Here is a 119,785-nt window from a genome sequence, read left to right as displayed (position 1 = left end):
ATTTAATTACATATATTAATTATAATTTTAGACTCTAGTAAAAACTAAAATGGCAAGCAATTACAAACTTTTATATCAGCATTCTAAGCACTTTTCATAATTTCTAGAAACATGCCACTTCACAGTAGTAAAACACAGGTATGTTTGCTAGTAGACCCAAACATGCTTTAGCCTCTCTAGAATAAGAAGCCAAAAGCAGATAACTTAGATAGATTTAGCAACAATGTTTCAGAGTTCTATCCCATCCAAAACTGACCCAGCTACTCAACAGATTTTTATCATTTCACTTAACTTAGCAAAAGTCTAAAATTTTAAGTTACCAAAAAAAATTTGGAAGCTGTTTTTTTCCCCAGGTATACAGACCATAAAACATAATTATTGCACCCAAAAACTCTTACGCATTTTCATCTATCCAAACTATTTGTTTCCAACAATTATGTTCAGATTACCCATGAAAATTTCATGAGATATTAGACAAAATTAGCTATCATTTAAAGCTGTTATTTTTCTGATGAATTTCTAACAGACAACATGAGCTTATTTGACACATAAACCCAGGCTACATGTCTGCCTCATATCCAAATACCCACCTCTCTGAGCTGAAGCCTATTTCAATCAAATCAACAAACTTAAACAAGCTTTTGTTTACCAAGGATTAATTTATATCACGTTAACTTGAAAGACATTGGGTTAATTTCTATCACATTTTGAATTTATGTAAGCTCTTACTTTAAGCCAATTAAACAGAGCTCTTAAATTTGGCCATACCATCCAGAAGTAAAATATCACACATATATAAAATACATATAGACACACATACACAGAGTCTCCACAGCTGTTGCTTAAAAATTACTGCCAAGAATCAGATACAGTAATACAAAGCTCAGCAGTTATGAATCCAAATTTTGTTTTAAGCCTCTTTACCAATATTTGTGAAGATACTCAAGATGCTATATTTTTGGCAAGGGCACACTTATGGCCATTTTTTCCTTTTTCCCTTTTTTCTTCTCTCAGTCTTAGGAATTAGTGATGGGCTAGATAGTCCCCAGAGGATTTGCAAGCTCTTTGAGATAAGGGAAAGGAGTGGAACCTGAACCACCTCTAGAGCTGCTTTTCCAGCCTTACAAGGATTTTCCAAGGACAGTTGCTCTGGATTTCTCAGAAATTGGGTTGTAACTCAGATGACATTATAGGTTGATCTACCTGTCCAACTACATCATAAAGGCACAGAGAAACCCCTCACCTCTCAAGTTTTCTCCAAGATGGAGTTTCTGGGGCAAACTCCATTCAGTTGAAAGTGTTTCCAAATAGTTAAAATGCACCCGAGGGGTGAGTCTCTGGGGATGTTTGGGGCATTCCCTATGGTGGTAAAGCCGGTGTCTAACCGACAGTGCCTGGAGAAGGGTGCAGAGCCTGACTGCACATGTCAATGTGGTTATAAGATTTAGTCAAGTCCTACTCAACCAGGGCACTTAGTCCCTAAGCCAGCACAAGGTAAGCCAGGGAAGCAAGAGGAAAAGGCCTGGAACTGGCTGGGGTCTGGGGCTCCCAGCGCCGGGGTAGAGAGTTAAGTCCCTGGCAAAAGATTTTCAAGTTTTCGATCTTAGAGAAGGTCCAGGTTCTGTTCAGGTCCAGCCTGAACTTAACATCAACTTGGTGACAACAGAGGAAGTGACGAATGAAACAGGCAAAGAAAGGGAAAGAAGAGATCAGGCCTCTCCCTCATAGCCTCTTCTCAAGGGTTATCAAGATAAGAGTCACACAACAGTTTCATGCTGGGGCACAAAACCCCAGCAGGACAGCTCACAGAATGAATCACAGGTTTCCTATCTGCATAACCTATGCAGTAGGTGACTAAAATCCTCAGAGTCAGCTGCAAAGAGAGGGCACCCTACTTAGGGTCTCCTGGGTGATCAGGCCCGGAAACCAGAGGAGGGGCTCTCAGGGATGGAGCCTTTGACTCTTTTAAATATTTCTTTGTTTCTTGGTTGCAAAGCTTAAAAGGAGGCCAAAATGGCCACTGTAACTTTAAGAGAGATGAAAGAAAAGGGTCCATTATCTTGAAATCCCCCCTGAACCTATGGCAGCATCCTACCTGTTGTTCCTCCTGTGGGGTTTCTATAGCAAGGGGTGATGGGGCATCTCCCTGCCTCGCACATCTTGTGTACCTTCCCTATTATGCCTGGCAGTAATAGGTGCCTGTTGAATGGTCCCAGAGATATAAGAATAGAGAAAAACAGTGAAAAATTTTCTGCGGGTCTGGGGGATATTCTACCCATTTTCATCCCGGAGCCATTCTCCCAAGAAGGGGTTTCCATACTCAACCAAAGGTTACAGTTTGGTACTTTCCTTGAACCAGAGTCCCAGTTGAGACTTTCCCGTGGTTCGGAGTGTGCTCAGGAACCATAGGGAGGTATACCAATCCAGCCTCAGAAAAAGAAACCTGCTGTGGGAGTCTTGGAGCTTGGTGACCGTCCTAATGACTTAAGTGATTGACCCGTGCCCATATAAAATTTATGTATTGGAGAGAGGTTTAGGAAGGAATGGATTAATTCGTTCTTCATCACCCCCAGGCTTAAGGTACTGATTCTCTTTGGGCTGAATGCCATGGTTTGCCACATACAGTAGCCATGAGCAGCATATGTGGATTCATATGGCTGTCTGAAAAGGTTTCCAATGAAGAAATGAATTTAGATTCATCCTTGAAAAAGAGGAAGGCACAACGAAGAAAAGGGCACTTACCAGAAGTTAAGCTCTGTGTGAGAGGCATTGTTCTAGGCCAGGACCAGCAAACAGGATTCATCTCTAACCACCTGGGAGTGACTTCTTGTAGAAAGGGTAGAGAGGTTCCTGAGAGGGCTCACTGGGACTGAGTACAGTCCTGGGCTCATGGTGTCTGTCATAGACAGATGAATGGGTGACGTGCCATAAGGTGTTGCAGGAGAGCATAGCAACATTATTGCAAGGCTTTAAGCTTAGCAAGAACAAATTACAAAATGGGTGACTGAGAAATATACAACTTGCTGATTCTCATAACTTACTGTTTTAGATTGTTTGTGCTTTTCAATCGAAGGTAGTATCTTATCAAACATGAAGGCAAGGGGCTTAAGAACGCTGGGCCCTTGCAGGAACAGAACACCGTCTGCATAACTAGCCAGATTGTTTGTTCCCAGGATACTCCCTCAGAGAATGGCCTTGTGTAGGGCAGGGGTACATTGAAGGGGAGAAGATTAGAACTGCTGAGCTTTGACTTGCATATTCCTGCTGGCATGAGTTCCTACTATGCTTGTACTTTTTGGCCTGCAAATAAATACATTGCGATCAGAGGGATGTCACCTCAGTCCTAGAGGCTGATGGTCCCCTGTCCCATTAAATAATATACAGTGTGTTGTGTCTATTATATAGACGTGTTCTGTATATTAATTCCATCCGCCCCTTCAGCTGGCTGCCTAGCTGGTCTCGGGAGCAATAAGGAACAGAGATCTGCCTTCCCTCCCAGACCAGTGAGAAAAAAAGATGAGTGACATGCAGACTGTGCCTCAGTCCACAGCAGGAGGGAGCACCACCCCTAGGATGCCTTGAGGCTGTGTGGGCCATTCATAAGAGCAGAAGGTCGGGATTCAGAACAGAACAAATGGACCAAGTGCACATCTCTACTCTGTGGCACACAGGTAACACCTTGAAAAGTTACTTAACCTTTCCTGTTCCCATTTTCTCTCCTGTAAAATAGAAAATAAATCCAACTCATAAAGTTCTGGTGGGAATGGCATGAGATAATGTGAGTGAACCGTGAAGCCCAGTATTTGACAACACATAGTAAGAACATAGTAAGTGGTAGGGAAATAAATATATATATTACCTACTATATACAATACATTATATTACGAGATATATACTTTATATATGCAATATTATATATATATATATATATAAAGCTGAGAGAATGCATGTGCGTGTGTACATATATATATATATGTACATTCTTTCCTCTTTCTAGGACTTAGAATGGGCACAAAGGAGGAATTAAGTCTACTTGCAAGAGGCAGCAGAGGTCAGAAAAGCCCTCACAGAAGAGGAGGCCCTTAAGATGATACTTGAAAGAACAGATTCACACGCCTGCCTCACCCTGTCATCTGGAGGACTTGGTGACATCATTTATCTAAAGCATTTAGCACAATGTCTGCAGTCCATAAACGATAGCTGACTCTAAATGGTTTTGTTGCTGTGTTATACTCCATGTGACCCTCTGGATCAGTCAGGGTTCTTGATGGCAAACAACAGAAACTGCCTGGCTAACCTAAGCAGAAGAGAGGGTTCATAGAAGGGTCTCAGAGAGCTCAGCGACTCCACAGGGAGCCGGCTCAGAGCAGAGATGGGAACCAAGAGAGGCCGGACAGCTGAGGACATGCCAGGGCCAGCTCCCAGGAGCAGTCTGGTCAGGTCAAAGCCGTGGACACCACTGGACACTCAGCACCGCTACCAACACCAGGAGTGACTCTCCGTGTCTTTGGATTTTCTACCACGCCCTCAGGATGGAACACCCTGGGTGAGAGGACCCACTGGCTGATTCCAGGTCAGTCATCCACTTCTCAGCTTTCAGTGGTCATCAGGAGAAGGTATTTGGCCTCTTCAACTTCCAGAGTAAGAAGCGGGACCATTTTCCCAGTAAGAATCACACAGCAGGGCCTATTTAAAAGTAGAAAGGGATTTGGATGTAGAGTATCAAAAAAAAGTTTCAGCCATGCCTTAAAGAGTACTGTTTTGACATAGCAGAGAACATTATAACAAAAATGTAGAAAATCATCAGAAACCCCAGAATTTCTCTTCAAAATGTGAAATACTTAAAAATCAAGATTTTTAGGTCATCTTTGGATGTTTCAAGCCAAACACCTGCTATATAGTAGGCACTCAATAAATAATAGTGAAGTAAATATAAAAAGGTCAGTAACTAACTGTGTGATGAATATTAATCCTAAATGATTTCTTCAAATCCTTAAAAATTGGTCTAAAACATTAATTTCTCAATTTGAACTCATATATGGGCCATTTTGAGATGTGGTAAGATTAATTTTGTTCTCTTTACCTCCATCAAGAAATTAGAGAGATGTTTTGATCTAATGTGGGTGTGAGTATCCAGAAAATCATCAGAGGGGAATGTGGGCTTGTGAGTTGATAGCAAAAGCTGGTTGTTGAGAGTTAGTTGATAATGGAGTAGTGAGAGAGAATTCTGATGTTTCTAAAGGATCTGCTCTGAGATTTGCAGGAACCACACAGACCTTTAGACAGAGGGTAGGAGCCAGAGAAGAGAACAATTTCTTCAGTAGGAAAATAGCCCTCCTACCATCGGCACTGAAACTTGCCCAGCTCTCTCCCACACCACACAAATCCCTCCCTCCCCATCTTCTCCTGCAGGTGCCGCCCTACTCCTCCCTCCCCTTGACTGTTCTTCATACCGATTTATATTCACTTTTTCTACTTCCTCACCTCCCGCTCACTTCTCAGTCCACTGCAGTCTGGCTTCTCGCCCCACTGCTCCACTGAAACATCACTTGTCAAGGTCACCAGTGACTTCCTTACCACTACACCTAATGCACACTTTTCCATCTTTGTCTCACTTGGCCTCAAAGCAGCTATGGATGATCATAACTTCCTCTTGGAAACTCTTTACTAAACTTTCATAATTTAGTAGTCACCTTGATACTGGCCCTGATATCAGTTTCCCTACATTGCACCCAGCATATATGGGGTTAAAACCAAAGCACTCATTCCCTGCTTACTCCCTGGCTCCAGAATCCACTATCTGCCATAGAGACAAATGTCCAAAGACAACCACCTGGATTCCTTATCTCCTCCTCCTCCTCTCTGCAAGTAGTCTCAAGGCCAAACACAGGCTGGTGTAAAAGCTCCAGCTAACAAGGCCACATGCTCCCCCTCCCAACCTAAAGCCCCAAATAAATACCCTTCCTTTTAGCTTTTCAGGGAGTTTGGGATTTCAGCGTTAGCTCTCCTTTCTCCTTGCTCAGTGCTGTGCAATAATAAAATTCCTACTTTTTTCCATTACATCCCGTGTCAGCGATTGGCTTGCTATGCAACGGGTGAGTGAACTCACTTCAGGTTCAATATCATCCTGGTTTTCCTCCTGTGTGTATTCAATTGTAATACATTGTCTTAGATTTTACAAAGGTATCAAATAAAACACTCCCAGTCTGAACTCGCAGGCTTTCTCTGCAGATGCTTTTCTTTCTATGTCCTCCTTCAAAATGAATACCTCTTATTTGCATGGATGCTAATGCTCCTTCACCTGACATGATTTCCATTTTGTTGTTGTTATGGTGAGAACATTAAAGTTCTACTCTCATAGCAGCTTTCAAATATACAACACAGTATTGTTAACTACAGTCACCATGTGTACAACAGATCTCCAGAAAGTTTGTACCCTTTGACCAGCATCTTCCCATTCCCTCCACCTCTCAGTACCTGGCAACCACCGTTCTACTCTGTTTCTATGAGTTCAATGTTTTTAGCTTCCACATATAACTGGGATCACAGAGTATTTGCCTTTCTCAGTATGACATTTTACTTGGTATAAGACCCTTAAGGGCCATCCATGTTGTCACAAAATGGCAGGATTTCCTGATTTTTTATGGCTGAATAATATTCTATATTATATATAAAATATATGATATATATATATATATATCTATATATATGTAACACAAAAATTAACTCAAAGTTCATTAAGGACTTAAACGTAAGACCTAAAACCATAAAATTTCTATTAAAAAGATAGAGGAAAGGAAAGTTCCTTGACAGCAGTCTTGGCAATGATGTTTTGGATATGACACCAAAAGCACAAGCAACAAAAGAAAAAATCAACAAGTGGTACGAAATCAAAATAAAAACATCTGCACAAAAAAAGAAACTATCAACAGACAGAAAAGGCAACCTATGGAATGAGAGAAAATATTTGCAAACCATATATCTGATAAGGGCTTAATATCCAAAATATATAAAGAACTCATACAATTCAACAGCAGAAAAACAAACAATCTGATTAAAAAATGGGCAAAGTACCTGAATAAAATTTTTCCAAATAATGTATACAAATAGCCAACAAGTACATCAAAAGGTGCTCAGTATCATTTATCATCAGAGAAATGCAAATCAAAACCACAATGAAATGTGACCTCACGCCTGTTGGAATGACTGTTATCAAAAAAAGAAGAGATAATAAATGCTGGCAAGGATGTGGAGAAAAGGGAACTTGGTGTACTGTTGTTGGGAATGTAAATGGGTACAGTCACTATGGAAAACAGTATGGAGGTTCCTCAAAAAATTAAAAATAGAACCAACATATAATCCAGTACTCCCACCTCCAGGGATATCTCCAAAGGAGATGAAATTACTATCTTGAGAGGTGTCTGCACTCCCATGTTCATTGCAGCATTTTTCAAAAAAGTCAAAACATGGAAACAACCTAGGTGTCTATCTCTGGATGAATGGATAAAAAAATGTGAGATGTATATATAGGCAATTTTAAGGTCTTTAAACTTTACTAAAACTCACTGCTTGTGAGGAGCTGAGAAAAAGAAGTGAAGATTAACTGACTTCTGACAGTGGCTCTCTCACTTCTCTCTCTCTCCAAATCCTAAGGGGTGATCCTAGTATAACTCACTCCTGAGAGGGGATGCACATGCTTCTCAGGGCCTGCCTGAACAACCTCCCTGACTGACTCCAGGCCCATCATGGGAATAAAAACCCAGCTATGCCAGGGGGCAAATTTCAAGGAAAAAAACCCCACAAAACAGAAAAGGAACTCAAGATCTTGCTCAAGAGTATGAGCAGAAATAGGTAGCATATACGAGGGTGGGTCCTTAGGAAATTAGACCAGGAAGGATGAATTACTATGTCTGGATAGGGCCAAATTTATCAATACGAGGATACTACCTGTGGACTCAGAAACAGCCCAAGCTGCATTTCATACCAATGAAATATATATTTCTTTAACGGAATCCTGACAAATATTCTTTAAAATGCTCCATATTTGTGATGTGTAGCCATCTTTTGTGGTGACCTGAAGGAATATGTGGTAGTGGCTCTTTGATCATGTAGTCCACTGAAATGAAACAGATGGGCGCCCTACTAAGATACTTTTTAAGATATATATCTAAATATATGAAATTCTGGGTGCCGTGGGCAGAAAACTAACACAAGCCGTCATAACAGGGATTCAGATCCTCTTTCCCAGTCCTTGATATATCCCACTTTATAGACAGGAGGTGTCGGGGAGATTGAGTCCTTTTGACAAAATTCCTCATAACTTAGTCACAAGTATATACAATTAACCATTCCCCAAAAGTCCCCAAGGGAAACGTGTGGCCATATACAAGTCTATCATATATCCTTCAGATTGAGTCTACCATGTATGGTGGTATCATTGGAAGATATGGCTGCTGCAATTAGTCTCGCTTTGGGTGGTTCTAAAATGTGCGGTGAAAAGAAATCTTCCTAGTGGGCAGCATTTAAGGAGGTATATTTAGTTGTTGACTTTGTGAAGAAGAGACATGTCCTGAGTTTAGATTTCTCTTGACTCATGTCCAGTAACTCAATGAGCTGACCAGTAGTAGGGGGCTAGACAAGAACAAGACTGGAAAATTGGTGACAAAAAGGTCTGGAGGAGATGCACGTGGTTGGAATTCTAGGAATAGTTATTGAACGGGGTTTACAAACGCTAAACAGTGGATAGGACCTTAGAGGGAAGAGAACAAGTGAAGTTTGGGTATTTATTCCTTTGGCTCTCTGTGCTGAGCCGTGTGACGGCCATTACAATGTTTCTCTTCCCAAGGCCACAGCTCTCATAAGATTGGTCTTTTCTGCCAGGGTCTGGTAATATTACCTACCCTCATTATAGGCCTGGAGTGATAAAGAATCCCTACCACTACCAGTTACAGGTTGCTTCACGCCGCCACCCACGTTTTTAGAGCTTTGGTAATAGACTCTCAAGTGTCCCATTGTTTCTTGACACTTGACACCTTTCTCTTGAGGGGACCCTGACTAATATATCCCTACAACAACCCTGATCATAAACCCTGATCATGCGGGTAGGGAATTCAATCTCTTTTATTTGAGGTTGCTATCCCAGCATCTAGAATGATGTCTATTGCACAGCAGGTTTTCAATAAATGTTTGTTAAATGAACATATGAACAAATGAACATTATCTCTCCATCAGTGACCTTTATGTTAAAATCTATTATGATTGAATTAATACAGTTTGACCAGCATTTTTGTGCTTTTATTTGTAATTCGTTAAAGTATGACAAATAATTACAAATGTTAGCAAAAAGCAAGCAAACTTGTCGTTATATGCACAGAAATCCAAGATAATTAACATAAAAATTTATTGAAACCATAAGAGAATTCGGCAAGAAACAATGTTAATGTGTAAAAGCCAACAGCTTTCCTATCAAGGTCTACACCTGGAGCCCCTGTCTCCACCCTGAGTAGAACCTCCACCCTGGGCTCCAGGGGCTCTGGGACCCGGCTCAGGGGTTGGTGAATCCGGTGGCTGTAAAGGGTAGAAGCTCCCAGATTGAAAAATTATAATTTAACAGCTACATAATTCCAATCCTACATATTCAGTCGTCATGCCTTTTTTGTTTCAAAATAAAATTCCCTACTATAATTCCAAAATTTTTTCACACTTATCTATGTAACGGTAATTTTAGTTTTGTCAATATCCCATCTATACTCAAGTTTCCCCAATTTCTCCACAAATAACTTACAAAAAAATGCTATTTCAATCGTGAGCCAATAGAGAACCACCCTTTGCATTTGGCGGCAGAGTTCCAGTTTAACCCTTAACCTCTTGGGGCTCGGGTTCGGGCTCCAGCTCTGGCTCCGAGAGAACATCATTTCCCAGCTTCCTGACCAGCGGGGGCGCTGAAAGAGCGACCTCAACAGTGGCCGCCGAGGCCTACGGGAAACGTAGTCGTGACTCCTTCTGGCTCCCCGCGCGGCGCTCTGGGAAGGGGCTTCCGGGCTCCCTCTGCGCATGTGCAGCCGTAACCCCGCCTCTTCCCTCGTCTTCTGCGGACTCCGCGGGAGCCGTTAGGTGCCCGGAGTCTACTGAGAAAGTAAGGGAGCGCCCGGGGTGAGAGTGACGGGGAGCGCTGGGGGCGGGAGTTCTCGGGTCCCCGCCGTCCCCAGCGCCGTGTGTGCGCCCGGGCGGGCCCTCGGCGGGGGCGGGCGGTGCAGGACCTCGGGCTCCCGGGGCGCAGGTGCGGCGGAGCTCATCAGGAGCGGGGACCATGTGCCCGGCTCTCCTGCAGCCCGACCCGGGAAAAGCCCACGTCGGCGGCGGGAGGCCGGTTAAAACGCGGACGGGGCCCGAGTCTACGGGGCAGCCGAGCTCCGGAGCCGGAAAGGCCCGGTCAGTCCCGGCTCTGTCACCTGTGAGCAGGGGCGACAGAAGGGCCTGGGTCAGCGTGCTCATGTGGACGTGAGATTGATAGCGCCGTCTCACGGCGTCGTTTTGAGGTCCCAGTCATCGTTGTACAGTATTTAGACGAGGGCCGGGTAGGAAGCCCTGGGTAAGGGACAGCTGCTGCCATAGTTGGAAGTCAGTTTGTTGGTGTCGCTGGATTGCCTGATGTGCCCTCACGACCGCTTCCCCAGCAGCCAAGGCTCAGGTCAGTGGCCAGATGTGCTTGGTCGGGAGGTCACAGCGCGGGATTTGGGTTCAAGGGCAGATGGCTTCCCTTCAGTCTCAGGCTTTGTCTGATGTCACACCTGCCCAGGACTGGCACTGCGCCCTCCCGGCTCTTAGGAACGTGGCCTGTCCCCACATCCCCAGGGATGTAAGGGAAGGGATGTGTCATGTACCCTGGGGTTTCTAGTGTCTCTTCAGGTCCCTTGGGTCAAACAGAGAGGCCTGGCCCCTTCTGCGCTGACGGGATGTCCTTCAAGTCTGATATTGTAGTGAATTACAAGAGTCAGGCTTTGGCCCCTAAAATGAATTTATTTCCCAGATCCATGTCCCAGTTTCCTTGAACAAAGCAACCCTTGTAAGGCAGGAAGCGGGGGCCTCTGTGCAGGAGTCTTACCTGGAGGAGAGCACGCCTCTGACCTTAGACCTCTCTCCAGAGCTTCAGAGCAGAGACAGAAGAGCCCAGAAAGAGCAAGTCCTAGATTTGCAAGGTCAGAAGCCGTTCTGATCCCCATGCCCAGACTGAGCCAGACTTGGTGATGATGCCACCTTCAGGAGCCACCACACCTTGTGACAGTGGGGGGTTTGTTCATCCCTGAGCAGAGCAGGTGAGCTGGGGTGGCCCAGGGGCAGGCTGCTCAGGAAAGGCTACTTTGTTGGGGAGCTTGTGAGGGCGAGGTCCGAGGGACAGGAACAACCAGGCAGAGGGAGGAGGTTCTGGCTCTGGTCCCCTTAAATGGCCCCTGCTCTTTACAGAGGCTGCGCTGCTGTCAGACGTGTCCATCACCACATGTGACATTAATGACATCATCCTGACCTCGCAGGATCCCAGAATAATGATGCTTGAAGGATTTTCCAAAGTCATCTACTTCCAACTCTCTTGAAAACTTTAAAGACATTGGGCCTGAAAGTTTCAGTGACTTGTCCAGGGAAACCCGGTTTATGACAGAAGGAAAACTGCAGTTCCCTCTCAGATAAGTCACCAAAAGCATCTTATCAAAGGGGCCTTCTGAGAAATACATCCCAGCTGAAACGAACAAAAGTTCCTGCCTTCAAGCATCCCATCTCTTTTCTGTGAATTGTCTGTACCAAGAGGTAAATAATATTACTGAGAAAAATAGATAAATGGTACATACTGAGTATTTTTCTGCTAAGTTAATTTTAATGAAAGAATACTGTCCTATCCTTTGGTGTAGTTTAATTCAACTAATCTGTTGGTTTTTTTCTTTGTGTTAGTCAGAAGGACACGTATTATTATTAAATCAATCAAGAAAAGTTTATGTTCACTCAGTAAAAAACTGCAGTTTGTCATTGCAGAGTCACACAAAGACAGGTGGTGCTGCCTGTCCCTGATCCTCCTCGTGCCTTTTCAAGGCCCAGAGGGCCCTCTGTCTGGGGGAGGATGATCCCCAGCTGGGGTGCTGATGTGGGGAGGTGACTCTAGGAGCTGTGGCAGGTCAAATCTCAGGACCCTTGTCTTCCTTCTGTCCCCTCAGCTGAGCCACAGTTCTCTACACTCACCCAGGAGCCACAGAAAGTGAACGTCCCTCAGGTGAGCGCTTTCTCCCTTCCCCACTTTGTATTGTAAGGGATTTATAGGTTTAGAAGGATCCATGCATGAAATGGAAAAAGGACAAATGGAAATAGGTCAAGTCAATCTTGAGGGAAAATAAATCCTGTTTGACCGTTAACTGTGATGTTTGTTGTCAGCTTTTGTAGGTGACCTTGTCAGGGTAAGTAGGTTCCCTCCAGGTACCAGTTTGCTGAGATTTCATATTAGTCATGACTGTGCAATGCATTATATTGATTCCCTTTGCGCAGCTATTGAAATAACGCTATAGTTTATTTCCTTCCATCTGTAGATACTGTAAACGGTACAATGGATTTTCTGATATGAACTTGAATTTCTGTATAGACCCTAGTTGCTAAGTTGCTTCTTACATATTTTCCTAGGGCTTTTTGCTGATACTCTATTTAGGATTTTTATTTCTGATCCACAGGTTGGATTAGATTATCACTTTCTAGTTTCTCTGTCCAGTTAGGGTATCAAGGTCATAGTCTCATGAAAGAAAATGGCTCTGCTCTTTTTCTAATAATTTAGATAAAATTGTGTTACATGCAGATTTTGTGAAACTAACCTATAAATTTGGGCCTTATGGAGACTTTTTGCTTGAAGATTTTGATTATTGAATTAATTCCTTAGTCATAAGCCTATACTGCATTTGTATTTTTTTTCTTGGTATGAGTATGGTCATTACATTATCATAGAAAACTGTTCATTTTTATTTATGTTTTTCAATGTATTTTCATGAACTGATTGATAGTATTCTCTTAGGATTTCTGTCCTTTATCTGTTATATCAATAATTTTCTGTTTTGGTCAGCTTTTAAATTTTATTTTAGTATAAATCTGCTAATCAGAAAAGGACAGAATATGTTCTCGTTGGCCCAGTCTGAAACCTAGAATTTCTCGGTCTCAGGGTCTTCGCATTTTGTGCTGGCAGGGGACTCTAAACATCGGGAGTAGAGGAACAGGCCCTTGCCATATTGTGCTCTCTAGCTCTGCACAGCCCACTGTCAGCACCATTGGCTGCCAAGACTATCCTTTCTCCATTGAATTACCTTGGCACCTCTGTGGGAAGTCAACCGGCAATGTATGTATGGTCTGTTTTGGACTCTGTTCACTTCTGATGATCTGTGTTAATCCTTTTGCTAATACTACACTGTCTTGATGAGTCTCTCTTTACGGTAAGTCTTGAAATCAGGTAGTGCAAGTCTTCCAACTTTGTCCTTTTTAAAAATCATTTTGGATATTCTAGGTTCTTTGCTTCTTTATAGAAAGTTTTAAAAATCAGCTTGCCTATCTCAAAAGAGCCTGCTGAGATTTTGGGTTTGATTGCACAGATTCTATAGAATTTGTGGCATAGTTCAATTTGGGGAGAAATTGAATCTTGATCCTGAGTCTTCCGATTCATGGACACAGTATCTCTCTCCATTTAGTTCAGTAATACGGAGGGTTTGGGTTTTTATCCTTTTAAGTCAAAAGGAGTGTTTTAAGTTACAGTTTAAAAGAATAACACTGTCTGCTGTTTGAAGATAGACTCTAGTGGGGCAGTGGTGGAAGCAGGTACAATGTAGGAGGCTATTTCTGTAATCCTAGCAAGAAGTGATGATCACAGGGTGTTAGTTACTTTGAAGTGGTCAGGTTTTAGGTGTAATTGAGGTTAGAGCCAAGAGTTTGAGAGCACACATTTCCTCCCTACAACCTTGCAAATAGAGTGTGCATCAAACTTTGGGTTTTTACCAGTGTGACCTACAACTGATCTCAGTTTAGTTCTCTAAGCTTTGCTTTTCTCGTGAGTAGGTGGGACATCGTTTTTTGTTTTTAGTTCCTGATATTTCTTTGTTGTTGAACTCCTTATCCCTTACCCATTTTCCTATTAATGTGCTGATTTTAATGACTGCATCCGGTATACCCATATAGCACTTTTTCTGTGATGTAAACTGCAGAATTTTCCTACAATGTTTTGTATTTTTGTCTTACTCGTGGGTTTTTTTTGTTTTTTACCATAAAGGCATTTGATTTTTACAATGTCAAATTTAGCAATTTTTATTTTCTGATTCCTGGATTTTCAGTCGTAGTTGGGCATTTCCCACTCTAACATAAGATCATTGTTCTGTATAGTCTTCTAGAATGTGGTGTTATTTCTTGCATTTCGATCTTGAATGCATATTATTTTATCCTGCTCTCTGGTGTGAGAGAGAGATCTAACTGTCCTTTCCCAGGTGGCCTCCAACTATCCCTGTGACATTAGTGTCCATCCTTTCCTCACTCATTTGAATGACGTCACCTGTATTCAGATAGGAAGTTTACTCTGTTAATCGTTCTTCTCACCATACACTTTGTTCCGGGTCTTGCTCGCTTGAAGCTTGGACATCTTTCTGGGCTCTCATCACTGCCTTGCTCCTTCTGCCCACTTCTCTGTTTTCGTTAGATTGTGGGCTACATTGTCCTGTCTTTCTTATGTAATACAGTCTTACCCTGTGTCTTCCAGAGTTTGTTCAAATTTTCGGGTCTTCTGCTGGGACATTTCTCTGTATTCCTTTTCAGTCGTACTTTCATAGTAGGTTTTGTATTATATGTGAGTGTTTTTGGAGGCAGGGGATGTAAGTATGCGTGCTGAGTCTATTCCCTTGAACTAGGGTAATCATTTATGCTTCTAATTCTCTCTTCTTTTAATTTCCAGTGCTCTAATCTTTCTGCTTTCTCTTTCCACCATTTAGAAATTCTTTCTCAGCCTTCATGGCATGTTCATTTTCTGCTTGCCCCTTCAATTTTGCTGTTTCCCTGAATTCTGTATTTGGTGCCTTTTCTCTCTTCAGTTTCTATATCCTTTGTGAACCAGCCTTTCTTCTCTGATGACTTCAGTTAGCATCTAAATGATTAATGTCTCCGAAATTCTAATTTTCATTTTAGACCTCCCTCTCTGTTCCAAATCGTGTAACAACAGTGAAATAAATAATTCCATCTGTATGTTCCACAGGTGTTTTGAGTGTAAGTAGAAAACATCTGCCTCACTGTGATGCAACCTCTGACTCTTATTTATTCTTCTAATCCCCATGTATGGCATTAGCATCTACCCAGTTGTTTGTGCAGCATCACTGTGTTTAGCTGCACGAGAAAATAATGACCAGATTTTGCTTCTTATAAGGATTAGTTTCTCATTCATTATCTTTGTTGCTTTGTCTTAATATAGGTCCTCTCTTAAATTAAGTCTTTTGTTTTGCTGGTTAAGACCTTGTCCACTATTCATATAGAGCAATGGTTCCTAATAAGGATCAGTTTTGCTCCCCAGGGGACGTTTGGCAATGTTTGGAGATATTTTTGATTGTCATAACTGGGGATGCTACTGGCATCTGATCAGTAGAAGACAAGGATACTGATAAAGATTCTAAAATATACAGGACAGTTTTCCACAAAAATAGCACTATCTGATCCACATTGTCAGTAATGCCAAGTTGAAGAAACCCTGTTCTAGAGCATTGCTCCTGAAATATAAATCTGGTGGTGTGTAATACCTCCCTGAGCTTACATGTCTCTTCTATTGGTTCCATGTTACTCCAGCAAGATCTCCAGGCTGGGGTGTGTATACTCTGCCGAGTGCTCAGCATAATCCGTTGGTGTATGGGAAATATATAGATGAATCCTATTTAGTATAACTTTACCTTAAAAAATTAGGCACTATGCTTTCTCATTATATTAAGTGACAATATATGTGTATAAAATAAAAATATAAATGAATCAGAGCATGAGACTAATTTTTTTTTTCACTAATTATGTATGTATCCACAAAGTATAAGACATAATTAGAACCCCATGCCGGTCATCCTTTACAGCATTTTGTTTTAAATTCTGAACAGTAAACATAGTAAGACGTAGTTTCCAAAAGTATTTTCGATGCCCCTGGTCTGGACCCTCACATTGATTTGAAATGTGCTGTTGCAGGTATCAGTGTCATTCAAGGACGTGAGTGTGGAGTTCCCCAGGAGGAGTGGCAGCAGATGGACTCTGCACAGAGGACCCTGTACAGAGACGTGATGATGCTGGAGAACTACAACCGCCTCGTCTCTGTGGGTGAGCAAACTTCACTCTGTGACTCCCTTTAGACTGCAAATTCTATTTTTTATTTTTTAAATGTTAATCACTTTTGTTGAGGTGTATTTAACATAAAATAAAACTTAGCACTTTGCAGTGTACAAGTGAGTGAGTTTTGAAAAATGATACAGTAGATGACCATCAGCAAAATCATGATTTAGAATAATTCTGTCATCCCAGAAAGATCCTTGGACCCCTTTGCAGTGAGTCCCTTCCCTCTGTCTCTACCTCTCAGACCTTCAGAATACTCAGTAGTCTGCTTTCTATGGCAATGGTTTTGCCTTTTCTAGACTTTCATATAAATGGAATCATAAAGTATAGACTGTCTTTTGTCTGGCTTCTTTGACTCAGCAGAATACTTTTGAGACTCCTGCATGTGTGTGAATCACTAATCTTTCTGTCCTGAGTAGGGTTCCTTTGTGTACATAAAGCACAGTTTGTTATCCTTTCAGTTGTCCACTTGGGGCAATTATAAATAAAGCTACTATGAACATTAAATGCAAGTTTTTGTGTTGATGTGTTTTCATTTCTCTTATGTAAATACCTAGGCGTGGGCTTGCTGGGTCTTCTGGTAAATTTATATGTAACTGTGTGAGAAGCTACCAAATGTGTCCAAGCTGGCTTTACTGTTTTTCATGCCTATGAATAATGAGAGTTCTTATTGCTCTCTGGTTACGAACAGATGCTTTGGTAAGTCTTACTATTTTTAACCGTTCTAGTTGGTGTCTTGTATCTTGTTGAGTTTTGATTTACATTTCCCTGGTGACTGACAGTGCTGAGCCCCTTTTTGTGTGCTTTTTTACTATTCATAATTCGCCTTGAATGAAATGTATGGTCCAATCTTTAGCCCATTTTTTTTAGTTTAGTTTGGTTTTTTGGTCTTACTATTGAGTTGAAAGTTCAGAACTTTATCAAGTATTATGTTTTGCAAACATATTTTATGCATCTCTGGCTTTCCTTTTTAAGAAGAAAATGTTTTCGGTTTTAACGTATACTTTAAAAACTTTTTATATGACATAATTATAGCTTCACAGGAATTGGCACAGCTGTAGTCTTCACAGGTTTCTCCCAACAATTATGTTTTCTATAACCATAATATAGTCTCAACACCAGTAAAGAGACACTGGTACAATGTGTGTAAATGGCTCTGTGCCATTTTATCACGTGTGGAGATTTGTGTAACCACCATCACAATCAAGATACAGAACTATTCTATCACCACAAAGGGTTCTCTTGTGCTGCCTCTTTATAATCATACCTGTTCCTCTGCCACACCTTCTCTAATCCTGCCCACTACGTATCTGCCCTTCATCTCTAATTTTGCCATTTCAGGTTATATAAACGGAATCATACAGTATTTAATGTGAGATTGAGATCCATCTAACTTATAGTGTGTATCAGTCATTTATTCTATTACTGCATAGTGTTCCACTGTGTTACTGTATCATAGTTTGTTTAGCCATTCACCTATTGAAGGATATTTTGGATGTTTCTAATTTTTGGCTATTATAAATAAAACTGCTGTGAACGTCCACATTCAGGTTTTTGTGTAAACATAAATTATTATTTCTCTGGAATAAATACCCAGGGGTGTGATTAGGGTTGTATGTTAAGTATATGTTTTGTTTGTTAAGAAACTTCCGAACTATTTTCCAGAGTGGCAGTACTATTTTGCATTTCCATCACAATTGTATGAGAAATCCAGTTACTTCCTGTCCTTTCTAGTACTTGGTATTATCACTATTTTTTGTATTTGTGGTTGTAATAGGTATATAGTGATATCTCCTCATGGTCTTAATTTGCATTTCCTTAATGGCTAGTGATGTTAAATATCTTTTCATATGTTCCTATGCTGTCTGTATATCCTTTAACAGTAAGATGTCAGTTTATGGCTTTTGTGCATTTTTTTCCATCTTTATTGATGTATAATGACAAGTAAAAATTGTGAATATTTAAGGTGTACATCTTGATGTTTTGATATATGTATACATTGTGAATTAATTGCCACAATTGAGCTAATTAACATATTTATCACCTGACATAGTTATCTTTTTTCTTTGTGGTGAGAACACTTAAGATCTCTTGGCACATTTCAAGAATACAATACGGTATTGTTAACTGTAGTCATATTGCTATACATTAGATATCCACAGCTTATTCATCTTGCATAACTGAACTCTGTACCCCTTGACCAACATCTCCCCATTCCTCAGCAAACCAGCCCCTGGAAACCACCATTCTTCTCTCTGTTTCTGAGTTTGACTGTTTAAGATTCCTCTGAGATCATGCAATATTTGTCTGTCTGTGTCTTGATTATGTTTTGGCTAACAATATTCCATTGTGTGTATGTATACCATATCTGCTTTAATCCTTCATCCATCGGTGGATATTTAGATTGTTTTTATATCTTGGCTATTGTGAATAATGCTGCAGTGAACATGGGAGTGCAGATAGCTTTTTGAGATCTTGATTTCATTTCCTTTGGATATACACCCAGAAGTAACATTGCTGGATGATAGGGTAGTTTTATTTTTAGTTTTTTCAGGAGCCTTCATACTGTTTTCCAATGGCTCTAACAATTTTCATTCCTATCACAGTATACCAGGGTTCCCTTTTCTCCACATCCTCACTGACACTTGTTGTCTTTGTCTTTTTGATAATCTCCATTTTCTAACAGGTGTGAGGTGGTATCTCGTGGTTTTGATCTGCATTTGCCTGACAATTAGTGATATTGAGCATATTTTCATATACTTGGTGGCCAAAATTGTATGGCTTCTTTTGAAAAATGTCAACTCAGTTCCTTGACTCATTTTTTAATGTGATTGTTTGCTTTTTTGCCATTCAGTTCTATGGCTTCCTTTTCTATGTTGGATATTTACCCCTTATAATAATAATTATAATTTACAAATATTTTGTCCCATCCTGTAAGTTGCCTTTTCACTCTATTGATTGTTTCCTTTGTTGTCCAGAAGCTTTTTAGTCTGATGCAATCTCACTTGTTTATTTTTGGTTTTGTTGCCTGTGCTTTTGGTGTCATATCCAAAAAAACACTGATAAGACTGAAGTCAAGGAGCTTTTTCCCTGTATTTTCTTCTAGGAGTTACCACCAATGACTTCCTTGTAACTAAACCTAATGGACACCCTTCCATCTTTGTTTCACTTGGTTTGACAGTGACTGTGGATGATGATAACTGCCTTTTGGAGATACTCTCTTTACTAAACTTTTATAACTCAGTAGTCTTGTGGTTTCCCTCCTCTGTATATTCAGTTGTAATATATTGTCTTAGATTTTACAAAGGTCCCCAAATCTCAACACTCCCAGACAGAACTTGCAGTGTTTCTCTGCAGATGCTTTTTCTATGTCCTCCAAAATGAGTGCCTCCCATCTGCATGGATGCTAAAGCTAAAGTCTCAAGCAACATCTGTGAATCTCCCCTCTCCTTCAATACCCAATCTCTCATCCCACCACCAACCAGTCAGTCGGTACTGATTGTTACAGTCCCTGAATGGCTGTCTAATATTTCTACTTTTCTGAATCCTTTCTGAAACTACCCTAGTCCAAATAACCAACTAAATAACTGGATGATCTTAATGACCTCGTGGCTCTTAGCCTTAACTTCCTGGTTTGTAAAATGAGTTAGAGATAGAATGAACACCAAGTTTCTTCCTTCTCTATATTCTGTGATTTCGGAATTTAAAACTAAGGAGAGGCTCAGGGCAAAATCAATTCCATTGCTTTAGGAGACCATCTCACTTTCTCTATTGAAATTAGCTCTGGGGGTGACCAAGATTGTGCCTCATATCCTTCCATAGCACTGGTCTTAAGGACAATCCCAGAATCTTCAAGACAACTTATAATAAGACCCTTTATCCTAAGTGGAAATCTTCCTCAGGCCATGTTTTGAGCTGTATAAAATATTTTCAAGTGAGATTGTAATGTTGTAAAAAATTTATCTACCTTATTTTGTTAATTTGTCTGAAAGCTCTAATTCTTGAAAACATGTCATGTGAAAAAAGTCCCATGTAAAGATTTAGTCCATCTTTTTTAACTACCTCTTGAGTGTCTATAAAAAACCCTGCATAACAGGAAGATGTTGATGGAGATCGGGGGGAGTGGCAGTAATGGAGGAGTTTGGTTGATTTTCAGCAGTAGTAAGGTCAAAATAAAAGCGTCATAAAAGAATAGTAAAGGATTTAAGTCAGGGCTTTCTATGGAAAATTAAAAACTATAAGCAGATGTAACAAGTTAACCGACACAGTATAGCAGACTCTACTGGTGAGTTTAATAGGCAGCCATTTTAATGGCAGAGAGTAGATTGCAAAGTGGGGAAAAGTTAGGAAACGTCAAAGGGGCAAGAGGCAGAAAAGTGAGGGGGTCCCTTCCTGCCCTGAGAATTCTTCTGGGTCTGAAGTGTGTTAGCCCAGCTGAGTGAAGACCTAGGGAGGATGTTGTAGATCCTGTAAAAGGGGCATCCATCAGCTGCGGGAAGATGTGCCATCTGTCTCCAGAGCTCATTAGCAGATTGAAAGTGGGACCCTACATTACTCTGATTAGGATTAAATTTCTAATACCAGGGATGGAACTCTCCTCTACATGAGTGGGCATTCACACAAAAACACAGACTCACCTGGTGTGGATAAAACACAAGTAACCGTTACTGCTGCCTCCCGTCTTCCCAGGACCCAGAGGGAAGGAAAAGGGAGGTTCTCCAGCAAAGTGTGGAGTTAAGGGCTGGAGTTTTCCAGCCAAGCTGAGTGCAGGTCCCACGAATGGGGGAGAAGTGCAATGCCATCTTTCTGGCAGCCTGAGACCTTGGGAAAACTGAGTCCTTCTAGTCTGGTTAGGGAAGACACAGTACTTCCAAGCCACTGCAGCAGGGCAACAGCAGTGTCACAGATCAGATGAGGATCATGTTACCTCAGGGCCTCCCAAGGAGAGAGCCTTTGTGCTCCTACCATTTCTTGGGATAACTGGTTCCTGGCCTTTTGGAACACACCCAGTCATACCAGGGCTAGGCTACTCAGGAAAAGTAACTTACCAGTCCCTTTAAAATATGTGACTTAAAGCTATCTACAGTTTTATATTTTAAATAGATTGTTGGAACTTCATTTCAAACTGCTCCCTTGTAAAACTGTTTCAGATAGCTTTAAATCCAAGGAAGTGTCTTTCAAACTCTTTTGACAGCAACTCACAAAAAAAAATGCAGTATTTTTTATCATAAACCAGTACACACACAACTAGTACAGAAATATTGTAACTTTCTTTCCCCTTATTACATGTGATGCACTCTAATATGATCTGTTCCATTTTGTTTCATTGTTTTTTAAGTGCTTGTCACAACACCCAGAAGTATTTCATAATCCGTTCATGGCTCAAGACCTGAGGTTTGAAAAACACTCTTCTAAAATTATGGGTTCCAGATATTCTAGCTGGTAGCCTTGTGTGCAAATTTTTTAATGGATCATTAAAATGTATCATCAAAAATCGGTATTTTCTGAAGAATCCTCAGTCCCTGTAGAGAGCACTATCTTGGGAATTCCAATAATAACTCACTAGATGAGTAACCATGGTTTCCTTTGTAGAACTGAGATGTCAGCTCAACACTGAGTACATGTGGCATAAAATCAGAGTTGGAAAAGGAGGACCATCACCAAATGCAATGTATGTTCCTCTGGAAAACCCAAAGCAGCCTAGAGTGAAGTATGGGGAACAAAACAGAAAAAAAAAAAAATAATGGAGAAAAGGTCAAGCTTGCAACTTCTATTTCCAGGCTTCACAAGGTACACTGGTACTTTCCAACCCTGAGAGACAAGGTGATGTTTAGGATGACTCCACTAATCATGTGGCCTTGAGTATCTCAGCAGATGTCAGTTAAGTCATTTAAAAGGATAACTTAACTTAAATTATTTCATCCTAATTATGAAAAAGTCGTAAATTCAAATAAGCAGGGTAATTTACTTCTATTTTGATTTAAAAAATTTTTCAGTTGCTTGGTTTCTCAGATCAGAGTAAATGGGTAATGGTACCAGTTATATGAATTTGACTCAAATTTAAATACACATATGAGCTGGATTAAAGTTCTTATTTGATATGCACATTAACATTTGTACTAGAGTTTCAGTTGGGAAGAGGGTGGTGTAGGAGGACTCTGAACTCACCTTCTCTCATGGACACAACAAATTTACAACTACTCTTGGAACAGTTACGCCTGAGAGAGAACTGGAAACTGGATAAAAAGTACCCCCACAACAAGGGATCACGCTGTCTCAGTTGGAAGACGCAGAAATTCCTTTCTGGAGAGGAAAAAGCCACATTTTAGCTCTGGCACTCCATGGCTGGAAGCAGTCTTAAGGTATGGAGTTTTCCCTGGAGGAGCAGGGGAATCTGAGCTGGAGAGCTTTAGCACACTAAGTGGCTTTTGAACTCAGTGCACCCAAGATGAGTGTAATAATATCTAACTTTGCTGGCTATTAACAACAATGGGGAATACCCTAGAAAAGCTGTTGAGCAGAAGAGAAAGGAAACCCTCCTCTTAAAGGGCCAATGCACAAATTCACCCATTTCAGAAAGCAACCTAAAATCACTGGAAAGAAAGGCGCACAGTCTTTTAGTGAAAAAAGACTCACTTGATAGGCTCTGGGTGCCTGAGAAGCAGGAGGCAGCTGGAACCACCTCCCCAAGGACTCAGACATTGGCAGCAGAAATTATTGTGACCTAGGACAAGGATGCTGGCACATGCTGGCAGATGCCATTGGAGTTCTTCCCCAGGCCTGTTAGTGCAGGCTTTGGCCTCACCCACTATAGCACCAATTTCACTCTGCTTACAATTCTCTGGATCCTTTCAATGTAAGAACATGTGTTTATTCAATCCTAGAAGTTTTTTTCTGTTCCTTTGATAACCTTTGATTATTGCTTAGTCTGGAAATCTAATCAGATGAATGTTGGACCAGCTTCCATGTCTGCCCGTGATGGAGTAATAAGGACTGAATTTATGTTCTTGCCTTAAACCAGAAAACTGGGCAAGATATGAAATGATGGTTTCTACACATTGGGTAATAGAATTTAGAACTATTATCCCTGAGAAAGATGAAACAAATGGGGTGAGACTTGTGATTGGCCCAGTTTACCACCAGCAGGCAGTTTCCAGGCCATAGTGTAGGGAGGATGTAGTCAAGATTGCCAATGTAGTCATTTGACAATCTTGCTGAGTTGAGGAGATAGAAGTCAGAGTTTGGGGAGGTACCGTTGCCCACCTGTCAGATTATAAATTTTAAAAATTATGACCACACTTTATGTTGATAGGACTGTGGGGAAGCAGGCACCCTCACACATGCTGCTGGGAATGTAAACTGGTAAAACCCTTTTGGAAAGAAACTTGGGCATATTTTAGAAAACCACCTATACACTTACCTTTTGAACCTCCAGCTTACCCAGGGCAGGGACCCTCCCTCTGGGCTATCTCCACCCAATAGGAAGCCATCAGGCAACTTCTGGGTCCATGTAGGTGGGATGTATGGGATCTCTGCAGCTGGGAGTGAGTGTTTCTGCCTGTGTGGCAGGGCGTGTGCAAAGGGCAGGTCATGCACAAGGGATGAGCCTGCACTGGTTGAGTGTGTGGCACCTCTGCAGTAGGGCCAGTGGATCCACTTCAGTGAGGCAGGGCATACGCATGGGACAAGACAGCACTTAGAGGGTGTGTTGGCCTGCAGGTGTTGATGCTTGTCAGTTGCAGCAGACTTGTGCTTCTCAAACAGCCACATAAGGGATTGGCCCCACCTTCCAAAGCCTGAAACAATTGGGTGCAGCCATACCTGGGGCCGACCCCACCCAACTGCAATCCTGAGAGAGCTGACAACAGCCTTGCAGCCTGGAGGCCTGCAGCAATTATAAGTCTCTGAGCCTAGCAATCAGCCATGCTAGGGGCCTACTCCCTTAACCGAAAAAGTGCAGCAGGAATGTGCTATTAGATCTTCCAGCCAATTGTTCTGGGACTCCCCATGCCCAGTAAAGTGCCTGAAGGCTCCATAGCAGCTGCACGTGGCTGAGCATTACAACCAGCCAGCCATGGGGACAGCATAGCTTCTGCATGGATCTGCAGGAAGAGCAACCCTGACACAACAGAAGGGCACATGTAGCCCACACAGGGGACAGTCCTCGAACACTTGGTACTGGTGAGGAGGGGAAAACACATTTCTGGGCTTCATAAGGCATCCTTTACATAAGGACACCAATCCAAGATTGGGAGACATAGCTGATCTACCTAATAAGTAGATGTAAGCACAGAGAAAGAGGCAAAATGAGGAGACAAAGGAAAATGTTCCAAATAAGGGAACAGGACAAATCCTCAGAAAAAGAACTAAAGGTAACAGAGATAAACAGTCTGATAAAGAGTACAAATTAATAGTCATAAGGATACTCACTGATATTGGGAGAAGAATGGATGAACTCACTGAGAACTTCAACAAAAAATTGAAAAATATAAAAAACAACCAATCAGAACTGAAGAATACAATAATGGAAATGAAAAATTCACTAGAGAGCATTTTTAGCAGAGTAGATGATATAGAAGAATGGATCAGCAAGCTGGATGAAAAACTAGAGGAAGTCACCCAAGCTGAACAGAAAAAAAAAGAAAAAGAAAAAGAATGAAGACAGTGTGAGGGACCCCTAGGACAACATCAAGTACACTAACATCCATATTATAGATATCCCAGAAGGACAAGAGATAGAAAGATGAGGAGAGAATCTATTTGAAGAAATAATAGTTGAAAACTTTCCTAACGCAAGGAAAGAAACAGACATCCAGGCATGGGAAGCCATGAAGAGCACCAAACAAGATGAACCCAAAGAGGCCCACTCCAAGAAACATTATAATTAAAATGTCAAGAATTGAAGAGATACCTAAAAGCTGCAAGAGAAAAGGAACAAGTGACATACAAAGGAAACCCCATAAGGCTATCAGCTGACTTCTTGGCAGAAACCTTACAGGCTAGAAGGAAGTGGTGTGATATATTTAAAGTGCTGAAAGGGAAAAACCTATAGCCAAGAAACTCTACCCAGCAAGGTTTTAACTCAGAATGGAAGGAGAGAGGAGTTTTCCAGACAAGCAAAAACTAAAGGAGTTTATCACCAATGACTACCCTTACAAGAAATGCTAAAGGGACTTATGTAAGTGGAAAAGAAAGACCACGAATAGGAATAGGAAAATTATCAAAAAAATCTCCAAAAATCATTGGTAAAGGAAAATATACAGTAAAAGTAGCAGATCAACCACCTATGAAAAGAATATGAAGATCAAGATACAAAAGTACAAAAATTATCAATCTCCATGATAAGTTGGTAATGGACATATATACACAAAAAAGAAGTTAAATATGATATCAAGAACATAAAATGTGGGAGGAGGGGAGTAAAAGAGTATAGCTTTTAGCAAGAGGTCAAACTTGAGACTTTCAACTTTAATATATATAGAGTGCTGTATATGTAGGTTATAATGTATGGACCTCACGATAATCACAAACCAGAAACCTATAATAAATACACAAAAAATTAAGATAAAGGAAACCAAGCATAATACTAAAGAAAGCCATCAAACCGCAACGGAAGAGAGCAAGATAAGAAAGCAACAGAGAAGAACTACTAAAACACCCAGGGAATAAGTAACAAAATGGCAATAAGTACCTACTTTTCAATAGCTATGTTAATGTCAATGAACTAAATGCTTCAATCAAAAGACATAGGGTGGCTGATAGGATGAAAAACAAGACCCATATGTATGCTGCATACAAGAGACACACTTCAGACCTGCAGACACTGGCATACTGAAAGTGAAGGGATGGAAAAAAAAATATTCCACACAAATGACAATGAAAAGAAAGCTGGGGTAGGAATACTTATACCAGACAAAGTAGACTTTAAAACAAAAAGTGTAACAAGAGACAAAGAAAGGTACTACATAATGATAAAGGGAACACCCAGCAAGATGACATAACACTTGTAAATATCTATGCACCCAGCATAGGAGAACCTAAATATATAAAGGAATTATTAACAGATAAAAGGAGAAATAGACAGCAACATAGTAATAATAGGGGATCTTTAACACTACACTTACCTCAATGGATAGATTGTCCAAACAGAGGTCAGTAAGGAAACATTGGCCTTAAATGACACATTAGACCAGATGGACTTAGGAGATGTATACAGAACATTCCATGAAAAACCACAGAATATTCAAATGCGCATGGAACATTTTCCAGGATTGACCACATATTAGGCTCAAAACAAGTCTCAATAAATTTAAGAAGATTGAAATAATAACAAGCATCTTTTCTGACCATAACAGTATTAAACTAGAAATCAACTACTGGTATAAAATTGGAAAACTCACAAATATATGGAGATGCAACAGAATGCTACTGAACATCTATTGAGTCATCAAAGAAATCAAAAAGTATCTGAAGACAAATGCAAATGAAAACATGACGTAATGAAATGATGGGATACAGCAAAAGTGGTTCTATAGGAAGTTTATAGCAATACAGGCCTTCCTCACCAAACAAGAAAAATCTCAAAGAAACAGTCGAACAGTGTGCACTTAAAGGAACTGGAAAAAAAGAACAAAGCCCCAAATCAGTAGAAGGAAGGAAATAATAAAAATCAAAGCAGAAATAAATGAAATAGAAACAAACATTAGGAAAAAAACCTATGAAACAAAGAGCTGGTTCTTTCGAAAAATAAATAAAATTGACAAACCTTTAGCTAGACTAACCAAGAAAGAAAGATAGAAAGCTCAAACAAATAAAATCAGAAATGAAAAAGGAGAAATTACAACAGACACCTCAGAAATACAAAGGATTATAAGAGATTGTTACAAAAAGGTATACGCCAACAAATTGGATAATCTAGAAGAAATGGATGAATTCCTAGAATCATACAACCTTCCAAAACTGAATCAAGAAGAAATAGAGAATTTGAGTAGACCAATCACCAGTAAGGAGATTAAAATAGTAATGAAAAACTTCCAAAAAAATAAAAGTCCAGGACCAGATGGCTTTACTGGTGAATTGTAGCAAACATTCAAAGAAGAATTAATACCTATCCTCAAAATCTTCCAAAAAATTGAAGAGGATGAGAAGATTCCTAACCCCTAATCTGCAAAGCCAACATCATGCTGATACCAAAGCCAGACGAGGACAACACAAAAAAGAAAATTACAAGCCAATATTACTGGTGAACATCAATGTAGAAATGCTCAACAAAATGCTAGCGAACTGAATACAGCAATACATTAAAAAGATCATACACCATGATGAAGTGAGATTTATTCCAGGGATTCAGGGATCGTTCAACAGCTGCAAATCAATCAACGTGATACACAACATCAACAAGATGAAGAATAAAAATTACCTTATCATTTCAATAGACGCAGAGAAAGCATTTGACAACAAGTAGCATGCATTCATGATAAAAACTTTGAATAAAATGGGAGTAGAAGGAAAGTACCTCAACATAATAAAGGACATATATGACAAACCCAGCAAATACCCTTCTCAAAGGAGAAAAACTGAAAGCTATCCCTGTAAGAACAGGAACCAGACAAAGATGCCCACTTTCACCACTCTTATTTAACGCAGCATTGGAGGTTTTAGCCAGAGCAATAAGGCAAGAAAAAGAAAGAAGAGGGATCCAAATTGGAAACAAAGAATTGAAACTCACTATTTGCAGAAAACATGATTTTATATATGGAAAACCCTAAAGAATCCACAAAAAACTTTTAGAAATGATAAATACAGTAAAGTTGCAGGATACAAAATCAGTTGCATTTCTATACACTAACAATAAAGTGGCAGCAGGTGAAATTGAGAATACAGTCCCATTTACAATTGCAACAAAAAGTAAAATACCCAAGAATAAATTTATTGAGGTGAAAGGCTTGTACACTGAAAACAATAAAACATTGTTGAACGAAATTGAAGAAGACACAAAGAGAAAGGTATTCCATGCTCTTGGATTGGAAGAATTAACATAGTTAAAATGCCCATACTTTGTAAAGCAATCCGCAGATTCAATGCAATTCCTATCAAAGTTCCAACAACATTTTTCACAGAAATAGGACAAGCAATCCTAAAATTCATATGGGACAACAGAAGACCCCAAACAGCCAAAAGAATCCTGAGAAAAAAGAACAAACCTGTAGTCACTCACCCTGATTTCATAATATACTACAGTCTATAGTAATGAAAACAGCATGATACTCACACAAAAACAGACATACGGATCAATGGAAGAGAATCAAGAGACTAGAAATAAACCCACGCATTTATGAATAGCTGATTTTTCAACAAGGGAGTCAAGAATATACAGTGGAGAAAGGAAAGTCTCTTCAATAAATGGTTTTGGGAAAACTGGACAAACACATGCAAAATAATGAAGTTATACCATTTTCTTACACTATACAAAAAATTAACTCAAAATGGGTTAAAGACTTCAATGTAAGAACTGAAACGACAAAAATTCTAGAAGAAAACATAGGCAATATGCTCTTCGACATCTGTCTTATCAGCATATTTTCAAATATGTCTGTTCAGGCAAGGAAAACAAAAGAAAAACAAATGGGACTACAGCAAACTAAAAAGCTGCACAGCGAAGGAAACCATCAACAAAATAAGAAGACAACATAACATTTGGGAGAAGATACTTGCAAACCTTGTATCTGATAAGGGGTTAATATCCAAAATATATAACTAATTCATACATCTCAATAGCAACAAAACAACCCAATTAAAAATGAGCAAAAGTGGCTGGCCTGGTGGCGGCAGTGGTTAAGTTTGCACATTCCACTTCAATGGCCCAGGGTTCACCAGTTCAGATCCTGGGTGCAGACCTACACACCACTTGTTAAGCCATGCTGTGGCAGGCATCCCACATATAAAATAGAGGAAGATGGGCACAGATGTTAGCTCAGGGCCAATCTTCTGAGCAAAAAGAGGAGAACTGGTGGCAGATGGTAGCTCAAGTCTAATCTTCCTCAAAGGAAAAACAATTTAAGAATAGAATAGATCTGCCATACAATCCAGCTATTCCACTGGGTATTAATCCAAAGATCCAAAGAACATGACAACACAAATGCATAAAGATATATGTACCTCCATGTCCAATGCAGTATTATTCACAATAGTAAAGACTTGGAAGCAACCTAAGTGCCCATCAAGGGACAAATGGATAAATATTAGTATATATACACAATGGAATACTACTCAGCCATAAAAGATATGAAATCTTGCCATTTGCGACAACACAGATGGATCTTGAGGGTATTATGCTAAGTGAAATAAGTCAGAGGAAGAAAGTCAAACACTGTCTGATTTCACTCATAAATAGAAAATAAAAGCAACAAGCAAACATATAGATACAGAGATTATAGATTGGCGGTTACCAGAGGGGAAGGGGGGAGGCAGGAGGGTGAAAGGGGTGGCTGGGCCCATATATATAGTGATGCATGGTAATTAATCTTTGGGTAGTGAACCTAATGTGGTCAACACAGAAATTGAAATATGATGTACACTTGAAATTTACATAATGTTGTAAACCAGTGTTACCTCAATAAAAAAATAAATAGAAAAGAAAAGTAAAACATTTTCACTAGTGTAGGGAACCACATTCAAGACATGAAACAGGCCAGCCCCGTGGCCAAGTGATTAAGTTCGCATGCTCTGCTGTGGCAGCACAGGGTTCACTGGTTCGGATCCTGGTCATCAAGCCGTGCTATGGCAGCATCCCATATAGAAGAACCAGAATGACCTACAACTAGAGCATACAACTATGTGCTGGGGCTTTGCGGAGAGAGGCAAAAAGAAATGAAGATTGGTAACAGATGTTCGCTCAGGGCCAATCTTCCTCACCAAAAATCATACCTTAAAAAAAAAGCAGAAAAAATAAAAACACAGGAAACAGGGTCAGGTCCTTGAAAACCAAAGAAGGTTGTCACTAAAGTGCCTTTATGAGAATCTAGCAACAGAATGAGTCCCCAAAATCTGTTATACAAGCTATTCCGTAGGAAGCGTGAGGTAGATCTCACTAGTAAAGCCAACAATATGGAAGCTTATGAGATTATCAAAGGAAATATTCTATAAATAATAAAAACATTCAGTTTTAGGAAGCAGTGTGATAAGCTTTGGCATGTTTGCACTTAGGAGCATAGGACTTTCATAGGAAGGAAAGAAATGGAAATTTATTGAATATCTATGTTTTGTCAGGCATCACTAAATACTTTCAAATACATTATAGCATTGGAAACTAGGAATCAGAGATGTTAAATAACTTGCACTAGATCACACAGTGATAAATGACAGAACTAGAATTTAAACTCCATCTTCTGATTACACATCATTTATTTTCTTCATATTGATATCATGTTATCCTGAACCAGTACTCAAAATATGATAATTAAAATACTTTCTTAAACATTTCCTACGATTTCTGATCAAGCCCAATTCAGATTGTGGTTTCAAATCCAATGAGTAATAAAGTGATCTTTAATTAAAAGAAAAAAGGTATATGAAAAATATACGTGCATGCTAAGTGGCACATGAATCTTTCAAACATTTGATGAAATATTCTTTTTTTCTCATGTAAGGATGAAAGAAGTTATGTATTCTTATGTAACAGACTACACCAAAGTGTAGAAGCTTAAAACAATCATTTACTCTTGTCTCTTTGTGTTCTGTGGATCGGCTGTGGTTGGCTGGACATTTCTTGCCTGGGGTCTCCTAGGAAGTACAGTAAGATGCCAGCTAGGACTGCAATCATCAATAGGCTCAGTTGGTCTTGGTGTTAAAAGATGGTTCACCCCTGTGATGGCAGGGGCTGCTGGTTATTATCTTACTTGGGGCTGCCAGCTGGAGGGCCTACATGTGGCCTCTCCATGTGACTTGAGCTTCTCTCAGAGTGATGGCTGGGTTCCAAAAGAAAGCGTCACAGGAGAAAATGTTCCAAAAGACCCAGGCTTCTTATAGTCTAGCCTCAGAAGTCCCAGAAAGTCACTTCCACAGCATCCTATTGGTTGAGCCAGTCACTGAGGCCTAGGGGGAGGGATGTAGACCCCACCTTTTGATGTGAGAAACAACAGACAATAAGGGAGGGAAGGAGACTGCCCATCTCACCTTAGTCTTTTGGTTCCCATCCTGTCATCTCTATCCAACTGAGATAGAAGGGGAAATATATAATACAAATACAGTAACACAAATTATTGTGTGGTATTTTCTCCATCTTTTTGGCACTGTCTTTTTCTCTGGAAACACAGCACTTCTTGAATGAATGAATGAATGAATGAATGAAAAAGTCTCTGTCTCTCCCTTTCCCATTCTACTCTTTTCTTCCCTCATCACCTTTCTTCTCTTTGCTTTCCTGCTTTCTAAGATAAAGATAAAAGGTTAAGAAAATAATTTTTTTAAGCAGCAACATTTTCTAATCAGTTAGTAAATCTTATGGTTGATTTCCACCCAGACCTCCCATTTGGTATCTGCCTGACTGATTCAGTCATCATCCTGTATAGGAAGGTAATAACAGAATTCGTTTAAATACAGGTAAAAGAAAGAAAGGGGGGAAATGGGAAAGAAAATGTAGATTATCAAGGGAAGAAGGAAAATATAAATAGGAAGTGAAACGAGTCAGGAAGACTGAAGAGTACTAAACCCAAGTGGCTGGAAAGACAAAGAGAAAGAAGCCAAATTCTCCCCTTATAATGCTGCATCCATCCTGCCTTCCTTTCCAATCCATTGCCACCATCACCAGCCTAGTCTAACATTCTTTATTAATGCCTGAAATATTCCTGTGTCATCTTGCCTAATCTCCCTGGCTAGGGTCTTTATCCCCTTAGAAACCATCAAAAACACTATTTCCCTCATGGTGTTCCAAATTTAAAGAAAAAAAAAAACACTAAGTGACTGCTGACGGATAAAGTCCAATATAGGCATTTTAAGGATCTTCATAATCTGGCCTAGCCCTCCTTGCCAATCTTGTTACTCAAGTCTCCCCTACATGAAACTATCAGCTCAGCCAGGGCACTCAACTCACTGTATCCAAATACACAGAAAAGTGAGCCTAGATCTCAATATTTATTACATCATGAAAAATATGAAACCTAAATCAAGGAAAATAATAACAAAAATATGTTTCACAAAGCAGTGTGGGAGCATTGTAGGTTTATAATTATAGCACTTACGGTCCAGATCACTTCTCACGAATAACGGCCTTCTCCTTTTTGTCTTCTGTCCTTTGCTCTGTCGGATCCTATCACTGGGAGCTTTGCTGTTGCTCTCTGCCTTCCCAAATCCTGTCTCACCAGGATGTACAAGAAGAGCTCTTGTTTGTGGAAACTGACAGTAGCTGATTAATCTGGAAGAAGTGTGATTAGCAGGATTATTCTGGACCTGAAGTACCTTGTTAATGCTACAGCATCTGATTGCCTTCTCTGTGGAGACCAAGACACCCAAGTTCCATTTCAGTTTTTATTCTGTACATTTGTTCAGTATACAGTAGTTTAAAGGAAATTTCACCCCAGTTTGGTAGATAATTCAATCAGCATCCAATCATTTGTCCAACTTTGATTTGCAGTAATTACAAACAGTAATTACAGAAACAGTTAAAAACATCATTGCTAATATAACTCTTTGGGAGCCTGATATAAATGGGATTTTTAGAAAATAGGATATTTGAAGATAATGATGGGTGCAGTCTATGATCAAACATTTTGTGTTGAGAGAAGTTTATTGTCAGGTAACTAAAATTATAGATGCTATTTTGAAAGTATAGACTTTAGCGGACAGAGGAATAGGGTTTTTGAGCAAAGCATAAATTAGGAATAATTGCAGTGATGATTATGGAATGCTAACATCTGTTTCATCATGATGAGCTGTCTCCTTCAAAGTTCCATTGAGTCCAGGAAAGCATTAGTGTAAGATCAAAGGCAGCTTTGGGAAGAATGCCTTTGAAGTATTAAGGAGTAGAGTGACTGGCGGTTAGTGAACATAAAAGTAGATTAAAGAGTAAGTGTCATGATCACCAATAGAAATTGTACATTTCAAAACAACTTATTAAAAAAACCTAGCTTTCTTTTTTATACGTCCAATGCTGAATGTGCACGCAGTTGTTGTTTTTCTCTTTTAATCTATTTTGATTCCAAAACTGGGTAAAACTAAACTTCTTAGAAGAGTTTATAAAGGTGGTAAAATAAGGAGAAGTAAAAGATTATCAGACGAGAGTGAAGGCATCTGGGGCAATGTCAACTTTATATGACTTGACGTGGGTGGTGGGTCTATGGGTCCTTTCTCTTTAGCTGTGTTTTATGCATTTTGCTATTTATGATGCAGTTATGTAGAAAATCCACTGATAGTAATGCAGTGTTCACCTTGGACAGTTCATTAGCCCCTTGGTGTCTGTCATGCCATAAGCATGACTTTGCTCACATTCCCTTTTGCCCACATGAGCAACTGTGCATTAAGAGATGACTTCTTGTTTTCTAGAAGTGAGCCTGATGTGGCCCCCGGTGATATTTCAAAACAGTCCTTTGTGAATGGGCATAAGATATCCTTCTTCAGCCAAGGATCAAGTCTTACAGTTTGTATTATTTAAAGTACCTGATGCAGTGCTACATAACTAGTGTGCATGCATCCATTCGTTTGACAGATATTTATTGACTCACCTACCAGCTGAATCCCTGGGAAGCTAGAGCAGTTTGCCAATTAAAATGGTTAAATTGCATTTGATAAGTGCTATAAAGATACCAGTGATTCAGCAATTTCCCCTAGCTATCAGATTTATTTTGGCTAATAGATATCACTTACTCTCACACTCATTTGAGTCTTACAAAGGGATGCTGGAAGATAATTGACCAGTTAGAAGGTGGAGACTTAATAAAAATGGAAAAAATCAGCGACAGGAGGGATGAAAGCAGCAGAGGAAGAACGAGGCAGAGACTGGACTGCTAGCAAGGCCTCAGTGCCCTGCACAGTTTAAATGGAGCCACATATTCTTCCTGTTTCCTTCCGTGCTCTTTGCTTGATCCCTTCTCTTGCCCACACCCTCGCCTGGAGGAGTCAAGCCCAGCATGGTCCCAGGAGTCAGGTCAAAGCCAGGGAAAGATCCTGGGATCAAAACTTGGCTGAGTAGGGTGAAAGCTTCTGAGCAGCCAGAAGTAGAAAGAGCAAGAAGATAAATGCAACCCATTTTCGAAGGAGTGCCAAAAGTGACAAGCAAGAAATCCAAAATACTGATCAAGTCCAAAGGGGGAGCACAGAACCAGACACTGGGAGGAGAAGAGGAGTCAAGCAAGTCAATGCCAGGTAAAAACAGAAATAGAGACTTGAAAAAAAAATAAAGCACAGTGAAATGAAGGGTCCAAGACAATGATTGGGTACGTTCCTTGGGGCTCGATACTGGATTTTGTTGAGTATGGTTTAGCTTAATTTAAAAGCACAGGCTTTGAGCAAGTACCCTCCCTCCTATGACTTTATCTCCCACCTGATTGACAGTCCATTATCACCAAGGCATTAAAAACACTTACCAAACAAGATCTGGAGGCCCTTTAGGCAGTCCTGCTAACAAACCAACTTAGTCCAGACTGATTTGGCCATCGCGATGATAACCACATCTGAGGACAGTTTTCTCTGGATTCCTCCATTGACTATGTTGGAAACAAAACACTTGAAGAAATAGGCTGCTTAAATAAATGGTTCAGGTCTGAGCACCCTGAGACGCTGGTAAATGGAAATGCCTCACTTGCCAGCAGGAAACTGACTGAGCACTTACCATGTCCCATGCAGCATGGTCGCCCAGAGGGCTTTAATAGAATATTCCAGTGTATTTACCTATTTTTTTAAAGATTGGCACCTGAACTAACAACTGTTGCCAATCTTATGTTTTTTCCCTGCTTTTTCTCCCCAAATCCCCTGAGTACATAGTTGTATATTTTTAGTTGTGGGTCCTTCTAGTTGTGGCATGTGGGACACCACATCGGCATGGCCTGACAAGCAGTGCCATGTCCACGCCCAGGATCCGAACCAGTGAAACCCTGGGCCGCCCAAGTGGAGCGCGCAAACTTAACCACTCGGCCGTGGGGCCAGCCCCTGTATTTAACATTTTAAAGTTAACATTTAAAGTAAAATGTTAAGTTAAAGTTAAAAAATCAATTAGATTTTTTTGAGGATCTTGATCCTCCCCCACCCAACTTAAAACATAATCTCCTAAACACTAGGATTATCTTGCCATTTTCTTTTTAACTCCCCTCATTTCTAGTCAAGCGTCAAAACGTGAAGTCTGCGCTGCGGGTTCATAGCACCTCAGAGACCATCTTGATTCTCGCTGCCCCACAGTGAGAAAGTGACCTGCTCGGTCAACATGGAGCAGTGTTTACTATCTGCCTTAAAATAAGTGTTTTCTTTTTTTTATTGTCTTTTCTTCCTTTCTGCTTTTCAGAGAAAAAGCAACCACAATTGGACCTTCTCTGCTATGTCACCTACCCTCCACAGGCACCCTATAATAGCTGAGCCAGGACTTAACAAAGGAGTTGGGGGGTGTGCATGTGTCACACAATGTGATTGCCAATGTGGGGTGGGGGACAGGAAAGAATGATTAGACACATGCATATTTATATCAAAGAGATGTTAGGACCCACAAAAAGGAATTCTTTTTTGTGACGTTAATTTTATATTTTGGGGAGAGTTTTGGGGGGACAAGAGAAGAGCTGTTGGGGGTGGATTCATATCTCTGTGTGAGGAAGCTCAGCTATGAAGACAGCTCAAGTCTCTCTGGGCATTGGTATATTTCTTTCGAGAAAGGAGAAAATGAAATGCCCATCCCGCCTCCTCCCTCCCCACTTCCTTGGTGCCCTTCCAAGGTAGGGCCCCTTCGTGCTGGCTGCTCAGTCCTCCCCCGGGGGAGGCTTTCCAAGGCCAAGAGGGCCAGAGGGAGCTCCTGCCAGAGATGCTGCTGATCCAGCTCCTTCTCACCCTACTTTCCATCTGCCGGGGCTTTTGGTGGCAGCGCCTTGTCCTGACAAGGTTAGAATCTTATAGGGGATGACATGTGCACCAGCAAGCGTCCAGTTGGTTCACCAGTTACCCTCTGCCTGTGCTGGGCTGTGACGTGCCATTGTCTTCCTGCTCCCATTTTACACTTCACACACCAGCTTTCTCTCTGGACAGTTAGTTGATCACGAACCACTTTGAATATCAGGACCATCGGCTCATTTATTTTTTGTTTTAGACGATGGTGCTGGTGTGCTTAGGGAGCAGACGTGTTGATTTCCACACTTGCTGAGACATCTGAATGTGAGCTGCCTATTACGGTGCTGACTTTAATGAAGGGTTCTTACTGTGATCGTTATTCAGCATTTATGTTGCTCCTCACAACAACCCATTATTCTGTAGAGCAGCTGCCAAAGTGATCAGTATTAGCAACCCCTAATATAGAGTCAATAACTCCAAGGGTCCTGGAGAGCTTTTAGGGATAGCCCCAAAAGGACACAAAGTGAATAACCACAGAACTGTGCCTGGCCTGAACCCCCTGTGACTGGACTGGACCCCCCTCCCTCTGGCATACTTGGCGAGTTCACTCATTCCATCATCTGGTTAGCAGACCTGCACAGGGTGGGCTCCTCTCTCAGGTTGCAGCTCAAATGCCCTGAGATGCCTTCCTTGGCGACCTTATCTACAACAGCATCCCCTCCTCAAGGCTCTATCACATTCCTGTGTTTATGGACTTCACAGATCTTAATGCTACCTGAAGGTATCTTGTTTGTGTGTTTATGTTCTTCTTGTTGTCTGTCTGCACCATTCAGGAAGATCATCTCCATGATGGTAGCAGTCTTGCCTGGGTTGTGCTTTGCTATATCCGTCCTCTTTGTTGAAAGTATCTGGCATACAGTAGGTGCTCAATAATGCTTGTTGAGAGAATGACTGTGACAAGAGCCCTGTAAATACTGTTACGTATAATTTCCTTTGCCTTTTCATCTCTTTCTGGACTTCCTGGCCATAGTCACATACACAGTCAATTATTCTTAATTACCCTGGAGCTAATGATCTAGTTTGTGGATGGCCCAGATCCTTGGCTTGCTTCCTCCTGTGGCTTCCTCTCCTCTGGAGATTCCTACAGATCTTTCAGTCATTTCTGGCCTTAGTTGAGTGGGGTCAAGAAGAGAGTAGGGTGATGAAGATCCTATTACTGGTTTTACTGGGTCTAATAGATTTGGAAAGGTACAAAGTTGAAATTATTGATTCTAAGATTTCTTTTTTGCCTTATTTGTAGATTTAAAAAAAAAAAAATCTGTTTTATATATGCAGAACAGTGGAGAGAGCTTTGAACAAGTTAAAAGCACTGTATAAATGTAAAATATAACTATCTGTGCTTGTAGTACCATTAACCTTAGTAATTGAGAGTTGATTGTACATTTAAGGTTTAATTAGTTTTGATAGAACAGTAGCTCACACTTTTCTAATGGGTAGGGCTAGACAAAGGTTTAGAAGATATGCCTTTGGTTGCTTTCATTTTTCAACCATCAAATCATGATAAAGTTTGAAGTCCCTTCAAAGCCTAATGTACACCTGAAATTACACAGTTATACTATGACCTCAATATGACCTCAATAAAGTAATTTTTTTTTTGGAGGAAGATTAGCCCAGAGCTAACTACTGCCAATCCTCCTCTTTTTTCTGAGGAAGACTGGCCCTAAGCTAACATCCATGCCCGTCTTCCTCTACTTTATACTTTATCCCGGGTGGGACACCTACCACAGCATGGCTTTCGCCAAGCGGTGCGTGTCCGCACCCGGGATCTAAACCTGCGAACCCCGGGCCGCCGAGAAGTGGAACGTGCAAACTTAACCACTGTACCACCAGGCCGACCCAGTAATTATTTTTTAAAAAGGTTGAAGTAAGACGAGGCAATAGCTCAAGTAAGAATAGACAAATGGTCCTAAACGTTTGAATTTTCTGCTTCAAATTTCAAATGATGAGAATACAGTTTCCCTAAAAGAATCTTAGGCTGATCTTGGAAGAAAGACCCCCTGGATAGTCTAAAAGTGAAGTTTTCTATTTAAAGGTTGTTATTAATATTCTTTATAACCCTATGTGCAATCAGAAAATGGGTTACCTTTTTGTTTTAAACATAAGGGATCAATGCAATACCTTATATTGGATAATGTGCTGTTGCATTTGGTCCTCACTACAACTCTGCCCATAGATATTATTGTTGCCACTTTATAGATGGAACAATGGAAGTAAAGCCATTAAGTGTCTTTCCCAAGGTTTTAGAAGAAGTCACCAAGGAGACAGTCTGGCTCAAGTCTCCTGAATCCAGTTTAATATTCCCCACAATAATGTTGGAAAATCACAAGAGAAAGGGACGACTCATTCCTAGTACTGCTGTCACACCACCGAGCTTCAACGGGCAGGCAGATGTTTTACTTTATGGTTAAATTGGCCACATTTACTCAGTGTGTACTATATCCCAGGCCCTGTGCTTTGCCCTGGGAGGATTCAGAGAAAGTAAAAGACACGTTAGACTTCCCTGGCTCTTACAAGCTGGTGGGGATGGGAGACACATGCATACAAACGGGGCTATAATACAAGGACTGGGGGGAGAGTGCGCTAAGAGATACAAAGCTCTGTGGGAGCAGGGGAGGAGCAGTATCTGAAAACTTTGCAGCAAAGGGGTCACCTTTCCTGCCAAGATGAACTTGCAATGAGCAAGATTTAACTGAGGATAGATTGAGAAGAGAGAAGAGTGGAATGGGGTGTTGACCAAATTTTACCCACCTACTAGTTTATTCAAATTTTATCTACCATGGGAAGAACCTAGGAGATAATATTTTTAAATTACTTTTAAATAGAAGTATTTGCATATTAGTTATTTAAATAGAGGTAAACACAAAAAGAACTATAATATAAATGGCTAAAGTGGTTTCTGTGGGGAATGGAACTGGGGGGATAGGAAGGATTGGGGTTGTGAGGTGGGAGAGGGCCTGTTGTGGCTCTTTATAAACCCTTCAGTACTATTTGATTTTAAAGGCACTGGTATGAATTCCTTAGAGAAATATTAAGTGGGCTTTAGAGAATGAGTAAGGTTTCTACAAGGAGAGGGAGGAGAGGGGGCATTTCTAGCAGAGGACCCAACATTAACAGAGAGAGGAGGCAGGAGAGCAGAGGGAAGAGCGGGTAACCCGTGAGCATGACAGTGTGGAACGCATCTCTGGGGATAGGGACACATGAGCTGGTGCTCGATTGCAGAAGGGCTTGGATAGAAGTACACGCACACGCACACGCACACACACACTTACGTAGTTTTTGGCAGGAAGGTAATAAAGGGTGTTGGGAAAGGGCTGATATGCTCAGCACTGAGCTCTACGTACAGCAGTGGTTCTCACCTTGGAGATCACCTGCTGTTGAGACAAAATTGCTGGGCCCCACCCCACAGCCTAAGTTTCTTCTTGAGTAGGTCTGGGGTGAACCCCAAGAATTTCTATGTCTAATAAGTTCCCAGGCAATGCAAGTGCTGCTAGTCTGGGAACCACAATTTCAGAACTGGTAACAGTAATCTAGCAACAAGAAGAAGTCGAGACTAGAGTGGTACTTGAATGGAGGTCAAGGGACTGTTCCACCAGGACAGAGCAGAAGGGATGGGGCCCTGATGGGGAGTGATGGTGGGAAAGTACAGAACAGTAATCAAGAGAACAGGCCAACTGCTTAAAGGACAGGGGACCATTAGGCCATGTTCTGGGTCATGTCAAATCACAAACCACCATCAAATCTCCAGTGCCTGTGCCAGGTGCACAAGAAGCACCTGAAATCCAGTTTTAAAATCGCAATCCTGTCTAGCAATTAAGCTGTGCGTTTTATCTTACTTTCCCTTCCTTCCCCATCAGTAACAGCATTGTAGTGCAATTTAGGTTGCAAAAGCATCTTCCAGGGAGAGCATCCATACCTGCCCCTAGTCAGCAAGTCTTTCTGTCTCTATAAGTAAAATCATATTAAAACTGATTTCCTGGGGGCCAGCCCCATGGCCAGCTGGTTAAGTTTGCATGCCCTGCTTTGGCAGCCCAGGGTTTGCCGGTTTGGATCCTGGGTGCAGACCTACAGCCCTCTCGTCAGGCCATGCTGTGGTAGCATCCCACACAGAAGAACTAGAATGACCTACAACTAGGATATACAACTATGTGCTAGGGCTTTGACAAGAAAAAAAAAAATGAGGAAGATTGGCAACAGATGTTAGCTCAGGGCCAATCTTCAAAAAAAAAAAACCTGATTTCCTTATTATTTCATTTTAGAACATCGTTGTAGGTAAAAAGTGTTCAAAATAAATACAGAGTACAGGAAGCATCCATCTTTACTAAGTGGGGCAAAAAATGATTAACCCCATACCGTAGAAATACCCCATGAAAATCTAGAGGAATCCTTTATCCACCAACATTCCCTGAGAATCTATGACGTGATGAGCACCGTGGATGTGCTTGGATGCAAAGATGAATAAAACATGGACTCCGCTCACAGCAGTTGGACATCTAGCAGTCTTTGTCCCGTGCTCTTAAATCTGCCTAAGGATTGTGTTTTGTTTGTAATAAAAAATCAAAAGCAGGGACAGAAGAAGACAGCTTTTCTAAATTGACCCCCTCTGTTTAATTATTCCACTGAGGAGAATAATTGGTCCTGTATTATTTCACCAAGCTCAGTTGTATTTTTCTGACACACACAGTCTGGGGAGCATCCAGCCCCTATTTAGTCCCTAGTCTTTAAGTACAATGAGCATTTGTTTGTTTGTTTGGGGTTTTTTTTTTTTGGCTGAGGATGGTTAGTCCTGAGCTAACATCCATGCCAGTCTTCCTCCATTTTATATGTGGATCACTGCCACAGCATGGCTGACAAGTGGTATAGGTCCATGTCCAGGATCCAAACCCACAAACCCAGGCTGCCAAAACAGAGCATGCCAAACTTAACAACTACGCCATGGGGCCAGCCCATAGTGAACATTTTATCATTTACACCTTTCCATGCCCAAAGAGAGTGCTGCTTGGGGTTTTTAAAACATTATTTCCTTTACTACCTCCCAAAATAACAGTGTCCCTTCAGGACCAGTGAGTGGTTGGCACTGGGACATGTTTCCCAGAAGTGCTGATAGTTCTGGAGAGGAGCAAGTATTTCACAGCCGCAGTCTGGATGCCGAACTTTCTACTGTCAGTGAGAATCATGTCCCAGTGAATAGACCCTCAAAGGGATAAGGTGACAGGGAGTGAGAAACCGAAAATGATTTCTGCAGCTGGAAAAAACAAAGACAAGGGCTGAAGGTCAACTTCCTCTTTGATTTGGTCTCGTCAGGATGCCTAAGTGGCCTTTCTCAAATGTTTCAGGTCTGCTGACTCTTCCAGCTCTATAAAAGACTCCACATGCTGTATCAACCTAGACCTTCTGGGCACTGGAGGGAAACCAAAGGAAAAATGTTCACTTTCATTAGAATTAATGAAGTCAGCCATGACACCTAGATCTCTCTGCCCCATCTTCAACCTCATCTGTCTCCAAATGTTAGGAATAAATGCTGCTCATATCCATCCTCATCACTGCAGCTTGGCCACCCCCAGCATAGTCCATGCTGATGTCGTCTCTCTCGTAGATTACTGCAATAGCTGCCTCACTGGTCTCTCATCCTGTTTAGCCCCCTCCAAACCATTCTTTACATTAATTCACAGTACTTCATTAATTCATAGTAATTCATTAATTCACAGTAATTCATGCATAGTAATCTTTTGGAAACTCAAATAGTAATACTAAAATCTGAATACCCAACACATACATGTAAAAATCTAGCTTAAAATTTTTCTCTGGCTCCCCGTTGCTCCAAAGACTTAACTAGTTGATTTGGCCCAGAGAGCTCTGCTCAATCTGTGCCCCCCACGCTTTTCCCTCTTCTTGTTGCATCACATTCCTCCCTCCTCGCTCTGTCTGCTCTCTCACCCAGATTCCCCTGCCTGGAACACCCCTCCCTCCCTGCTTTGCTGAGTTGTCTCCTCACCTGTTCGGTCTTCACCCATATCAGCTCCTGAGTGACTCTTGAGGAAGAGCCCTCCTCCCTGGTTAGGCCAAATCCCCATGTTTTAAACTCCCTTGGCACCATCAACCAGCTCATGAACCCTTCATAGAATGTATCACAGGATGTTTACGTGATGTATGATTGTTTAATTTCTGCTTGGTCTCCTGCTAGACTGTAAAATCCATGAAGGCAGAGACTCTCTTTTGGCCTACCATCGTATTCCAGAGCCTTGCACAGTGTCTGGCACATGTTAGGTACTAACTAAATACATTCTTTGTGAAGGAAGGAGGGGAGGATGTATGAGTGGCAAATTGATACTACTAAAGTAAGAAAGAGCAGGTCTGGCATTTTAAATGAATGATAATAGCAGGTTGCACATATTTAAACTTCCAGTGGTGGGTAAAGTTCTAAGATGTATTTATAATTTATTCCTCATGACAACCCTGTGGGGTAGTTGGTTTATTATCCTCATTTCATAGATGAGGAAACTCAGCTTCATAGAGATTAACTACTCAAAATTGCTCAGCCAGCAAATGTAATATACCTCATAACTAGAGAGATGTGATCATATCTAACCCCAAGAAGTCAGTCTCCTCTTGGGATTTTTTTGCCCAAACACTTTTAAGGGTTTTAGCAACCACTGGTTTTACGGGTCAGGGATTTATCTTATTTGGAATTGGACTTTGAAAGTAAAAAACTCTGTGTCCTCTTTACGAATGTGTCAACCTCCTGCATAGGTGAAGACCAGAGAAACTGTTATCTGAGCTTCCGCTGTCTCTGTCACTTTTCAGGTTGAAATTTTTCTACATGAACGTAAGCATGGGCCAGTTAAAACAAGCACAAGGTAAAGCAGTAGCCCCTTCTCCCCTCAGTTTTGACTGTATTGTTTTAAAATGAACAGAAAAGACACTGAGATGCTAAATAACTGGATGAAAGAAAGAGAGAGTATGGGAAGAAGAAGGGAAGAGCAGTTCCCTAGGAACAAAGATTGAAATAGAGATTTATTTCTTTAGAAAAGAGAGGAGGAAAAGGAATGTGCTGCCCTTCAAATGTCTGCAGGAAGCCACCGTTGATCAGTGTGTTTGGGGCCTAACCTGCAATAGAAAGCCTCAGTTTCACAGATTCTTAAACAACTAACCATGCCACTACCATACAACTCAGTGATTACATTTCTGGGCATTTATCACAAAGAAATGAAGACCTATGTTCACACAAAAACCTATACACAGATGTTCATAGAAGCTTTAATAGTAACAGCCAAAACTGGAACCAACCCAGCTGTTATCCAACTGGCAGTTAAACTGTAGTCCATCTATGCCATGGAATGCTGCTGAGCAACAGAAAAGAATGAACTGTTGTTACACACAGCAGCCTAGATGAGTCTCCAGAGAGTTAAGCTGAGTAAAAAAAGCCAATTCCAGCAAGTTATATAGCACATGAGTCCATATATATAAAATATTATTGAAATGGCAAAGTTATAAAAGTGGAAAACAGATTGGGGGAGTAGGGGCAGGAAGAAAGTGAGTGTGTCTATAAAATGGCAATGTGAGGGATACTTGTGGTGATAGAAATGTTCTGTGTCTCAACTATATCACTGTCAGTATCTTGGTTGTGGTATCATAGTATAATTTTGTAAGATATGATTGAGGGAAATGATAAAGTATACATGAGATCTGTCTACTATTTCTTACAACTGTGTGTGAATATACACTTACCTCAAAATAAAAAGTTTAATTTCAAAAAACTCAAAATGAATATATTTATTATCTTGATTGTGATGATTTCATTATCAAAACTCATTGTTGTACGCTTTAAATAAGTGCAGTTTTTTGCATGTAAATTATTCCTCAGTAAAGCAGGGGGATGGTATAATATTTCTCTTTCTTTTCTCTTCCTGAATAATTCATTCTTACAGCCCTTAGGTGAGCGAAGAATAATAGGCATCCACACAAAAGGGGAATGGATGGGGCAGTGAGAGAGGTGTTGCAGTGTCCCAGAGCGGAGTGTCAGAGTCCAAGCAGGGTGGAGAGGGGCTTGGCATAGACTGGTTGCCTGGTGCAGGTGTCGGTGTCTACCTAACACAGCTGCTGGCACATCGATGTCTAAGCACAAGTGGTAGAAGGGGACAGCCATACATGGAGGGGACGGTGGTGGCAATGAGAAATTGCTTGCATCCAGACTGTTCGTGTAAATACATTAAGGATCATGGAACCAGATTTCTCACTGTTGGAAAAAGAAATTACAAACATAGAAAGGGAGAAAACTAGAATGAACCCTGCAGTGTTGGAGTACAACTGGAGGATTTTCAACATACAGCTGTGTAGAGAAAGAATTAAGATTAAATGTGTGACTGTATATGTGTGTGTATCTCTACAAATACATATTTCCTAGCTCTGTCCACTGAGAGAGCCTAGAAGCAGCAACATCCTAATAATAATGAGCACATCTAGCACCCTGACCTTGGCTTCTAAATACCATTCTCCATTAAAGGAATCAGGGCTACTTAGAGAAATGGTTAAACCTAGAGCTGATGCAAGGAAAGATATGTGAAGAGCTTGAAACACCCTATTGTGTCAGAAAGTAAGAAATGCTAGAAATCAGAAGCACACAGAAGGCAAATTGAAGTAACTAGCACAATCTGTGACAATTTGGGTGCCAAAATAAATATCAATAGAACAAGCTGAATTGAATGAAGTAGGAAATCAATAGTCTGCATTGATATAAATAGCAAGTAAGTAAATAAATTAAAAATTTCATGTGAAATGGGATATTTGTTCTTAATGGAAATGTTTTAATTTTGACTCACATAATGTGAACATATATTACTGATATGATTAAAAATTAATTTCAACAATACAGCTCATGTCCTAAAGGATCTTACAGTTTATTTGGCAGGAATGGAATGGACTATGAGAACCCTAGGATTTCTCTGTGCAGCATATTTTTCCATTTCATCACCTAGTAGCTGACTAGTTCTGGGGAAAATGAAGAAGAAGGAGTATAGGATGGCTCTTGTGTTGCTTGCTTGGGAGTCCAGGTGCTACTGATTGATACTGGGAATATAAGAGGAAAAGAAGGTTGGGGGCAGAGGAAGACAATGGGTTAGGTTTGGACGATTGTACCTTGAGGATGTTTAGCAAGCAATTGGTTTCATTGGCTTGAAATTCAGGAAGAATCTAGCACTAAAATAGCTAATCATGTGAGTGGATAACTCATGTAAGGAGGCTGGAGAAAGAAGAGCCTGTCGGCCCAGGGCTGAACCCTGGGTTAATCAGACATTTAGGAAAAGCTTTATGCTTTTCGGAATAGGGCCATTTGTAAGCAAGTACAATTATGATCAAACATGGAGAGCAAAATATTAAAATTTCAAAAACTTAGGAACTACCCAAATGCTAACAAAAAACTAGAGTTTAATATTCTACCACTGAATAGGATATCATTAAAAATGTTATTTATGAAAGTTTATAATAACAAAACTGTTTATGATAGTGTGTTTTTCTTTTAAAGCATGTATTGTTTAAGCAATGTAAAAGTAGGCATAGCAAAATCTGAAAAGAGATGCATCAAAACATTAACAGTAATTGTTTGAAGGTGGAAGTCTATAAAGTTCTTCCTTCTACTTTTCTCTATCTTTTGATTTGCTAAATAATACTTTCTAGTAAGGGAAACAGTCACAAAAAGGATTCTCTTCCACCCTTTACTAAGATAAACGTGGTTACAGTTCCTGATTAACGCAGAACCTGGACACATAGTGGGCCCTCAATACATGCATGACTGTATCAATACCTGCACCTGAAGGCAGTTGCCTGATATATTCTGTCCTATAAAAAGCCTGCCATCCTGTCTCCTAGAGAGCCTTGTGTCCTGCCGTCCTGGGTCTTGCAGGGCGTAACGAACAGTTCTGCCTCTACTGTCTCTGTCCACTGACATTAATGCCTTGATGGGGCTTTACCTGGGGTTCCCAGGAACCATTACTATTAGACTCACTGACGGGTCCGAGGGGGAGTTAAAGCTGTTGTTGGCTCCTCTGAGAACAACCACCAGCAGACTGTGAGCATCCTTCTTCTAGTTGCTTGTCCTGCAGAGAATCAGAGATGATGACTTGTTGATTTAGTGTATGGATTCCCATCTTGATGCCTCACTGTCCTTCTGACCTGTGCAGGCACTTCCAAGGCATTGTGCTCTGTGGGGGCTGGCAAGGTCCATGTGGTAACTGCATCAGGGCCCCCAGCCCTTTGCTGAACAATAGACCTTAGCACTGTTCAAAGCTCTTGTTCATTTCAGTTCTCAGGGCCAACCCTATTAGTACATATTAGTATCTCCACACATAATAGGTAAGATGTGAGACTTAGGTTACTTGTGCAAGGCCAGGCAGCCAGTGCAAGGTGGAGACTTAACACATCAATATTGTTACTCCATTTGTTACTGTGTTCATCTCTGTGGAATTCCATTGAGTGGGCACAGCAAATGGGGCCTGTGTTCAGCAGGCACATCCCCACTCCGCAAGGCTTCTGAGCATCTTCTGAGGCCAAGCCTCATGTGGTGGCTCGGGAGCTGAGAGGGCACAAGGCCAATATCTATTTATGTATCTATAAAAGATCTACAAAAAGAGCTCCAGGGGATGGGTCACCTTTTAGACACCAAAGGAAGCAATTAGTAAGAGCTGAACTAACTTGTTCCTCTCCCTAAGCACAAGCCATGAGTTATCCAAAACTCATGCCCTCAACACAGTACATGGGAAAGACACCACTACTATTAGACATTTATTGGGGAGAATCAATATTCTCTTCAAGGAAGGAATTATTTTTGGATGGGAAATTTTCCTCTGTGGGAATTTTGGAGAAGCATTTTTCTGTCTTGTGCTGTGGTGAGAGCAGCTAGAGGCCCTTGGCCAGCTTGATGCCTCAGGTGGGGCTTGGATGGGGCACAGGCTCCCTCCGGGGCACAGATGGGGGATGCTTCTGACACAATCACTTATCCTTAAATGCTGCAACTTTCTGGGCATGTCTGTCCTCGTCTCTGGTCCTTCTCATACTTCTAGGATAGCTCTTGCCAGCAAAGACAGCTTCTTGGCAGCAGGACTTGATGTTTGTCAGTTCACAGGAGGGAGCCCTGTAGTAGGAAGGATGTCCCTGGATGGGCTTTGCCTGGGCCTGCACTTCTGCCTTCTGCTGAATTTTCCCAAACTTCCATGGGGAGGGACGGGGCTCTTGAGGGCAGGTGATGTCTATCACATGCTAAAGCCACCGTTTGTCATGATCTCAGCTTCAGTCATCCTAGTTAAAGCAGCTTTACTTTTAACTATGCCTCTGCTCTGTACAGATGAAATGCAGCTACCCATTTCCTGGAACTCTCTTGCCTTTTGCATTTTATCCTGAGATGAAGCCATTGCAAAAAGTGATTATTTTTTTTTCTGAAAAGGTTTTCAGGAGGAGGCCTTCCCTTCTGTGATGGGGTCTGAGAAGACTTGCTCCCAAGCTTCTCCTCTAATGCCATGTCCTGAGTAGGGAACTCTTCGTTCTAGGTTGGGATGTCCCAACCCTGCATCCCCTCCACCAAGCTCTTCTGCTTTGGGACCCAGAAGGCCACTCTCTTTGCAGTTGGTGGGAAATTCTTATCCTGGCACCTCCCTAAGACATGCTTAGGTCCACAAGGCTCCTGCTGCTGCTTCATGCTGATTCCTTTGTCCTCCAAATGGACATGCAGCACCTGGGAAGCTCCCATGTCCCCAGCTGGAGACACCCTGGGCATGAGTCAGTGAGGCCTTATAATCAAGTTCTCTGAGGCAAGGGACCTGTCAGTGGGTTGGCCTTGGACCTGGCTCTGCTCCCTCCTCTCTGGTTTAAACTTTAACTCACCAAATAACTGTTCTTTAAGGTTTAATGATTTAGGATCTTGGGGAACTGGTCTTTTGGGTGGGGGGTTTTCAGCGGTCAACAGTAGTTTCTACTTTACTCTCATTCACGTTTACCTTTTGGGGGCTTCCCAGCTTGCTGGTGGTCAAGATGTCAGCAGTTTTTGATTGAAAAGCATTGATCTCCTTGGCCATGAATATCTCCCTGGACACACTGAGCACAGAGATAGTTTCTGACTTCTCCGTCTTTTTGCTCTGTTGCATTTCTACTCCATCCCTGGAAATCACACTCTTATTCTTTGGCTCATGTCTGGCCCCAGTTGCTTTGCAGGCAGCCTTGGGGGGCATCTCTTGCCTAGTTGAGTCTGTCTCTGACTTTTTTTGCCTGTGATGCCGTGTGTGACAGGCAGAAGAGTCTGGCACCTTTACTTCTCTGAACATCCTCTGAAGCTCGTGGTTAACACCAGAGAGTGATTGTCTCAGAGTCCCCTGTCCTTCTTTGCCCACAGGTGAGGTGGCTGGGAGAGGACAAACAGGATGGGGCTGAATTTGTTGTTCCAACTTTGTCTCCATGAAGAGACTTAGAGCTTCCTCCAAGGGGCTTGAAGTGCCCAGATTCAGAGTGCTGGGGAACCCTTTTCTCCTACAGAAATCCCAAACTCTAAATCACCCAATCCAGGACTACAGAATCACTGTGTTTGGGATTTTGGGGGGAACCTGCCAGTTACAGTGGAGTTTAGAAATGGTAGTAGACCTGACTCCTAAGGAGTTGGCTCATTGGATATATAAGGAAGTACGAAATAAGAAGCAGCATGCTAAATATACGATTCCTGGTTATTGCTATTGGTAAAGGAATGAATAAATGGGTTGTGTAACCAGGAAAACCCAACATTAAGACCTCAAAAGAGGCTCAGCAAGAGCCAGTATTGTCTCTTAGCTCAATTATATGAGACGCCTGAAAGGGTGAAGCCATATATTGTTGACACCAGTCCTGCTTTTGAAACCTGACAATATCGAATGGAAGCTGGCAAACCTGAGTGGGCTCACCCTGGGAGACATTTTCCTATGATACGATGGTGGCCTGAATAGTTATTAATGACTGAATGAGATTATAGTAATGTGCCTGTATATTTTGACTTTTGTGATTATTTTGCTGTAAGGAATCTGTGTTCCAAGACCAGGGGGGTAGACTGCATTGTTGTGACTAATAAGAAATACGTATTTGGTCATTCAGGTGACCAAAATATATTTCTGATAAATATGTGGTCTCAGTTCGCAGTTCCTGGCTCACAGCTCCCCAAACCGGTGGAATTTCTTATTTATGTTAATGAAGGTGACTTTTGGACCCCACCCAAGGGTGGGGGACTGGTTGCCAAAAGAACCAGCCATGTGATCAGAGGATTGGAACTTTCAGTCCCATCTCCTGATTTCCGGGCGGGGTGCGGGGGTTAAGATTGAATCAGTTGCCAATGTCCAATAACTTAGTCAATCATGACCACATAATGAAGCCCCAGTAAAAACCCAAAAGGACAATTTGTTGACCCTTTTTTGGAGAACTTCTGGGTTGTTTAATACATGGAGATGCTGGCAGAGTGACCTATTCTGATTGGGCCCGGAAGCTCTGTATGCCTCATACCTTGCCCTGTCTGTCTCTTCCATCTGGATATTCCTCTGTATCCTTTATCATAGCCTTTAATAAACTGGTAAACATTAAGCCAGTGTTTCCCTCAGTTCTGTGAGCCATTCTAGTGAATTAATGGAAGCCGAGGAGGGGGTCCTGGGAACCTCTGATTTATAGCCAGTCGGTCAGAAGTACAGTTAACATCCTGGACTTGAGATTGGCATCCTGAGTTGGAGGGGGTCATTGGAACCTCCAGTTTGAGCCACTTAGAAGCCCAGGTAACCACCTGGGCTTGCAGCTGGTGTCTGAAGTGGAGGGTGGTCTTGTGGGACTGAGCCTTTACCTGTGGAATCTGACTCTCTCTCTGATTAGACAGGTGTCAGAATTGAGTTGAATTCCCAGACACCCTGCTGGCGTCCGAGAACTGCTTGTTGGTGTGGGGAAGGCTCCACACACACGTGTTGGAATTGGGTCCAGGAACGCTTTACATTATGTCTTCCATTAAAAGTTTTATGATTTTTTCCCATCTTCTTTCTATCTTTTCACCAAAATTCCTATTGATATCTCTATACCTTTTTAAACAATAGTGTCATTTTGTTGATGGTGTATATGTGTTTCATTTCCCCATGCTAGCTAGTCATTTAATAGTTGTAACTCTTACAGCTTCATTATTTAGTGATAAGCTGCTGAAGTGAAGCTCTGCGTCATGTCCCCCCCTGCCTGCCTGCATTCCCTCGCTGAGTCTGATGGATCAGTCTCAGCCACAGACACCCAGTCCTTTCCCTCCCGTGTGAGAGGGTTTACCAGTAATGACAGCTCCTTTCTTCCCCCGTCTTCTCCATCCACAGCTTCACCATCGTCTCCACCCGTCAGGAAGGTACACTTCAAGCCCACCCTTCTCACCGACCCTCCCTTGACTGCAGCAGGTGTCTCTGTTCAGAAGAGTCTCTCCACATGTTGTTGCATCTCTGACATTGCTTTTTGATAGCAAGTCTGGTCCTGGCTGCACTAAGGTTCCTAGGACTCACAATTGTGAAAACATCCTTTAAAGTCTGAGCAAGATAAATTCCACCAAACAAATGTCCAGGTGAGAAGGGGTTATAAGAATGACACGTTGACTATATTCTTCAAAAATGGCTTGTCATAAAAAAGGAAGGCTTAGAAACTAATCCAGATTATAGGAGACTAAAGACACGTGACAACTAAATGCAGCATTGTGATTCTAGACTGAATCCTATAATGGAGCTTTTAAAAAAAGCCACAAAGGACGTTACTCAGTAAACTGACAAAAATGGAATATGAATAGAAGATTAGTTAAAAGTTTTATGCCAATGTTAAATTTACTGAAGGAGATAACAGTGCTGTATGTTAGAGAATATTATTTTTCTTAAGAAACACACAATGAAATAATCAAGGAGAAAGTACAAGATGCACAAAATGTGTTCTCAGGTATTCAGGAATGTATGCATATTTTTCACATATGTGTGTGTGTGTGTGTCTTCAGATAGAGAAAGGCGAGGGAGGGAAGGAGACAGAAACAGATGAAGACAGCGGAGAGAGATGGAAAATGGATCAAAATATTAATAGGTAAATCTGGATAAAGAGTATATGGTTGTTTACCATCAGTGCACCTTTTTCGCAAGTTTATTTTCAAATAAATACATTTTTCAAATGGACCATTGGCTGTCATCCTGAATTTTACCTAAACTTTGAGATTTCTTGTTTTGATTCCTGTAGCTGCCACCACCACCATAGCCAGACCCCAGAAGTGTTCAATGGTGACTTTAAAACAGTTGTCTCAGTTTCTGTCCCAGGCAAGAAACCCAGGATCCTCTTTGCACAATTGAAGTGTGCTAACATTTCAACAGGGTTTTATAAAATACTGGAAAAGAGCACCCCCCAGAAAAAAAGATTTTTAAAAATTATACACAATATAAAACAAAAAAAGAACAAAAAATTTAACATCTTTACGGCATGGAACCCTTAATTTCTTATCTGGTGTCACCATGTCATCTGTCTTCTGGGCTTTGTGGTATGAGTTGGTTTGCGGGCACTTCATCTTCTCTGCTGGTCAGTTACCACTGCACCAAATAGCCGTCCTCAAAAATGGGTTGACGTCTTTTGTACTGTCCTTTCCCCTTCTTGTCATCCTCAAGCACTTATTCTTTATAAATCCTTCATACAGCTTTATCAAAATATAGTTCACATACCATACAATTTAAAGTGTATAATTCCATGACTTTTAGTATATTCACAGCCATATGTAACCATCACCACAGTAAATTTTAAAACATTTTCATGACTTCAAAAAGAAACCCCATAACCTTTAGCTATCATCTCCCTCTCCCCTCATACGCCCAGCCCTAAGCAACCACTAATCTACTTTCCATCTCTCTAGATTTCCCTATTCTGGGCACTTCATATGAATGAAATCATATATGGTTATTTGTGACTAGCTTCTTTCACTTAGAATAATATTTTCAAGGTTCATCCATTTGTCATGTGTTTATTGCTAAAAAATATTAAATTGTATGGTTGTGCCGTCTTTTATTTTATTAACCCATTTATCAGTTGATGGACATTTAGGTTGTTTCCACCTTTTCACTATTATGAATAGTACTGCTATGAACATTTTACAAATTTGTGAGTGGACATATGCTTTCATTTCTCTTGAGTATATACCTAGGAGTGGAATTGCTAGGTCACATGGTAACTTTATGTTTTAACATTTTGAGGAATGGCCAGATTATTTTCCAAAACATCTGTATCATTTTTCATTCCCACCAGCACTGTATGAGGGTTGCAATTTCTCCAAATTTTCACCAACACTTGTTATTGTCTTACTTTTTGATTCTAGCCATCCTTGTGTGTGTGAAGTGCTATCTCATAGTGGCTTTTTTTTTAAAGGTATGCTTTTTGGTGAGAGAGATTGGCCCTGAGCTAACATCTGTTGCCAATCTTCCTCTTTTTTTTTCCTCCACAAAGGCCCAGTACATAATTGTATATCCTAGTTGTAAGTCACTAGTTCTTCTCTGTAGGATGCCACCACAGCTTGGCTTGCTAAGTAGTGTGTGGGTCCATGCCCAGGATCTGAACCAGCAAACTCGAAGCCGTCAAAGCAGAGCATGCAAACTTAACCACTCGGCCATAAGGCCAGCCCCTCATAGTGGTTTTGATTTGCATTTCCCTGATGACTAATGATGTTGAGCATCTTTTCATCTAATCTTTTAATGGCATTTTGGGAAGGAAAGGAGATAAACAATATGTTTGATGTACTGTGTTTAACTCAAAACACAATAGCTCATTTTAAATACAAGAAAAAATTTTCTTCTAAATATTTGAAAACACTTATGTAGTGATGTCAAGTCCTTATCACATGTACAGCTTTCTCCTTCTGTACTCTCTGCATGCTGTAGTCACTGTGATTAAGGGACTGCAACACCGTTCACTGCATTTGCTCAGGAAGATTCCTTTCTCTGTGGGGTTGAGGGAGGAGTTCACTCAGCTGACTCCTCAGGCTTGACTGCAGGCCCGAGCAGAACTGATGGACCAAAGCCTCTAAAGCTCAGTGCTTTTGGTCCACATGGCTGTGTCCATCTGTTGTGGGTCAGTGTGCCCCACAGGTGTAAAAATCAAAGAAATGTGAGAGCTGTGACACGGGCACAAAGCATACGTCTGAGAGATGGATGGCAGGATGTTTGGATGGGCTTTTTCCCTTTAACCATAGTGTAGGAGATGGGCCATATCACACGTGCCAGATGACAACTGTGAAAGCGGGGTGAGGGATACATGGGAAGTCACACTGCTCTCATGCATGTTTAAACATTTCTGTAATAGGAAGCTTAAAACAGTAAAAGAAGTTGGGTGCCTCATAAGGAGAGGGAGGGGACGAGAGGATACCTGGCAAGGGGACTCAGTCCATCAAGATGAGGGTTTAGCTCTCTCAATAAGGATATTTCGGGCAGTGTAATCATTGAGGTTAGGAAGGAAACCTCTTTTCATATAACAGGAAAGAAGGAAAGGAGGAATGGGAAAGGATTTTTGTGAAGGTTTTTTGATGGAAGGTTCCTATCTCATGGCTTCTAGCTCCTCTGTGAATGGTGGTCCAGTACATCTGCTGAGCAAGTGGACACGGCCTAAGTTTGAGGAAAGTGCAGGAGATTTGAAATAAAGTTGAGTAGCATCAGAGAGAATGGACTAAGGAAACAGTGAGCTGTGCTCCATTTGTTTTGTTCACGTTAGTAGGCATGGGATAATTATTTGTGGAATGAGCAAATGTTTTCCAGTTATTGCTGGGGCTGAATTTATCATGGCACCAGTGGATTTGATTGTGAGATTTAATCATATAGGGATCAGTTGTAGGAAGGCGTTTCTGGAAAAGGCAGAGAGATTGGACTTTGCCAAACAGGAAAGATTAAAAGGGATTGTATGGGGCCCATTTGTAGTGGAGCTTTTTAAGTGTTGGTTACCTGATAGACCATCAAATCTGCCTTGGAGAGGGAGGAAATGAAGACAGGATCTGGCTGGATTGATGAGGAGTAAGTGGAAAAATGAATGACCTGGAGTTGAAAAATTAACAAGGGGCTTATAAACTGGAGGAATCAGGAGACGAGGTCAACGGGTGGAATGTCAGACTGTATTAATCCAGGTGGTGGAAGTGTTCCTGGTGATAAGCTCTGGAGGGTGGCAGTAACTGCCCTGGAATGGAAGTAAAGGAGCCTAAGATGAGATGATGTAGGATCTGAGGGGCTGGGCTATTGGCTGGTCCATCCACATGGATGTTCGAGCCCTCCACCGCCTCCTCACCTCTTCAAGTTCCCTGCGTTGGGCACCATCCCACTTTTTGTCTCTCTCAAGGGCCTCCACAGGATCTGCATTCTTTCTTTGACCCTAAGCTTCAGGCATTAGAGGGTCAATGGCATAACTCCGGACAAGGAAATACAAGTATGGGAGTGAGAGGGGGCTGTAGTACACATTGGTTTTGTTTTTATTTTTTTGTTTTAACACCCAGCATTCGGAAGTCTTTCTGGGAAAATTATCTCAAGTGCCGTCTAGGACATTTACCCCATTTTTGAGTCCCAGTCTGTATAAGTGGAGTTGCTTTCCCTCCAGACCCCTATTGTAAAGGTGGGTATGTGTGCAGTCTTGGCTGAAAAGAGCATTTTGTGGAGGTCCATGGTGAGCTCCCAAACATCTGTAACCTGGTGCATAGTCTGGGACTCACCTTTGGTTCATGAGCTGCAGGTATTCTGGGGGAGACCAACCATGGCTCCACCAAGGCCATGAATATCAAAGGAGGCACCGCCATCCTGAATGTGAACTTTATACACTAAGGGCAACATGTTGTGTATTTCCTTCAAGCATGGATGAAAGGAAGGCACCAAGATCACCTTCCCTAAAGAGGGGGATGCCATGCCTGATGACATCCTTGTAGATATTGTTTTGGTGCTCGAAGAACAGCCCTGAGCCTTTTTGGAATAAGGCAGCAGTATGCTGTGCAGTGCTCAGATCAGCCTCAAGTAGGTGATGCCTGGATCAGATTGAGGAGGGGGTGGGGGAAGCAAGACAGGGTCACAATATGGATGATGAGGCATAAAACTTTGTTCCACCAGCAAGGTCATTCCTTCCCCTCTTCATTTTTTCTTAACTTTCCACTCACTCTAAGGCATCTTTTCCTTACTCTCAGCTTTTTTTTTACCCTAAGAGGTAGGTGGCTGCCTGGTCAACATTGCTACCACTGACAGCTGAGTGATGCTTTTGCTCTGCAACCAAATGTCATCAACTGTGCAGCCTGAAGAAATACCCAGGGGGGAACCCCTTGCCCAAGGTACATTTCCAGTGGGGAATCCTCACTGTCAAGTCTAAAGTATGTTTCCCCAACACGTTAGCATGACCTGCATGACAGATTCTTAAGCAGCATCTATGCTGTTCCTAGCCCCTCCCCCACCAGCCCAGGACCCACTGCAGCAGTAACCCCCAAACACTCCTGTTCAGGGTTCACTCACCTGTGGGGTCCTCTGGTCACTGACTTCTAAATCATGATGAAGCCACTGTTTCTTCTTTACTGTTATTTTCTGAAGTGGATACCTTTACAAACCAAAGGAAGCAACCAGAAAGAGCTGAACTACTTCCTTCCTTTCTCTAAGCATAAGCCCTGAGTTACCCAAAACCCATGCCCCCAACACAGTACACAGAAAAGACTTCATTGTTATTAGAGAATCATTTACTGGGGAGAATCAACATACTCCACAAGGAAGAAATTATTTGGGGGTGGGAAATTTTCCTTTCTGGAAATTCTGGAGAAGCATTTTCTGTTGACATAGCAGAGATGGATCTCTGAACACAGTGCGTTCAGTGGTGAGAGCAGCCAGAAGCCCCTGGCTGGCTTGACCCCTGTAGTTGGGGTTTGGACGGGGCACAGGTTCCCTACAGGACACAGAGGAGGGATACTGCTGATCTGATAGTTGGTCCCTAAAGGCCAAAACTTTCTTGGGGTGTCTGTTCTCATCTCTGATCTATCTAATACTTATAGGATAACTCTGGCCAGCAAAGACAGCTTCTTGGTGGCAGGACTTGTTGTTTGTCACTTTACAGCAAGGAGCCCTGTAGTTGGAAGGATGCCCCTGGATGGGCTCTGCCTGGGCCTGTACTTCTGCCTTCTGCTGGGTTTTCCCAAACTTCCTCAGGGAGGGAAGGGGCTCTTGAGGGCATGCGGTGTCTGTTGCATGCCGAAGCCCCAGTTCCTGCTCTGGGAACTTCCCAGGGACTGTCATGGTCTTCTGAGCTGTGGTAGTCCCAGTAAGGGCAGCTCTCCTTTTAACTAGGCCTCTGCTCTGGACCGATGATACGGGGCTGCCCTTTTCCTGGGTATTTTCTTGCCTTTTGCATTTTATCTTGACATGAAGCCATTGCAAAATGTGCTTTATTTTTTCTCTGCAAAGGTTTTCAGGAGGAGCCTGTCCCTTCTGTGATGGGGTCTGGAAAGACTTCCTCTTAACCGTCGCCTCTAATGCCTTGTCCTGAGTAGGGGAACTCTTCCTTCTAGGTTGGGATGTCCCAACCCTGCATCCCCTCCACCAAGCTCTTCTGCTTTGGGGCCTGGAGGGCTCGTTCTCTTTGCAGTTGGTGTTAAATCCTTATCTTGGCACCTCCTCAAGACTTTCTTAGGGACACAAGGCTCCTGCTGCTGCTCCATGATGACTCCTCTGTCTTCCAAACGGACATGCAGCACCTGGGAAGCTCCCACGTTGCCAGTGGAGACATCTTAGGCACGAGTAAGTAAGGCCTTGTAAGTCAAGCTCTCTGAGGCAAGGGACCTGTCAGTGGGTTGGCTTTGGACCTGGCTCTGCTCCCTCCTCTCCAGTTTAAACTTTAACTCACCAAATACATCTGATGATTTGGGATCTTTGGGAACTGGTCTTTTTGGTGGAGGCCTTTCAGTGGTTTCTACATTACTCTCTTTCCCATTTATCTTTTGGGGGCTTCCCAGCTTGCCGGTTGTCAAAATGTCACCAGTTTTTGACTGAAGCGCATCAAGCTCCTTGGCCCTGAATATCTCCCTGGACACATTGCACACAGGAAAGGGTTCTGACCTCTCCTCCATCTTTTTGCCCTGTCGCATTTCTCTTCTATCCTTTGAGCTCACACTCTTATCCTTTGGCTCTTGGCCAGCCCCAGCTTGCCTTACAGGAAGATTTTGGGGGCGTCTCTTGCCTAGTGGAGTCTGTCTCTGACTTGCTTTGTCTGTGATGCCATGTCTGACAGGCAGAAGAGTCTGTCTGGCACCCTTGCTTCTCTGAATGTCCTCTGCAAGCTCTTGGTTTATACCAGAGGTTGATTGTCTAAAGCTCCCCTGTCCTTCCTTGCCCACAGGTGAGGTGGCAGGGCGCAGATGATCCAGGACAGGAGCTGAATTTGTTGTTCCCACTTCTTCTCCATGAGGAGAATTAGAGCTTCCTCTAAGGAGCTCGAAGCCCCTAGATTTGGAGTCCACCTCAGGAATCGGGTTGGTTGAGGAGGGAAGGTGGGAATGGGACAAGGACTGGGATGCTGCACCTTTCACGTTAAAGATCTCTATGGATTCAAGGACCCTGCAGGGAAGGCCCCACTCCATCCTCATACGAAACTTTTTAATATGGGCTTCCAGCACCTGTTGTGCACTGGAATCAATGAAGGAAAGGTCCTGGAAGGTAGTCAGGGAGGAGTCCCCACCCACTGATGGTGGCATACTTCTCTGTGTTACTTGGGTGTGGGATTTCACAGAAAGCAGCAGTGTCTGCTTGACAGCATGCCATGAACTATGCACAGTCCCAGGGAGCCGACCCTCACTGATTTCCTCAAACTTCTTGCCCAAATGTACTTTCAGGACACTTTCAAGTTGTTTCTGACCTAGACTGCCCCCTGAGGCCCTTGAATTTTTTTCTGACAGACTTGCCATGTGACTATTTAGGTTTTTCTCAGAGTCATAGCCCAGATCGTTATCTGAAGAGCTCTCTGGATCACTCAACAGATAAGCTTTTGGGCCATTCTGTGAGCTATATCCCTGATTCTTCCCCACATCCTTCTCTAGCTGAAGCATTTCTGAGCCCCTCTCATGGAAGCTTCCAGGTTGGCTCAATCCAACATTCAGATTTTTATTCACAGAGACCCATGAGAGTCCATGGTTGCTCTCCAAATCAGCTGTGTCTGAGAAACCTCTCAGAAGCATCATTAGTGACAGAGACTCATGGATCCTGCGGGGCAGACCCCCGTGGTGTTGGATGAGCCTCTTTTGAAGAGGATGCTCTAGTTTCTTCTGAAGCTCAATGCTGAGAGGAAGCTCTCCAGGAAGGATGGAGATGGAAACATGGCCTGGGAGGCCTGGTGGTAAGGAGAGTTTGGAGCTGAAGGACAAAAGTCTTCCTGAGATCTTTGGACCACAAAGGGTGAACCCAGCAAACTTTCCTGTTGCTTCTGCAACATGTTCCACTCCAGTTGTTGAATTTCAGATGAGATGAGAGACTCTGATTCATTCTGGGGTATATGGAAACACACTCCACAGGTCTGGGTCCCAGGTAGAGGACCAGATGGTAGGATTGGGAGTGGGGATTGAAGGTGGGCCTGGGACTGGACTTGAGTGAGAGGTAGGGGCTTGGACTGGGGCAGGGTTTGAGGCAAGGCTTGAGGCTGGATCTCAGGCAAGGACAAAGGGAGAGGATGGGAGCATACTGGGGATTCTTGGTCCATGGAGAAATTAAAGATTCTATTGAATATGAAGATTGAGGAACAGTCACCTGAAACATGGGCAACAGGGGCCAAGGACTCACTGTGCAGAGATGGGAGACCCCAGAAGAGCTGGACATGTTTCTGCTGTAAATGGTCCTCTGAGGTCTTAGGATATGGGGGCTGCTGGTTCACACGCAGCTCCTTTGCTTTCCCTTTGCTGCTCCAAAAAGGAAGGGAGACTGCTGAGTCATGCTTATCAGCAATTGACTCCAACATTTCCCCTGAAGTATTTAGTTGGTAGTCTGTCCTAAGTCATTTTGGAAAAGAACCCTTTTTCTTTTCCTTTTCCTTCAACGTTAGGAAATCACTCCTCTGTTGGACTTGTCCCTCCAGGAGTGCCAGCACTTTGGGGCTGCAAAACAAGAGGTTTCCAGGCTCTACAAGGTTGGCTGCAGGGTTTCCCTGAGAAGAGGCCTCTGAAGAATGGAGGGAAAAATACTCTTCATTGAGATCATCTAGTGCCAAGGTGGAAGGGAACAAGTCTTTGGCATGAGTTTGCCGTGAGGAGAACTCTGAAGCAGACAGACTTGAACAGTCAGTACCTCTTATTGTTGGGACACAAGTGGACAACCCACCAGGGCTATCTGGAGATGAGTTCTCCAGAACAGGCTTCAGTAAGATAGAAATTGATTTAGAATGAGTCATGGTTAAAGGGTGGTCTGGTGGTGGTGAAACAGACAGGCTTGATGATGCATCATGACAAGCTGATACATCAGTGGGATTCATTGTCTGGGACAAATTTGATAAGAGGTTGACATCTGGGGAAAGAGGAGGATCAAGAGAGAAGATGGTATGCATGGACAAAGTGGCCTCTGGTTGGAGAACAGGATCCACTGTCTGAGTGTCATGTGGTGGGAGAGGGGGAAAGGCTAGGGGTTGGTGTGGGAAATGGTCCCCTGGAAATTTTGAATCCATGGGAGGAAAAGGTTCTGGTGGCAGAGAGTGACCCATTGGTGATGGTGAAAGAAAGTCAGCTAAGGGTGTCATTGGGTTAGGTGAGACAATGGAGGGGGGTGATGGGGAAGGCTCAGGCTGAGAGGCTAGTATTAGGTCTCCTGAAGGGACTGCTCAGAAGGCAGAGGACAGAGTGAATGATGACTCAGTCACAGAAGCTGTGGAAGCCAAAGAGGACACAGAGAGGGTATCATCTTCCAGGTCCTCCAGGAACAGCAGCTGATTGACCTCCACAGTTGTGCTATTACACACCTCACAGGAGGGATCTTGACAGAGCAGTTGACGAAAGCGGATGGTATCATGATGCTGGCCTGAGGGGCTGTGGGAGACAGGAGGTACAAAGCTGCAGCCAGGACCAGAAGAAAAAAAGGAGGACCTGCTGGCCTGGTCTGGGAAGGGCCACCTGAAGCCTGCTGCCCCTTCACATTGCCCCACATCCATGGCTTCACAATACACTCAACAGCCCTCACCCCAAAGCCTTCATTCACATACCCGTTCCTATGGCAACCCCCTGGCATGACTAGGGCAGGCTGCACTGAATCCCTGGAATTGCACAGAACATGCTAAAGAGGGATCAGGAAAGAAGGGGAAAGACTAGTCACCTTTTCAGAATAGAAAGCAGCTTCCTTTTCTCCTCTCTTTCTCTCTCGTAATGTCTCCAACCTGGGAAACCAGGAGAGTGGGTTGTATATAATGAAGGTAGAAGCATAGGTGTTAGACAGGAGTCCCTTTATGGGAGACCTTTGGGACATTAGGCTCTGAAAGCCCCAAGAATCAGCAGATGAGGTCAAATGGTCAATGATATTAACAAGGTTCATAGGTGTATGTTGCTTCATTTATAAAATACTTTCACATACATTATCCCATGTGATGCTCAAAACCACCATGTGAGGAATACAGGTTAATGGTTACCTCAAAGAGGAAGCTGATAATCCGGAAAGTCAAAGTACTTTCACAAGGTCAGGAGACAGAAGCTCTGACTCTCATCATCTCACATGGACACCTATTGGGCAACACCCCTTGTCCAGGTCCATCACTGCTTCATGCCCAGAGGTGGGCAGACCAGGAATCTGAGAAGTGTCTGGGGTTCTGACTGCCTTCCCATGAGCCTCTCCTCTGAGGGCTCTGTTTTCTGACAGGGACTGTGGCTAGCAACTGACATCCTCAGAGATGATGGACCTGGGACCTCATGGAAAGGACAGGAAGGGTCACCCTTGGAGAGCTCAGGTGGAATAGGCAGAACCTTACCTCCCAATGTTCCACCTTTCCTTCTCCTCTTGGCTGTGCCCTGACGCTGAGAACAGAAAGAAAAGAATCAGGGGCTGGGACTCATTTCTCTTGCTCTCCTTTCCAGGAAACTCAGATACTCATTATCCAAGAATAATATGACTCTCTATTTTAATTAATAAAACTTTGTATTCTTTCCTTTTATTAATTTTTAAAGATGATAAAATATTTTCAATTTTTCCTTCCTTGAAAAGCTCAAAGAAAGGTTTTTGTCTATGAGGTCCACACTTGATATTCTCAGTCAGCAGTCCCCTGCTCAAGGAGGGCAAAGACTCTGAGGCCAGCAGTCACGTCTGTGCTCCCTCAGATAGACCCTGTGTCCTTGACAGGGCTTGGGCTCCAGTCTCTGCTCAGAGGCTTTCAGAGGCTCGGCCCTGCTTCCCTGATCTGCTGACATGCAGGAAGTCTTGGTCAAGTGACACCTGCCATGGGAATGTGACTCATGATCAAGTGCTGGGAACTCTCTTCTCCTGCAGAGATCCCAAACTCTCTAAGTAACCCAATCCAGGACTACAGAATCACCGAGTTTGGGATTTTATCTTGTAATCCTCCACCACACCCAAGTGGTCTGTGAGCTTTGAATGGAAACAGTCCCAGCTGAACCCCTAGGCCTGCCCAGCCTGTTCCCCTAGAAGGATGCAGTTCCATCCTCTACTCAGACTTCTCAGGTGTCTCTCAGAGCCAACTAAACTCATTTTAAAATGTGGGAATGGAAAAGGAAACAATAAAGAATCACTGTTGGGGTCTTGCCCAGGTTTCCTTACCTTTTGGAAATCTTTGGTTTTCCAGAAGGTTGGTAAAGATGGAATCCACACCAGGTAGCACAGGAACAGAAGGAGCAACCACAACCCACACAGGAAGGTGAGGTTAGGGTCAGTATCTAAGAATGCTGAGCAGACGCTCAGACACAACTCAATAGGGCTATTCAGAAATGAGAGAACATTCCAATGGCTGAACTCCATTGTCTGAATCTCGAGGCTGCCTGAAGCAACTGAGCTCTGAGAGTGCCCGTGCTTGCCTATAGTCCCAGGCCTGCATCACAGAGCACAGAAGAGTCACAAAGGGTTTCTGAGGGTGGGGGAGGGGACATGAAGAGGTGTGCCCACAGCCCCTCCCCCACCCACCAGCCCAGCACATCTGTCCACCCCTCCTGGGCCTTCTAGGTCCCTCTGCACTGCCTGTCATCCTATTTTCCCAACTCCACCTTTTCATCATATCATATGTTTGCCTTATTGAAATTTTCTGCTTTTCTTATTTGTAACCCAGATATTACCTGGGTCCCCCTTTACTGTTTGGAGAACTAGACGTGGGTCTCACCAATTCTCCTGCCTTGAAAGTGAAAGGCTGCCTGGAACTTAGGCTTGTACCCAGACGTTTACACACAGGATCACATATGGCCTCAAATCCATCTTCCCTATAGAATATTTTTGCCTTACACAAACCCAGATTTGGAACTTAGTGTTCTTCTACACTTAGTTTTTGTGAATAGCAAACAGTAAATTTTAGGTTTTTGTTTCAGTTAGACTTTACCATCTTCAAGAGGCTAAGTCAAATAATTAAAATGAATAAGTCATTATTCAACATTCAGAAAACTAACAATAAATTTATAAGATAAATGTAAATAACCTTCCAATGATCTTGGGGTAGGTCTTTAGCACTTATTTTTCTGAAGTTAGTGAAGCTTAAACTGGAAAAAGACTTTCAGCACATGCTACACATACACACACACTCACACATACACACACACACACACACACACATCCTTTGATAAACCAGTCCAGTATTTCCAAATCCCGGAATAAAACGTTTTCTCTTTTTACTTCAATCTTTCCTTTTTTATTTTGAGCCCACTTTTTCTTACTCTACCTAAAATACAGACAGTCCCTGCCCTCTACAGGTGTACACATCCCTTAGTCAGTGCAGGCTGCTGTGACAAAACACCACAGACTGGGAGGCTTAAACCCCAAACATTGATTTCTCACAGTTCTGGAGGCTTGGAAGTCCAAGATCAAGACACCAGCAGATTCAGTGTCTGGCCAGGCTCACTTCCTGGATCACAGACAGTTGCCTTCTCCCTGCAACCTCACGTGGTGGAAAAAGAGGGTGAGGGAGCTCTGTGAGGTCTCTTGTATGAGGACACTAATCCACTTCATGAGGGCTCCACCCTCATCACCGAACCACCTCCCAAAGGCCCCATCTCCTAATGCCATCACATTGGGATTAGGTTCCAACATGTGAACTGGGGGGACACAAACATTCAGTCCATATACTCCCCAAAGGCTGGGATAGGTTGTATTGTGCTAAGCTGTTGATCCCCTCAGCCCTCGGGTGGCAGGTGGGACCCAGGAGTGTCAAAGCCCAGGGCAGAATCTCATCTTGTGCAGCCTCATCCAAGTGCCCTTGTGGGCCCTTTAAATATGATCTCTTCCTAAGAGCGCCTTGCCACGAAAAAGGCTGAGAAGCTCTGCTCTATATGATCACCCCACGTATGTTCCAAAATCAACCACCTGTCACGCTTTCTTCAGGCTCCTCCTGTCAGGTTTAAATAATCCCAGTACTTCCCTCCCCTCCTCCTACATCTTCTTTTCCAAACTCCTTATCTTCATGACAGCTGTCCTCTGAGGGGTCTCCTAATTTCTCACGTCTTTCTTAAGCTGTGATGCCCTTGCTCTGACACTCACAGCCCAAAACTGTCACCTGATCTCTGTGAAAGGGTGAGACAGCCTTCACTCTAGCGGAGTGTCCTTTCTTTTTTGGTTTTTGAGGAAGGTTAGCCCTGAGCTAACTACTGCCAATCCTCCTCATTTTTCTGAGGAAGACTGGCCCTGAGCTAACATTGTGCCCATCTTCCTCTACTTTACACGTGTGACGCCTACCACAGCATGGCACATCCGGGATCCGAACCGGCAAACTGTGGGCCACTGAGAAGCAGAACTTAATGGCTGTGCCACGAGGCCAGCCCCCGGAGTTTCCTCTCAATTATGCAGGAACAGGTACCCTGCCTGGAGGACAAAACCTGCCAGGAGGCGTCACTTCCTCCTCGCCTTGATAGGCAGCCTGAACCAAGTTTCATTTAATAAATATTTACTGCTGGAAACCAGGAGACACAAGTCCCTGTAAGTCATGTCTCTGTCCTTGAACCATTAGCTGCGGGTTTAGGGAAAAGCCCTGCACAGGTCAAGAGTGACACCACTGCACAGGAGAGGCCCTGGCACATCTGGGAACTGCCAAGCGATCTCAGGAAGAGATCAGAGAAGGGACAGACACTGGTGACAACTGCTCAAACCCCCTAACGCCTGGCAACCACTGATCTTTTTTACCATCTCCAGAGTTTTGCCTTTCCCAGAATGTCACTCACATAGTTGGAGTCAGACAGTGTGCAGCTTTTTCAGATTGGCTTCTTTCACTTAGTGATATGCATTTAAGTTTCCTCCATGTTCTTTCAAGCCCTAATAGCTCATTTCTCTTTAACAGTGAATAATAATAACTGTGGATGTACCACAGTTGCTTTATCCATTTACCTTGGACATCTTATTTGTTTCTCAGTTTTAGCAACTATAAATAAAGCTCCTATAAATTTTCTTTTTTTAAAAAAATGCTTTATTGAGACACAATGTACATACCATAAAATTCACCCATTAAAAGTGTACAATTCAATAGATTTTACTGTATGCCCAATGTTGTGCATCTATCACCATAATAAATTTTAGAACATTTTCATCCTTCTAAAAAGAAACTCTGTTCCCCTCAGCCTTCTCCCTTCAATCTTCTCATTCCCCAGCCCTAGGTTAGAACTAATCTACTTTCTCTATAGATTTGTCAATTCCAGACATTTTATCTAAATGGAATCATACAATATGTGGCCTTTTGTATCTGCCTTCTTTCACTTAGCATAATGTTTTCAACGTTTGTTCATGTTGTAGCATGTCTCAGTACTTAATTTCTTTTTATGGGAGATAATATTCCATTTGACAGATATACCACATTTTGTTTATACATTGATCAGTTGATGAACATTTGGGTTGTTGCCACGTTTTGGCTATTATGAATAAAGCTTCTGTGAACATTTGAGTACATGTTTTGGTTTGATGTATGTTCTTGTTTCTTGCTTATTCATTTTTGCAATAACTTAAAGTCGTTCTTCATCTAAGCTTCTTGCTTTCAAAGGTTTTGGTAGTATAACCATGTTAGACTCCCTATGAAATGAGATCTTTGGGGTCTAAATGCAGTTTTTATCAAATGTCTGGAGGCATCAATTTGCCCTCCTACCAACACTCTCAAAATTAGCCCTTGAATCAGCAGGAATGATCACCATGCATAATGCTTAACATTTAAAAATAATGCACACTTTATATTCTCAAGATTCTATTGTTGAGTTCTAGAAAGTCAGAAAAGGTTGTGGGAAGAGGAAGTGCAATCCAGCCAGAAGGAACGTGAGCAAACTTGTAACATATATGAAAGTACATGTCTGGTCACGCTAAAGCACAGGGTATGTGCCTGAGGATAAGAGTAGCAAAAATTTAGCCTGAAAAAGTGAAAGACTCAATTGCAAAGGACTTTGAATGACAGTTTAAGCAGCTTGAACTTGTGCTGGGGCAGTGAGAAGCTAAAGTTTTCATAACTAGAAGAATGGCATACCCAGATCTGTGTTTTGGAAAGATGACTGGCAAAAGAGAAGCTGGCTGAGAGTTCATGGGAAATATGCACATTAATCACTGTATCTCATAGGACTCTTTCTCTTGCAGATGACAGGAAACCAGATGAATTCTGGCTTAAGCAAAATTTCTAATTCATTGGCTTATATTTCTCCACAGCACAGGAGTAGACTCAGCTTCTGACTCTCCATCCCTTGGTTCTGATCTCTTCACTCCTTCTCAAACCACTTTTCTTGTGGTCCCAAGATGGCATCCAGCCAAGAAAAACAAAGAATCATTGTCCCAGTGTTCCAAATTAGAGTCCCAACATTCAAGTGAATGGGACCAGCTCAGGTCATAAGAACACCCTGAAATAATTACCAGTAACCAAAGAACACTAGTGGCCTAGTCTAAGTCAGTTCTACTTAAAGTGTGGTCCATGGACCAGTACCTGTTCCCACATTTTTGTTCTCAGCTGCAACAAGATAAGTATAGAAAATAAGGATGGTTAGAAATTTGTATTGCAATTTGACAAGAGTAATTAAATCTAATAATAAAAAACATTGAGGCTTATATTTTATGTCTTTATTTTGTGTGTCATTCTTCCAGTGCTTCATTTGTATTGTATTTTTCACAAGTATCAGTCCACAGTGTGTGGGGATGTGGGAGAGAAAGCAAACTGGGCCTTCACCACAGACAGTTTGAGGAACTGTGGTCTAATGTCCATGCTCCGCTGTGAAGCCTGGGGGCAAGTCAGCATTCTGGAAGCACACAGGGAGACTTCGGGGAGATCCTTCCCTCTCGCCATGAGAGGGGGCAAAAACAAATGTCCACTAAAATCATGGAACCTAATCTGGACAGAGGAGGGGCACTCCCAGACTCACTTTAGCGCTCCTATTTTCTCATGCTTTCTTCCATGATGACCTCCCCTTATTCAGAGTCCCTGGTAAGAATGCACCCTGCATAAGCTTTGGATAGTGCCATTTTAATAGACTAAACATTACATGGGCGTTCACCTACCATCCCCACTGGAACTTCTATTACTAGAATCAAAGCACTCGAATGGCTCTTCTAAGCCATTGAGAAAAAAACAACTTTGAGCTACACTAATGCACGGTAATTGCTAAACTGAATCCTTTGCCATGCTCTTGACATTGAGGTATGGAAACCCTGGAGCCCTAGAAGAGTCTGAAGGAAAAAATGTCTAAGACAGATTCCAGGAATCTAAGATTCTCATTGAAAATGCATTTTAGAGAACTGTTTTTGGTTAACTTGCTAGGACGGTTGTATGGCAGGAAAACGTGTGCAGGAATTTGGCAAATTGCGGCTTTCATTTCTCTTGTAAAATAAAATGGAAACAATAAAAACAATTGGAAATAAAAGACGTAATCTGAGAGAGTGCTTTGATTCTTTTTCTAGTTAAATCTCTGCAATTGAAGCTTTGCTGGAGAGCAGCCTGTGTTTTTAATCTCACTGTCCACAGAGGGCTAATACAGGCACAGGATCTGAGAGTCTGCCACACTAGGAGCTGGAATGACCTTGGGGAACCTTCCAGTCTGGCTTTCTCATTTTACAAATTGGAAGCTGAGGCAGGGCAGGTTTATTTCTTTTTTCTTTAATCCTTTCATATCTGTGTGTGCATGTGTGTGTGTATTATCTCTCAGGAGGCTTGGGAACTTGGTGTCTGCACAGTTTTAACATAATTTGGACACCCAATATGAGGCTTGTTTCTTTCCAGGGCCCTAAATCACCTTCCAGTATGAAGGCAAGGCCTCATCAAGGGCTGAGTTTTATCCAGCACTGCCTCAAAATGTGCAATTCTTGCCTAAGTGAATTTTACAAACAACTGAGATGGTAATGCTTTTTTGTGGAAATAACCTACGCCTCCATGCCTTCTGCAATAAAATAAGCTGAATGTAACTTCGATGTTCCTTGACGACCAAAGCTTAGTTCGCCTGATAAACAATTGTGTCCTCCAGAGGAGCAGGTGTAGACAGTCTGTGACAGACATGAATGTGCGTTGACTCCAGCAGCGGCCCCAAAACCTGCCATCAGTCAAAAAAATACATCACTTATATTTTAGGAGTTTACCTCTTTTTCCTATAAACACAATGTTTATCAAATACACACACACTGTGTAAAACTGACCTGTGACAGAACTTCCTTTAGCAGGTCACACGACTGCCCTTTAAGAGTGATTGTAGTTTGGATCACTTTCATCCCCTCGGGGCGAGGGAACCACAGGGAGGAGGTGGAAGAGAACTAATGTTTGGTGGGTACTTACTTTCTATGTGCCCCAAACTTTCACTCAGTTCATTTCTTAACTATCATCTGAGGGAAGAAATATTTTTCTCATTTTACAGATGATACTGAGCCCCAGAAAGATTAAATAACTTGTCTAAAGGCACAGAGCTAAGAAGTGACAAAGTAAGGATTTGAACCGAGCTTGCTTTGTTCTCAGGCTCGCATCTTCACTCTATAGGATGCTGTCCCAGGGAGTAGTCACCGGGTCTCGATCCCTGACTCTCCTCCACTGTCATGCCGGCAGCTATCTTTTGCTGCATAACGAGCCACCCCAAATCTGAGTAGCTTAAAACAATAAACATTTTGTTTGCTTGTTCTGCAATCCAGGCTTAGCTAGGTGACTCTTCTGTTGATCTTACCAGTGGTCACTCATGTGGATTCATCCAGTTGGTAGGCCAGCAGGGGCCTGGGCTTAAATTCTTTTAGTGAGGCTTTTCTCTCAGGGCCTCTCCCTCTTATGTGGCTTCTCCTACAGCCTCTCCATGTAGCTCTAGCAGGGTAACAAAGTTTTTACAAGGCAGATCAGGGCTCCTAAGAGCACAAAAGCAGAATTTATTAAGGCTTAGACCAGAACTGAAACAGCATCACTCTGCCACTTCCCTTTGGTTAAAATGAGTTACAGTCCCAACTCAGGTTCAAAGAGAGAGGACCACACAAGGGCAAATACTGGGAGATGTGGATCACTGGGGGCCAGCAATGTGACAGTGGTCACCATAATCTTCAACTTTGGCACCACCAACTCTGAAGATTGCTGTTTCTTCTGTTCCTTACACTTTTCTTATATCAAGCTTTTCCCTCTTCTGTTTGCTTCTCTACTTTCTCCTACCATTTCTCAGCTTTTCTGCATTGTAACTGGCTTTCCTCAGCCAGCCACAAATAGAGGATTCCTCTCCTTCAGATCGGTGAACTGACCAAGCACATCGTGTCAACTCTTATTCTTCAGGTCATCAATCTTTGCAGCTCTGGTGTTCTATTGACAGAGATTCCTGTGTTTTGGTGGTTTTGTTTTGCTTTGCTTTTACTTCTAAGTTCAAACCTGGAAGTCAAGTTTAGAGGAAAATAGACCTTTACTGCATCAAGAGTCAACTTAAGTGAACACACTTAAATGCTTTGCCCTTATAAATAAAATCTAGAATCTGTGACACTAATTTTACCTACAAGAAGGCAAGATGTTCAGCTTGATGGCCAAGTCAACAGATCAATGTGTGTCATGTTTTACATGCTTTAAATTCCTTTAGCATTCATTCACCAGGGCAGAGAAGGGAGAGAGGCCTATAGGAATCAGATCATTCCTGCATTGCAATTCTAGTTCACAACAGGCTGCTGCTTACACGTGGCTAAGATGATATCACTTAAATTTCTACTGAATCACTCAACCTGTCTGGTTACTGCTTTCTGCTGTCAGGAGAGACACAAGAGTACCAAGAATTAGCCAGGACCAGGAGAACCAGGTGTGCAGATACCAACAGCATGAGGAGAGCAAAGGAAGAGAGTTAAAAAAAGAATTTATAAACACCCAAGGTGAAGACTCTTGCAGGAAGGGATCCTAGGTTTCCATTTGAAATACTAAGGAACTAAAATGAAAGTTAAAATAAAAATTGAAATGGGAATTACCCTTCAAGATTTCCAAATCCATTCACTCCCAGGGGTGGAGCCTTTGACATTTTAAAGATTTCTTTGTTTCTCTATTGCAAAGCTCAAAAGAGAGAAAACCAAATTTTAATTTTTTGCACCCACTCATTTTTTAACATTAAAACTCATTTACTTAATTCAATTTAGCTAATCTTAGTCAACTTGACCAGCATAAAACTCCTTTCAGAATTTCTCCTTCACAAACTTATACAACTTTCTTTTACCTTCAGAATTTGTCCCATGCTTTCTTTTTTCCCTTCTAATACTTTAGGACAAATTTATCTTTCTTGACTCAACAAACAAAAATACTTCCATTCTTTATACCCTCCTTACCTAAAATGTACATTTTACTTTCCTTGAATACAGAGCTGTTTTCCTTATTAATTTTAGTAGCTTTAATTACATGTATTAATTAGAACTTTTAACGCTTAACAGACCCTAGTAAACACTAAAAAGGTAAGCAATTACAAACTGTCTTTTATATCAGCATTCTAAACACTATTCATAATTTCCTGAAACAAGCCATTTCACAATAAAACACAATGCATGCTTTCTAATAGACCCAAATGCTTTTAGCCTCTTTGCAATAAGAAGCCAAAAGTAGATAAGCGTACATTTAGTAATTAATGTCTAACATCTTATTTGGATATGATCTAGATACTCAATGAATTTTATCATTTAAATTAACATAGCAAAACTTTGAAGTTTCAAGTTACCAAAAAGATTTTGGAAGCTGTTTTAGATACACATGCCATAAACTGTAATTATTGCTAAAAGTTTATCTATAAGCTCTTATTTCATTTATATCTAAATCATTTCTTCCCAATAATGATGTTTAGATTACCCACAAAAACTTCATGAGACATTAAGCAAAATTAGCTATCATTCTAAGTTATTATGCTGACAAATTTGTAACAGGGATAACGTGAGCTTTTTTTTTCTTCCTTCTTCTTTTTAAACTAATAAACCCAGGCTTCATGTCTGCATCATATCCAGTGCTAACTCTGGAGGACATGTCCGTTTTAATCAAACCAACAAACTTAAACTTTCATTAACCAAGGATTAATCTATGTCATCTTAACTTAAAAGACATTGGGTTAATTTCTACGACATTTAGAATTTATGTAAGTGCTTACTTTAGGCCAATGAAATAGAGCTCTTAATTTTGGCCATACCATCCGGAGGTAAAATCACAAGTATATAACATACATATAGACACATAGACACAGCCTCCACAGCTATCGTTTTAAAAATCACTGCCGTGAATCAGGTACAATAATACAAAGCTCCCTAATTATGAATACAAATTTTGTTTTGAGCGTTTTTTACTAATATTTGTGGAGAAGACACTCAAGATGCTAGATTTTTTTTTTTTTTTTTTTTTTTTGGCAAGGGCACACACTTATGGCCTTTTCCCATTTTTTTTTTTTTTTAAGTCCTGGGAATTAACTTCATCACAACAGCACAGAGAAACCACTCGAGTTTTTTTCCAGATGGAGTTTCTGGGACATGAACGACCCAATTGAAAGCGTTTCCAACTAGTTAAAATGCACCCGGGGTGAGTCTCCGCGGATGCTTGAGGCATTCCCCATGGCAATAAAGCTGGTGTCTGACTGACAGCGGCCAGAGAAAGGGTGCAGAGCCTGACTGCAGGCATCAACGTAGTTATGAGGTGTAGTCAACTCCCACTTAGCCCAGGCACTTAGTCCCTGAGCCAGCACAAGGCAAGGCAGGGAAGCAGGAGGCAAAGGCCTGGAGCTGCCTAGGGGCTGGGACTCCCTGTTGGGGGAGTGGGCCTGGGGTTGAGAAGTTAAGTACAGAAGGCCCAGGTTCTGCTCAGGTCCAGCCTGAACTTAACCTCGACTTGGTGACAAGAGAGATGATGACAAACGAAACAGATAAAGAAAGGAAAAGAGCAGATCAGGCCTCACTCTCACGGCCTCTTCCCGAGGGTTATCAAGATAAGGGTCACACAACAGTTCCCATGCTGGGGCACAAAACACCCACAGGACAGTTCACAGAATAAATCACAGGTCTCCTATCTCATAACTGACTCAGTAGGTGCCTAAAATACTCGAGCCAACCTCCAAGACCACCTCACTTGGGGTCCTGGGCTGATCAGGCCCGGAAACCAGAGTGCGGGTTCCCAGGGGTGGAGGCTTTGATGCTTTAAAGATTTCTTTGTTTCTCTATTGGAAAGCTCAACAGGAGCCCAAAATGGCCACTGCAACTTAGAGAGACATGAAAGAAAGGGGTCCATTACCTTGAAAATTCCCCCTGAACCTAGGGCAGCGTCTTACCTGTTCTGCCTGTGGGGTTCCTATAGCAAGGGGTGATGGGGGCATCCCCCTGCATTGCATCCCTTGTATATCCTCCCTATAATGCCTGGCAGTAATAGGTGCCTGGTGAATTGTCCCAAAGATGAAAGAATAGAGAAAAACAGTGAAGAATTTTCTGCCGGTCTGGGAGACATTCTACCCAATTGTGTCCTGGAGCTGTTCTCCCAAGAAGGGGTTCCCATACTCAACCAAAGTTTAGAGTTTGGCACTTTCCTTGAACCAGAGTCCCAGTTGGGACTTTCTCGTGGTTTGGAGTGTGGTCAGGAGCCATAGGGTGGGATACCAATCCAGCCTTAGGAAAAGAAACCTGCCATGCGTGTCTTGGAGATTGGTGACCGTCCTAATGACTTAAGTGGTCCACCCATGCCCATGTAAAATTTATATATTAGAGATAGGATTAAGAAGGAATGCATTAATTCGTTCTTCATCACCCTCAGGCTTAAGGTACTGATTCTCTTCAGGCTGAATGCCACGATTTGCCCCACAGAGTAGCCATGGACAGCAAATGAGGATTCATACAGCTGTCCAAGAAAGTTCCATATGGAGAAGTGAATTTAGATCCATCCTTGAAAAACAGAAAGGCACAAGGAAGACTAGAACTTCAACTCACAAGCCAGTGAAGCAAGCAGGCTCGGCGAGCCAAGGAGTCAAAAGAAAGATTTCTTGGACTCTCAAGGTCTGGAAGTAGTGCTCCTTTATTCAGAGAATAGCATGGGGGCATGGCCCATGAGCAGTGAAGAGCTGCAGCATGAGGACAGGACACATGGGCAGGACTTTATCAATAGGCCTTGGTCTTATAATATTGGATAGGGAAGTATTCCCAGCCAGACATTTTAAAACATACTCAGGCAAAGCTGATATAACCTCTTTATAAAGAAAATCAGCTCAAGCATTCCAACCTTGATAATCTTATCAACCCTTAGAATTTTATATTTCATCAGTTCAATTGTAACCTGAGTCAGGGTCTTAAAGCTAGTCATTATTTTATTGCATGTGTTTCCTTTTTAATTTGACCTTTTCATAGGTACCAATAAAAATTATGATGAGAGCTCTCACAATTTTTCCCCCCAATTTAGAAGTTTTCCCAATTTAAATGATCCATCATCTGGCCACACTGACGAGTAGGATCTTAACAGTGACTCAACCAATAAGCTTAACCATGGACACAAGAGGCATCCCCAAAAGAGATCCAGAAAATTCACTCCCAAAAATAGTCTAAGAAAGTAAAGGCCTTCATTGCACAGCAAGCAACAAAGGTTCAGACAACAAAGGTCCCTTTTGAAAGTAATTGGGACCCCTTATGACAAACTCCCCTGAGAGCTGACACAGCCAGACAAAGAGAGTGTGTCCCAGAACCCCAGTCTACTCAACTGGCTTCCAAAATGTGTGCCAGTACATACATCTTCCAGATGGCGGAGACCAGAAAGGTCACAAAGCCAAGCTCTCAAGACATAGAACAAGACAAAAGGCCCAGACAACAGACTTATTGAGATGCCTGTGTCTCATGACAAACAACAAAAAAAGACAGAGACAAGGAAAAGTACGATCTCTGGGAGGAAAAGGATCTACAACCAATGAGTACTCAGCCAAATCCTAGAGTCACCGAGTCCAAGAAGCTAGCCTCACCAAAATTTTCTCCTGCTAATCTAAATTTAGAAGAGCAAAAGAAAACCTCACCACTCTTGCTTCCGTTGGACCCTCCAGGCAGAGATCTGGGAGACTGATATGGTAAGAACTCTTACCTCTTGCCGGCTCTCATTAGGGGTCCAGGATCTCTTGGCCACAGCAGTCCAGGAGTGAGCAGTGTCCACCAATGAAATTTTATCCCATCCAAGTTGCCAAACTGTAGAGCAAGAAGACATTTCCTCTACCCACGCCGGGTCCTTCTGGCTGGAGAACAAATTAAATTCACATGAGACAGAATAACAGGAGAAAAATAAAGCTTTATTACATATATACATAGGAGAGGCTCAGGCAAACTGAGCAACTTGCCAAAATGACTGAAGCCACCATCTTAAATATCATCCTCAGCTAAAGACAAAGGAGGATGTTGGGGGTTGGGGGAGTCAGTTACGGGAGGTTATTTGACAAGTACAGTGAACAAGAGTAAGACTATTATGCAGATTTAAGTCCTTGCCTTCTGCATTGATTAAGAGCTTCTAGAGATAAGGTCATCCCCCCTTCTTCCTGGTACAGAGAGGGAGACACCTTTACAGATGGAGATTTCCTTTACAAATGTAAATGTATTTTAACAAAGGGTGGGTAAATTCTACTTTTCAGAATTTCTTTCCTGTCTGCAGTTTTTTAAAAGTAACCAGCCCCAAATAATCCTCATGCCAAAGAGACGTATCTTGGGGTGGCCAATTCCAGTCCCCCACAACGTCAATATTATTAAACATGAGGAAACAAACTAAAGAAGCTAAGATTGTTGCTTAAAGGCATGCAGCTGGCTAGACGCAGAGGTGTGCCTGGAGCACTAGTCTCCTTACTTTGAAACTTCTATTGTATTCTACTCTCTTTATATCATGATGCCTCTTTCTCGTAGCTTCCTCACTGTCGCTTTACCTGGAACATCCATTCCTACTAGTTTATTTTTTCACATAGTTGAAATATCCTCTTTCTTCTTTTCCATCAATGTCATTACTATGCTTCCTTCAAACTCCAGCTCTGTCTGTGATCTTTTCAAGCCTTTATGGATGACTCTAGCTAATTGTGGTGATAAAGTTGATTGTATTCTGCCTAGCATTGTGTGTATGCATGACTTATCTCCCATACAAGGGTGTACTACCATGAGGGCATGTGTTCTACTTGTCTTTTTATCTCCCTGCTGGGACTCACAGTACTCTATAAGTAGGAGAAGTTAATTTTATTCTATTCTTATTTGGAGCTTTGTTCCAAGATTATAACAAAATTTTGTCAAAAAACATCTTTCAGAGAATATGCCATGCCTCAACATTCTTGCTCCTATGTCATTCTACTCTCAAACAGCTATTAAAGACCTCATTAATGTTTGAGATCTTGGTAAAGTCTTTTCAAGCATACCACATTACTGATGCTAAATTCTCACACTGGGAAAACTGAGTTTCCACATTAATCTACCAGAGTGAGTAAGGGAGGGAATAGTGATGGATAAGGCAGAAAAGCTATGCATGGGACACATCATTCAGGGATTCAAAGTCATGTTAAAGATATTGAATTTATCTTATGTGCAAAGGGAATCCACCAAAGCTTTGGAGCAGGAAGACGACAAGATCTAATGGATTGTAGGGGGAATAAGAGTAGAAGTAGAAGGACTAGCTGGAGAGCTATTCCAGTAATCCAGGTTTTAAAAATGGATTTGGATTTAGGGTGATGGCAGTAGAGATGGGAGTGAGTAGACAAATTGAAGACATACTTAGAGGAGCTTTAAATAGAACTTGGAGACAAACTGGCTTAAGAAGTGACCAATGAAGGGATTTGGGAAGGACTCAGGTTTCTGGCTTGAGCAGCTGGATGCACAAAAGCATTGTTTACTGAGATGAGGAAGCCTGAAGAGGAAGAGATTCATGGATGGACAAGCAAGTGCTCCATTTTGGATAAGTTGAGTTTGAGATGGGTGACATATCTATAAGCAGATATCAAACAAGTTCCTACATATAGGGCTCAGGAGCTCAGAGGCATTATTCACAGAGATAAAATCTGCACCATAATTGTTTTGCTGTTACCTAATCCCATTTTCTGTGAGAGACCAATTTCATCACTGTACCTTCCAGAGCCAGTAACCACAAAGTTGCAGTTTAAATTCTAGCATAAACTTGGCAGTATGGAGACTCTTTTTAAAGACTCTGTTATAAAAACACTGTTGGAGCCACCCTATGTTACTGGCTACAAACACCGTTTCTTTCACCTGCCACACAAGAGAGAAACCAAAATAAAAATAGGAACACCAGGCTTATGGCAAGGAAGGTGTTTTATCAGAAGGTAGCCAGACAAGGAGATGGGAATTTGTTACAACTCACAACTACCTCCTCAAAGGGAAAAAGGTAGGGGTTTTTACTTGGGGTTTTAGGCAGGGGAGGGGGAGCCTGTGGCCTTGCAAGTCAGTTCTTTCCCAGCAGCCTGCATTTGGCCTTATAAGGCTGCTTGCTTGAAGGGGGATGGTGAGATAAGGGAATCTGCAGGTGGATGTCCTTGGTTGTCTGCCTCATGGTGGATGGTGGATTCTGGTACCAGGAAGCCAAGGAATTGGGGTGTGCGAAGCTTCAGCTTCTTGATATTCTCTGGATATCAGTTTCCCTGTAATAAAATTTCAAAGGACCCCTAACTAGCCAAATGGTTAGCATGAGGCCACCTGGGCTCTAACAGTTTGTGACCTCTATTTGCCTTGTGAAGTTCAGGGATACAAAGGTTTAAAAAACTGGTATTTATGTATGAATGTGACTTAGAGACGCAGTGGAAGGAGATGAGTGCTTTGGTTTAAACCACATATATGCTGGGTTCAATGTAGGGGAACTGATGTCAGGGCCGGCATCAATAGTTTGAGGTAGGTTTCATGAAGAGATTAAGAAAAAGACTCTCTTTAATCAGTTCCTAGGCAATGCGGGAGGGACTATTTTCTGGATTTTTCTGTAATTGAGGCATGTTGAGAATAGAGATTGTGAGAATGTGCTACTCAGAGAATAGCCCTTAATTGGCAACACTGGTGTCACAGGGAAGCCCATTAGAAATGCACAACTTCAGACTCTACTCCAGACCTGCTGAATCAGAATTTGCATTTCACAAGCTCCTCAGCTGATTTGCACGCACATTAGAGTCTCAGAAGCACTGGTGTCAGAGACAGACTGCCAGCTCGGGGTGAGAGACCTGAGTTTTAGCCCAAGTTCTGCCTCTACCCAGCTCTGAGGCCCTTCCTGGACTTCAGAGGGTGGGCTGGGGGTGAGCTAATGACCCGCAAGTTTCCTGCTAACTCTGGGCTACTATCACTGTGTCACAGCCCGGCGGTTCGGACTTGCTCTGTCATTTCAGGAGGCTTCCAAGAAGGGCGGGCTCCAGGGCCTCTGAGGTCCTGACACTCCTTCCCTCTGCTGCCCAGGGGCCCCTCGCCTGTGAGCTGGTGAGAACTCCTGCGGGGGGACAGTGCTGCTGTGTGCTGAGGACATGTCCTCACTCCATGTACCTGAACTCCTGGCAGCCCAGTGTTCAATCTCTTGTTATGAATTAAGCTGCGAGTAATCTGGGAAAAGTGCATCCAGTCAGAGAGCACTGTCCAACAAGAAAGCCCTTGTCCTGAGTGGCCTTTAAGAAAACAGCTGGGTCAGCCTCTGTGCCTTGGCTCTCGGAAAGTCACGTGACCACAATGCTTACCTTTCACACAGGAAACCTCCCCCAAACTAATAAAACGCCGTCTTTAGGGAATTTGGAGGTTTCGGCCTCATCGAAGGGTTAAAATAAAACCACATGCATTTTCAGATTTGATACATGAGTTAATTAACATAAATTGGGCAGGAAAGATGTCCAGTGGCCCAAATCAATAATCAAGATTTCATATGGGAATGTTTAATCTGCTTGATAGGATAAACTGGTTTTAAAGACCTCATATTACCACCCAAGGGGGCTTCGTCTGCTCACTGCAAGACATGCCAATAGTCAAGAGGCAAGGTGGTAGGAGAGAAAGGGTTTTCTATTATACAGCTTGCTAACAAGAGGGGAAGATGGCTGACTACTGTCCGAAAGAACAAAGACTATAGGCCACTTATGTACGGGGCTGGCCGCCAGGTGGGGCTGCTGACTGATCTCTGAGTGAGGGCAGACATCTGGCCCCAGTTCCTGATAGTCCTTTGTTTTACTGGATATGCATCAGAGAATGGAGCATCACCCTATACTCTGATCTTTCAGTTGTCATTGATGATGGTTACCAGCATAGACACTGCCTGGGGGTCATCACATTCCTAAGGAACTCAAATGAACAAAGTTATCAACTTAAGGCAGCTGGGAGAGGCCATAAAATCTACAGAGCATATCTGGGTTAGTTAATCAGAGGTCATTCACAGTTACAATATAGTACAATATAGTTACAATATACAATTCTCTTCTACAATTTGGCTTCCCTTATGTCAACCTTGTGTTGAGCCAGTATCACTCAGATACGTCAGTTTTCATATAAAGCAAATTTTCTTAAGGCCAGCTCTACGTTGCTGACTTACCCAATGCTCACATGGATTGCATTTTCTATTCTTTAAACAGCCCATCATCCTGACTTTTTTATTAATTTCTGCCCATTTTCTCTCAAATCTGCCCCAATGAACTAAGCATCATTTTTGGCTGTGAGATGTTCCCATCTACTATTGGAGGAGTTTGATTGTCAAATGAAGTTTCTTTTGGTTGTCGTTGAGAGAAAGTTTTGGTCCCTTTTTTGACTTGTATTGATTGAAGCCTTTTGACCACACACACATGGCCCAAAGCTTCCACTTCCCTCCCGGAGCAGGCTCTTTCCTGTTCTCTTGTCCCCTTCCAGTTTGCTTTCTACAGTCAGAAGATCTTTGCTTGCGGTTCTTGATCTGCATCTGAAACCAGCAGAGAGTTAGCCATTGATGATTCAGTAGCTAGGAACTAAAGGTCTTTTTCCTTTTTTGCAATTACTGATTATAGCTTTTATCTGTTTAACTCACTCATTGTTAACTGTGCTGTTTAAGCAATGTGCTAGGTGACTCCCACTAGGTTCCTATTGATAACATCTCCCTAGAACCTGGGTCACCATGGTAACGGGCATTTGAGCTGTGCTTCAGGAATTAGCACCCCTTTGTCCACTCCAGGCTGGTTGAGACCACCAACTGATCAACTGGGCCCATGCAGATGTCCGATAGTTGACCTTTTGATGTCAAAAGGCTACAAACGCCACATTCAGATCACGCTCACACCACCATTTTGTGAGCATGGGTCCTATGAAGAGGCCTGGAGTCTGACTACCTTGCACAGATCATCAATTACCTCACGTCTCCTCACCTCCAATCACCTCTCTCCACATTTCAGACCACCTTGCTCCCTATCCCATAAATATCCCTGAGTCCCTATTTTCAGGGAAGCAGATTTGAGACTCATGCTCTGGCGTCCTCACATGGCTGCCTTGTGATTAAATTCTCTCCCTCTGCTGCAAACTCATTGTCTCAGTGTGTGGCTTTCTGGGCGGCAGGCAAAAACGAACCCAGCACAGTAACACATCCTTTGACAGGCAGCTATGAGGTATGTCAGAGCCGTTTGCTGGGAGCATCGCTGGCCTGGAATGGAGGCAGAGCCCTGGTGTTTGTGGAGAGAGGAAACACTGCAAAAACAATGGATTGAGTTTTCTGCAGACTGGCTCAGGGGCAGGGGTGAAGGGGAAACATATGCTTGATGGGATAGAAATCCTTATCCCCTGGAGCCTCAGTGGTTTGTCTCTAAGGCCATATGTTGGGATCCGAGTAGGAATGATGGGAAGGGAGCCAGCTCTGTAGCTGGAATCCTCACCACATTGTTTTGATTCTGTCAGGAGAGCAGCTACTTCTGTGAAAACAACGTCAGATTCTAACAGTGATTTTCTGCGACAGAAGGGAGGTTTTTGTTGTTGCCTTCTCTTTTTATACCAGCTCTGTGTATCTGTCTTTCTTTTAATGGGAACTAGGATAGTCTTGCATAAAAGATTAGAGGGTGTGCAAAACGTATTGCAGCTTTTTTTCGAAACAGCAGGACCCTGGAAACAACCAAGTACGCACCAATATGAAATCGCTCAGGTAAATTATGATACATCCAAACCAGGAAATATACAGACAAAAATATTGAATAAACAAAAAAGACAACGAGAGGCAAATCTCGGTACACTGATGTGACATTATCTCCAATATGCAAAGTTAAGGGTAAAAAAGTAGGAACCAAGAGATGGTAAGAGCGCGTGCGGTCAGCATGCGGAGGGAACCGGCCGTGTGTGTACAGTTACTTGAATAGCTATGCGCACAGGCATGCAGGCGTGGAAACCTGTGGGAGGATGCTCGAGACGGTAGCACTCACTGCCTCCTCGGGAGAGAGAAGTTTGGGAGAGAGACCCTATTCTCACAGGACGCATTTTTGTTCTCTCTGAAATGTTTTACGTTGTGTATTACAGATTTAAATAAACAACCAAACAAGCAAAATAACCACGCAGAGGAAGAGCGCTGCGCGGAATAGCTGCGGGTGACCTGGGGGCTTCGGGAGGAGGTGCCCCCAGCGGGCCTGGTGCAGCCACAGGGGGCCTGAAGCCGCCTCCGCCGGCAGCGCCGGGCACCTGGCTCCCAGGCCGGGCGGCCGCGAGGACGGCTCCGCCTCTGAGGTTCTCTGAGGCTCCGAGGACCCGTCGCGGCAGGTCGCTGATTGACTGAGGTTTTGGGGGACAAAAGCAGAGGCCTGCTCTGCCAAACGTCTTCTTCCGTCCCGCCCGATGGCCGCCCTCGAGCCATTCATTTTCTGTTTATGAAAACACTGGGGTGGATTTAGCTTTTCCTTTGGGAAACAAAACAACACAAAGAGCATGTGTGCGGATCTTCTCTCAAAATAGTGGGCGTTTGAAGCCGGCGCTGCAGCTGCAGGGGCTGTTTCAGTCCCGGGCATTTCGTTTTCTAAAAACGCCTTAAAAAGATGCCAAAGAGAGAGCCCTGAGCCCTTCCGGAAACGGAGTGTGAAAGCCTGGATCTGTCCGTCCTTTGCAAAAGATCAGTTCCTCTGGGCAAGGCTTCGCCGCGTCTTAACGTCATGGCACGCGGAAAATGACATTATTTGAAGAGCATTTGGGGTCAAATCGGAGGGAATTTGAGAGCATCTCTATGAAACTTATTTAAAAAATTAGTTTTTTTATGTCATGGGATTATGATAAAATATGTATAAAGTATTAGAGAAGATATTGTATTTGTTTAAAACTTCCAAATCAAATCGGTTCAAATTTTTAAATGAGAAAATTGAGCTTGTTTCCATGAATATTCCTTTTTCTTTTATTATGGAAACATTTCAAACATATGCAAATAAAGAGAAGAGTATAATAACCAACTCCCCTCTATCTTTCTAGGACCTAGATTAAACAGTTACCAACATTTCAGATTTCATATCCATCCTCCCTTTTTTGCTAGAATCTTTAAAAGCTCATCTCAGGCATCATTTTATTTCATCTGAAAATTCCTCAGTATAAATCTCTAACAGACAGGATTTAAAAGAATAACCATGATACCGTTATCACTTCCAATAAGTTAAAAAATAATTTCCCACTATTATCTAATACCCAGTCCAAGTTCAGTTTTCTTCATTTGTCTCAAAACTGTCTTTTTACTGTTGATCTATTTGAGTCAAAATCAAAACAAAGTTTGCAATTGATTAATATGTCTTTGAAGCCTCCTTGCATCCATACACAGACATGACTTTTTTTTGTGTAAACTAAATTGTATTTATTCATAAATTATACCCTATTTTTAAATATATATGTACATTTTTAAAGATTGGCACCTGAGCTAACATCTGTTGCCAATCTTCTTTTTTTTTCCTTCTCCTCTCCAAAGCCCCCTAGTATATAGTTATATATTCTAGTTGTAGGTCCTTCTGGTTGTGCTATGTGGGACATCGCCTCAGCATGACCTGATGAGTGGTGCCATGTCTGCGCCCAAGATCCAAAACTGCAAAACCCTGGGCCACCAAAGCCAGTGTGCCCACCCAACCACTTGACCGCTGGGTGGCCCCTACCCTATTTTTAAAAATAGCTTTATTGACATACAATTCACATACTGTGGTAGGCTGAAAAATGACCCCTCCTATCACCTGCCAAGATATCAGATCTTAATTCTTTGAACTTATAAATGGTACCTCATATGGAAACAGGGTTTATACAGATGTAATAAAGTTAAGGATCTTGAAATGGGGAGATTATCTTGGATTATCAGAGTGAGCCCTAAATGCAGTCATGTGTATCCTGGTCAGAGGGAGATCTGACACACACTGATGCTGTGCGATGGGGGAGCAGAGAGAGATTCGGAGATGCTGGCGGATTGGAGCGATGCAGACCACAAGCTGAGGAAAACCAGCAGCCCCCAGAAGCTGGAGGAGGCAAGGAATGGATTCTTCCTGGATCCACCAGAGGGAGCATGGCGCTGCCAGCACCTTGCTCGTGACCCATGACACTGAGTGGATTTCTGGCCTCGAGAACCTTGAGAGAATGAATTTTTATTGTTTTAAGCCATCAGGTTTGTGGAGATTTGTTACAATAGCCACAGGAAAACTCATACACGTACCATACAAATCACCCATTAAAAGTGTACAATTCTAGAATTTTTAGTATATTCACAGAGTTGTGCAACCATCGCCACAATCAATTCTAGAACATTTCATCACCCCACAAAGAAACCTTGTACCAATTGTCCGTCACCCTCATTCCCTCCACCTCCCCAGCGCTAGGCGACTGTTAACCTACCTTCTGTCCTCTATAGATTCGTCTATTCTGGGCATTCATGTAAATGGAATCATACACTACATGGTCTTTTGAGTCTGGCTTCTTTTGCTCAGCTTAGTGTCTTCAAGATTCACCCATGTTGTAGCGTGTATCAGTACTTCATTCCTTTTTACTGCTGAATAAGAACATGACTTTGTAATATCAGTTTATAAATTTAAAATGTCTGTGAGAAAATCCTGATCAAGACCTTTTTTAAAATGGCAATCTTTTCAAAATATTGGTAGTCACCACAGAAATTTTGAGAAGCCAGTGATTAAAAATGTTTAGTCTATTAAGGCCATTATAAAATTTATAATGGTTGAAATTCTATTTAAAGACTCTAACAGCTGATTCTTTGCTCTCATTGACAAATGTGATGTTGGACTTTCTTGTGGTAATGTGAATTTTAAGTCCAATAAGAGTTTTTCATAGCAAATGTTTCAAGATACTGATAAAGCCTGTTAGTGCTTGAGCACCACTAAGAGAGCACAGTAACCACCAATGGGCAGATGTACAGGATGGATGTGGAGACAAAGAGTGGGGCCACACCTGAAGCGGGTGTGCTAGCAGCCTCAGCTCAGCCTCTTAGACCTGCTGCATGTCTGCCCGGCTCCTTCCCTAGCACCTGAGACAGCCCTCGATCACGGGGACGGAGGTGTGCTGCAGTGGGCCACTGAAATAGACAGCCAGATGGCAGGGCATCTCCTTGGTCTCTCTCATCCTGTCATGTTGGGACAAGGACTCTGGGTGTCTCTTGTGTCCTTTATTGTTCTCAACCCATCAGAGCCCACTCCCCTGGGCCTGCCCTTTGAGGAGCCTTTGACAGATTTCTCTAAGTCAGAGGTATCCAACAGCCCTGTGTCCCATTCATGGTTCACATTCAGCGCACCCATTGCAAAGCTCTGCTCCAGGTTGGCTATGAGCGTTTGGGGCCTGTATGTGATGAAAAATAGCAGCAGGGCACATGGAATTACCCTTGGTTTTGCAGTCTTGTCAAATTTCTATGGACCAATGACTGCTTCAGACCTCTCATTTCCTTTCTTCCTGAGCTTTAGTACCTATCCTGGCATTGACATTGTATCCTGGGTGTTTGGGAAGTAGATAACTTGTCACATTATATCACAGATACTTCTGATGAAGAGGAACCATATCCAAGGAGCTATACCCGAGGAAGCCCATCTTCATCTGGGTTCAGGGGATGAGGTCATGGATTTTGAGTAGATGCTACAATGAGATGAGATTCTGGCGGTCTTGGAAGGGGGTGAGTGTATTTTGCATTTGGCAGGATGCACATTATTGTAGCTAGATGATGGAATGTCTCAAAAATAGGCGCCATCTATTCCCTCACTCTATGCATCCTCATGCCACTCCTCCATTAAGAGGTCGGTTTGTTTCCCCTCCCCTGGAGTCTGGGATGGCTCTATGACTGCATTGGCCAATAGAATACAGCAGAAGTGAGGTTCTAAAATTTGTGTGGAAATCCAAAGACCTAGAATGTCCAGAAAAATCTTGAAAAAAAGAGTTGGAGGACTCACAGTGTACTTTAACTTTGCAGTTAGTTGAGTGGGGAATCGGTGTAAGAACAGACGTATGGATCAATGGAACAGAATAGAAAGTGCAGAAATAAAGCCACAGGTATGTGGCTAATTGACTTTTACAAATGCCCCACAGTAATTCAGTGGAGAAAGAATAATCTTCTCAACAAATCATGTTGGAAAAACTAGAACAAATGTGTGAAGAAAATGAATCGCAACCCCCATCTCATACCACGTATAACAATTAATTCAAAATGGATGATAGACTAAACATAAAAGCTACAGCTATGAAGTTTTTATAAGAAAACATAGGAGAAAATCTTCTCAAACTTGGGTTGGTAAACATTTCTTAGAGAGGATACAACAAGCACCAAACATTATAGAAAAAATTGATGTATTGGACATCATTGAAAAATTTAAAAATTTGCTTTTCAGAGGCACTATTAAGAAAATGAGGAGGCCGGCCCCATGGCCAAGTGGTTAAGTTTGCGCTCTCTGCTGTGGCGGCCCAGGGTTTCACTGGTGCGGATCCTGGGTGCGGACATGGCACTGCTCATCAGGCCATGCTGAGGCGGCATCCCACATGCCACAACTAGAAGGACTCACAACTAAGAATATATAACTATGTACTGGGGGCCTTTGGGGAGAAAAAAGGAAAAATAAAATCTTAAAAAAAAAAGAAAATGAAAGGCTAGTCATAGACAGTGGGAGTAGGTATCTGAGTAAGGACTTGTATCCAGATATATAAAAAATTCCTACAAATCCATAGCAAAATAAAAACAGGCAAAAGACTCAAAAAGACACTTCATAAAAGAATTTATAAGAATGGCCACTAAACGAATGGAAAAGTGTTCAATATCATCAAATTAAAATCACAGTGAGAGGCCACATAATCATTAGAATGGCTAAAATTAAAGTCTGACAACACAAACGTTGGAAGTATGTGGAGCAACTGGAATTCTCATAATTTGCAGGTGAATTATGAATTAAAAATGAAGAGTGCTCATAATTTTTTTGCTTAAAAAGTTATACACACCTACTCTATGACCCAGCAATTTCACTCCTACATATTTACCCAAGAGAAATTAAACCATATGCCTATAACAAGACTATATTCGAATATTTGTATAAGAATATTTATAGCAGTTTTATTCATAAGAGCCAAAATGTGAAAACAACCTAAATGTCTGTTAATAGGAGAATGGATTAGCAAATGGTGATGTAGTTGTGCAATGGGAATACAGCTCGGCAACAAAAAAGAGGAAACTACTGATACACACAACGACACAGAGATCTCAAACACTGTGCTGATGAAAGAAGCTAGCCATGAAGAGTGCGCACTGCACGATTCCATTCGCATAAAGTTGAAGAGGCACAACTAATCCACGGTGATAGAAATCAGAACAGAGGAAGCCTCGGAGGGTAGGGTGGGAAATGACTGCAGCGCGGGCACAAGGACTGTCTTGGGTAGATGGAGATGTTCTGTATCTTGATGGTGACGCTTCCATAGGTGTTTACATTTAACGAAACTCATTAAATTATGAACTTAAGATATGTGCAGTTTACTCTGTATACATTTTGCATCACTTAAAAAATTGTGAGTGTAGAAAACCTATATGGATTAGTGTCTCCTAGGCCTCATCATTTAGGTCTCAGTTTGAACGTTACCTCCTTGGAGAGACCTGCCCTGACCGGAGATGGCTGCCCTTGCTGCTCAGACTGTATCACGTAACCCACTTTTATTTTCTCCATAGTGCTTATCTGTATCCAAAAGCACATTTAAAAAATGAATGAATCCAGTAATTAAGTGATTAGTTGCTCCACTACCTCCCACTACAGTGTAAGTTCTGTGAAAACAGGGACTATGTCCATTTTGTTTTCGGCTTTGTCCCCAGTGCCTGGCACATTGGGTTTGCCCAATAAACATTTGTTGTGATTGAATGAATGATGGATACAAGAGCAGAAAAATTAAACTGACTAATAGAGATTTTTCCTTCTGTTTGTAGAACGTGGGCTGGGCAGCATACGAGGAGGCTTACCCTCATCAGTTACCGACTATCCAGCTCTTCCATTCCTTCCAGAAACATTTTCCAGGTGCCTCCTGTGTGCTGAGTGCTGATGGAAGCCTTGCACACCAGGCGCAAGCAGGTGATCAGTGAGACTGAGACAGGTGTGCCGTGGGAAGGGCCAGGCTGGCTCCTGGAAGCAGGGCAGGCTCCTTAAATCCCCACATGCTTTGGAACATCTATCTTTAGGTCCATTTTACAGATGAGTAAAATGAATTTTTATTTCAAGGGTAGTAACTTCCTGTTAAAGTTTTAGAGCAGAAGAATGAGACAACCAAAATCAGGGCCTGAGGAGGCTAGTTAGGACCCACCCATCATGGGGGACGGGGGCCTGAGCAATTGGAAGGAAGAAGTGATGGGTGAAAGACATACTTCACCCACAATAGTAGCTTTTATTGTATATTCTCTATAGAGGAGGCAGGACTTGGCTGTTAAATTTTATTTTTCTTAAGAAACCTTCTTTTATAACTATTTTATAAGATTTACAGGATTGCCATGCAATTTGTGCTTGTGGAAGAATTTTAGGCAAATGTTTTCAAATGTTACTCACTGATTGATCCACGGCTTCCAACAGCGTTTGTTGAATAGCACTTTAGCCAGAAAACGCCTTCCTTAGCCCTCACAGCCCCCTCTCCCCGAAACCAGAACTCAGCCCTTTTAGTTGATCACAATCCTTAGCCCTCTCCCCAAGCTTTTCCTGATCGCTGCTAGTTCACACACTCCTTTCCCAGGAGACCTTCAAGACACAAGCTGCCGCTAGCCAGCCTGGGGGGCACTGTCAACAGCCCTCTCAGGAAGGAGCAAACAGCTGGTCTCTGAGTCCCTGAGGGAGGAGTAAGAGGAAGCAGATTTAAATTTCAACAGGGACAACACAGGCCTGACACAAATGACAAGTGTCGAATTCTACAAGATTTCCTTAATTGGGCCTAAAAAGAGCAGCAGACTAGGTAGCTATGTGCAGAATGATTTGGGTATATTTCTGCCTGGAAGCAGAGATTTATGACTCCTTGATTTTTTTTTAAAGTTTGTTTATTTTTAGATTTGTAAAGTAACATTTGCTCACTGTTTCAAATTCAGAAAATATAGAGTGACACATAGAAGATAAATATTTCTCACTCATAGTCCCACTACCCAGTCATAGCCATTAACAGTTCGATGTATTTCCTTCCAGTTATTTTCATATATATATATGTATAAAGTGTGTGCACAATTTTGCATGTTGATGTCTCTCATTTAGTGTCTTCCTACATTATTAAATATCCCCCAAAGCCTATTTTGAATGACTTTATAATAATCTTTTTGTAAGAATAGATCATAATTACTATTACCATTTCCTTATTTATGTCAATTTAGGTTGTTTACAATTTCTCAATATTAATAAATAAGACCTGAGATCAAAAGCTTTACATTTAAATCTTTATCTCCATTTATGAATGCTTCCTTCGAAGAGATCCTTCTAGAGCAGCTCTTCTTGTGGTATGACAACCTAACTATCTCCAACAGGATCAGACATAAATTCAGATCAGAGGCCCCACCTGGACCTAAATAATCTGAATGTCTGAGATCTGGGCCCAGGAATCTGCCTGTTATAGAAAATTTCCTGAGATTTTTTTAGGCACACTGAAGGTTAATATCTTTGACATATGGTGTCAAATTGCTTTCCTACAAGCCTTTTACACTTTACACCCCCACCAGCGACAGATGAGGGTGCTTAACTCAGCAAACTCGTGAAAAACAACAGCTAATTTGATAGGTGAAAAATGCTGACTTCATGAAAGTTTTTATGGATGTAACGTTTGTACAATTATTTTTGTTTAGTTAATTTCAGATTTTTCTACAGTGATATATTCTTATAGTTTTAAAACTAGTTCTTTGAAAATACTTGATGGTGTTTTTTTCTTTTAATGCATCGATATATTTGTACTACTTACATTTGATTTACATCTGTCACATTTATTTTCATACAATTGCAAGCTGCATGAGCACAAGGATTTTTTTGGTCTCTTTTGTTCATGGCTGCATCCTCAGTGCCTATAATGGTGCCAAAGACACAACAGGCTCTCAGTAAATATTCTTCAAGTGAATAAATAGGTGACCTCTAGATAGTGTTTCCCTGTACCGTGAACACAGAAACATGCACATCCACACACACATACACACACCTGTGGCAGCAGCAGGCCAGCTTCTACTCCATAATCTTGCTTTATGATTTCTTAAGGTCCCTTTCTGACCTGAGGTTTGACAACTTCCTTCTCCCTTACTGGTGACCCTATTCCAAGACATACCAGCAGCCGTGAACAGAAGACAGGAGACCCTTGGTCAGTGGATAAAATTACAGATGTGAGTAAAGTAAGTCTGATGACCAGCATTGCCACCACCTCTTGTCTCATCTGCTACAAAAGGTCCCTTTCTTTCTCAGGCCCCCTGGCCTGAGTTTATCCTGAGAATAAAGAAATGTGAGATTTAATTCTCAATGCTTGAATTTTGGGCAAACCGATTTCAGTTTATAAGGCATCATTTTTGGCCAAGCATTCTGTGAGAACTGTGATAGGATTGAAAGCCAAAAAATAAAACAAAACCAACTTCTGTCATGTTGACAAAGTGGTCATTCTATTCGAGTGTACGTGAAAACGCACGTTATCCTTTGCCTGAGCAAAACATCACCATTTCACCTCAGGAAGGTTACATTCTTCCTGACTCACACTTTCATGCTGCTCAAGGGTCCCTTTCTGCTGGTGGGACAAAAGAACGAAGGGCTTGCTTCCATGATATCCGCATGATTTGGCCTTTGAGGGTACACCTGGTGCACTGCCCTCATGTGCTTCCTCTTACCTTCTAGGACTTTTGAAAAATAAGAACAGGATCACAGGCTAATGGTGTGGAGTCTACAGTCTTTGACCTTGCCTGACTAAGTCAACCACATTTATACAAACTTGAGGAAATCCCCAGGTGCCAACTTGGGCTTTGGGGAAAATTTGTCTTCTTTTATCCTCATAAATGTAAAATTGAAGTACTTGGACCACTTCTTGGAAAAGAAACTATCTGTTTTTGTTTTATCTTCTTCTTTTTTGGTACTTAAAAGAGCAAGAGTTAGAGAAAAATGTGAGCAAGTTTTGAATGTTTGCTGGAGAGGGAGCTGCCATTTTCAAATCAGCCACTGGGTGCAAAGACTGGTCGATGTTGCCTGTAAACCTGTGGGCATGTCTGTAGCTGGGAAGCTAGGAACTCAATACGCCATCTTCACGTTACTCTAAATTGCCTTTCTGATTCCAGTTTGTTCTTTGGCGAGTTTGGGTGGCAGGAGCCAGTTTTTCCAGAGACTGCTCAGAACCCCAGTTTAAGCTCGTTCCACCAGGTCCTCCCCAGCTTCTGAAGCTGTGCACATAGAAAATGCACTTAGTGCTTTCCAGAAAATGGAGGTTCTCTATCCCATAGACTTAACACTTGCCTATTAACTGTTGCTGGAAAAAAAATTTTCTGGAAGTTTTTCATACAATAGAATGATCTAAAATTGACTATGAACATGCAAAGATTAAAGTAACCTCAAATATATTTGCTACCAAAGACAGACAACCCTCTTCCTTAAAGTGAGTTGAATACTGGAAATAAAGATTTGTAAAGTCAGAAGAGAACTAGATAAATTGGAGTCCATGGCTAGCCGGGACTAGGCAAATGCAATGGACTTTCCTTTGCTGTAGGTTCGAAGGTGGCAGCGCTGCACGTCTTTGTTCTTAGAACTCCTCATCGTCTTGTTAATCTGGAAGCTTCAGGAGTGGTAGGGAGCTTCTTGGTCTGTAAGTCCTTCTTCATTTTTCACCTAACAGGACATATTTAAGAGACCACGTCTCTCAAAACCATCTCTGGCAGGGTTGCTGCCAATATCTGCTCCTTGCAAACAGCAAGGAGACTTAAAAACAGCAACAGCACGTCTCTATGGGGCCCCCAGCCCTTTCTTTATAAATTCTTTCCCTTAATAAAGAGAAATTGTTGTGCTATATTGTGGCAGAGTTTGGGGCTTACAGAGATAGAATGGGAAGTAAAGGGTAACTGGCTGCCACTGTGCAGGCGCTCTCTGATTGTAAAACCAACCCAATAACGGATAATAACCACCTTAGTGCGCTTATCAAGGCAGTTCCTCTCTGGGATGCAGAAGAGGCCACTGGAGACAACGTGCAGGCCTCTCACCGCTCCCGTTCATTAACAAGGCACTGCTGGCTGCAGCTCAGGCTCCATCACCTAGAGGCAACAATGGCCGGGACCCGCATTGAGTTGTAATTAGGCTTGATCAGGGCGAGGGTGCAGTTGCCATAATCAGGATCACTCGGAATTAAATGTATACTTGTGAAAGGAAATGAGGGGAGATTGATTTAATGGTAACCAAAGCAACCCCCTTTTCTGTAACCGTCTAAGCTTAAAGAGAGAGAGAAAGAGAGGGAGAGAGAAAAAGAAAAAAGCAGGGCAAAGGAATACAGAAGATGACCATTTTAGTTTTATGCAATTTATTGCAACTAGTTAGGAGAAAATGTGTTTCAATAAGAGCAAATCTGTTCTAGCAAGGTGATGGCTGGGTCCCGGAGAGCTTTGTAGGTCTCACTCCGTGCCTAAAGCAGATCCTGTGATTCTTAATTTCCTCCTCCTTTTTGTCCATTTCATACGTGTTTGGAAACAGCCTGATTAGGGCAAGAATTTCAATTTGCAGGAAAAGGAGGAGGAAAGTCAAGCTGGGCACTATTTCCTTTCTCTGCTGATAATCAGTTCTTCAGTCTTTTACCTTTGGACCTATGCATATCTCAGACCCAGTGACCACCAGCTTATCTGAGAGCAAATAGAAGATTTCGGAGACCTGTTTGTGAAACAGTTTAAGAAGTTGCAGAGATGTGCACTATTTTATTCAATTTTACTCAGTTGTTTTTCAGGTTAGCAAGATGCCGCTCTGGGAATAAAATCTCACCCTTAAGGTTTGAGATAATTAGTGAAACGAGCGCATATGCATACATTTTCATTTCTGCACATACATGCAGATATTGGTACACATGATTTATTCCATTCATACATGTGTGATCTCTAATATTTAGACATCGTAAGTGAAATATTTGCTCTTTCTCTTTTCTCCCCCTTGGCAGATTTATGAATCTCTTCCTACAGCACATCAGGTTCAAGAGGAAAAATATCACAGTGATTTTGAGGCTAGGATACTGTTAAATATGTAGAGAATGGCTTAAAGGGAGAAGCTTTGTTTCTTAAATACTTCTCAGATGATTACGTGGATGAGAAAATGACGTGTAAATATTTTGAGCCATTTGAGTGAGTAGGAAGTGTTGAAACAAAGTACATTTCTTCCAGATTTTAAAAAAAGAACTCTCTAGCTCTTTTTTTCTTTCTCTGTTGGATATAACACCTTAGCTATTCAAATAATAAAACTATAACAAACTTCTGAAGAAATCATTGAGGTGATTGGTACATATTAATGCATATCTGACTATGTGGACATTTCATGTGTAGGTTTGTAAGTGAACCTAAGTGAGGTCATCTAGTTACGCTAAATGGCCCAGCCCCTCCTCTGTGTGACCACCCGCTGCTCTGCACGTACTCTAAACAGTTCACATGCTCTCTTGATTTATGGCCTTCGCTTATGTGTGTACTCCTCTATAGCTTGATAAATTAAAACTTTGTTCTATGAGTTTCTCTCCAGGAACAGGCTGACCACAGGCCGGAAACACACCTACAAGGTATTCATCATCAGTGACAGAAGAAAAGAACAACAAAGACCATGGAGTCCATCCTGCCTGAAGGCTGACATTTCTAAACCCCCTCCTTACTGCCCATTTTCCTGGTGTAACTGCCTCAAGATTCCATACTCCTTGAAGATGGTTTTTTTGAGACATTATTCTGCCATCTTTCTGATTATGCCAGCTAATTGAATTAAAGCGTCATTTCTTGGTCTCTAACGTGATTCATTGGCTCAGATCTCAGTAAGCAGAGAAATCCCATTGCTCTGTATCAGGTTTAGTCTTTATGTCACATGTTAATTAGGATTTTTGTGGTTTGAATAAAGCATCACATTTAGCTAAAATTTATTTCAACTCCTCTACAGCTGGAGATCTTATAAAACCTGAAACATATACTTCAAATCTATTGCTTCCTTGTGTTTCTTTGGCTTTGGTACTGTGCCCACCACCCTATATGAGCAGGACAAGTGCATCACAAACACCTGTGGAGTTGACCATTTTCGGGCTGGGTGTGTGTACACCTTTCTTTTGGTTACGGAGCAATTTTTCTTCTGAAGTAAGTTTCTTCTCTATTTCCTTCTTTCTATAACGGGTCTTAGAGTAAGCTGAACAGAAAGAAGGTAAGAAATGAGAAAGCTATTCTCTGCTAGTGGGAAGGTCAGTCTGAAAATGAGAAAACCCCTGGATTCTGCCCGCAGCAGAGGAACACCTGGTGGAATGGGCTCTTCTGTCTGATCCTGAGTTCAGATGCTCGACCTCGCTGATTATCAGCGCTCCAGGGTTGGAGTTCATGGTCAAGTGAAAGAACACCTGGCATGATCTGGAGCATTGTCTTCATGGCCAATTTTGTTTTACTTAATTTTACTTTAAAAACCTAAATTGCAAGTAGTCACAATGATAAGAGTAGCTATCACTTAAATGATTTTTATGCGCCAGGCACTTTAAGTGCTTAAGACCATTATCTAATGTAATTCTCACAACTCTGTGAGTTACAAACTGTTTTCCATTTTTTCTTTTGAGGAAGATTAGCCCTGAGCTAACTACTGCCAGTCCTCCTCTTTTTGCTGAGGAAGCCTGGCCCTGAGCTAACATCCATGACCATCCTCCTCTACTTTATATGTGGGACGCCTACCACAGCGTGGCGTGCCAAGCGGTGCCATGTCCACACCCGGAATCCTAACCAGTGAACCCCGGGCAGCCCAGAAGCAGAAGTGTGCACTTAACTGCTGCACCATCGGACAGCCCCTGTTTTCCCATTTTCACAAGTGAGAAACTGAGGCCTGAAGAGGTTGAGTAATTTGCTCAAAGATACACTGGCGGAAGTGGCAGAGCTGTAACCTAAACTAAGGATCAAGCTTTGTAACCTTCACACTTAGCCTCTCTGAGACTCACTGGCTCCAGTGTGGGACCTCCCATGAAGGTGGACCCACATCTAGACTGCGTATGCAGGCTACGTGAAATACCATAATCAATGTGTTTAGAAAGGCAGATCCTAGACAGGTCCTTAAAAGGAGGAACATAAGGTGACACAGGAACGGCCAGTCTTGAACCTAAGAAGTGTATCCTGGGCCCCATCCAGAGACTCTGCTTCAGGAGAGGCGGGGTGGGGTCCGGGAATGTGCAGGAGTAACAAGCATCCCGGTCTCGCCGAAGAGGTGGTTTAAGCACCCCGCGTTGAGATGCGCCACCCGGGAGGTTGCTGTGCCCCGGCAAGGGGACGCTTCAGGAGGAAAGAGAGAGCAGACTCGGCCTGAATCTCCTGACACCCGTGAAACGCGGGTAAGGATTGAAGGCATAAAGGGAACTTGGTAAATACGAAGGTGTGACGACCCGCTGAATTAAAAGTCCAGAGATGCATCATCATCATCACTCCTAGTTCCACGGGAGCTTGTTGCCATAGCAGCCGAGAGAGTGAAGCGCCATGGCGGGACTACTCCTGGCAGGAGCGGCGGGGAGGCGGCCCGTAGCGCTTGCGCAGACTCCGCTAATGCATCTTAATGCTTGAATTTGATGCATCTAAACAAATTCAAGAAATTGAGCGTTTCATAGTAAATTGTGTAGCTGTGCCGTCCAGACTGAATTAGTGAGGATTAGACTCAGCTGTGACAGACAAAAAATCCAAAATAGCAAGTGGCTGAAAAAACGTAGAAATTTATCTTTCTCATGTGAAAGTCTGGGTAAGTGGCCAGGGCTGGTGTGATTGTTCACAATACCAGAGAATATTATGTTTCTTCTCTGCCTTGTTCTCTATTCTCATGTTCACCTTGTTGTCCAAGACGGCTGCTCTGGTTCAAGCCATCAAGTCCACATTCCAGCCGGCAGAAAGGAGTAAAAGGAGAAGCATCTCTTTAAGGATACTTCTGGGAAGCTGCATACACCACTCCCTCTTACACTTCTCTGTCCAGATCTTAATAACTTGACCATACCTATCTACAAGGGAAAATAAGAATGTAGTCTTTACTCTGGGAGGTCATGCACTCAGCTTCTGATTCTATTGCTATGGGAGAAAGGGAGGACAGATACTGCGTCATACCATTCTTGGCCACAGAGATTTTTTACATTTGGGTAGTTCCAAATGCTTAACTTTGGTATAATATTCAACTACTAGTCTTATTTAATGTGCCAATGAAATTGCCTGGCCCTAGTCACCATTTTTGAAGTTACTTCTAATTATATCTTTCCTGACATTCAAAAGTAAAGCATATTTTTCATTTCAAGCGTCTGTCTGCTTGATGCTTGACAAAATTCAGCCCACCTAGAATAGTGTGTCTGATTTGGGGATTCTTAAGACCCTTCTTCATTCCCTCATCCTTTCTGTTCAACATCTTTAGGCCATTTTCCCATTAGTCACAGTCTCAAATAGAGAGAGAAAGAAGAGTGAAAAAGAAAGAAAGTTTGGATCCGACAGTTTTGTTCTCAGCAACATTTCTAGAAGGGCTAAAGTAGAAGAGAGAGAAAATAAGTAATGCCAGATTGTGGGATTTTCTGCCAGAAAAACAGTCCCTCATGTAGGCTCCGGGCAAGGTCCTTTTCATTGCCATCTGTAATGATAGCTACAGCCCTATGAAGAAGGTGACGTCCCCCCCCCCCCACTTTGGAGGACTGAAGAAACTTGCCACAGAACCAGCTACTAAGAGAGGGAGCCAAGGTTTTAGTCAAGATCTCGCTGACCCCCAAACCATGCTCTTCTGAAGGCTCCCCCATCCACAGATTCCATCTCACCATGAGTTTTTAAGCATCATATCACCACTGGAGAGACAATTTTTTTCTTTAACATTGGCCAACATTAAAGTAGACCTTGAAGATATAAACAAAGTGAAGAGGTCAGAGTGCTGGACAGCCAGCTCCTGGTGGGGGGGGGGGTGCAGGGGGGGCTCTCTGCCTGCCCAGGTGTTGAGCGTTTTATTAGCCAACATTTAGGAGGCACTTGATGTTTACATGGGGGCCGCCAGGACTTCCAGCCCCAGGTGACATTGGAAGATGAGACAGAGTACTCCCTCTCCAGGATGCGTTGAAAGAACAAGGATGGTTTCAGACACCATTGTCTTGGCTTCTCATCCCACAGTGCTTGAAAGAAGAAAGTCACTGAGTTGGGTGGAAGTTTGAGTGGGATCCCCCACCCCAGCTTGGGATGGAACCTCTCACCCAGAGTATAGTAACAGAGCCCCCCGTGGAGTCAGCGCTTGCTCTGTGGCAGCCACTGTGCTAACTGCTTCTTCTTGGACAACCTCTGACTTCTGAAAGGCATTCTGTGGGAGAGGATATGGGATCTGGACCTGGAATCTCTGACTCCAAAACTCACGTGCTTAACCACGAGAGCATGACTTGTTCATGAGCACACCCCAGAGGCTGAGATGTGGGCAACTGGGAGTAAAGTCTGGAAAGAAAGGATGAGTAGAATAGATTTGAACATATTTAGTGGAAATCTTGAAGGCAAAATGCTTTCCAGTTGATTCCCTGAAACAGGTTCTCGGATTTGGCATTGAGAAGCCATGGATTCTTTTCTCAACTCTGTCCCAGAGATGGAGGGGAGGGGTAGGCAGTGAAGGGGGGACCCATCTCAGGACCTAGAAGGGGGAGTGGGCAGGTGAAATGAGACAGGAGGAACACCAGCCAGGGAGCATCACTCAGCACATTACCACTGTGGGCAGCTGGGGCTCGCTTCTGGGAGACTCTAGAGCACACCTCAGGACTTTCTCACTGAAAAGGAGGAAACCGGAGCAGTAAACCACCAATTCCTGTCCCCCATCAACTGAGGGCCACTTCTGGAACATTAACTCTCAGCACCTCTGTTCTATGAGTAGGTGCACACAGTTCTGGGTGGAGACGCCCCGAAAGCTGATGGCACATTCAGAAATTGTTTCAAGTGACCTCTGGGCCAGGCCAAGGGGATGCGGGTGGGGCCCTGACCCCTCTGCCTCCACTTGTCCCAGCTACAACATGGTACGTGAATATAATGTTGGAGAAGTCCAATAAAGTGCAACGTGTACTCATTATGAGATGACCACATTATAAACAATGCTGTGTTGTGGGTCATCAAAGCTCAGACTTCCTCTCGCCCACTTAGTGGAGAATAAAGTGATAAAGAGGACACTGTCGTATCATCTGTACTTCTTAACGCAATAACCTTTGTGCAGAAAAGGCTTGACATGGCCGGCCTGACACTGCTCTCCTTAGAAAGGCCTGCCTGCTAGCCTGCCCTTGGTGGGCCTCTGGGAACGTGGATTTTTAGAGGGTTCCTACCATTCCCCAAACTGCTAAGAGTGGCCCACTCAGCCTCAAACCTTTGTGCAGACAACGTGGTGTATGCTGAAGGCCTCTTCCTCTTGGGGCTCTGGGATTCTGGTGCCTGCTCCACAGAGGGTGCCTATGTGCCCAGCCTCGTAAAACGCTGGTACTGAGTCTCTTGTCAGGACCTTCCCTGGTAGACAACATATCAGAGTGTTGCCACGACTCCTTGCTGGAAGAAAGCAGAATGTCCTGTGTGACTCCACGGAAGAGGACTTCTGGAGCTGGTGCCTGTTTCTTCCAGACCTTGCCCCACACGCCTTGTCTCTGTGGATTTTGCTTTGTATCCTCTTGCTGTAATAAATCATAGCCATGGATGTGACTGAATCCTGGGGGTCCTCCTGGTGAATCATCAAACAAGAGGAGCCCCCAGCACCCCTTTATCATCTTGTTTTCATAGCTGGCTGCAGTGAAGGATGCCATCGAGCTGGGACCAGGGAGAGATTTGGGGCAGCGTTTATTGCATGACACCAAGACCAAGAACCACAAGATCCAAAGGGCTGCAGAGTTTCAGGAAATGGAACAGATGTGATAAACTTAGAACCTGAGAGCTGGACGCAGCCTTCGAGGTCACGTGTCCATTCACGGAGCACTGAGGTCTTCCTCTCTCTGGCCACGCTGCACCACCCAGCGGGTGTGGCTGAGCCCTGGCTGCTGTGAGGACAGCCCAAGAGGTGGTCCCCTCTGCAGAGTGTGAGCAGGAGACACTCCTCTCCCTCCCAGTGTCGCCCTTCTGCCAAAGGGTTTGCGCCACCTATTAACGTAACTTCCTGGATGGAGGAAAAGTATAATACTCGTGACCACTTCATGTGACCGCCTGTCTCTGGCCTCCCTCCTTCGAATGCCTGGGCCGGAGCAGCAGGCTTTGCTTCTGCAGCCCCGAGGGACGGCTTACACTCACCTGCTACACACCAGCACTGCCGTCGTGGATGTTCATCGCCGGCATCCGTTCTGATTGATCAGTGCCTGGACTAAATATCTCGATGTCACACCCTCCTCTAGCACCAAGCAACAAGGGTTGTGGCTTTGCTGTCGTAGGTGGAAGGGGTGCCTTCTCTGCACTCAGGAAAGCTCTCTGAGCGGGGTGCCCCACACTCTGCTCTTGATATATTAAAGCTGGGACAGAAGGGGATTCAGAAAATCCTCTCAAAGAGGAGGAGGGCCAGAGGAGACAGCCCCGCTCGTATGGCTAGTATCTGGCCGTCTAATCCTAGGTTGCCTACCAGGAGCTGCATGTTACCCTGCTCTTTACTTCACTTACAGTCCTAATCCTCTGCCGGGCAGATGGACCCTTGAGGCCAGCTAGGGCAGAGGTCGTGGACCCAGAGAAGCAAAGAGAAGAATGCCTCAGTAATTTTCAAAACATCATCCCATTACACTGTACTGAGTTGAGTTAAGCATCGGATCAGGCCCTGGGGACCCAAAGATCCACCTGCAGGAGAAGGATGGAAATCAAAAATTACAACCAGGTCATTAGCTCTAGGGTGGTGTTGTGTTCCAAAGGCCATGGAAACTCAGAGGACACGACTAAGCATATCCAAGGGTGCAGAACAATAACAATGATAACATTAGCTAGAATATATGGAGAGCTTATTTGCCAGGCACTGTGCTGAGCGACTTCATTTACTTCTCCCCAATAACCCTATGGCCTAGGTACCACTATCTTCCCCATTTTCCAGATGAGGAGCTGCAGGCACAGAGGGGTTAAGTACCTGTCCACGGGTGCCCAGCTGGCAGCGGTGGAGCCAGGTTTGGAGCGGACGCTCGGTCATAGCAACGTCAGTCTAAGTGGTTCTCTTTATTCTCTCCATCAAGGAAGACTTCAGTTTGGTGTCTGCTAACATTACCTTATTTGAGAGATGTGGAACCAAGGCCCATGGTCAAGTTCCTTGGCGCCAGGTCAGGGTTTCTTGCTTGCTCCCAGGCTGCCTTTCACAGGGGACCTGGCACTGAGGAAGGCTGGAGAGCTTCCACTGTAGGGTCCGGTGGGGCAGAGGTCGGGCGGGAGTCACTCGGATCTGGACTCCCACCCTCACTGGCCAGCCCGAGACTGTGGACAGCTCTGGGCCCAGAGGGCCAGCTCATGGGTCTCTGCCTCTGTGGGACCGAGGGCACAGCAGATAGACCCTGGCAGGGGCATCTGATGCTTTGAAGATGTTTTTGCTGTCCTTATGTTAATTTGGGTCCCCCAGAAGCAGATCCTGATACAAGCTGCTGAAGGAAAGACAGGCAGGGGAGAGGGGAAGCGGGACAGGGAAGGGAAGGCAGCAAGTCAGCGGTGCGTTTTCAAGCAAGTCACCCCCGTGGCGGCTGGGGCTGTAGGCCGGGGCCGAGAGCTGGGTGGTCCTAAAGGTGGGGCTGCTGTCCAGGGCGTTAACTGCAGGGCACTCGCGGCCGGCCCCCAGGAGGCCAGGCGGGTTCCAGGGCCGGGACAGTCCCAGGGCCACGAAGGCAGGTGCGGTGCTGGAGGCCAGGCCTGCGCCAGGCAGTGGCATGGGCGGCCGCTCCGGGCGGGCATCTCCACAGTCGTCTGTGGCCTGAGTGGGGGACAGAGCCCCGGAACGCGTGTGTGCCAGCTGCTCCGTGGCATTTCAAGGCTGTGACTCAGGGCACGAGAGCAGTGAAGATGCGGCTGGGATCCCGAGGCCCTGGCTCAAGCCGCACTCGGCGCCCAGAGGAGCGGTCTGTGGTCCGCGGCTCTGCCGTCACCGCCGCCCTGCGCGTCGCCCGGCCAGCCCTCCGCCCCCCAGATGCCGCCCGCGGTTTCGGAGCAGCCTCCGAGAGCTCGGGCCGAACTCCCCGGAGACGGGTCCTGCCCCTCAGGACTGCTGGCGTCGGGAGGCCGGGCAGGAGGCCCGCTTGCAAGAGCTTTGCCGCCTCCACCCCCGGCGTCATCTTTCAACCATGAGCTGACCAGCCCGTGTGGACAATGTGAATTCCTTCCCGGCCGGGTAGCTGAGGGTCGGTGGAGGCCGCTCGGCGCCTGCACCAGCGGCAGCGCGGCCGGCTTGGAACAGGGCCTTGCAGCCTCCTGAGGCCCCCGGGGGACGCGCGTCCTGCTGCTCCACGGTTTACACGACTATCTGGGCGTCGTTTTCCAAGCACACGCAAGTGCGCGTCTCCGAAAGGCTGGAAGCATTTTCAGCTGAGCGTGATCTCTCCTTGGACACCCAGGACAAAGGAGGATTTACGGTGTCTCCCACCCCAGTGTTCAAACTGAGCGAAAGTGTTTAAAGGAAAGTTCTTTCCCTCCCGGACCATGGTGTCTGGGTGTCAAGGAAGCTCACACCCAGAAGTCCTCTCCAGCGCTGTCAGCAGAGCAGCTGGGCTGGTAACTTGACTCTGAATGCAAAAGCACACCTTTTTGATGTTAATTCTCAGTGGATTATTTCAGAAACTAGGATAATGTGGCCAGAAGGAATTTTTGGATTTAGAAAAGTGTGATATTAATCGATGTTCTAAATTAGTGTTGAGTGCTGTGAGAGGACCCCGGCTGTTGATGCTTCTGTGCAGCTTATACCCTGCGTTGTTCTAGAGTGCCTGTGGCAGTCTGTGTGAATGGCGCCCCTGGAACTGGTCATTACACAACCTGAACAATCACACACCGCGACCCTGAGGGACCAATGAAGTTCTACATATGAAATTGTGTAACACTTTGCTAATGCTAAGCTGTTAACCAATACAAACTGGAGGAAGTCAACTCTTAGCAATTTCTTCATCTTTTAAAAAATTATTTTTATGTTAGCTTTTTTGTGTGTGTGAGGAAGATTGGTGCTGAGCTAACACCTGTGCCAGTCGTCCTCTATTTTCTATGTGGGACACCGCCATAGCACGACTTGATGAACAGTGTGCAGGTCTGCACCTGGGATCCGAACCCATGAACCCTGGGCTGCCGAAGCGGAGCGCGCAAACTTACCCACTACACCCCTGGGCCAGCCCCAATGTTAGCAAGTTTTAAAAGCTACGGTTAGCTATAAGTGTAACCCATTTTAAAACTCCTGTGTATCTTAAGGTAAATCTAATCTTTATCACTCATACTTAATGTATTCAATGTTGTCTCTAAAATCTCTTTGTTGGCTGATAAGCTCTTCTCTAGGCTCTGAATACTGGGTTCCAAATGCCTTCTCTTTGATGTAGAAAGTTGTCATTTGTGTTTGCTATGGGCCAGCACTGTGCACAGAACGTCCTGTGGTGATGGAAATGTCCTCTGTCTGTGCTGTGTGATAAGGTAGCCACTAGCCACACGTAACTATTGATCATTTGAAATGTGGCTAATGCAACTGAGGGACTGAGTTTTACATTTTATTGACTTTTAATTAATTTAAATTTAAACAGCCTCATGTGGCTAGTGGCCACTGTACTGCACAGTGAAGCACGCCCGTAGGCCCAGTCCCAGCCGTGATTTCTAACCCCATTAAAGTCAGGCCATCACAGCCCAAGGGGACCCTACTTAAGGGTACGATGTGACTTTGCTTTAGCTATAAAACGGCTTCATTTTTATGCATTACACCTTTCTAAAAAGCCCCATATATGGAGATAATTTTTATATCAAATTATATTTTTCCATTTAATCCTATTATAATTTCAAGATAGCACTGCTTCCAAAAAAACTTTGATTTCAGGATATAATAGATGTGATGCTTGAGAATATTAACACTTGCATTAAGAGCTTTAATAAGCTTGTGATCTTTATCAACATCTGGCCTTTTTTTTTTCCACTGAGAAAGATTCACCCTGAGCCAACATCTGTGCCAATCTTCCTCTACTTTTTAGTATGTGGGCTGCCAGCACAACATGGCCACTAAGAGAGGTGTAGGTCTGCACCTGTGAATGGAACTCAGGCCACTGAAGTGGAGCACACTGAACTTAACCACTAGGCCACGGGGGCTGGCCCACATCTTATCTTTTTATGTCTACGTTTCCTAGCTTACACCCATCCAAGAAAGGTTCATCAAATGGATCTTCCACTGTTATGAGCACTGTTAGAAGTATTTCTCTGTGGAAACATGCCGATGCCTTGTGTCTGGGAGTTCACGCCGGGCCCTTCATCCATTCTTGCCCCTGTTGTACTTGCTGCATCTTTGCAGGCAAGGCCGGAGTTAGGGGCTCAAAGTTCTGCGCTCCCGGTAGACACCGGGCCAAAGCACAGACATTTGCCAGGTCTTCCCTTCCCTTCTCTTTAGGTCCTAGCGGTCAGGAGCACTTGAGCATCGAGGCGGTGGGGAGGAAGAAGTCCTGAGCATGGGGATGGGGAGGGTGGCTTGCGGGGGATCCACCAGGGCTGGTCAGGAGGCGGCCGGCCTGCTGCAGGACTGCGGGGAAGCCAGTAAGACGGTCTCCGCCTCTTTGCAGAGTCCACAATCAGTGCTTCAGGGGGTGGGGGGCGGGGGTGGTGGTTGGTGCTGTGCGAACTGCTGCGGAAACCAGAGGGAGAAGGAAGGAAACTGAGAGCAGAAACCATAGGCAGACTGGATTTTTCCCTCAGAGAACTTTCTGGCGCGGCACCCTCAATCTGAGAAATCATGAGCGCTTTCGCAAATAAAAAGCAACAAACCTTCCTGCTAAAGACGGGCGAGTTTGTGACCTGCTCCAGGGCCAGTAATCCCACCTGGTGGTCAGAGAAGAGGCCTTTCAGGGAAGGCAGGTGGGACAGCCACGTGACCAGCAGACACAACAGACCCCCACCCCCCACCCCCCGCCCAGGTCTCCAGGAGAGATCTCTGACATGCAGCCTTCAGGCTCCCTTGTTTTCCAAAAGAGCAGAATGAGTAATTTTTGCCCCACACTCTGGTTGTTTAAAAACCTACATTGTTTAAAGATCTCAACTTTACACGCAAATAAAACGCTTCTAAATCACTCACGTCTTTTTCCTTTAATATTTGAGTCATCCATGTAAACGCTTCGCCGGGGGGAAGGGTGAGTGGTAAGGGCTTTGGAGGAACATAAAGCCCCGAAATATTTATGTTTCTTGCAGCTTTCCAGGTGGCAACGAATAGACCTATTTTACAGAGTGCCCACCACTGCCCACTTTGCACTGTGGACCTTATTTACTTAAAACGGTTCTCGGCATGCACGTTTTTGAACTGCTGCTGCCAGAACCTGCCTGCTGCTCGAATGGATGGCATACTGAGTATTTTAGGAATAAAATTTACCTAAAATAATTTAATAACAGTTTTTAAATATAATTAGATATTCCATTTAAAGTTTCCAGAGTCCCAATTGTCTCAAGAAGGGTAACATTTGTGGAAAAATTAGAAATTTTAACCTAGACCTGATAATTAAGGATATTAAGAAATAATTATTTTGTCTTGGATGTAATAGGATATTGCGGTTCGTTTTATGGTTATTTTGTCAGTCTTTATTTTTTATATATATTGTATATTTGCCTATGTATACACACGTATTTGGTGTATGTGATATATCTATACTATAGTATTTATGGATGACAGGATAGGATGTCTGGGATGTGCTTTGAAATAATACAGGAGTGGTGGTGAGTGGGTGGGATTTAGAGGAGATGAGATTGGCTGTGAATTAATTGTTATTGAAGTTGAGTGACAGGTATGTGGGAGTCTATTAAACTTGTCTGTTAACTTTTGTATGTGCTTAAAATTTTCCATAGGAAAGAAATTAATGAAAAGGACACAATACTGAAATAAACATTCAGGTGCATAACTCCTTATGTACATGTGACGGTTTCTTCTGGGCAAAAACTTAGAAGTGCGGCTTCAGCTCTTCCGGATAGTGCCAAGTTGCTCCCCAGAGTCAATGGCAGCCTTTGACAGGGACCAGGTCAGAACTCAGCTTGCCTCACTTAGAGGACGAGTGCCATCTCTGTGTTGGGCCTTTTTTACACGCTCTGTCCAGGGCGGGGAGGAGGAACGTGTGGGCGTGTCGGTCCTCCTGCGGGTGAGACAAGTGTGATAGCTGCAGCTGGAGCGGGTTAGTGCTTTCTGGAGTGCGAGCTCTTGCCTAAGTCCGCCTACTGCTCATGTTCCCACCTTTGAGCTCTCGTTTTGGGTGTAAGACACTAAGTTTATGAAAATCTACATAATCTGCTGTTTTTATTTTGCTACAAAGAAATACATGTTTATTACAGAAATTTATGACATTACAAATAAAAGGGAGAAAATAAAAACCAGCCAACCTACCATGGCTGGCAGTATTTTGCATTTACTCTTCAGTATTTTTCCTTTGCTAATACACTACATTCCATTGAAGTATGATTTCTTCACTTGAGACATTTTTTCCTATTATTAAACAGCCTTTTACAATATAGTTTTTGATGGTGGCGTGGTATTTTGTTGGCTGAAAATTGCATAATTCATTTAAATAATTCCTAATTTTCAGCACTTAGACTGTTTCCAATATTTCCCTACTTTTTCTGTTTTTGCCTTGTGCTCATTTTGAAGGACTCAGCACTTTGACTTGTCTCCAGGTGGAACCTGCCCCAATGTGAGTGATCACACGGGACTGTTTCAGGAGAAACACAGCACACGCCACGCAGTGGAAACTCAGGATCATCAGCCATTTCGCATTTGTGTTTTCTACCCTCTGGTCTTCTTTCCAGACAGTAGCCTCTTCTCTCTTCTTTCTTTTCCCCAGACAGTTTCCAAATGTCCCCCGTGATGTCCAGAGTTCAGAGTTATTCATCTCTGCACACTCCCTCAGCAAAGCAGAAAGTTCTGCAGTTAGCAGAACTAACCATCTTGAGACAGCAATTCACGGACCATCTATTTTCACTGAAATGTGTCCCTTGAAAGTTTCACCAAATGATTTCTCAAAGTATTATATGATCCATAACTACTTCCTTGAGATAAATTCTTAGGGAGGGAATGGCTATACCAGAGAGCATAAAAAATGTGGAGACTTCTGCTGATTTTTAATAATAAAGTGTGTTGATTTGCTTTCTGCCAGTGCTCCATCAGTCAGCGTTCAGCCAGGAGAACAGAACCACTGTGAGGGGTACCGAAAAAGGGATCTGTCATAGCGATGAGACTTTCCACAATCACGGAAGAGCTAAGGAAGTCAAGTTCTGGAAGGAGATTGGTTGGAGGATCAGAGAAAAGCCGCCAACCAGGGAGCGTGGAGGGGAGCTGCTAGGGGTTGGGCTGACATTGCTGTAGTTCAGCAGGGCAGGCAGTTGGGAGGAAAAGCTGGTGGTGAAGCAGAGGAAAATGGACAAGTGGAATGTATGAGGGCGAACTGTGTCTGTCTTTCACTGCATCTGACTCCAGTGATGCTGGTGGCATGTGGAAGAAGCTGCTGCTCACTGTGGAGCCGTACACGTGCCTGGCCCAGGACCAGGGGAAGCTGAAGGAGGCGATCTGGTGGGAGCTGAAGGAAGTGCATAGGCTGCTGCTGCCGGAGGCCGACGAGATGACCCTGCAGATCAGCACTGCGTGTGACCTGCACCAGCCGCTGCACTGACCTTCCAAGCATAACGGCTGCTGTTGAACTTGTGGCTTCCACATCTCGTGCAAATGTCTCTGTGTATAATCCCAGCTCGGAACAGTATGGGGAAAGGACTTTGGGAAGCATAGTTCCAGTTTAGCTCAGTTGACACAGAGTAAAACCACCACAGGTAGCGCCCGAAGGACTTCGTTGGTGCCAGGATAGAAAAATGAATTCTAGTGAATCTGGCAAGCATTTACTACTGTCCAGGGAAGATTGGAGATGGGTTGGGGTGAGGGGAAGCAAAGCCAAAAAGTATTGCTGATGGGTTTTTCTGTAAGATAAAAAATTTTTTGGAGTGAAAACAACCTCTGCACTGAGGATAAAATCCTACAGAGAAATTTTATACTTTTGAGTCTATCAAAGGAATTACTGAACCAAATGTTCTCAGGTCTGTTGCCAGAGGTATTGAAGAGCTAAGCATAAAAAGGCCACGTGTTTGTGTCATTTCCCTGAAACAGACTTAGTATGTATCTTGAGCTACTCTATGTATGGAAGTCTATATAAAGGATATGAAAAGATACCCTATCAATAATTAGATTGATCTCCAGTGATAATGGAGATTATGGAGATGCAGCTAATCTGTTGTATCGTGAAGAATTTATTCAGTTACAAAAGTTGAACTTGCCTGTAACAGTGGTTCCCTTCCACCGCCCAGAGAACCTGTTGTATTTTACTGCTATCATAGGATATTTGTCATATGCTCCAACAAAATTCTGCTTTATAAAATTAAAGAATTCAGGGGCTGGCCCCATGGCAGAGTGGTTAAGTTTGCGTGCTCTGCCTTAGGCGGCCCAGGGTTTCACTGGTTCTGATTCTGGGTGCGGACATGGCACTGCTGATCAGGCCACATTGAGGTGGCGTCCCACATTCCACAACTAGGAGGACCCAACGACTGAAAATACACAACTGAGTACTGGGGGGATTGGGGGGGATTAAAGAATTCAAAATTGTAGTCAACTACTAAATTTTCCTGCTTTGGAAGAGACTTGCAGTGGTAAACACAAAAATTTTCAAATTATCCTGTTCTATGACATAATTATTTTCAGTTTTGTTGACAATGGTGGCAGCGCGAAGCAGAGTGATAGAAAGGAGTGAGGGGGAGACGGAACCAGAATAATGCGGGTGGCGGAGTTTAAGGGACTCCATCTTTGTCTCCTTGTTCTCGTTATGGAGGTGAGTTCTCACTAACTTACTGTTACTAGAAGTATCAGTAAAGACAAAGATCCCTGCCTCTAGTATTGCCTAATTCTTTGATGCTTTTCTGAACATCATTTTGCTCAATTGTGCTGAGTTTTATCATGAGGATTCTTTGAGAAAATCCCCAAAAGGGGGTCAGACGTTATTGGTACAGCTCTGCAAAGATCTTTTATATTCTCATAGCAAGAGATGAGACTCACAGATTATCACCACTGCTCTTAAGTGAGGTGTACTGGCCAGCATTCAGCCAAAAATGACCCTGGACTGAGACTCAAGGACGCTTCCCAAACCACCCCACCAGACGGGGCCACCAGGGGAGCCGCCATCCCCCTGGAAATCAGTGATTCAGGAAGCTGCTCTACAGCTGCGTCTGCTGCTTCAGCCTTTCCGGCCGTTCTCTGAGTGCTCCACATCCTTAACAACTGCTGTGTGTTTAAGCTAATTAAGGCGGATGCTGCCATCTGCAATAAGGACCGTGACTAATGCAGCAATTGGCACTAGAATCTGTGTCCACACGGAGCAGTTGGTTTTTTCATTCATTCATTCATTCATTTGTATTATAAATGGTTTGCTATTTAGCAGTTGGCTTTTTCATTCATTCATTCATTCATTTGTATCATAAATGGTTTGCTATTTAGCAGTTGGCTTTTTCAACCCTGAGAGTCAGCTGGGTCAATGTAGATTAAAGGCCCCAGCAGAAAGCACCTGCCTTGGCAGAGCCCTACTGCCCTCCCTCTCTGCTTTCAAACTGGTTAGGCCTAGACTAATTCACTGTTTGTTGTTGAGTCTTCCTGAAGAGGACAGAAAGCAGTCAACACTTGCCAGCATACTCTATTTTTCCAAAAGCTGCAAGCCTGGTTGGCACCTTTCACTAAACTCCCCAAAGCAGGAGAAAGCGAGCCTCTGATCTGTCTCTTCTCTAGCCCGGAGCCGTGTAGACAACTGGATCCTCTCTCCTTCGGGCAGAGAGTAACGTCTGAATATTGTGTGGCATTGACTGATGGAGAATAAAACCGCATGACCCATCTCTGGAGCCAGACCCCAGTTAGCGACAGCCTGAAGCTCACGTAATTCAGGGACTTCTTAAAGAAAAACAGTACCACAAATTACAAATGCGGAATTTGTTACAAAAGGAACGCTTAGAATTGGAAAGAAATCACAACAAACTACACATTTTAAAAAGCAGACACATATCAGAAACTTCACAACATGAAGAAAACAACATAAGAGGCAATTAATTGTGTGCCTGGCAAAAGTCTAGAATACTTTCTCCCCCTAGGTTTTTGGCTAGATAAAAAAGGACACGTAGCGAAGTCAACAGAGTCACTAAAATGAAGCAGCTTACTCTCCAGTGTGCATGGGGTCTCGAGCTTGCTCCACTGTCACACCAACTGCCTTTCCTTTACCCACGGTCCATCTCCCTTCCTCCTGTTTCCTGTATCAGAGTGTCCTGACTCTCCTACTCACCTTCAGCTTTTCTATTTGAATTTTCATCTACATTTTATTGGTTATTGTGATTCTTTTCTCCCCTGTCTTCATGATTTTGACCATCAAAGGGTTTTAGTTTCCATTATCTTCTAATAGCAAGAGAGTTTTTGACACTTTCAAGTTCTGCCAATCTTCACTTTTTGATTTACATTATTGGCTTCAAACAGGATATTTCCTTCCTGTCATATTTATTTTGGAATGATCAGTAATTCTAAATAAAATATATAAAATTAATCTGAAAATAAGGTCCATATGAGCATTCCAGATGCATTTTGAAATCGCTGTCAACTTAAGAAGAAAATTCGCCTGTTATTTTATGCTTAAAATGAGTTTATTTGGGACCAGCCCAAAGAATTGCAATTCAGGACATGCATGCTAAGGCAAATCATAGGCAAATCCAGAAAACCAAGGAGGGAAGCTGCTTCTATAGAGAAAAGGGGGGAGAAGGGAGGGGCTGTTCCAGAGGAAAGTCCACTGAGGGCAAGTAACAGTTCAGGGCGGCAACGGCTTCTCATTGGCTGAGCTGTTGCTGGGTGGGGAGAGGAGTCTTCCTGCAGTAGTAAAGCAGTTTTACCTCCCATCCAAAACGCAGGCATCCATCGCCTCCTGGTTGGTGTAATTGACGATGTATGATAGGGCGTTAGAGCTCCCCCTACGGGTCTTCCTGACTCCAATTTAGTTAGGGTTTCTTTTATTAATTTCCACCCCACCAAGTTGAATTGTCTTATACAGTGAGGTAATCAAATTACACTTAAACAGTATCCAATGACCTATTGATAAATATGTATAGGAGTTTTGTCACTGGAGCACTGTTTCCTTTTTTCCCATTTCTGAGCATTGGCCGCAGTTCTACCTGCGTCTCATCAGGCACTGTCGGACTGTCAGGATAGGATGCACTGGATGCGCTAAGGAGCAATCTGACTCCTCGGGATGCATAAAACACGGGACCTCAAACAGCAAGTGTTTGTTCTACTGTTTGTATGCCATACACACAGGAATTCTGACAAAATCCATTTTGTGTAATTTCCAACAAACAAAGTAATTGTACAGTAGGTTTATAATTGTACGAGCTGCACTGAGTATTCCTAATAAGAGGACTTTGACCAGGGGTCCTCTGCTTACAGTTTTACACATCTGAGGATTGGAAGAATTTCCCACAGACTGGCTTCTGGCTGCCTGCATTTCAGTCCTTGTTTTTCCTCCATTGTCCTTATCCTCGCAGTGGCAAGTGCTGAGGAGCCTTTTCATTTCCTGATACAGGCTCTGGCCAGAGGTCTTCATGCCATGATGCTCAGTGTTGGCACAGTGGGCAGTAGTGGCATTCCTGGAAGCCATCCCTACCGAGGGACGGCTAAAGCGGGCACAGATGTGACTGTGAAATGTGTAAATGGTCCCAAGCTCAACCCGAGCTGCATGTATCACCAACTCTCCTTCAATGGTGTCCCCAGACACCTGCGGCCACTCCAAAACCACAGGAAGGAAAGTGTGGGGGAGGAAAAGTCAGAGTGCAAAGACACAGTGGAACTGACCAAGTGAGCTTAAAAATCTTATTTTTGCAAACTTTACAAAACGAATGGCATGTGAACTCATTGTGAGAGGTCTTGCTGGGCCCTGAAGGGTGTGGGCAGAGAGGGACCCCCGAGCTTAAGCTTCATTGTCTTTTCAGGGAATCTCCTCTGCTGCTTTCTGTCTTTGGTGTTCTGAGACTTCAGCTTTGTTGGATTTAAAAGAATTAAGGTGCAGGCACAGCTGGTCCCAGAAAAAGGAGGTACTTGCAAGTTTGTCAGACCCTAAAATAGGAGCTTAACACTTTCTGAGGTTCATTATTCCCATCAGTGAACGTAATCATTCTTTCCAACTGCATTCTGTCCTCTTATTGTTGATCTGGCCTCATTTCCAGCATGAAAGGAAAGAGTGTTAAGACTATGAAGAGTCTGAGATTTGACCCTACTTGCAAGCCAACAAGTTAGCCTGCCACAGTTTCATCGATAGTGGCAGCAGGCACAAGATTCCTGGACTAGAGACAAAGGATGCTATCACTCACAGCACAGAAAGCAGCCTGAGCAGCATAGTGCATCAATGCCCTTGTCTCCAAGTCCCATGGGGGTGATGCAGATGCGCCCAGGCGGATGTCTGCACATGCAGCGTTTGCATCGCGGAAGAGGCACTCTGAGCTTAGCGAACACAAATCTTTTCTAGTGGGCAGTAAGCATGCCTGCCCTTTGCTCCAGAGGAAGGCCCCATCTCTGTCTCCCAAGGCTGTTGGTTCTTCTCTGTCCCATGTGGGCCTCAGCTGGGTGGGCTCAACTGGGGCTGGAGGGTTCATTTCTAAGGTGGCTCACTCATAGGACTGGCAGGTTGTTGGTGGCTGTCACCTGAGAGTTCAGTTCCTCTCCACAAGGGTCTCTCCACAGGCAACTTAGGCGTCCTCACCGTGTGATGGATTCCAAGAGTGAGCATCTAAAGGGAGCTGGATGGAAGCTGTGTGGCCTTTTATAATGTTAGCTCGGAAGTCACAGAATGTCATTTCTGCCCTAGCCACAGCCCATCCGGATTCAACCAGAACAGGCCCAATCTTTTGATAGGAGGAATATTAAAATTGCATGGTATTGGAAAATGGAAAAATATAGAGACAGTAAAAGGATCAGAAGTTGCCAAGGTTTCAGGGGAAGGGGAGAGGGATGGGTAGGCAGAACATGGGGTTTTTAGGGCAGTGAAACTCTTCTATGAGGTATTGTGGTAGTGCATACAGATCATTATGCATTTGCCTAAACCCTTAAAAGCGTAGGACGGGGGCTGGTGGGGTGGTGCCGCAGTTAAGTGCGCAGGTTCTGCTTTGGTGGGTCGGGGTTCGCTGGCTCGGATCCCGGGTGCGGACATGGCACTGCGTGGCACACCATGCTTTGGCAGGCGTCCCACATATAAAGTAGAGGAAGATGGGCACAGATGTTAGCTCACAGTCAGTCTTCCTCAGAAAAAAGGGGAGGATTGGCAGACGTTAGCTTAGGGCTAATCTTCCTCGAGAAAAAGAGAAAAAAAAAGCATAGGACACAAAGAGTGAACCCTAACGTAAACCCTGGACTCAGTTAATAATGTAATTGGTTCATCAATTGTAACAAACGTACCTCCTAATGCGAGCACTTTAAGTTTATTCAACCATTTAATAACATGTATCATTCATGGTTGCCAGATGGATTAGCCCTAAGCTGAGAATTTATTGTTCCTGGTTTATTGTACGTTAAAAGGAAATTTTCTACTTCCAACAGCACTTGCCCAGGAGACATGAGAGTGGAACGCTATGTGCCACCGCAGCTGGTTCTGGCAGCTGGAACTGACAAATGACCACGAGCCTTGAGTGGCCTGGCAGCACCAGACTCCGGACCTCACTGAAGACCTTCCTGACCGTCAACAGTGGGGCTGTTCTAACCTACAGTGGACAGACTGCGGACTCAGTCCTCCGAAGGATTCTCTCCCGAATTAGCATAACCGCCCTGAAACCTCCTTCCTTACGCAGCCTCTCTGCGTTTCCCGCTCTGTGCGTTCCTCAGTTGTTACTCACTGGTGGGTGTTTCCTCGCCTGATGAATTTTTTCCCAGGCACTGGCAGTCTTTGTTTTATTCTTTGGCATGTAGGAAGCCAGTTAATAGGTGTTTTTATTAACTTTCAGTGCTGTTTCCATGTGTGTTTCCCTCTCGGGTGAGCGAGGTGAGGGATGACGTCTGTGGGCGCAGATGATGCCCTTCTCGGTGCCTCAGTGCCCTGTGACCACCCGCCCCTTGCCAAACGGATCACTTATACAATTTGGGGGGGTCCTGTTTAACGAAAAGAACAACAAACCTTCAGCAAATTTTTATTTGCAAACAACAAATATTTATTTAAAGTGAGAAAATAGAACCCAACAAATTACAAATTTAAAGCAGGCGAGAAACGCCGCTTCCTAACCGGAGCGCACACGGCGTTGCCTTTCCGCCTTTGGAGCCGCCACAGCAGCTGCGCAGGCGCAGGGCCCGGACGCTGGAGCGGCTTCGGCTTCGCGCGAATCCCCCGGACGCCGCCGCCCGGCCGTCAGGCCCCGCCCCCGGCAGCCCCGCCCCGCCTCCTCTCGGCGGCCGGGAGGGACGCCAGGTTCGTGGACTGAGAGAGGCTCAGGTGTGGGGATGAGCCCCGGGTTGGGGACCTGGGCCTCTTCCCTGTGCGTAGCCCCCTCCTTGGAAATCAGTAGCCTCTCGGAGCTGTGCTTTCTTCTTTATAAGATGGAATCGGAGGACGTGCATGCTCGCCGCCTGTGGTTCTGCAGGAGGGGTCCAGGGATGCGGTGAGGGAGTCCTACGCTTCACAGCCCCAAGTCCGCGAAAACCTGTATTGTTGGTGCGGAGCGGGCTCTAGTCTAAGGAAATACGATCTACGATCCTCTCTGTACAAAGAAACGTGACTAACCGGTAATTTAAGATGTGGAAACCATCTTCCTCACCAAAAACAAAAAGCATAAAAAAAGGGAAGGGAGATATAGAAATTTATGCATGTGTCTACAGATGGGTAATCAGTGGTTTTCAGTGATAATAAAGAGCATTTCTTCACGGAGAATGGTAGGGGTCTCTTTGAAGGCTGTTCTCCAGATGATTCCAGAGACTCACCTTGAGTGTGGGTTCTGCTTCCCTTGTCTGCGTTCCCATTGCTCAGCCCTGTGATGGGCCTAGAGCGGGCTCCATGGATGTTTGATGAAGAAACACGTGTTACAGCAGAATCCCATTAGACTGAAGTGGTGTCTAAACATTGCACTTACAGCGCATCTAAACTGACCTTATTCTTCCTTCTTCCTCCCTCCCTTAAATATAAGCTTTTCCCATTCTAAGGTCTGGGATCTGCCCCTTGGGACCATCACAGGCCTCCCCGTGGCAATTAAGCCCCTTTACTCAGGAAAAACAAGTGAATAAAAGCTCTGTTTCCCGGGTTGGAACTGCAGGCTGGATCCGGGACGGGGCTGGATTTCAGGGCCCGAAGAGGCGGAGCTCGGGCGCGAGCGGCAAGGTCCTGAAGAGCCGAGCCTGGCTCCCGGGGCGGCGGGACCTGGGGGCTGGAAGCGCGGTGGAGTGGGTGCGCTGGCCCAGGGCGTGCAGGAAGCTCACTCCTGGAGAAACGACTAGGGTGGCCAAGTGGTGGGCCACGAGCTCCTGAAGGAGCAGGGGCAGCCGGGACACCAGATGCTGACAGGTGCCCCGCCCGCCTCCGGATTCTCTCGGGGCCTGATGCTCGGAGGGAAGGGCCGTGTGATTGGAAAAGGGACAGACGCTGGACGTCCCATCGGGTCAGGAGAGTGGATACTGAGAAGGCCTGCGTTCTAGTTAGGCAGTAAAGACGTGGCGCCATTCGCACCGCTCTCGCGTGGAGCGCTGGGCAGAATGGACAGGTGGGCACTTCCTGCTTAATCAGGGGAGGCTAGCTGGAAGCTGCCTTGTAGTTTGGCAGACTGCAGCCTGGACAGCAATCTCAGAGGTGGGGGAGGCTGGTTGGTGGAAAGTTGGGTCACCAGGTGGAGAATCAGACACTCTGGGGGTGGAACGAGCGATAGGGATGGAGGCAGCGTTGTGGGGGTGGGGGGGGAAGCAGCAGAGTGAAGCTCTCGGGCAGGTATTTGAATCTCATCCAGGACACAGCTGGTCTCAGGGGAAGCTTCTCCTCGATGCCCGTCAGTTCAGGAGCTGGGTCCGGCCTCAGAGAAGCACCAGGTTGTTCGGGGCGTTGTAACTTACGCCTTCGAACATCCGGTGCGGCTTTATGCCATGAGAGCAGGCGCTGCTGTCTTCTGGGGCTTCCAGTGCCTTTCGGGGTTCTCAGCGTGCGCTCATCCAGGGACCCTGCGGGTTATCACTGAAGACCCCTTGGGAAGACTTCTGCCAGAAGGTGCTAGAGCATCTGCTTCAGGCTCGTTCAGCCATCTTTTCAGATCTTTATCCCAAGGTGCGCTAGGATCAGTGCTCCTGAGTATTCGGCCAGACTTTCTTGGGACAGTTTTAAGCCACATTCCTCCAATCCAGGTTGTCTCATGGCCTTGGAAGACACCCCAGGTTCCAGGGCTGTTCTCGAAGTTTCCCCCACACTTCAACCTAGTGGTTGTGTGGTGATTTGGGGAACAAATCAGGATGACCCAGAAATCCGCATTCTGTTTTTGAACAGGAACTTGTGGCAACCCTTTGAGGGTTCCTGATGCTGGGAATTCTGCAAGAGACAGATAGGTCTCTCTGTTTTGAGGGCAGAGTTCTTGCCTGTGTGTGTGCTGTGCGGTGTCCGTCGATCGGCTGGCTTTGTCACAGCACTTTGCAGCTGTGATTCATGTAACATTTCATTTCAAGAAATGGCATTTCTTTAAGACTCTGCTGTAAATTGAGATGAGGCGATAATGTGTTTTTAAAGTACTTAAGAGAGTTAGAGACTCCGGTGAGGTCACATGTTACATGTTACACGGAGCTGTTGACAGGCCGCATGAAGATTCTTGGCATTTAAGGAGATTACGAGTGAGGGAAGATGGTTCTGTCAAGTCACCTTCTGACGTGGAGCTCCCTGCAGTCCTGGTGTGAGAGCCCCGCCTCGGGCCTAGGAGAGGAGAAGATGCCCTGTGGGGCTTGCTGGTTGCTTTTCTCAGATTCATCGGCTGTGCACGGGGGACAGTTTTGAAGGGAGGAGTTTTGCCATCACCTCACTCTCCTCTTTTCCTCCCGTCTTGGAATTCCACGTTGGCTGGGAGGCAGCCCGGTGTTCTTTCCATTCGATGTTACAGCACCTCCTGTCACACGGAGCAGTCTCCAGGTGACGGAGCATCTCCAGTCCTCAGCCTGTGGCTTGTCATTTTGAGTAATATTGATGAGAGGCCTGTATAAAAATTTGGCATGTGGGGCTGGCCCCGTGGCCGAGTGGGTAAGTTCGCGCGCTCCGCTGCAGGCGGCCCAGTGTTTCGTTGGTTCGAATCCTGGGCGCGGACATGGCACTGCTCATCAGACCACGCTGAGGCAGCGTCTCACATGCCACAACGAAGAATATACAACTATGTACCGGGGGGCTTTGGGGAGAAAAAGGAAAAAATAAAATCTTTAAAAAAAAATAAATCTTAAAAAAAAAAAATTTGGCATGTAAGAACATATAAAAGTTTATGTGACAGAAATTCTTTTGGAATGTCTGTTAGGTTTGAGTCACTTAGAAAAACCACATATTCCTATATGATACAGGAACAGTTTTTCTTTCCGTTCTTTTTTTAAAAGTAATTTTCCTCTTTTCAATTCTTTCCTTTCTAATTAAATTTTTATTTTTATCAAAGTACTATCTGAATCTATCTTTTTCTCTTTTTTTGGAGGAAGATTAGCCCTGAGCTAACTGTCATATTTAATATTCCATATTTTATATTGTAGCATATATGCAAAAAATCATTAACATATTCAAATTCTGGAAATCCAGAACAGGTCAGACCCCATATATTTGGGTCAGTAGTCTTTTTCCATACTTCTTAGCATCTTTTTCTTTGTATATAATTGAAAAATAATAATAAAATTTGATCACTAATGTATATTTTCAATGATCAATTAAAAATTAGGTAGTACTAAAATTTTTCATCCCCTTTCACCCCTGTATCCCACTTCCCCTTTGGGAAAATGTTTTTAACTGTTTATTCCAATATTTGTTCAAAGAATATGCTTACACTGACGTTTCTTTTTTTTTGAGGAAGATTAGCCCTGAGCTAACATCTGCCACCAATCCTCCTCTTTTTGCTGAGGAAGACTGGCCCCGAGCTAAGATCTGTGCCCATTTTCCTCTACTTTATATGTGGGACACCTCCCACCGCATGGCTTGACAAGTGGTGCCATGTCCATACCCGGGATCCGAACCAGTGAACCCTGGGCCAAGCGGAACGTTCACACAACCACTGCGCCACCAGGCCAGCCACTACAATGATATTTCTTGGTTCACTGATTTTAGACATTTTCTCTTGTCTTCCGGTTTGGCTACCGAGGATTTAAATTTCTTACACTGCGTCAGTCCCCTGCCCCTCATCACACACACTTTATCCTTTCTTCCTATTTTGTTTTGTATCAAAACGTTTTCTACAAAATCTACAATCAGTGTTTACAGCATGTCTTGGCAAGGTGGAAAGACTCACTGGAGCTGCCCTGAGAGGGTCACCTGAACTGCGCTGTCTACACCTATAATGTTTGCATGCGGCCAAATTCTGGCTGTTTTCATGTGTTGTGTGTGTGTGGCCTCTGGGATGTGTGGTATTCGTTTTCTCTTCCTCTCCCATCCTGGGCCAGTTTGCCTTCTCCGGGTTAATTGCACGTCTTTGACATTATTCTGGAAATTAGGCCATCCTGGCTGTCTCAGACAGAGCCCCCTCAGCTCTGAGTTGTCCCGGGGTTGTTTTCCTCAGGGGCACCGAGGCAAAGATCTTCAGAGTCTCCCTTCCGAGACTTTCCAGTTGCACTCGCTTATGGGATTGACAAATTCAGGTTTTTCCTGCTGTCTTAGATACTGTGCCACTGTCACCTTGCAAAAGCAAACGGTACAACATGTACCGTGCTTGGCTCACAAGACCACTAGATCACATTTGGGTCCCTGTTCCTTGTTCCCGGTGCTGGTGGCTGCCTGATGGTACATGTACCTGAGAGGACCCCATCTGATGTCCCCTGTGTAGCAGTGAACTCAGCAACCATATCTCACCCAGCATCCTCACTGCGTGGGGTCGTTGTCGCAAGGTCACTGGCCCCAGGATGGAGAGTGAGACTATAGTGGGGAGCTGGGGAGACGGGATCAAGGCCCCTGCTGTTGCCTGTGGCTGTGACAGTACCCAGCCTGTGGGACTGCAGCTGAAGTGGGAGCTTAGATCAGGCTCCTCTGGGGAGGATTAAATTCCGTTCTCGTTTCTGAAGAACTTGCATGTGTGAGCCCGGCATTGTCACTTTGGCTGATGAGTGTTAAAAGAGAGATAAGAACCCTGGCTGATTTCCTGTGAAAAGCTCTTCAGGAAAAAGATTACACAGCACCCAGAGCTGACTGTACCGTCGTTTAGTCCCACCCGAGTCCCCAGGGCCTGCGAGCTCGTGCCAAGCTTCACTAATGTCTGTCGATGCCTTTGTTCGTGGAATCACCGTGATGGCGGTGATCCTCGCTCCTCCTTCCAGCTCTGAGCACTAAGCAAGTCTTGGCTTTGCTCCTGCCACTTACTTACTCTCCCCTGGCTCTTGGTCTCAGACTTGTCCCGTCTGTTCTTCCCTATTTACTTATGGTTTGGTTTGGAAATCAGGATATTGGCTACAAAGGTTTAGAGCCTTGGAAATAATTTGCCAAAGTAACATCCCTAAGGTTACTTTCTGGTTGCTTGGATTAAGCTTTCATCTCCCTAATCCAGTAGGCAATGGTAGCATCACTAATGGTGGGTGACCAAGTGTTTCGTGTCCCTGACGTGGTGCAATAGGAACTGTGCCACATCTCCTCTGACGGATTTAGCCAGGAAAGGATTGAAGCTAATCTTTCAGATCTGATTTCCAGTGTGCAGGGAATGTGGGGAGGCGAGAACAAGGTTAAAGACACATAGCCTGAGGAAGGAACAAGGCAAATAAATCCAGAGGATGGACCACAGCTGGACAACTAGCCTGCTCTCTGCAAGGACTCGATGTGCATAAGAGAGGCGGTCTAGGTTAAAACTTAATGAACATAACAACTCCATATAATGCATGGTCCTGGATTGTGTTTAGATATACTAGCGATAACACACATTTTGGGGACAATGGGGGGATTTTAAAAGTATTAGATTAGGAGAAAATTTATTGACAAGGAAAAATGACTGATTACATATATCAGTATATATACATATGGCATATATGTATATGTGCAGAGGGAACGTGTGGAAGGATATACACACAGGTGTTAACTGTGGTAAGCTTTGGGGATAAGAATATGATGTTTTAATTTTCCTTGTTTTGCCTTATTGACATTCTCTAATTTTTTCTAGCTTTATTGAGATATTATAATATTGTGTAAGTTTAAGGTGTACATTGTTATGATTTGATACACATACAGATGGAAAAATGATCTAATTTTCTAGTATTGAAAAGATACTGCTTTTGTAATCACAAAAGGTTGTTAATAAAAAAAACAACAACAAGAAATACCTTTCCAGGCTTTAATAATGGAAAAGGGCTTTGGGCCGGGTCAGGCCAGCTGCTCGTGGGCTGACACAGAGGACAGGCGAGCACCTCCCCGCCCTGCCAGCCCGGGCCTCATGGGGAAGACCCCAGTGGGGACCATGAGTCTACAGCCACGTAGCCCCACGTGTTTCATTCTGAGGTGCAGGTGAACTGTTTAAAATTGGCCACGATATAATTGAACGTGCAGAGTGACTTCCCACTGAGGATGGTTTTTGAGGGGCGGGAACTGTCGGGATGGAGGCGCAGGGCACGCTCCTGGGAAGAGCAGGCAGTGACGCCAGCCTGTTGCTGCTGGGCCACTCTGTTCTAGATGGGAAGCACCCTCAACACATGTCTTGACAGCTTTGCCCATCACCTGGCAAAACCCTCAGGGCCAGGTTTTATGGGTGACATTTTCCTTGGTCAAAGCTTTTCCTGAGAGGAGCATTCTGTAAGAGGCAGATAGATGGCACAGAGTTTTCCCTCAAACATTAAATGATATTCTACGCTGAAATAATAACCAGAAAGTTCTGTGCTGAAACCAATGGGTGCCTTCTCCCAGGCAGGTTAGAGATGCTGGATGACTCCTGAATATTCAGATGAATGGATGGGGGAGCGGCTTCTCTCATCATGTTTTGATGGTAAATGTAGGATGAGGAGAAACAAAACCAAAATCCAGGCGAGGAAGAGCCAGAGGGGAGAGACGGCTTGCAGCACCATGACTTCAACCAGGCCTTGCAGGGTCAGGGCTGCCCTGCGGGAGGGGGTGGGAAGGCGCAGGGTGCACTCTGTTCCTTAGCCAATTGGTTAAGTTCAGTTTAGATCACCCGACATGTCCAGCTGACTCCGGGACCCAGAGAGACCAGGGCAGCAAAGCTGCTCCCACATGTGCGGATTATGGTCATGACATGCAGATGATCACCTGGGAGAAGACTGATGTTTCCTACAGAGCAGCCCTGTTTGTGAAAGGCCGTTTGCTGATGCGCTTGGCAGGCTTTTTCACCCTTATGATGTGCAGTTTAAATTCATTAGTGAAAAAAACCTAAATGTGGAAAAAGTAGAACTATCAGGGAGAAACTGACATTCACCTCTTGTGAGGTCATTCAGCATCACATGCTGGGGCATTCTCTGGCAACTCAGTACTGACCTTCAGGATCGTCCGACTCAGCACGGTGATAGCACTTAACACCGTGGACTCATTTTCACCACCGTGCTAAAATAGTAAGATGTCAAATGTATTAGCTTGAACCATGTGATTTTTGTAGGTCGAATATGGTCAAATGGCAGCAATTAGACTCAATCTAATAAGGGTCCTTTCCCTTAGAGGGGCTTAGACATGAGTTGGGAGACAGAACAGTAACTTATCAATAGATGTAAAATGATTAGGACTTGGAATTAAGAAGCCTTTACCTGAAGTCAGTAACACACATGTTAGTAATTCCCTAAGATTTTTCCTGACTGACTCCATGACAGTGAATCTGTTCCCTTAGATGAACCATCTGGTCCAATTTATAAACCACAGGGGAAATCAACCCACTGACTATATGCAACTCAGTTTCATCCCAGAATATTATT

At 43.4% G+C, this 119,785-nt stretch overlaps 1 protein-coding gene and 3 long non-coding RNA genes across 31 annotated transcripts; 2 read left to right on the top strand and 2 right to left on the bottom strand.

The window, feature by feature from the left end:
• The first annotated feature begins 1,350 nt into the window (after positions 1 to 1,350).
• On the top strand, positions 1,351 to 6,217 carry LOC139081394 (uncharacterized). The gene is made up of 2 exons (XR_011536489.1): positions 1,351 to 3,671; positions 3,998 to 6,217. It is a non-coding gene; the product is annotated as an uncharacterized lncRNA (long non-coding RNA).
• Positions 6,218 to 9,951: 3,734 nt separating this feature from the next.
• On the top strand, positions 9,952 to 112,625 carry LOC103543527 (uncharacterized). 23 transcript variants are annotated; one of them, XR_011536470.1, is made up of 9 exons: positions 10,025 to 10,135; positions 11,464 to 11,802; positions 12,204 to 12,259; positions 16,213 to 16,341; positions 83,907 to 84,042; positions 86,323 to 86,464; positions 88,601 to 88,722; positions 90,081 to 90,176; positions 92,064 to 92,325. It is a non-coding gene; the product is annotated as an uncharacterized lncRNA (long non-coding RNA). The 23 variants fall into 23 exon arrangements; XR_011536471.1 differs by lacking the exon at positions 90,081 to 90,176 and having other exon boundaries at positions 88,601 to 88,731; positions 92,075 to 92,513; XR_011536473.1 differs by lacking the exons at positions 83,907 to 84,042; positions 86,323 to 86,464; positions 88,601 to 88,722; positions 90,081 to 90,176; positions 92,064 to 92,325 and adding exons at positions 43,231 to 43,283; positions 50,763 to 51,001; positions 51,419 to 51,590.
• Positions 30,726 to 32,900, bottom strand: LOC139081395 (uncharacterized). Its single transcript, XR_011536490.1, has 2 exons — positions 32,589 to 32,900; positions 30,726 to 31,778 (listed from the first exon to the last, which is right to left on the bottom strand). It is a non-coding gene; the product is annotated as an uncharacterized lncRNA (long non-coding RNA).
• LOC139081393 (spermatogenesis-associated protein 31D1-like) lies at positions 51,522 to 65,483 on the bottom strand. 6 transcript variants are annotated; one of them, XR_011536467.1, is made up of 7 exons: positions 62,184 to 65,483; positions 61,381 to 61,426; positions 60,735 to 60,795; positions 60,385 to 60,451; positions 59,220 to 59,335; positions 55,920 to 56,001; positions 51,522 to 54,473 (listed from the first exon to the last, which is right to left on the bottom strand). XR_011536467.1 is itself a non-coding variant. In XM_070606962.1 (5 exons), exons 1-5 carry the CDS (start codon positions 62,379 to 62,381, stop codon positions 55,951 to 55,953), a joined length of 423 nt encoding a protein of 140 aa, XP_070463063.1. In that variant the 5' UTR covers positions 62,382 to 65,483; the 3' UTR covers positions 54,894 to 55,950. The 6 variants fall into 6 exon arrangements, 3 of the variants coding, with proteins under 3 accessions (XP_070463063.1, XP_070463061.1, XP_070463060.1); XR_011536468.1 differs by lacking the exon at positions 51,522 to 54,473 and adding an exon at positions 55,231 to 55,444; XR_011536466.1 differs by having other exon boundaries at positions 53,127 to 56,001.
• Positions 112,626 to 119,785: the final 7,160 nt, after the last annotated feature.

Source organism: Equus przewalskii, unplaced genomic scaffold (assembly GCF_037783145.1).
Source record: "Equus przewalskii isolate Varuska unplaced genomic scaffold, EquPr2 contig_R1908, whole genome shotgun sequence".
NCBI classification, from domain to species: Eukaryota; Metazoa; Chordata; class Mammalia; order Perissodactyla; family Equidae; genus Equus; species Equus przewalskii.
This window is presented reverse-complemented; position numbering and strand designations above follow the sequence as displayed.

What these genes read in the sequence shown, in the direction of transcription:
- LOC139081393 (XM_070606959.1), bottom strand. Translation starts at nt 62,381, where the DNA reads ATGGAGTTCAGCCATTGGAATGTTCTCTCATTTCTGAATAGCCCTATT. An exon ending in AAACCAAAGATTTCCAAAAG is followed by an intron (nt 61,427 to 62,183) that starts GTAAGGAAACCT and finishes TTCTGTTCTCAG; the next exon opens with CGTCAGGGCACAGCCAAGAG. An exon ending in GAAAGGTGGAACATTGGGAG is followed by an intron (nt 60,796 to 61,380) that starts GTAAGGTTCTGC and finishes CTGGTTTCCCAG; the next exon opens with GTTGGAGACATTACGAGAGA.